Genomic DNA, 139,062 nt, shown 5'->3' on the forward strand with positions numbered 1-139,062 from the left:
TGGACATTGTGCCCTGAGTTCCCTTCTCTTCCTCCATCCTCTGGCTGGAGGGGGGATTAAAAAGAAAGAGGTGAAAACCTAAAGAAATGAGGAATGTAATTTCGCGTTTGAGGATTGTGGCACTGGACAGATCTCCGTTTTCTGACACAGTTCAAACAACACAACACAAGCCCTGCTGAAAACCTTTGTTTGGTAACATTTGAGAAGCTGCAGAAGCTTCAGAAACTTTCTTCTTCCCATTCAAAATTATCTGCCCTAATTATCTCCATGTACCTTGATCTATTCCTTCGTTTATTAATTTCCTAAGGACCTTTTACATTTTCAACCTACCAGCTGCCAAACTGGAACTTGAGGCAAACAGGGCATTGATTTCTTTGGACGTGGCAGACCCCATGGAATTAGTGTAACAGCAGATTTCAAAGACTTCAAATGCTGCTTTTACATCAGCGTCTGGACTACTGCTGCAAGGGAATAAAGCCGTGAATATCAAAAAAATTGCCATTTTTTTTTCAAGCACAAATAAGGAGTGCAGCTACAAAGAGAGGGCAGAGGACTGAGAGAGGAGGTTAATTTTACAAAGCTCAGCTGCAGGGCCAGCAGGAGAAGCAAAAGGCAGGCAGCAGGGTTGCCTGTGAAGAAGTAATGGGATGATAAAAAATGAAATTAATTGGGTGTAGAGGGGCAGATTTCACTTTTCACAGACAAAGCACGTCTGACCACTGACAATGCCAGGTTCTGTCACTTCTGGGGACACGAGACCTGCGAGACACTCGCAGCTGTAAAGCAAAGCTTCAGAACTCTGCTGGACTTTCTCCTCCGCTCCTGGAAGTGGCTCAGAGGTTCAACCAAGTCCCAGCACAAATTCTTGCAGGCTCTGAGACCCCTCCAGCCCCAGGCTGGGCACTGTAAACAGAACAACATCTCCAGAGGGCTCAGTGCTGCCCAGCAGCTGCTCCCCAGCGCTGGAGGATTTTTTAAGCTGGACTTAAGGGTTACATGCAAACAACTAAATTGGATTAACTATTTATAGAAGCCAAGACTTTTGGCATGATGGATCTCTCTGGCTGTGGCCATCAGCAAGCAGAGTGGCTGCTTACCAAGCCAGCACCACAGGGCTTTCCTGGGCAGGAATATTCATTCATGATTGAGAAGGGCTCAAGGTGTGGAAACGCAGGAGAACCTTCTCCCGTGGCATCCAGGGCATGGAAAACAAAGGGAACGTTTTGCTCCGTCCTACTGAGTCTTTGAGGTTGGAGAAGCCCCTCCAAAACCATCAAGGGCAACCTGTGACTTTAGAGCAGCACCCAAACAGAGAAAAGCAATCCCTCATATAATTAAATAATCTTTATTTTTATAAAACATCATACAAAGCGTCTACACCATTCACTGGTGGAACATTAGTTGCTATTACACAGTAATTCAGACACAAGTTATTATTTCACACTAGTTCTGCAGTTTCCTCTCGCAGTTGGCTCTAGCCACTACAGACTAGCCTGAGGACAGGTCCCACCCTGTGCTCCACAGCTTGGAATTTGTACTTTTGCGTCTGTGATTCTACGCTGGAGCCCACTGAATGGGCCATGAGGCCTTGCTCTGCCTCATAAAGCCATTCCTAATTGCCCTTTTGTGTTCTTGTTTACCTTCCAAAGCCTCACAGCTGAGCAGTGCTCTCCCTTCTTCCAACCAAGTTTCAGAAAAGGAGACCACTCAACCATTGTATTTAAAGATAACTTCACAGAGGTGATTCACAGAAACTGCAGTCACTGCCATCCTCATCCACCTGGGCAGGCCAGGGCTGTAACCCCATAAAGCTGCACCCCAACTGGAGCCCAAACCACCGGGGGCTGCTCTGCAAACTCTTCCTGGTGGGCAGGAATGACCAGCCTGTTCCCCCTTTCTCCAGGAGCTGCTGCTGACAGCCCTCATTCCCTGCTCGGGCCGGTGGCTGAGACTCTTGTGGCTCCAGATTCCTGCCATCCTGACCGGGGAGAACCCACCAGACACCTTTTCCTCACCTTGGGGGGCTCCCTGTGAAGCTGCCCTCACTCCCTGTGACCCCTGCCCTTGATCCCCTTTGCAGAACACCTCCCTCCTGCTCTTGGGATGCTGCCAAGTGCCCACATTGAGGTGACAAAGAGCTGCCGATGGCTCATAGCGGGAAGTGCTTCGCTCAAAGCGACTTGGATACAGCACGGCGTGACACAAACCACCGAGAGCTCACCAAAGGTGGCACGGTGCTAAATGGAAACAGCCTACGAGGTAGGTAAGACTGGACCCACTTCCCAGAGTGGGTGAAGTTGAGGCAAAAAGGCTCCTGGATGTGCTCAACAGAGCAGCAGGGCTGGGAAAAAAAGAACCAGCAAGCCCCAAGCAGCCCTTCTGGTCTCCTTTCAAGGCTTGATAATGCTGAATGAGTCAAGTTTCCTTTCCAGGACCAGCTCAGCAGTTGGCTCTGCTCATCTCAAGGGGTTTTTTTGGGGGGGGTTTCAGGTCTTTGGCTGCAGCAGGCAAGGCTCAAGCAAAAGGGAGCACCTGAGCTGCACTGGAGGCTCGAAGGAAGTGCTCTAAATCGCAGCAGCAACAAAGGAACAGCTTAAGAACATGCAGTGAAATAAACTCCAGGAGCTGCCAGCTGGGCATGGCTTTTCCCTGCAAATGGGACCAGATAAGTAATGCTTCTTTTTCTCCCAGTCAAGTTTTGTTTTGTTTTTGTTTTCTTAAAAAAAAAGACCAGATTCTGGGCCTCTCATTTCTTTAATAACTAAGCTGTAAAATAAATCTCCCTGACCCTCCAAATGTTCACTTTTATGAAACGACTCAGAACCAGCCAGAGGGAAATCAAAGCCCAGGGTTCAAGGCATCAGTTCAGATGAGGGAGAGCCAAGGTCAGTCTGTGGCTTCCACAGGGCAGATTCTGGGCAACCAGGAGACCCAATTTGGATTTGGGGCACAGCAGGGGGAATTTTGGTGTTCTGGAGACAAAATCAGGGCTTGGCTCATCAGCAAGAAAACCCCCGACTGGCAAATCCTGATGGGGTTCCTCAAAATGGAGTGTGCTGGCTACCCAAGGAGCCAAAAGCAGTGTTTGCAGGGGAGTTTTAACAGTCAGGGAAGAAGAGGGAAAAATCAGGAAATTTTTTCCCTTCTGGGTCTGTGTCTTTGGGTGTATTCACAGAGCACCTAGTCCTGTATGGCGCCAGTGCCGATCAGAGCTTCTGGACACTACAGAAAATAAGTTATCAATGTGTTAATAAATAAGTTGTTAAAAGGAGTTAGAAAGGGTAGGAAACAACAGCCTACCTAAAATACTGATTCTTCCAGAGTCTAGCTCTAGCTCGACCACCAAACTCGTTTCTCCCCAGGGAAACACAGGGACAATGACCCAAGTGCAGATAACAACCATCACTTTGCATTTATATAGCACCTCTCAAGTAAAAATCCGAAAGTGCATAACAGATGGAGCAGCTCCATCGCCCCCAAGTCGCAGAGGGGGGAATTAGGCACAGAGTTAGAGTTGTGTGACTTGCCCAAGGTCACACAACGAGGTGGTGGAAGAGCCAGGAATCCCAGCTTGGATTCAACACTAGGACATGCTTCTTCCTACCAGCACAGAGAGTCACTCCAGCTGCCTAGACTGCACAGGACACGGAGACCTAGCGTCACCTCCTCCCCTCTGCCAAGATCCTGGAGGAGTTGGCTACAGACATCACTATTTACACCTGCACTAGTTGTCTACAAAATTAGCCCTTCTTTCACTCACGGTTCAGGCTGTGCTTATGTACACACCGAGCCAGGCTCTGCCAGGCCGAGCACTGCAGATCCAGTGAATCCGTGGCATAGCTCCATGGATTTCGGTGGAGTTAGGCCAGGGATAAATTTGGAGCCAAACGTGCGTTGGCTCCTCTCCCTCCAGCGGCATTCCAGGCACCATCCCCCTCCTTTCCAGCCCACCAACTCCAGGAACTCTTCGCTGGGCAATCCCCCCTCAGTGGCTTTTGAGGTGCCCGTTGGTTTTCAAGCACAGCCGGCGGCTCCTCCACGCCTGGTACTTCTTCATGCTCTTCCTCCTGGCGAAGCGGCAGATGCTGACCATGAACACCCAGGACACCACGTACATGACCACCCCTCCCAGCTTGATGTACCAGCGGGGCCGCGGCGAGGCCAGCTCGCAGTACATCAGCCACGCGCCCACCCCTATGCGCACGCCCGTGAAGAGCACCACGAAGAGGAAATCCACCAGGTCCCCCGTGAAGGTGTGGTAGAGGCCCAGCTCCTTGAGGAACCAGCGGGCCTGCAGCAGCGGGTTGGTGATCTCGCTGCCGAAGATGACGGCGTTGACGTCGGCCGCCGACTCGCCCAGCGCCAGGGAGGCGGCGATGCCCACGATGCTCACCAGGTGGTGGGCCAGCATCAGGGCACCCTCCGTCTGGAAGTACACGCACCAGCACAGGTCGAAGATGAAGTAGCCCAAGCTAAGGCACAGCCCGTGCACCTGGAGGGTCGTGTTGGGTGTCCCTGGAACGTAAAAAGCAGTTTTAAGGCGCGCAGGCAACAGGCAGGGGGGTTGGAATAAGCCAGGCGAGACTCTCTTGTCTTCATGCAGGAAAAGCCAATTCTTTACTCACATTGATGCCTTAGGAAGGCTGAAACAGAGCTAGAGAATAAAACAGGTATTTATTGAAAGGCCTTTAGGATACACCTTGGGCAGGAGAAGAGCCTGGCCTTAAGCTAAAACATAAAGCATCAACATCACTTATTTTATACAGTTTTCACTGTATAAATTTTCACCGTATTTCACTGTATAAGTTTTCACTCACTGTATTTTATACAGTTTTCAGATTTCACGTGAAACACCTGTTGGCTGGTAGTTTTCTTACTACTTCATGTATTGGTCAGAAAGTGATTTGTTTGTAGGTGCCAAGATTCAGGTTGTTTACATTTTTCCTTTACAGCTTCTCACAGAACAGATTATTATTTATATAATATTTGTATGTTATTGTTTATACACATGCACTTATTTTTCAACCCCAGAATAGGTTGTTGTGTTAACAAACCTTTCATACCAAGATTGTTTTTTCATGGGAACTTGCAAATTGCTTAACTACACTTAGAAGAGATGGCGGGCTAGCTGTTAATTTAACAGAGCAGGGCTGATTTTATGAGGCCTTTCTTTTATAATCCTTCTACCTGTCCACGACATCAGGGTGTTCACCTCTGGCTCGCACTGGTGACAGCCCGGCCACAGAAGTCACAATGCCACAGTTGTCAGCCCGGCAGCTGCGCACACGTAATGGCCACACAAAAGGTCACAAGCTCTGCCAAACTGCAGCTGGGGAGGGGCAAAATTACAGCAGCAAAATCCAGTACCAGGCTCCCCATTCCTCTGGGGCTCTCCACCACAAAGCGGCTGAGGTATCACTGCAGTCATCGTCCCTCAAGCGGGCTGGGGACTGAGGAGGTGGGGGAGCCCCTGGGGGAGGTGGACTCGGTATTTTCTGAGCTTGAGAAGAGCTAGCTCTTCCCAAGGGAAATTTTTCAGCAGTTTTTCTTTTTCCCAAAACGACCTTGTGTAAACAATATTCCTTTTTTGTAACAGGTGTTGTTGGCTATTTCTGTTGCTGAGCCAAGGGGAGAGGCGTCAGCCCTACGGACCAATAACGGGACTTTTAGCCCAGCGTGTTATAAAAGGGCTGGATGAATTGTAAACAAACCTTCTGATTTCTGCTGCCTCCTGACTGGAGTCAAACATCTTTATTTCGTGTCCTATTGTGACAGAAGGAGGTGGGAGAAGCCCAGAGGGAGGTGGGAGAAGCCCTGGGGGAAGTGGGATCAGGGGTTTCCTCCCTCACCTGGGTGGCTCAGGGGCCAGGGGCCGTCGATGAAGCCGATGTAGGCGGACAGGCAGGTGGCGAGGATGCCGTGGGTCAGGGTGACCAGCCTGCAGCTCCACTCCAGGTTGCGGTGCCGGTAGCGGTGGCAGAACCACTTGTAGAGGCAGAACCAGGCCAGCAGGCTGCAGGCTGCACGCAGGGGCAGCGGGAACAGCATCCTGTCCTGGGGACAGCGGGAAGACAAAGTGAGCAGCAGGACGAGCCTGTGGCAGTGTCAGCACAGCTCAGCACAGCTTTGCTCCCTAACCATCCCAGCGCTGCTTGCTGCTGACAGACTTTATCTGTGTGAAAACCACTTCATTCTCCTCACTGCAAACTTTTACGGGCGCCAAAACCTCCAAATCTTCTGGATGCAAAATAATAAGAATCTACATCTGTAAAGATTTTTTTCCCCAGCAGTATTTCCTCGACACACTGTGCAACAATCTCTCAAACAAGCAAAAGGCAAATTGCCAGAACAAAATTCCAGCACATAAACACACTTGTGGATGTTGCTGAAACCCTCCAAATACACATTTCTCTATTCTACACCTCGTTCACATGATGCCTTCCCATGAAATGCGTGTCTCACCACTCCTGAGCATTCAGGGAAGCGCAGCGAAAGCAGCTGAGTCAGGCTTTGGGATACAGGAGTTCCCAGTTGTGCAACAGCCAAAGCACCACTGGTACTGCTGCCCAACTCTGGCCTGGCTCCCAGGGCTGGGAGCACCAGAGGGACTCCACGGGGTGAGGAGTCAGAGCTGCAAAGCCCAACCTTCCTGTTTGGCCTGCTGGAGCGTTCCCAGGGATGACTGGAGGCTGGGTAAACAAAACCATTATGTTTTAATGGGCCTTGGGAACACGGGGAGATGAAATAGGGATGGGACTAAGTGCTCTGAGCAAGCATTTCCATTCACATCCCTGGTGCTCCAGGTCCAGACTCAGAGCAGATAAAGGAGGGAGAATTCTGCTGTGACAAAAGATGTCCCTGTCTGTGACACTAGAAAGGCCAATATCATTTAAAAAGCAGCAATAATTACAGACCAATAAATAACAAATAACTCCATATAATATGCATAGAAACAATAAACAAACAAATAACACGTCACCGTATATAAAATGATGCATACAATTTTATATTATCGCATATATTGTTGTGTATCTATTATACATAACAGCTATATATTATAGGTATACATGTATATATACATGTGTGTGTATATATATACGTGTATATATATAATATATATGGATATGTATATTATTATGTATATTATACGTATACATATATTATAATTTGTATCACCGGTAGCAGTAAAAGCCGCCTCTACAATAAACACACGTCCCTAAAAACCCGGTGCAGAACAGCCCGAAAACGATTAAAACCCCTTATGAGCACCTCCAGCGAAGCACCGTTATCCCGTTATCCACATTTTTTTTCCCAGCCCGAACGGGAAGATGGAGGAGCTCACGGACCGTACCGAGAGCACGAAGCGCAGCCCCCCCCCGCCGCCCCATCCTCCCGCATCCCCATCCCGCTGCGGCTCCCGCATCCCCTGGGGACAGCGACAGGGACACGGACGGGGCCAGGACCCTTCCCCAGCACCCACCTGCCGGGCCGAGCTGCCGGAGCCGCCCCGGATCCCCGAGCCAGCGGCGGCCGAGGGGCACCTGGCGGCCGGGAGGAGGGACGGCAGCCATGGGGATGAGGAGGAGGAGGAGGAGGAGGGACGGGGGGAGGGAATGGATGGCAGGAAAGCCCGCCCGCAGCGCATCCCCGGCAAGCCGCCCCGCTCCGCGCACATCCCTGCTGGGTCATGGCATGCCCTGAGCTGGAAGGGATCCACCGGGATCGTCAGCTCAGCTCCTGGTCCTGCACAGACCCCCCCCAACAATCCCACCCTGTGCCTCGGAGCGTTGTCCCAAAGCTCCTGGAGCTCTGGCAGCCTTGGGGCCGTGCCCATTCCCTGGGGAGCCTGGGCAGTGCCTATTTTCCTATATCCAACCTAAATCTCCCCTGGCACGGCCCCAGCCCTTCCCTGAGTCCCGTCCGTGATCACAGAGGTCAGAGCTGCCCCCGTGAGGACGCCGCAGACTCCAAATTGTCCCCTCCAGGTGAAAGCAGCCAAGAGCCCTCAGTCCCTGCGGACCCTTCACCCCGCTGAGCCCAGCTGCCAGACCAGTCACGTCCCCACACGGAGCACCGCCGTAGCCCGGGGACACAGGAATCAGTCCCACACCCTCCCCGCCCGCTCCGATCACCCCGTGTGTGACAGAGATCCCGGGCACAAAGCACACCCAGCGCCCGCTCTCCTCACCCCTGGTGTGAGCAGAGCCTTCTGCAGAGCTCCAGAGCGGTGTCAGGGCACAAAGCACACCCAGCGCCCGCTCTCCTCACCCCTGGTGTGAGCAGAGCCTTCTGCAGAGCTCCAGAGCGGTGTCAGGGCACAAAGCACACCCAGCGCCCGCTCTCCTCACCCCTGGTGTGAGCAGAGCCTTCTGCAGAGCTCCAGGGCGGTGTCAGGGCACAAAGCACACCCAGCGCCCGCTCTCCTCACCCCTGGTGTGAGCAGAGCCTTCTGCAGAGCTCCAGGGCGGTGTCAGGGCACAAAGCACACCCAGCGCCCGCTCTCCTCACCCCTGGTGTGAGCAGAGCCTTCTGCAGAGCTCCAGAGCGGTGTCAGGGCACAAAGCACACCCAGCGCCCGCTCTCCTCACCCCTGGTGTGAGCAGAGCCTTCTGCAGAGCTCCAGGGCGGTGTCAGGGCAGCACAGGTCCAAGGTGACACCCCCCCTGAGGGGTTTTGTCACCCAGAGTGACACCCTGCCCTGGACATCCCCTACATCTGCAGCAGTTACAAAGCTCAGCGATTTCTTCTCGCTGCAGGCCTCCAGCGCTGCCCGTTCCCTCTCCTGCCTGCCACATCCCAAATCCAGGGTTTTAAGCAGGACACCTAAAGCAGCTACAAAAGCTCCTCCGCCTTTCATGAGTTACAGTCAAAACAACCTCTCACACCCAAAAACGTGGGTTCGGTTTTCTCCTTCATCCCGATGGTGGGAGTGGCTTGACCTGCCTTTTATAGTACCCATAATAAGTGCTTTCAGCTAGGTATTCAACAAGATACAGATCTTACTTTTCCAGTTCAGGCCAGGGACAGGTTCCTACTGCTACAAAATGCTCATCCTCCTGCTTTTTCAGCACATCCTCCTCAGCATTAACAGTGCATTTTCTTCTCTGACAAGTCTGAGGTCTCCTCTTGCTTCCCTCCGCCTCTGCTGGCCCTCCAGTAACACCTGAGATGGAGCTGGTTTAGTACTTAGTTTAGGACAAAGAAAAGTGTGGACAGGTGGGAAATTATAAGGCTGATGTTTTCACATTAGGAGCATGGTTAGATGGAATATTAGGGGGAAAAAAAAATTTGGCTGTGAGGGTGATGAGCAGCTGGGATGGAATTCCCAGAGAAGCTGGAATTGTCCAAGTGTCCAAGGCCAGGTTGGACCAGGGCTTGGAGCAACCTGGGATAGAAGCAGGGGATTTTTGGAATGAGATGAGATTATCGTTAAGGTCCCTTCCAACCCAAACCCTTCTAGGATTCTATGAGCAGCCAGGAAGAAAAATCGATGTTCCCAGAGGAGCACTCAGAGTCCCAACACGGCACAGACCATTTAATGCAGGAGCTGGGCCACAGAGAAGCTGTGGGTTGTTTTTTTTTGTTTCCAGCACAAACTTTGCACTTTGGTGAGATGCAAGGCAGCGAGCGAAATCACCTCGCTGTGGATTGTACCAGAAGTGAGGTGCAGCTTTATACACCAATTTTCCTGTTTGCTTTGTGCAGAGTCAGCCCTTTCAATGGGCTGCGTTGCCCTGCCTCGTTTGGCCGCTGTTCAGAGTTCAGCAAAACAGCTCAGGGCAGGAACCTCTGCAAACAGTTGTTTGCACACTGCTGCCTCGTTCAGTGCAGCCACAGCCTCCCCCAGCTGCACATCCTCCCCTCTGCTCTCCTGGACCTGTTCTAGCCAGAGCTCAGCACTGAAAAGCATCAAAGAATGTATTTATTATCTTAACCACACTGGGGAACTCCTTGTCCACAATTAAGCTGGGAATAAACAACTGGAAACCTGGGAGTTCAACAGGCCGTTAGTAAAACTCAGTTTTTGTGGCTGGAAAAGCCCTCAAGGACATTTGGCAGAAAAAAAGCACCTCCGTGAAAAATCACATTCTTTGAAATAAGAAATACAGCGGGATAGTGGAGCTGGCTGATTTTCTAGCATCACATTAGAGGGTTCAGCACTCAAATTGTCCTGGGGTGAGATCTGGCAGATGAGAACCTGAGGGCACTGATTTGGCATCAAACCTGCCCAGGTCACTCTGGCTGCACTGGGATGTGTCCCAGGGCTGCCCCTCAGCTGAAGGAAGAGGTTTTTCTCACCGGAGGCCAATCCAGGCTCTCCCCCACTCCCAGCAGGTTCCCAACCAGAAACAGCCACTCAGCGGTGACTTAGGTCACCTTATAACCCCTGAGATGTTCTCATGCTTTTATTTGCCTCTCCAAAAAAAAAACAAACCACAGACAAGTTCCCCTGCAACTCTTCTGAACTGGGCATTGCCCCAGTGACACCCAGCACCAGAGAGGCCGAGAGAAAACAAAAGCAGCCTGGGATGTAGGAGGCCATGGCCAGAATTTGGGTTATTCCTGTGTCCAGCAAGAGCAAACTCCTCAGTTTGGTGGCTCTGAAGCTCCCCGCAGCGCTGATTCATTGGCAAAGCAGGTTGCGGGTGCATTGCTCACAAAGCTGAGCTTCAGCTGAGCCTCACCTGCCCCTCACAGCTCCAGCCTGACCTCCAGAGCTCCTGGCTCAGCCTGGGCTCATTTCCTGAGCTGCACAAAGGGAACGAACCAGAGACTCTGGCACCCTCAGCCCTCGCTCCAGCTGCCTCCTCAAGACCCAGAACAAAAGAACATCACAGCAAATCGGTTCTTTTTCAAAAGAGAACATGACTTTATTGGAGGTCCCGTCACTCAGAGGAGGTTTTGGAGGAAACACAGGGAGCCTGGCAGGTGCCCACGCCTCAGGAGGCCACTCTGGCTCCTGCTTTTCTAAAAACATCAGCCCAGGATCTTGCCCGGGTTCACAGCAGCAATGCTTTCAGTGGATGTGTCCAAAGTGAGGTTATTTCAGGTTATTTTTTAATCTCTCCAGACACCCTGAGGAGCCCCAGCCAAAGGCTGATATCTGCCCTGAGCAGAGCCAAATTCAGTGAGATAAAGGCAGTGGAGGAGCTGCATTCTCACTGCTCCCCTCCCTCACCTCTGCATTCGCTCCTCAGCTCTCAGTGAGGCTTTTAGAGGAGACTAAATCTGAACTGCGGCCTTGAACAGGGGGAAATTCACATTAAAACCCCAGGGAGAATGTCAGAACACGATTCTGCGAGGTAAAGAAAACGAGAGAACTGTTCCATGCTCTGAGGCCTGCTGGTGTGGAGCAGATGTCACACCAAGATCTGCCTAAACATTACTGCCACCCCTGGAAACAGTCACATATTTGACTCATTAACCATGAATTCAGCTTAACTGGCTTGCAAATGAGGCAACCCCAGAAGAGAAAGAGCATCCAGGGGGGCTCTTCACTATCCTCCCTCTCCCACAGAAAGCCTGATTATTCTTTTTAAGCAATCCCAGCCTATGCCGACACCCGCTCGTGGAGTTTATTGGCACAAGTCTAACTCCTGACTCTTGTTTGCGAGGGCCTGAGTCAGTCCCAGAGAAATCACTCTGCTCTGAGACCAGCACCTGCCCCAGTGGAAGCATTAAAAGAAGAGTAAAGGAAATGTGTCACTAAAAACAACGAGGTAAAACAATTGCCTCACCTTGAGTACCATCACTTCCCACTCTCAAAGGACAACTCCACTACACCCCTGCAAGCACTCCAGTCTTGTTCAGAGTCTTTCACTCGAGTGTTTAGCCAAGCATGTTGTCCAAATCCAGGATTATTAAGGAGGGTGAGGCTCAGGAAATCTTTGTCAGGTCCCGCCCCTTTACCCAGTCCCACTGGCAGGAAAATGGGATTTTCCATGTTCGATTTTCTCTACGCTGTGAAATAAGTCAGCATTGGAAATGAGGACAGAACATAGAGACTGTGCAATTACTGGCTGCAGACTGATCATCTCTGGCATTGCCACCCTCCTTGGGGACTGTAACCATTGCTGGAGAAGTCAGGGAATCAGTGGCAGGCTCCTCAGGATTCACTCAAATCTCTCTTCTCTCAGATTATCCACGTTCCTAGCATCGATCCATCTCCTCCAGGGGCAGCAGAAAGTCAATTCAGTGTCATTTTAAAGAGTTCTTTTCACAGAAACAAGCTCCAGCAGCCAGCCCCCATACCCAGGGGATTTATCCTCTACAACCCTTTAACGAGCAGCCAAGAAGTTTCCACAGGTGCACTCCTACTCCTGGAAAGATCGTGTGTCCGGGGAAGGGGTTGTTTTTTTCCGTATTTTCCTCCTTACAAAGCGACAAATTTCCACCATGAAGCCCAAGGACACCAGGTACATGGCCAGGCCACCAGCCTTGAGGAGCCAGTTGGGTTCTGGGGACGTCACCATGCCGTACATGATCCACGCTCCCGCCCCGATCCGCAGCGCCAGGAAGAGGAGCACGAAGAGGAAATCCACCACTTTCCCCAGGGAAGTGTGGTAGGAGCCCATTTCCCGCAGGAACCAGCGGGCCTGGAGCAGGGGGTTGGTGATTTCGCTGACAAACACCACGGCGTTGACTTCCGTGGCGGATTTGCCCAGCCCCAGCACCAGGATCATGCCGCAGACGCTCAGGGTGTGGTGGAGCAGCATCAGGTCCCCCTCTGTCTGGAAGTACAGGCACCAGCCCAGGTCAAAGATGAAGTAGCCCAAGGTCAGGGACAGCACGTGGATCTGGAGAGGGGTGTTTGGTGAACCTGGAACGGAAGATATGCATGTGGGCTCTTATTTAAGATATTTTTCTACTTTACAGGCCAGTACAGGTCAAGAGTGCTTCCCTCCTCCTGAATTTCCAGCCTTATTTAAGTGCCAGGAATTTGGGACGTTTGGTTCTGCTTCCCCTTCACACCCCAGCCTGCCCAGCAGCCCCATCCCATCCTGCCCCACCGCTGCTTCCCTTCTCCTTTCAGCCTTTTGGACAACCCCCATCAGCAGCACTGTCTGAGATTTAACGGTAGAAACCCGCCAGCAAACCCCTGCAGGAGTTATTACACCCTTCAAGACATGGAAGCGCTTTGTTCTCCACTGATGCTGCAATAAACTCAAGCTGCCAACCTGAGAACTTCCCATTTGCACGTGGACAAGCCAAAACAGGAAAAAACCCCAAAATTAAAGGAACGAAAGGATGAACGGTAAGAAGTGGTGGAAAGAGAAGCAGTGGGATCAAACAAAATTTGGTAAGAGGAGAGGAAATCAGCCCCTACCTCCACCTGTGACAGAGCGTGACAGAGCCACAGGTGAGGATGAGATTCCAAACATACCTGCGTGGGTCAGAGGCCAGGGGCCATCCAGGAACACGACATAGCCAGAGAGGCAGGTGACAATGAGCCCGTGCACGAGGGTGACCAGGCGACAGCTCCACTTGTGGGAACGCTGCCTGTTCCAGCGGCAGAAGCAGCCGTAGAGGCACAGCCAGGTGACAAAGCTGCAGGTCACCTCCAGGACGATGGCAACCATCCTGCTGGGCACAGAGGGACAGCATGAGAGAGCCGTGTTCATCCCGACCATCCTCTGTACCCATCCCGGCACATCCATGGAAATCCGGGACGGGGAGGGGAAACCCCCCCACAAACAACCGAAACGAGCAAAACAAACAAACAAACAAACCCCGAAAACAAGCGAAACGAGCAAAACAAACCCTGTGCCCCTCCCGTGAGCACCGCGCCCTCCCGAGCCCGCTTAGCGCCGTTTCCAAACGCCCAAACCCGAACGGGAAAAGCACAACCCCAACCCTCCCGCTGCCGAAACGCCTCTGCCCTCGGCGACCGGGACACTGGGAGGGACCAGACCCCATCCGCAGCTGGGCACGGGGCTGGGGGTCCCCGATAGCCCCAGACACCCAAATCCTCCCCCCGCTCCGGCTCGGCGCGCCCGGCACCTGCGCCCGGCTGGGGCTGCCCGGGCGGGGAGGCGGTGCCGACGCTCCCGGAGCCTTTTATCGTCCTTTCCCGGCCCGGCCCGGCCCCCGCCGCATCCCCCGAGGATGCTCCGCTGCATCCCCGCTGGCTCAGCCCCGCTTTACCTGCCCCGGAGGCGGACAGGGATGCGCGGAGCGGAGCTGCGAGCCCCGGGGCAGGGCCCGAGCCGGGGCAGGGCGGGCAGGGAAGGGGGGGACGGGGCGGGGGAAGCGGGGACAGGCGCTCGGTACCTCCGCCCAGCCTCGGCTGGCCCGGCTGGAGCCGTCCTGGAGCGCGCCCTGACTTTATTTTGGCTGGGCGTTTTCCTCTCTGGTGATGGAGAATAAAATAAAGGTGGATCGGGCAAGATGGGAGGTGCTGTGTCCTTTTTTTTTTAATTTTTATTTTTTTCCCCTTTATTTATTTTTTTTTTCCTATTGTTTTTCCGAGTGTGCTGGAGTCTTTTTTTTTTTTCAATCTTTCTCCCAGGTGGGGACACAGGTTGATTACTGCAGGAGTCAGAGAGGTGGGGACAGGCTGGGGCCGGACACTCGATGCTCAGGGAGATGTGACACAGAACGTGCAGAACAGGATGGGTGAGCCGGGAGCTGAGCCGGGGCCAAGCTCAGCGCTGGGAGTGAGTAACCAGCACAAGGCTGTGCTTCCTCCAAGCCCTGCCAGCCAGCTCGGTGTCAGCACTGTGTCATCCCTGACTCAGTTCACTTGAAAATCTCAGATTGTGTCCCCCCAAATAACCCAAATTTTCCCCGCAGCCAGAGCTCTACACTGTGAGTGAAACCACTGGGAGCACAAGAGCCTTTCTCAATGAGATCTGCCTGTGCTGCACTCCACAGGATGCTCCTCTGAGTTATATATTCAAATATCCTTTTAATTGGATCATAGGTTATAGGTTGCTCTTATATTTGAGCTGAAACTTGCTGATTTTTGTCTCCTTTCCTGGCATTTTGAAGCAGGCAGGGACCCCCAGCACAGAGAAAGTGTGAAACCCACTGCAGTTTGAGTATTGATCCCTGCTGGCATCTGTAAAGCTGAGCCTGAATTTAAGCGAAAATGTTTTATTGGACTGTTAGGATCCATGCTCATTCTACCTAATTCTACCAATTCCAGCTCATTTGGAGCTGGAAATCCCAAGGCTGTGAGCATCAGGAAAGATGAGGGAACTTGCTGGCATCATTTGGGCACTGAGAAATGCCCAAAATCTCCCTTCAGGCCACAGGGAAACCTGGGAAGGACAAGGAATATTCTCCCAGCTTGCACTCCCTCTCCTCACAAGCGGAAGGAAAGAAATTAAATGCCAACAACAATGTTAATTTTCCAGCCCTCCCCAGCTTTGCTTGAACTTGGGCACTGCTGAATGTCAAATTTTGAGGCCCCCCAGCTGGAATTGCCACAGCAGCTCTCCTTGGAGCAGGACAGGCCCAGGGAGCACAGGAACATGGTTCAGGCCCAGGAGCTGCTCTGGGGACAGCGCAGGAGGTCACTGAGTTCTCACAGGGAGCAATTTGTCCCCGCATTGTTCCTCTGCGGCTGTGGGAGGTGACTCTTGCTCCTGGAAAGCTGGAATTTCCTGCCCCGTTTATTTGAAATCCTTTAGATGCTCTCCTGCGAGGCTGGAAGCGTTCCTGGGTGGCAGGGGAACCAAACTGTTCCCCCTTCCAGCTGGAGCTTTTTGTGGAGCAAACAAACTGCTGGCGTTTGTTTTCCCACTCAGGGCCGGTTTATCAATAAATCCCAGGGATTTGTCGTGGTGTTTATAAACTTTGTGGAGGAGATGAACCCTCGGGATGTATTTCCACAACACCTGGCACAGCTCGGCCTTGATCTCAGCAGAAGCATCCACGTGCAGGTGCCGTTATCCAGCTTTTAATACATTGGTGATTTCCCTCCCGGTTTGCAGAAATAATATTCCAATATTCACGCAGGTGGGAGCGAATTACTTAGAGGAATTCCTGAGAACCGAATGGAATCGTTTGGAATAGAAGCCAGTTTTGGGTCTTAATGTATCTTCTCGAGGCTCTAAGAGCATTTGGATGTACAGTAAATTGTAAATAGATTATTGGAAAGAGCTGATTCCATTTTATTTTTGATGCCTTTTGACCAAGAGGTTCACAAACCTCTGCAAGTCTGGAGCAAGTCACCTGACTCTGCAGGCAAAACACGAATTACAGCTCAGCTCCCAGGAGTTAATTCGGGAATTCCTGGATAAAACATGCCGGCCCAGGTTATGAAGACAGTCAGTGCTCACTGTTGAAATAATTGCTGATAATCAATGAAATAATTTGAGATTTTCACAGTAGACCAAGTCCTTTCTCCAAGGTCATGCAGGAGGTAAAATAAGGCCCAAAGGTTCAGGTCGGGGTTTGAATCTGCTAATCTTTAAATATCCATGTCAGCCAAAATGAATTAAAAACAAAGGAAAAATAAGGGTGGAATCGTAACCACAATTTTCCTGGTGGTGGGCTGTGAAAATTGACTTTTCCTTTGGCATCTCATGGAATTCCCAAACACTTGCACGCACCAACTTCAAGCAATACTACGTGAACAGAAAAACAGAGAACAGAAAATAAACTCCTTACAGCTCAAAGACCTCAATAATAGCTTGTTATTATTTGGTATCAGATAAAACCCAAAAAAGAGGAAAAGAAATAAAAAAGAGAAGCTCAAGACTCATCCTCATCCCACTAAATCAACACAAATCACAATTTCCCCCCAGGGTTTTCAGCAATAACACGACCTGGACACAAGTTTTGCAAAAGACAATTTTTTTTTTTTGGTTGTTTGTTTGTTGTTTTTTGTTTTTTTTTTTTTTTTAAAGGAAAAAATAAGAAGACTCTAAAATACTTAATTAAAAAAAAAATAAAAGGAAGAAAAAAACAACAAAAAGCACCTTTAGAAAGGGAGCAGGAGGCGCAAAGCAAGTGGGTGGGGAGCCTGGGGAACACCAAGGCTCCCACCCAGCCACGGGGCTGCGGTGAAATGAACTCAAACCTCGGCTCAGTTTGGGGGCTGTGCGTGACAGGAACAGCAGGAGGGACCCTCCTTCCTTTTGGGGAGCTCTGGGACGGGATGGGGACAGAGAGAAAAAGAGGAAAAAACGAGAAAAGAGAGAGAGGAGAGTCCTGACACAGGAACCCTGCCCGGGAGGATGCGGAGCTGCAAGCGGAGGAGCCATGCGAGGACAGCGAAGCCCTGGGGGGACAGTGGCACTTGGGGAAGGGGACAATGTCACTGTGGGGCTGGGGAAAGGGGCTGAATGTCACTGTGGGGCTGTGGGAAGGGCTGGGCTGCAGCTGGAGTCCCTGCACAGCCCCGCTGCCGGGGGCTCCGGGCGGCGCTGGAAGGCACTGGAAGGCCCCGGGTGCCGCGGTGGGCGCACGGCCTGGAGGCAGAGCTGCTCTCGCCTTGCTGCAGCACGTCTCAGTGGAGGTAGGTGGGCTGGTTCCATCGGTACCAGGAGCTGTTGGCGACATGGGACAACAGAAGTGGAATCTCCAAGAGCTTTCCTGCTCTTCCCGGAGATCCCAGTGTTCTCCCCCAGCCCTCAATGCCCTGGGCTGGTTTGGGTTGTATTTTTTTTTTTTTTTTATTTTTTTTTTTTATTTTTTTTTTTTGGTGAGCTGTGCCTTACCCTGAAGAGTTGAAGCCAGAAGAGTTCATGGCAGCTTTGGAGTTGCTCTGGGCTGTGCCAGGGCTGCTGGCATGGAGGGCACTGCCAGGGGACGAGGGCCTGCTGGAGTTCCCTGGGGAGCACGAGGATGTCACTGTGTGGGACAGAGCACAGTGAGCCTGGCATCTCCTCCTGCCCCAGCATCCCCACCCTATCCCTGTGCCCATCCCACACCTCCCCTGATTCCCTGCCCTGGGGAAGGTGGGGGACCCCAGGAACGTCCCCTGTTCCTGTATCTGGGAATCTCAGCTCCCCACAGAGATCTGACCCTATCCCACCCTTTTATTTGGCACCCAAACCTAAACAGCCCAGCCCAGGATTCTGCTGGAAATGTTATTTTGCCCAATGTTTTCTCTGTTTTTATCCCACCCAACAGCAAGGCTGGGCTGTTCTTATCCCAGCTGGGTGTGGGGGGCACTTTCCCTGGCCAAAGCCAAGGGGCTGATGAATTTTATGCTGCAAAATGTGACCCAGAAATGGAGGGGTCGGGGATAAAAGCGGGGAAGGGAGGATTGCCAAGGCTCACCAGTCCCGGGCATGGTGCTGTGCACTGGATTGACGGAGAGGGGCCCCAAGGAGCCTGAGGTAGAGACCTAGGCAGGAACAGAGGCAGGCAGTGAGCACTTGGCACTGAGAGGGGATAAATCACATCCTGCCACTCCTTTCCCAGCCCCCGTGGGCTCTGCTGGCTCCCAGGGAAACGTCACCCACGTCTGGGGCTCTCATGGGTATTTCCAGTCACATTCCAGGGTAGAAACACCGTTCCCATATGCAAGGCCACGGGGAGAAATCAGGATTAGTGCTGCATGTGCCTGGCACTCTCCACATCTATCTAAGTCTATGGAAAGGCCTGAAGTAATCACATTTGCTGGAAGTCTCAAGATAAAGATGGATGTCTCAGACTGGGCATTCTCAGCCTGAAAGTTCCCAGCTCCCTCTGGCTTTGGGCACAAAAGAAAAAAAATCCCAATCTCCCCTTCAGGGAGTTTAATTCTCAGGTGAGAATTGGCAATTTGGGAGCTGCCATCCAAATTAGCAGTTATTCCTGAGGGCAGCACTTTGTTCAGGGAGGCTGATGAGCAAGGACAGCTTGGGACCACAGTCAAGGGGAATTATTCACCCAAGCTCCTGCTGTGGGAATCCCGATGTTCATTTCGGGGTCCAGACATGTTGGGCAACCAAACTTCCCGTGATGTTTTCCTGCTTTCTGATGGAGAGTTCCAAAAGCTGGGAGATTTCGAGATAAAATCCAGACTCTGCCTCCCACTCCTGTGCTGCGGCACTGAGGAGGTTCCTGCCACTTTTAAATGGCAAAGTCACCAAGCAGCTCCTCAGTGAAGCGGCAGAAATGCCCCTGAATTGATATCAGTGTCTGTAAACCTCACACCCCATTAATTCTGGAAAGATTTTCTTCATCAGTCTCAAGGGGAAAAGCTTTGGGACAGCATGGTGATTTGAATAAATTATCCTACAATTAAACTGATTAAACTAATCAATTCCTCCTAGGGAAATTTGTCTTTTCTTTCCTCCACCGTTTTCAATACATAGAATTCTCGCTTAATTAATCGTCGTAATTTTAGCTGGTTGTTTTCAATGGATGGGATAATAACGAACGTTCTGGATGAGATTCCACCCAGGTGGGTGACCGCAGGGCCCTCACCAGTCTGGAGTTGTAGATGGGTGATTTGATGGGGGATGGCATCGGGCAGCTGATCCGCTTTTCCTTCTGGCGCCGGTTGCAGAACCAGACCCGAACCACTTCCTTTTCCATGGAGAGCTGCTCTGCTATCAAGGAGATCTCCTCTGAACTGGGCTTGGGGTTCTGCTGAGAGAGGCACGAGGTTAAAAAGCCCTAAAAAAGCACAAGGAAATCTCTGAACTGGGATCTCTGGGCTCGGGATTCTGCTGAGAGAGGCAGGAGGTTCAAAAAGCCCCAAAGAGCATCGGGGGCTGCTGGAAGGACAAGGGTGGGGCTGGCTGCGAGGTCTGAGACTGAGGGCAAATATTTGGGTGAGAGATTATGTTCTGTGAACCACAAAGTGCCTCTGGTTCCACATCAGCTCTCCCGGAGTCAGCGGGGGATGAGTCACAGCTCCTGGCCCACAAATCACTTCCCTCTGAGCTTAACAGCACCAAAAATCACTGCTGGGGTCACCTAAACCTGGTGGCCTTGTCACTGTCCAGGGGACGGGAGCTCTGCGTGCTGCTCTCAGAAAAGCCACGGCCTCTCTCTCTTCCCCCGGCCCTCATTTAGAAAGGGAAATAACAGAGCCCACCCTGCCCCCCTGAGGATTTTATTTTCACTCCTTTTAGCTCTGTGGGGTTTGCTCCGAGCTGAAGCTCAAAGATACCCGGCACAGAGATGCCAAGATAATATTCCCATTGAATAGAATAAATGCCTTCTACCAGCTAAAAATGAGCTGCTGAAATGATCTGACGGTGACTGAGCAAGTTTTGATATGAGGGAGAAACCAAGATAAAACAAGCTCAGGAACAGTTTTGATTTGAGAAATTTTGATTTGAGTTTAGTCCTATTGATTAAAGCTCCGTTTGATGTCTGCAGGGATTTTTCTTAAAATTCTTGGAGCTTAAAAAGTAGAAGGGCTTCACTTTTCTGAATGGGCTCAGGAAAAATATTTGGAGCAACAAATTCTGGGGTCTCACAAGAGGCATTGCGGCCACAGAGCTCTTGTGACACATCTGCAACTCAAAAGGAGTTCAGTGCAGAGATCAGCTTTGGCCCAGTGGGTGATAATGGGGAAATCGTAATTCCCTTAGAACAGCAGTCAACAAGGAAATAATTGGGAATTTCTTTGGCTTTAACACTCTTCCTGTTGCTTCTTCAAGCATTTTCTAACCTGCTGTCAAATAAATACCCCCCCAAAAACCCCTGTTATCTTGAGAGGACTCAGTCCTACAGGCTCGGGAAGAGTCCCCAACAGACAGAAAGATTGTCCCCTCACATCTTGGAATCTCTTCTCCAGTGTGGAGCGGATGTTGGTCTCGATGCTGGTCCTCTTCTTCCTTTTCCGTCCAAACATCTCGTTCACTGAGGGGTAGGAATTGGGGGTGCTCATGGAGGAATCCAAAGGAGCAGATTCTGGGGGGAGAGGGTGGGGAAGAACAGATATCCAAGGAGATAATGAGTTTTTTTCATTCCCAGACGCTTTCTGTGAAACAAAGGCGCCTTCTAAAATAGATGGATTGTTCCTAAATTGTGGATCCTCCCTCTGCTGATGATTAGAACTGCTCCAAATCCATCAATGAGCTTGCCCAAATCAAAGGAGAAAAGTGTTTTAACCCACACACAGTTTTTCCTCTGTGAGCCTGATTTCCAGCCTGCCCTGACAGGGAGCAGGAGTGTTCCAACAATTGAATTTCACACAGAGGAGGATGTTGACCAAACCCCTTGGCTCGGGGTGGCTGAGCTGTGACCGGTGCCTCAGACATCCTGGAGGGTTGGATGAAGCACGAGGCTGACTGTGAGGTCAGCACAGGACACCACCCCAAATCCTGCTGCCCCTGGGAATTCCCCTCTCTGTGAAACCCTTCCTCTTCCACCTGGGCTGATCCCTGAGCACCTCAGCAGCTCCTCCCCTGCTTCTCCAGCTCACACAGAGAGGGGCTGGATGGATTGGAGGTTCCTGGATGGATCCTCTCCTGTTGGAACCCTGGGCACTGAGAATTCCAGGTTTTCTGTGCTCACAGGCACTGACCCCCAGGCAAACACTGCATTGACCTGAGGCCGTGGAAAAGGCTCCCAAAATGGAGTGACAGCGCTGGGGTTGTGGGTGTGGAGTTTGGATAGAAGTGTGGGATGTCACAGGGTGCAAAATTTAGAGTTTAAGGGTTTAGAATATAGTAATATATATATACAGCAAGATGGAGGATTTAGAGCACTGGCTGAGTCCTTCTTTTTCACCTTCTTCTCCATGGCTCTGGGTGGTGTTTTGTAATTGGGTATAAAAATCCGCATTGCGGGCCATGGGTGGTTGGTTATTGGGCTAAAAGTAAAAATAATTCAGGTGTCCTTTCTTAATTGGATAGTTTGTACTTAAAAGGCCTTGCAAAGAGAGAGATGGGGCCATTTTTAATTTGTTAGCTAGCAGTGCTGTAGAACTCACAGCTTGTGAGACTGTAACATAGATAAGAATTAATAAACACCTGAGTCCGAACATGAAATACCATCTCGAGGATTTAATCCTGACACTGGCAAAAAAAAAAGAAGACAAAGCATAACACTCTCCTGCTGGTGGCATTTCTGCCTTGGTGTCACCTACCTGCGTCACTGAGCCACTTCTCCAGCAGGGGCTTGAGCTTGCACATGTTCTTGAAGCTGAGGTTGAGAGCCTCGAAGCGGGAGATGGTGGTCTGGCTGAAATCATTGCCATAGAGCTTCCCCATGGCCAGGCCAACGTCACCCTGCCAGGGGACAGCCAAATCCCAGAGTGAGCACAGGGAAACCCCTCCCAGCTGTCACAGAACCACAGGGTTAACCAGCCTGGAAAAGACCTTTGAGGTCATCAAGTCCAACCTCTGACCCAACACCTCCTCACTGCACTGAGGTTGCGGTGGTGAGGTGTTTGGAAGGAAATGCTGCAAAATAACCCAAATTTACCCAACCCAGCCTTTCCCTCCTCCACACCTCTGCCCCAAACTCCCCGCTCCCTCACCTGTGTGAACCCCAGCTTGATCCTCCTCTGTTTGAAAGTCTTGGCGAACTTCTCCAGCTCCTCCAGGTCGCTGGGCTCCTCGGAAGCCCCTGCTGGGGTCAGGTGCTTTGCCACTTGCAAGTGCTGGGGGACGTCCAGGTGGGGTTCAACCGAGGAGCCAGGGAGGCCAGAGCGACCCACAGCCTGCCCAAAACACCCCAAAAAAGATGCTCAGAGCCACAGAAATAGAAAAACACGCCTTTTTTTTACTGTGCCATCTGCCCTCCCTAAAGCAGCAGGGTGGAGTTTAGCACGCTCTCAGGTGTGTTCTTACCTGGGAGGCCAGGCTGGGTCCGGGCTGGGAGAGGAGGAGGCTGCCCTGTTGCTGAGGGAAGGAGAGGAGGTTTGGCTGCAAAGCTGAGAGGAAAAGAAAAAAAAAAGAGAGAATCCGGTCAGTGAACACCCCCAGGAAGGCTCAGAGTGGGAAGCCCCATTTGTTATTTCTTGCCCAAAACAGACGAATTTCGGCTGTTAGGGACGTGTCAGGCTCTGAGCTGGATTGTGAGAAAGAAAAGGTTCTTCCCCGTGGCTTTTTAACCCTGCAAGGGATTATTACAAAAATGATAGAAGTGAAATGTCTCATTTGCTGATCCCTGCGTGTCACTCATCACTCTCACCTCTAATCTTGATCTGAGGTGCCAAACAGCAGAGAATTTCCTACATCCTTCGTGGGGATCTCTCTCAGTGCTTAATCATTGCAGCTCTTAGGAAAATAGACATCTTATTTCCAGTATGAGCCCTTGTGACTTCAACTTCCAGCCACTTGATCTTGTTAAAAAAAGAACCCTGATCCTCCAGTTAATCTCGTGAGCCCTCCCACTCTGCTCTCAATTCTACATTTCATTTTCAAATGTCATTTGGAAGCCCTGCTGACCCTTTCTCTCCTACCCCCACTGTATTTCAAATAAATTGAATTTCTTTCGGAGTGTCGGAGCTGACACGAAATGATGAGGGGAAGAAAGAAGGGAAATCCATAAAGCCAACAGAAACTGGGATTTATGGAGCCTGTGTGATTGTTTAGTTGACAAACTGCCAAGCACAAGCCTATAGCTCTTAGAGGGAATGTCCTACAGGATTAGGTTGTGTAGTTGCCTAGAAATTTAGTTGGTATCAAGCCCATCGTGAGTGAAACCTATAGAATTTAGTGAGGATTTATAACCTTGCTCAGAGCAAGTCAATATATTTAATTGATCATAACTGACAATTACAGGGAAATCCGTAGAAATTTATGGACTTCTCCTAATAGAAGGGAAAACAGATAATCTCCAGAATCAATCACTCCCTCTCCCTCTCTCTCTCTCTCTTTCTTTGTGCCATTCCTTATTTAATTTCGATCTGATGTGCACAGTCCCATTTATTTACTTCGGCTGGGGTTGGAATAACCCTTCCCTAGCGCTGCAACAACTCAGAATTTCAAATCCAGGCTGGTAATGAGGTGCACATTTTTATCAGTGCAGGTAATTAATCACTGCAATGGCTTTGCCTTGGGACATGGCAGATGCTCTGTCATTTGGAGTCTTTAAAAATCACGACTGAACACCTCAGCTCTGAGGGAAATGAAGGGCTGGATTCAGGAATCACCGGTCTGACAGCTGAGATGAAGATTTCAGCAGCAATCTTTGGGCTGACAGGATTCCCAAAATCTCCGTGGCTGCTCGTTCCCACCTTCACAGAGCTCTCCCTGCCCCGACTCAGGTGTGTCAGGATTTGGGCTGCGCAGGGGGTGAGGAATAAAACCTGGCAATTGATCTGAGAGCTTCAAAACACAACCAAGCTGAAATTCATATCCCCTGTTGGAAAGGTTCAGCCCCCAGCCAAGGCCACGAAATCCATTCATGGACCCACAGCCCAAAATCAGGAGGCACTCAGGGCATTCCCTGCTGGCCCCAGGGACAATTCTGGAATATTCTCTGCCTTCCTCTTGAACCAACCTCCACAAAGCCAACCTGAGCCTTCATTTTTCACCCTCCACTGGCGGTGCATGCAAAAGGATCATTAAAACCTGGCAATCACCCATGCAAATGGAAATGTCCTGCACAAAAATCCAGCTCCTGGCCAGAATATCCAGTCCTGGTCAAGCCTGGGGCTGGAAGGGGTGATAACCAAACATAGCAGCCAAAAAAAGGTCACTGAACAGATAAATTCTGATCTGTCAAAGGCAGCAAGTTCTGCTTTGCAGTAAAAGATGTTTATTTTTCCTGAATAAAAGCAGGCAGCAAGGAATAGATTGTCCTGACCGTATTTCAAACAAACTGATTCAAAATTATTGGTAAATATGCATCAAGTATCTTCGTCCATCACTCAGCGTCATTTGGCAGAGAGGAAAATTTATATATTGTCGGGAAGAAATAAATTCCCCACTCGCTTTTGGAGTGTGTGAAGCAGTGGGTTCAAGCTGCAGAGATTTAAGGTTATAATCCCGAATTTTAGCTCATGAGGAGGGAGCTCTGTGCTGGGATAAATCAAGAGCACAGGCAAATGATCCAAGTCCCCTTGGATCTGTCAGGTTGTGAATTAAAGCCAAAACATCCTCTGTCCACATCCCCGGGGTGGGAGAAATGCTGCAAAAATATGGGGGGCAAAACCAGAATCACAGGGACTTTTTTAACCTTTTCCTGGAGCAGATTTCTCCGTGTTCCAGGAGCAGGGAGACCTTTCCTGCCCTTTGGAATATCCAAACCTCTCCCTCTCATCCCAGAGCTGCTCCTGGCTAAACTGGACCTGCTCTGCTCCTTCCCTGGATCTACCCTCCTGACGCTGTTTTACACCACAACGACACAGACTCTGAGTTTCAGAAGGCTGGAAATGACTCTCTTATTTTTGGGATGTGTCTCTTCTATATACTATTTTACACAGACCAGTTTGCTCGGTGTCACAAAGGCAAACTTTTTTACTCGCATTGGTCAGACTAGAGGGACGTCAAGAAGAAATCCCTCTTAGGAAAAGGAATGAATAATAGAGTGAAGTTACAAAACCGGAAAATTTCCTGGGAAAAAGAATTTCAGAAAACTAAAATATCTCGGGCACGGAAGCAGGGCTGCACCCTCCCTCGTCCGAACGATCAGCCCGAGCTCTGATGAGCTTTCTGGAATTAATGAGCAGTGGGAGGGAACCCCCCAAGGAGCAGCTCCTTGGCTGTCGGGCTGGATTTATCCCGAATTCCAGGCTGGGATCCCTGCCTGGCCCCAAGGTGGCACCCGAGGAGCGCACAAGGCTCCGGTGCCAGCAGCATCTCCAACCCGGGTGTTCCCACAGGGATCTGGGATCATCCCCGGGGTGGGAACAGGCTGGGAGGACCCGACATCCACCAGAAGGGAGGTTTTCCCTAAATATTTATCCATCTCTGATCCTTAGGATTTGAGCTTTTGTGGTTTTCACCCATTTGTAACCCTGCAGCTCTTTAGTGCAGAACTCCAAACCCCACACACAGTGGGAGCTGCTGCTGCTTCCCCAGTTCGGGCAGACACAACAATTCCTCTCCAGGCCTGGCAGTCAAGGACACCTCACTGCCTCAGGCCCCAGAGATGGAAACAAAAGTCAGTTGGGGGCAGCAAACTTGGGGTCAATGACTTCATTAGCTGGAGCTGGAATTGGAAGATGAACCCCCAATGTGCAAATGGACCAAACTGATCAAAGTGTGCAAAGCCGTGCCCATTGTCCATTCTGGGTGCAGCCCCCGGGGGGCTTTGTCTGCCCTGAATGTACCTGAAGGCCCTTCAATAAACAGAACTGCTTTTTATTCTCTTTTTTTAGTCTGGCCTCTGTTTTTAGGCAAGCCCCAAAAAAGGCATCACCTCAGCTTTTCTTTCTCTTACCTTGTTGTCCTGCCTGAGACTGGGACAGAAGGAACTGGGGGACTGACTGCATGTGCCCAGGGAGCAACACCAGCTGCTGCAGGGTGTGGAGAGAGCTCATGTCCTACAGAAAAAAAGCAAAGGGAACAATTAAACTCCAGGATTTTCGCTCCTCACACAGCACCTCCTCACAATTTCACGCTGAATTTGTGTGGTTTGGGGGCTGGAGGGCTGCAGGTCCAAAAGTTTCAGGGGAAGGAGAAGATTCTGTGCATACAGAGACATCCATGTGGAGAACTGTCTGCTTTTCCATGGGGAAGTTAACTTTTGGTGACATTTTTGAGGTGCAGATCCAGAGTTTTCGGGTATAGGAGAAGAATTCTCCCTGAATTTGGGGAATTTGGGGGCTGGAGAGCTGCAGGTCCAAAAGTTTCAAGTATAGGAAGAGAATTCGGTGAATATGGAGAGATCCACGTGGAGAACTGTCTGCTTTTCCCTGGAAAAGTGAACTCTTGATAAAGACATTTTTTGAGGCAATCAGACTCTGGTTGTTAGAACAGCGAAAGCTCTCCGATTTCAGTTTCTTCAGAGAAAGAATTTCCAGAGTGAAGTGCCTAAAACCACACAGCAAATTGCAGCAGCTCACCAACCCTGCTTCCCCCAGGGCTGCTCTGAAGATTGGGAGAAATTGAATGATCCCTAAATTGTATAATGGACCTGAATACCCCGTGAAAGAGCAAGGAAAAGGAGAACTGAGCATCTCTGTGGCCGCCTGGCATCCAACTCTCACTGGAATTTAACAAGAGTTAAGTGCTCAACTCCACGTTTTTTTACCTTAGGGAAAAAAAAAGAAATTCCCTCGAGGAATTAATTTCTTCCCTGGTGTTAATCAATCTGAGGCAACAACAGGCTCAGATTAGGAGTTAATCTGGTCTAGAATCCTATCTCCAACAATGGCATTAACCAGACACTCATGAATGAGGAAGAGCTGGGCAAACATTATCAAACACTTCCCCACGGTGCTGCCTCAGCCTCCAATTACTTCCAGTCCAAGGGATTTCCTGCCCATGGGGTGGTTTCCCTGCTTAGAAAACCCTGGGAGGAAATCTCACCCCAGCACGTGTCTAGTCTAACCTTGAAGCCACAATTTCAAGAACGAGGAGGAAGATAAAGATTCACTTTTCCAATTCCCTGCTTAGCAAACCCTTGGATGAAATCTCATCCCAGCACTTATCCAGTGTACCCTTGAACCCATGAGTTAAAAAACGAGGAGGAAGATGAGGATTCACTTTTCCAGCTCAGTGTTCCTCACCCTCTCAGGCTCCTTTTGGCCCTGGCCAAAGGAATTTGGGGAGGGGGGCAGGAGCAGCCTGTTTCCCTGGCGTCCTGGGGCAGCCAGGTCACTCACCCCTGCGATTTGGCTCCCTGGCATCATGGATGATCCCTGCACGAGGTGCCCCGACCGAGGCGGGATGGCAGATTGCAAAGAGTCGCTGAGGTCCTCGGTTTTAATCTGCAAAAGAGCAAAGGAACTGTAGAATTAGGGAGCAGGGAGGAGGGTAGAGCAGGGGTAGAAAGCAGCTGGGATCCCAGAAGCTCCTCTCAGGGAATTTTCTGCTGTTTCCATCGCTGAAAGTCAGGGTCATTCCACACTGCTGCTCTCCGCTCTGTCCCGTGGACAGTTCTCCTGCTCTGCCAAGCCCACGGCAGGCTGGCACTTTGCTCAGTTAAAACACTTCAGGAAACAATCAATTCCGAGCAGCTTTTCAAAGTTTAAAGCCTTTCGTGGAGTTTTAATGAAGGCAAGAAGCAATTCCCCTTTCCAGATCACAACTCAAGCCCCAATAGGAGGACTGGACATGGAAAACCTCTCATTTTTCCCTGCACTAAACAGAGAAGGGTACAAGGGGATGGGAAGGGATAGGTCTTGGAGTAAAAGACCTCAAAAAAGCAGAGCAATCTCCCAGGCTTGAAAATGCAGCACTCCAGGCACCAAATGCATTTGTTCCATTTCTATCAAAAAGCAACAAGAAATTGCAAGGAAAAATCTCCTCCCTCAGTTACAAGCTGTGGAAAAATAATGGGAGAACTTCACAGGTGTCCAGTGGTCTTCTTGAGCTGCTTTAATGTTCGAGCAAAGTTCTTGTCCACAAAGAAATAATGATTCTTAAATCCACATTCTTAGGAAAAAAAAAAAAATGGACCCAGGAACCAGAACTGAATCCTTGCTCCTGGTTTATTCCACAATCTCCATGTTGGTTTCTAACTTTGCTAATACATTTTAAAAAATTAATTTATTAGGAAATAATAATAAAAATCTGTTCTAATTATTGTAGTAGGTGAAATATTTCGGTCGTGCTGACTGGGACAGGAGGATTTTGGAAGTTTTTAGGTTAATTCCTGAAAGGCGAGTGAGGAGTGTCCGTGCACAGGGGACAGGTAAAAGATACAGAACTCTCCTCCAAGAAAACATTGACCCCAACCTTTTCTCAGCACGAGAACACCCTGAACAAAGATTATTCCTCATCATGCAAGAAGAGCTTCTAATGCCCAAAAACTGGAAAAACCAGGAGGACTCTACAGAGGACACGGCTTGAAACTCCTGAAGATTCCCCCTGACTCCTGGGACCGACCATCCCCAGGTCCCACCAGAGCCCTTCCAAACCCCACATCCCCCAAAGATGAGGAGGGTCTTTGCCCCACCGATGCGGCCTTGAGGCCCTGCAACCTCCTGCCAGCAGAGGGGGACAAGAAATCCAGCTCCACAAACACCATCCCAGGAGAACATTTTGGGGCTGAAGGAGCTTTTCCTGCCCGTTTGAGCAAAGCAAAGAAATACACGGAATAATTTCGCTTGGGAGTGACCTCTGCAGCCATCGCGTCCAAGCTTTGATGGATCTCCATGAGAGGAGAAAAGGGGAAAATGGGATTGCAGGAGGCTGAACAGCTCCAGAACACGGAGCTGCAACGTTCCCCTCTGCATTTTGGAAGGTGCTGCTCGGAGGGAAGGTGATTACAACACCCCCTTTCATTACAGCTCGAGCTCTGGACACCGCCGAAACTCGTTTTGCAATAATCCCTGCTCCTTGCAACAAGAGGTAGACATGCTATGAATTCCAGCTCTTTCCTACCTTTCAGGTTGGCATGATCATCCCTCTTAGCCTGGCAGGGCACAAAATAAAAAAAAAAAAAAAAAAGAAGTGGAAAGATCTTCTCGATCGCTATCGACAGCGATAAGTCACTGAATGTCGGGCAAAAAGGCTCAGGAGGACACCCCGTTACCCCTGAGCCATCCAGTCACTCCAGGCACGTGGATTTAGGGATGTTCTTTGCATTAAAAAGAATCCATTGGAGGCAAAAAAAAAAAAAAAAAGAAAAAAAATTAGAAAAATTAATGTTTGTCTGCTTCATCCAAGGCCGAGCAGTCCCAAGAAACAGAAGTTTTTGGCGTCTCAGAGAGCCGGGCTCCGGATCCCGCCCGAGCCGTGATCCCGATAGCAGTGGGGTGTTGAAGAGGCACGAGCCATTTCCAAAGTGAAATCAATTTTTCCAGCTGCCAAGCAGGACGAGCTGGCGGCGCTCCAGGGAGAAAGGGGTGTGTATCCCATCCCGGCATGGCCCCGTGTGAGAACGGGAGGTGGGTTTGGCAAAGCACCGGGCTCCCCATTTAAAAACAACAACATCTCCCACTGCTCCTTCCCCCGGCCCTGGAATTCTCCCTCCTGCGCAGTGGGCGGGAACTTGCGGGGTTTGTTCTTGACAAATCCTTCTCTCCCCCTTTTTTGCACCTATTTCCAGCGGGTTTAGGCTCAAATTTTACCTCGCCCTCCTCTTCCTCTCCCCGACAGGCCTGCAGCTGGCTAATTGTTCCTGAGCAGGAGTTCGGGATGTATCCAAAAAAACTTTTGGGGATGGTTTATGCAAATCCGGCTCCTCCGTTTTTTCCCTGGCTAAACCGGCAATATTGCCAAGTGTACATTAAGGAAAAAAAAAACCACCAAAGCCAAAAAAACCCCAAAAAACCACACACATTGTGGGCGAGGCCACTCAATATCATGAGACTCCCTTAAAATAATGTAAATTTCGAATTAATAAAACGAGGGGAGGAGTTGCCTCCTCCTTTCCCAGTGCATCTGCCTCAGATTTGCAGAAAATGCCTGGAAATACGAGAAGAGTTTTCCTTGAGGAACCAAAAAAAAAAAAAAAACCCAGAAGGTTGAAATGATGAGATCCTCAGAGAATCACCTCGTGGGGGCATTTGATGGGAGCTCTGCTGAAATGCTGCAAGTGAGAAACGGTGATTTGGGGGAAACCAGGAGCAGATCCCACTGGGATTGCTCAGGAGCTTGGTTTTATGGGATGATGGTGGATGGGGAATGGGGAACGAGAAGTCACGGAGAGACTTTGTTCCCACTGAGCTTTACTCGGAAAAATAACAGTATTTAAGGAAAGCAACCCGGTCTGGGGGAAGCTTCGTTGCCCATGGCAAGGGGTTGGAATGGGATGATCACCCAACCCAAAGCGTTCCACGGAAAAACCAGGAGGGCAAAGAGCAGGACCTGCAAAGCCCCACGGCCCAGGTGAGGCGTGGGGGCTCTTGGCTGTGAATCTCCAGCACCTTCCTCCCCTGGGGCCCTGAGGGGAGGCCCAGGGCAGGGCTGGGAGCAGGTAACGGCAGCTGGAGGCACGGGAGCTCCTCTGGGCCAGGGCAGGGATCACACTTGCAAATCTCAAGTGGATGTTTGGATGTTTTTTCCGCAGCCTGGAAAACAGGGGCAGCCCCCGAGCAAGCCGAGTGAAAAACACAGGAAGGGTGACTGGCTGGAAGAGAGAGAGTCCCTTCCGTTGTTGGCTCCAGCAGCTGCAAGGATGGATGGCTTCTTACCTATCTCTGGCCTAAACACGAAAACAAAAAGCAAAACAAACTAAGAAACACATTGAGGGTGATGGAAAATGATCAAAGCTCCGGAGCCCGCTTGCGTAACTGATTTGTGGAAGGTGTTTCATAAACATTTCATAAGAAGGAGAATTATGAAGAAAACATCTCCCAACCTGCCTGCAATTACTGCACAAACTCTTCCTTACCAGTAGGAAGAAGGGGAGAGGAAAAAAAAAAAAAAAAAAAAGGTACATCTGTTTTGTAACTGATCTGTGAACTTCTGGCAAAGGCTGGGCTGGTGAAAACATCCTGCAGACATCTTGCAGAGCGGGGGAAATTGGGGAGATTTCTCCCGAGCAGAGAAATTTCTCTCTGCTTGCTGCTATTCCCCTCAGATTGACCAGCCTTGGGTTCCGTGGTTGAAGCCCTCCGTGGGTTAAGCCCAGTTTAGGGATAATCTCAATGATTTCCCCCTTTGTCAGACCCTAAAGCAGCCCCAGAATCCTCCTGCTGTGCCACACTCACTGCTCCGTCCTCCTCCTCACCCAGCCACCAATTCAGAGCCTCCAATCCTCTGCCCAAATGCAGGTTTGGATCTCCCTACCCAAGCCCTGCCAGCCCTCTCCAGCAGCAGTTATCAGGCAGGAACCACATTAGTGGGAGATGGGAGACAGCCCCATTCATTGTGAAGCTCCTATTTAGCCGGTGACCTCTTTGAAACACATTTATCTGCCTCCACATCTGCCTTATCTCACAGTCAGAGCCGAGTTTAAGGGTTTGACTCACTCCCAGCCCTCCACGGCAGAGGGAAGAGGAGGATCAGGTGCACACAGAGGGTCTGGAGCGGCTGGCCCTCGCTGAAAAGCAACAACGCAGCTCTGAGTCACCCCAAAATACTCTGAGTCACCCCAAGGTGCTCTCCAGCACAGCAGGGCTGCCTCAAGCTGCCCCAAAAGCCTTTGCCTCGAGCCCAGGGAGGAGGTTTTGAGCTGGAAACAGGCAGTAAGCTGGATCCAAGGCTCCTGCAGCTCCCTGAGCCTTCCCACCTTCCGATGGCGTAAGTGAATTACCCGCACACGTGGGCCCCATAAAAATAAAAAGCACACTAATAATAAATTATGGCAATAGTAGTAATAATAATAATAATAATGGGCTTGCAATTACTATTTCCACATGTGCTATCCTGCATGTGCAGCAGGGCTGAGCAGACACCTGGGGAAGAAGGCAGGAAACCTTTACGTCGGTGCCACGATATTCACCCTGTAACATTTCTGTCCCACTGAAGGCTGGGAATTTTTGGAAGCTGTCAGCGTGACAGAGAGGAATTCAGCGTGGGATTAACTCCTGAACAGGCTCTGTCCTAAAGCTCAGCCGTGGCAGCACGCTGGAAAATTCAAATGCAACCCCAAACCTCAGCACACCTGCATCGCCCTACACGAGGCCTTTGAGTTTATGAATTGAGCTCTGATCTGATAGGGTTTATCCTCAGCTTCAGCTTGGGATGGAAATGGTTGTGCTGGAGTCAGAGCAGGGGTGGGAAGTCAAAACTTCAGGAGAAGCCAAGCTGCACGCTCGACAGGAGAAAACAAACAGCCTTTGTGGGCTCTCTGATACGGCTTTTCCCTGGAATTTTTGCTGCCAAACAAACAGGGAAGAGAGAGAAGTCCCCCCTCCCCTTGCTGTGCTGAACCTCAGGTGATCACCTGTGGCACAGGAGCTGGGCAAGGGAGAGGAGAGGCAAAGGCAGAGGTGGGAAGAGCACCTGCCCTGGCCGTCCAACACCTGCTCCGGTGGGAGTGTCCTGGCCAGGCCCAGAGCCTGCTGAGTGCTCTGTGCTCAGGGGCCACATGGCTGCTCAAAAGACACTGAAAAAAGCAGCTTATCCCTTTTACCAGGGACATTCAGGCCCGTGGGCATCCCCAACTGGGAGCAGTTTAACAACAGGCAGGGGGGAGATGCCGTTTTCTCGGTCAGAGCGGCCAGGAGCTCCACTCAGAGCACGGGAAATGATTTCCCCACCGTCAAGGCTGTGATTTCTCCCTCCCTGCCCCTTCCTCACCCCCTGCCCCAGCCTGGCCGTGCGTTGCAGCACTGCTCCCTGCACCTCTCTCTCTGTCTCCATTTCACTTGCCCAACTCCCAAACCTCTCCAGAACTCCACCTCTGCCCACACCCCCGTGCTTATCTGCTCTGCTCCCACCCTGGCCTGCATCCCTGCCCCTTTCCTTATCACCCTGATTTCACACACACCACTCCATGGCTTCTCCCCTGCCCTCCTGCAAGCTCGCACAGGTCCCCTGGAGCCCGAGCACGTTCCTGTTCCACTCCAGAGTTGCCTTATTGGGATTTTCTGGGCTGAGAATCTGCCCTGCATGAAAAATGTCCTTTTTTTTTAATTATTATTATTTTTTTTCCTCATGCATCCCTTGCCCGTGGGGAGGAATCTCAGTTCGTTCAGTTCTCCCTGTGCCTTCTGGCAGTGACAATGCAAACTCCTGGCACTGTGTGGGTATCCCTGGGCTGGTCACCCACGGGGACAGTGTCCACACAGTCCCCTTGGCAGGGACTCGCCGCCACATCCCACTTTTCGGAGGAATTAACTGGGAATCAGGCTGGGGCTGGCTCCATCCCAGCTCCACGGGCCTCTCCCGTCGGGCCCTGGCACTTTTTTGGCACCGGCTGCCACGCCCCAGGGAGCTGGGACAGGAGAGGAGGGATTGCACTGAACTGAGCAGAGTCATTAAAAGAGAAAAGGGAGAGTGAGGAAGATGGGACAGCATCCCATTTCATTTGGGGTTTCATTTGGGGTTTCATTTGGGGTGAGGGATGAAGTCCAAGGGTTGGGGGAGCTCAGAGCCAGCTCTCTGCTCTCCCAACCCAAATTCCTCAGGTTGGGAAGCAGGCAGGAGAGTTCCCTGCTGGATAAACCCACAGGGAGCAGCGCAGCACCTCTGGGGAGGGAGAAAGTGCCCTCTGATGTCCAAAATTAGAGGCCTTGCTTGGAACCCATCACCTTCCCCTCCGTGTGCTGGGACTTGTCCCCGTGCAGGACGGGTGCAGGGCCCCACCCTGGCTGGGTGGTGCAGGTTTGGGGTGAATTCTTGGAGCTCAGCAGATGAAAGGCCTTCAAGGACTCGGAGCTCTGCCCTCGTTAGTGGTGACTCGCTGGGAGTGACAATCCAGTCACAGCAGTTGGTGGCACTGAGCCCTCAGAAAGGCGCTGGGCCGCCTGGAGTGTGGCTGGCCAGGGACAGCCGTGCCTTGGGCTGAGTTTCTGTTGTGGAAAACGAGTCCTGTGACCCTTCAGACACATCTGTGAAACTGGGGCTCGTCCCCTGCGAGCACAGAAAGCGTTTCCCGAAGGACGAGCAGGGAATCTGCACAAAGATCTCTGTCTCTCCCTCTCAGACAGCTCTGAAACAGCTGCACCAGGGATTTTGCCAAGGAAACAGGTGTAGGAACCACGTTATGAACGGGGTTTGCCCTTTAAGAGCAGGAGAGCAGGAGTCTGGGAATGGACTGCAGCTGGATGTTGAGGAACGGATAAAATCCAGCCAACTCCGGGTTGCTGTCAACAAATTAATTCAGTGGTTTCAGTCCACCTCTTGAGAAAAGCAATTAAAAAGGCCAAATCCCTGCTCCTAATTGCATCCCCCTTCCCCTCCCAAGTTCCCCTGGCCTGTTTTGGAGTTCATTCCCAGCGAGCTCACCCGAGGTGCCAGAACAAACCCAGCCTGAAGAAGGGGTTCCTCCTCTGCATATCTGTCCTAAGCAAAGCAGGGCCAGATTTAGACACCGAGGACTTTCCCTGGAGCCAGGGCTTTCTCTGATGCTTTCCCAAAGGGCTGCATTTCCATGAGGAGCCTGCACACAAACAAATTTATGCAATCAGCCTGTCCCTAGGACAGAGCAGGGAGACTTCAAAAGGGAAAGGCCAGGGCAGAGCCGAGCTTAGATCCAGTGTCAGGCGAGGCAGGTTCAAGGCCAGCCCTGATTTCCAGCCAGGGGAGGCTCAAGAGATGAAAAGCAGATGCAAGACTCGGGCTGATCCCCCGGGGCAACGGGGAGAAGAGAGAGTGAAATCTGAATTGATCCCCAGAGGGGAGAAGGAAGCAGGATGTGAACCTCCCCTTGAGAGGAGGGCAGAACAGGACTGGGATGGAAATGTGGAGGGCAGACTGAAACCTGAGCTACCCACGGGGGGGTGGGAAAAGCCAAGCAGGAACAGCGATGACATCCAGGGAGCACATGAGATCAGGGGGAGGTGGGAACACGGGGAGGAATGAAAAGCTCTGAGAGAGATCCCCGGCGGGGAGGGAAGCCCTGGTGGAGCGAAATTAAATGCGCAGGGAGTTTTGCATCCCAGATATTAATAACAAACTACCCAGCGAGCTGGGCCCTTCTCTGCACCTTCAAAAGGACGGAGGGGAGGAAGAACTTGTCTGTGGTTGAGCACAAGACGATGAATCAGAGGATGGGAGTCCATCACCCAGCTCTGGCAGGGAGCAGGCCCCTGGATTTCAGCACAGCCCAATGTCCACGGGGCAGCTGTCCTGTGGAGCATCCCCTGATGCCAGCTGCAATCACAGAGCTCAGCAGCTTTGGGAAGAGCCAGGGAGTCAGGACACCTCCCCACCTTCCAGAGGCACCAAGGGATGCTAAACCCATTAGCAAGGAGCCCTCAGACGTGTGGGTGGAAGGTACCAAACAAGGTCAGGGTGTTCATTAATGGCACTGAAAAGGAGCCACCAGGGATTTCACATCTCGGGTGCAGTTTGCCCGCTTTGAATTTCTCACATGGCGTGCCTGCAGGACATCAGCTGAGATAACTCACCCTGGCGCCTCAAAGAAACTGCTGCAAATCCCACACAGAGCTCAGAAATCAAAGTTTCTTTGGGCAAGAGCAGGGAGAGGAGCTGGACAAGGAGGTCCGGAGGGAAGGGAACCCCTTCAGCACCTCCTGTGAGAAAGCAGGGCAGTAACTCTCAGGATGCTTGACCTGGTTTTAGAAAGGAGGAATTGTTCAACAGACCCAGCTGGGTGTGCTGAACAATTCCTCCCTTCTAAAACCTTCTAAAAGGCTTTCTAGGAACCCTGTTGGAAATCTCTGTCCTCACTACATGCCCTGATTGGTGTAAAGCAAAGACAGCAAGGAACAGGAATAAAGGACCAACAGTAGAACTGAAGCTGGGCCCTGCTCAGGCACCTCAGGGCCTCCCTGCCTGTCTCAAACCTCGCCAGGTCTCCCAGCCAGATCACCTTCAGATTGATGTGATTGATGGTAATGACAGGTTGGATAAACAAATGGCAGCCTGTCCTGCAAGGGTCAGGAATGAAAAGTGCCTGGCACATTTGGATAGGGAGCAGAGGCACGTCCTGCCCAGCTCTGCTCACACAAAAACCTGCCAGATTTATTTCAGGAGGGACAGTTTCCCTCCCAGCCCTGGAGAGCAGGGAGGGCCTGGAGAGGAGCTCTCATTCTCTCCTCCGGAAGGAGGAGAGCTGATCCTGCATTCCTCCCTGGACCAAGAAGGTCTTGCCATCACCTCCCTGCTGGAAAAGCCCTCCTGGCTTCAGCAGCTGTGCATCCTCCTCCTCCAGCTGCGGACGCACATCCCTGCGAGCTGGGCTCAACCCTCACACCACTCACACAAGCCCTGGCACCTCCCAAAGCCATCAGCCCTCCGTCCCTGTGTGTATTCCAGCAGGCAGCATTATCCCAGGGCTCAGCTCCAGACACCTGGCTCTCCAGAGCAGCTACAAAAACAAACAATCCAGTATTTCCTAAAGGCTGAGCGGGGAATTAAAACCCAACCAGGCCTGGGGAGACCGCAGCACCTGGGCAGGAAAATCTCCCATCCCAGCGCTCCCAGCCCGTGTCCTGCTCCCTTTTGAGGCAAACTGGGCTTGGATTTTGCCAGGAAAAGGCCGAGGCAATGCTCAGATCTGTCCCTGCCACGCTCTGGCCACCATCCCAACCCCATCAGCAGGGCAGATGTCCCTGTGCAGGCTGCCAGCAGCGAAGGTGAAAGTTTATTGCTGTGCCTTTGCATTTCCCTGGCCATAAACAGGAAACAACCAGCATTAGACTCGCTAAATAAAAAAGCCAAACCAGATAGGCAAGGCTGAAGATGCTGCTTTTTTTTTTTCCATCCACGCCCTTTCCCCTCTCATTCACATACAAATTACTGTTGCATCCAGGTGGGAGGAGAGTTTGAAGAGGGGAGGGAAAGGAGGGGGGGGGAGAGAGAGAGAAGAAATGTTTGCCAAATAGGCTGAGGGATCAGAGGCAGCTTTCTCATAAAGCGCAGGGCTGACCCACAAACTGCTAGAAAACCTCAAACTCCGCAGGAGTTTCCCTCCCTGCCCGTTTGCAGGGTGAGAGCAGCCCCGGCAGGGAGTGGGGAGGCAGGGAAGGAAGGGGTCTAACCAGGTCACTCCACCCTTCCCATCCCGCCTGGAGCACAACACGGGAGGCAGGCAGGCAGGGAGGGAAGCAGACCTGAAATGTAGGCCATCTACAAAGGCTGGGGGAGAGGCTTCAGCGATGTGAGATTTATGATCTTCAAAGTGATTAGAGCCCAGCGCTCCAAATAAAGGCAAAGAGAGCTCCTGCAGTCGGTTTGGAGTTGGGTTTCAAACCATCCTGCCCTGGCTTCGGGTGGAAAACTTGAATTGCAAGCTAACGAAAAAGGGGAAAAAAAAAAAAAAAATGGCACCCAGAACCAACCTCAAACCCCAAACCAAATTAAAAAACCCACCAACCTCCACCCCTAATGAAAGAGCACAGCACCTGATTTTACATGAAAACACTTTGATATTCCCAGCTCTCCTCTCTTCCTTTTTTTCCCCCGTCATTTGAAATCTAGTTGCTGAACTGAGGGTGAATTCACCGGCGGCTGAGGTCAGCCCTAAATGTGAGTGTGGAGCCCGTGTGCGCTCGGGCTCCTGCTCATTTAAGAGAATAATTTAAAATAATAGTTATTATTTTAAATAACAATAACTTTCAAATCGTAATTATTATTTAAAATAATAATGGTTTAAAAATCACTCTACCCGTGGCCTTGGGAGGGCCAAGAGAGGGAGACAAAGAGCCACTTGCACAGGCCTGTGTCCACTCAGGGCCTGTCCCATCCCCATCCCTGGCGTCACTGCAAACCCCTCTGCTGGACTCTGGGGAATCAGAGCAGATTAGAAATAAAATAAAACAATGAAACGAGCTGGTTCAGAGCCTTTTGCTGTTTAAACCTTGCTAAATCCCCCAGCTAAGTTGGGCTATTCAGGTACACAGGAATAAATGAATCGGATTCCGTGGCGCCGTTTTGGTGGGAGGAGAAAAAATAAGAAAAGAAAATCATAAACCCACAATTTCTTTCTAGGAGGAGGATATTTCTACTGCCTGCAAGGCTGGCATCACTCAGAGGAATCCAGGGGATGGTGGGTCAGATCAGCACGGGGTGTAAATCAGCATTGCTCCACCAGCTCTCCTCGATTAACCCCAGCCCAGCTCCAACACCTTGGTGTTGCCACGGGAGGAGTTTGCAACGATCTCCTGCTCATTTCTGTCTGCAAGGAATTTCCTTTTATCCCCCCTGGGGAGCAGATTGGATGCTGAGCCCGTGCTCTGGGGCTGCAGACACAGGGCTTTTTGTTTGCAGCTGGGGATTCCAGGATCCTGGAAGATGGCTGAGCGTGTTGGGACACCTTTGATAGGAGAGGGAAGACCCACCCAGAGCTGGAGCAGCCAAAGCAAACAAACCAACAGCAGCCTGGCTGACATTTGTCACGGGGAGAGCCACCAAGGGGAGCTTGGGGGACAAAAAGCCACGTGGAGAAGGTGCAGCTGCTCACAGGGAGCCTTTGGAAAGGCTTGGAGCCCTTGGATTTGAGGAGTGCACGTTGGAAGGGGATAGGCTGCTGTGCCAACATCAGCCTCGAGTCTGTCCATGGAGTTACAGCCCCCTCTGCGCTCCTGGCTGCAGCTGCCAGCCACCCTGGGATCCTGCAGCAGGGCAGCATTTGCCTCCCCAGACTCCTCTGCCCCTTCCCAGGGCTCCGTCCAGCTCTGCTGGCCCCAGCTCTGGGCTCAGAGGGCATTTCCCTAAAATCTCAGAATGGTTTGGGCTGGAAGGAACCTTAAAGCTCATCCCATTCCACTTTCCAGGGACGCCTTCCACTATCCCAGGGTGCTCCAGCCTGGCCTTGGACACTTCTCTGGGTACCCCGTGCCTCCCCACCCTGCCAGCAGTGCCCAGTGTCTGCACAGATCCGAGGACACCAGAGAGCTGTCACCTCCTGACGTGACACTCAGGGATTTTTAGAGCCACACAGGAAGATCTGCAGGCACTCCCTGAGCCAGGGAATGCTTTTAGCTGGACAAAGCAGGGGGAGAAGAGCACACACAGCAGGGACGTGGCCCCTCAGCTGCTCTTTTGGGGTCTGCTTGCCCCATATTTCTACCTGCTGTCCCTTTCCCTGCTGCCTTGCAGACAGGAATTTCCCCTGTGCACTCCAAGACCTCAAACCACCTCATTTTTGGTGCTGGCTGACACTCCTGAGGCAGCCCCGTGCCTTTGTCCCTGCACACCACGGCGCTGCCAGTGCCAGTGTCACAGCACTGGGGCTTTGGGGAGGGATTTGTACCCCTGACACCATGATTGACATGCTTTCTCTTTCTAAATGATGACATTAAAAAAATTTAAAAGCCAGAAAACCCCACAAGCAAATGGTCGTTTAAAGGAACTCTGCAATTAGCTGAGCTTCTGTGAATTAGGGAGAGGGAAACCAGAGGCGCAATCTGTCACTAGATCCCACGTGGGGAACTGGGAAGGAGTTCTGTGGTCGGTTTAATGGCAGCTTCTGACCTCACAGCTTTTATCTCTTTGCAGGAGCTGCGGCGTGATGAGCAAGTGCAAAACAGCCATTCCAGAAAGGAGGAGAACACCTGGCAAGCCAGGGAGCATCTTACCTGCCTGTTAAAATCCAGCCCATTCTGTTCACTCCCTGCAACGAAACAAAGAGAAAAAAAATCTCAGTATTAACGGCAGCACCGGCGGGAGATTTCCAGGACTTGGAACACACATGAGCAAAAAAAACCTGGCCCTGGGAGGGCAAGGAGAGGAGGAGGGAGGTGCAGAAATGGAAGGATGAAGGCTTCCTGCAGCGTTCAGGTGCTGCCAGCCTTTGCTGAGGGATAATAAACGTGCTCCTGCCTGGGAGATACCCGGCCAAGGGTGGGGGAGATCTCTCCGAGCACGAGGGAGATTCCAGCAGAGGTGAGCTGGAGGACAGCACAAATCCCCCGGGAAATCCAGGGCTGGCTGTGGGAAAGGGCAGCAAGCAGGTGGCCAGGGCTGCTCGCCCCGGGACCTTCAGGAGCCCGCGTGGCACCGGGGAATTACGGGATGTGCTACGGGATACCTGGAGGAACACAGGGTGCCGTGGGGTTGTGCTCAAGAGGCGTCTCCTTGATTCCAAAAGAGATTGGCAGGCACAGGGGGAAAAATCAGACAGGTTTCAGCCTGAAGGTACCGCACAGGCCCTCACTCATTCCCCTTTGATGATAAACATTCCCCCCCCTCCACCATCACACCTGCCAAATTCATCAGGAACATCACAGAGCCAAGGTTGTGCTCTCCACAGAGCCGAACGCTTTAAGGGATTCCACGAAGCTCTCGAGCTGCACAGGCAACCCCAAGACGCCCCTTTCCCTTTGCAACACACTCCCCAAGCCATTCCCTGCCAGTCCAGCCCGGCTTGTGATCAAGAGCCTGGAACTGTTCACATCCCACCAGGCACAACCCCCAGGCCTCCTGCTCCTGCTGTTTTCTCCAGGATAACGTTCCCCATGAAGCAGAGCCCCGTGCCCTGCGATCTGATCAAGCTCCAACACATCGTGTTTTCCAGCAGTTCAGGGCTCCTGCAAAGAGCTGGAAAGTGCTTGGGAGGAGGCTGTGCAGGCAGGAGGGCAAATCCAGCTCTCCCATGGACTTTCCTCCACTGAACAAGCCTCTCTCCTCTCCCAGCACATGGTTTTTTTCCATGCACAGACTATTCCCAGGTGAATCAGCGTGGATCCTGAGGGGGAGTGTGCTTGGTACAATTATCCACGGATGGCAAAACATTGGAGAGTCAGGGATAACAGAGCTTCGTGGCTGCTCTCTGCTGTCTAGAAACAGCCCTGGAGATTTAATCTGTGACATTTAAAAAGCACTGACTGTGGAAAGTGAGCTGTGGGACCGTGCTGTCGAGCAGGGCCACGGCAGAACGAGCTGCTGCCCCCTCAAACTGACTTTTCCTCACCCTCTGCACCCCAACCAGCTCTAAGTTTGTCCCTCAATTTGAGATCTCCTCTCTCCTTACCCTCTGCACCCCAACAGGTCTGAGTTTTTCCCCCTCAATCTGAGATCTCCTCACCATCCACACCTCAACCGTCTCTGAGCTTCCCCCTTAATTTGAGATCTTCATCTCCTAGCCCTCTGCACCCCAACCAGCTCTGAGGTGCCCTCCCAATTCTAAAATCTCCTCCATCTCCCCACCCTCTGCACTCCAACCATCTCTGAGCTTCCCCCTCCATTTGAGATCTCCATCTCCTCGCCATCCGCACCTCAACCGGCTCTGAGCCTTTCCCTCAATCTGAGATCTCCTCCATCTCCTTGCCCTGTGCATCCCAACCAGCTCTGAGCTTTCCCCCCAGCCTGGCTGCATTTTTTCCTTCCTCCCTCCCTCCCAGCCTGTTGTCTCCCAGCCTTTTCCCTCCCCCATCTCAGTCCTTTATCTCTTCCCCCGCCCCCCGTGTAATTCCCTCGCTGCTCCAACCCCCTCTGCTCCCTGTCCAGCTCTCTCCAGCTGCTCCCTCCCCAGGAATGGGGTTCATTCATTGCCTTCCAGCTCCCTTCCAGCCCCAAAAGCCAAGGAGGGCACATCCAGCGATGGGAATGCTGATAGTGCTAATGGATGATCGCAATCAGCATCCACACACCTGAGCAGGACCGCGGGAGCATCTTCAAGGCCTGCAGTTTCTACCTTTGAACCCCCCACGGGGTGTGTGAGGGGGGGTGTTTGATGAGGTCTGGAGGCAGCGGCTGAAGGGAAGCAAAGCCAGGAGGGAAGGAGGAAATAAAAGTTCCCAGCTGCTAAAATAGAACAGGAAGGAAAAGGTAATCTCCTGCTTTCTTGGAGACAGGAGCTGCGCTGGTGATGAGGCAAGATTCAAAGGGCTGCAGGGGAATCCCTGGGTCCCAGTGACGATGGCTGAGTCACCACCATTCACCCCAAAACTTGGAACCCGAGAGGCAGAGCTGGAACAGAGCCTCCCTGCACAGCCCCACATCCTCCAGCACGGCCTTTCCCCTCCTCTGGCTTCTCCCTCCCTCCACAAGCAGGTACAGCTGACACACTGGGACCTTTCCTTTGTCCCTTCCTCTCCTGTAAGTCACACACAGCATCCTCCACGTCCCTGCAGATCAACAGAGGGGGTTTGGGAGCACCCAAATCCAGGAACTCTGTGCCAGCTGAGCAAATATTCCCACAGCCTGGCACTGAGTGAGCGTGAGGGAGCTGCCCGGGGCTGCCTGGGCAGACAGAAGGAGCAGGAGGCACCTCCAGAGGCCATTCCTGCACCTATCTGAGCCGCCCATCTCCCTGCATCAATGGCCCTCTGGAGATGACTATTCCTCCTGGCTGACTCCAAAGGGACCCAGGGGCAACCAGCTCAGCCTCAGATGTCCGAGAGGGAGAGATTTAAAACTGGGAGGGGTGATTCCTGCTCCCAGTGGTTATGTAAATGGGAGCTGGATACACAAATCTCTGCAGGACCAACGAGTGTTTTGGGCAGATTCATTTGCAAACAAATCTGGCCCCTTTTTATTTTATTTTTTTTTTCCTGTTTCAGTAAATGTTAATTTCAAGTGATTGCAGCTGCGAGCCAAGGTTTGGGTGTGATAGGGATAACAGCTCTCCTCTTTCAGTTGAACTGTAACTTTCCTACAAAATGCTTTATAAAAATAGCCCCAGTTTCCTCCCAGTTTCTGTCAACATCAGGACTGGAACTGCAGCAGTCATTTCTCTCCTTAAAGGAACGAGCTGTTCAAACAATCTGCACTTAAGATTTAATCTTTCCTAGCTCCAGGAGATAAAAAGAAAGAAAAGTGTAAGTGGCAGCAGATTCTCTCCGCGGCTGCAAACTGCCAGAACTCCGCTCACTTTAATGGAGCTTCAGCCCAGCCAACAACTTGATTTTTGCTGCAACGAGCCAGACACAAGTGGGATCCAGAACCTCCAGAATCTGCTGGATCAGTCCTCCCCTTCCTGAAATTCCACGAGGCTGGGGAAGCCCTGGGATTTCAGTGGGGAAAAGGTGCTCAGGGCCAGCTGCTCACCCATCACCGAGGCTTCCCCCTGCCCTGCCTGGGCCTTTGGAAAAGCAGTGATAAGCTCAGCTGGCTGCCCCAGCCCGGCAGCCCAGGGTTGTGCCGCTCTCCTTGGTTCACCTGGCAGCTGTTTTGCATAGCCCTGGCATCAGATCTGGTGCGAGTTTGCCTGGGGAGGTTTCTCTGGGGATGGGAGCAGCTCACAAGTTCCGGGCAGCTTCCCCCACCCCACAACCCGTTCCCCCCTGGAAAAGCCGAGGGATCCACGGGGAGCAGAGCTGCAGAGCCAGTCCAGCCCCGGAGGATAAAAGCACCTTAATGGGGGGGAAAAGTCAAATCAGGGTGGCCTTCATCTTCACACGGGCAGGTGTCACCTGCGGGGAGTGACACTTCTCACCCGGCCACACCGACAGGGCTGGTGGCTGGGACTCTGAGCTCACCCCACGCTCAGGAGGGGCAGGGGGATGAGGAGGTGATCCCAGCCTCCAGCAGGTGCTGGGGAATTCCTGCAGGGAATCAGGAGGGGAATGGGCAGCAGTGCCAGGCAGACACACCAGGCAGGGGGCTCGGCTGCCGGGGCTGAGGTCTCTGAAACTTGGGGGTGCCAATTGCTCCAGGCTCCCTTTGCAGCCGTGCAGAGGAAGCAGCAGCTTCCAGAGGGCAATTCACGGGGATGAATCTCCCTCCGGAGATCCCTGTTCCCATCAGGGACTGCCTGCGGTGAGCAGGTCAGGCTGCAGCCTCCGAGGATCGAGTATGGAAAAATTAAGATTAATCTCCCCTATCCTGGAGATTTTTGCACTCCATCTGAGGAAGCGCATCGCCACGGGAGATTGGCTGGGTGCAGGGTGCCTTTCAAGGGGGCATTTCTGATAAATCCACCCCTTCAAATCTCTCGCCTCCAACAAGGTGTGAAGTGAAGAGATGCCCAAGGTAGAGAGAAGAGTGGCAATTACTGTAACTACAACCAGAACTTGCCCCACAAGCTGTGAATGAAGCCAAATGCTCACCTGCACTGCAGGAATGAGCAAAGCAAGATACTCGGCACGGAATACTCCTCAGCATTCCCACTGTCTTTGGAAATTCAGGCAAAAAAACCAAGGCACGGCCTTCACGCTGCCGCTCCCAGCAGCCGCCCCAGCGACCTCCCCAGGGCCAGCAGGAGGCCCTGAATGCTGGCTGCTGCCCTCAGTCACCTTTTCCCCACGGAGTGGCCACCCCTGATTCCCCCCAGCTGCTCCCACCAGCTCTGGGGGGAGCGGGAGCTGCAGCTGGGCAGGCCCCAGTCAATTCCCTGCCTTCCCACATGCCCTGCTGGGATGCTCGGTGCTCCCAAGGCACTTAAAAAGTGATTTTTGAAGTGTGAGCAGGATGGAGGGGGGGTTTTGAGGCAGCCAGGGCTGCAGTTTTAATCTGAACTCTTTGCTCCCGAGACATAAAAACCCCAAACCATGGGGAGCATCTCCATGGGAAAGCCAAGGCTGGTGAGCAAAAAGTGAATCTTGTGCTGACTCAGACAGCTCCAGACTCCAGGGGAAGCTTTCACTGAACACTCGAGTGCTTCATTTGCCTGGGCAGCCCTGGGTTACAGAAATGCCTTCCCTTCGTCAGCAGTGCCTCCGAGAAACCCCGGCCCCGGGTCCCTCTGCAGCCCCTTCGTGTGGGGCAGGAGAGCAGGACAGGAGTGTGGGAGACCTGGGCACCTTCCAGGAGGAAACCCGAGGGCAGCAGTTGTTCCCACGGAAAACATTTCACCTGCAGGTGCTGGGAGAGGGCAAGTCTCTTCTGCTAGACCAGAGGCAAGAGGCAGATCAGACCAGCTCTTCTTTGCCCCTCTAATTCAAGTCAAACCAGCCTTTTGTTCCCCTTTTCCCCTCCCCATCCTTTTTTATCCTCTTCCATAATGGGATGTTTAAGAAAGAAAAATAAAATAAAATAAAATAAAAAATAAAATAACCCAACCTCAAACCCTAATCACCTTCATTTGAATTTCAAATATCCCCCTCCTGGCCTCCCCCACGCCCCAACTGACTCGGAGCTGGGAATATGGAAATTTCTCCTGCTTGCCTTAAATGTGGCTGTGCTATGAAAATCACCAGCCTTATGCAAATCCCCGGCAGCCCGGATTGCCATAGCAACCAGCTGTTTCCAGCCCAACTGCTGCAGCTTTCATTTACCCGGGCCTTGTCCTGGGGCTGTGCGTGGCTGCAGGGGGAAGAGAGCAGAGAGAATCCTGGAGGCTTTGAGGAAAGTTTCACCAGGGAGAGCCAGCCTTGGGGAGCAAAGGCGTAGCCCAGGACTGAGCTCAGCGTGGGGCCGGGAGAGGCCAAGTTTCCTCAAAAGACTTTGGCCTGGCAGAGGTGCTCGCAGCCCGAGCTGAGGAGGGAACAACGAAAGGCAGAAGGGAAAAAAAAAAAGCTCCCAGAAAGAAGAAAAAAAAAATAAAATTTTTAAAAATATTAATAATAATTAAAAAACCCAGCTGGGAGCCAGCAGGGGCTGAGCACCCCGCAGGCCAACCTGCCAGCCCTTACCTCTGCTGGATCCTTTCCCCTCAGTCAGGGGCTGACACAGAGGCCAGAACCCCCAGACTTTATCCCAACATGATCCATCACCTTCCAAAGAGACTCTGCCCCGTGGGACGCCCCAAACAGCCTCACTGCCGGAGGCCAGCAGAGGTCAGGGCGCCGTGCTGCCCATCCCGGGGCTCCGCAGCACCTGCAGACACCTCACACCGCGCACAAAGGTGTGGCGACAGAGCTGCACTCTCACCTCAGCTCAGTGCGTGGCACAGGCAGAGCGAGGCAGAGTCTCGGATTTTCCCTCTGCCCTGACACGGGTTTAATGCAAAATGCAGCGGCACTGGGAGGGGATTGCGCCGGGCTGCAGGAGCTGGTGTCCGCTTTCAGAGCTGCCCTGGCTCCGTGCTGGGCTGTCCCGGGCTCGCACCTTGCCACAGGCTGGGGATGAAGGGGAAGAATGGCACCCACAGCGATGGGTGTCACAGCAGGGCCCCTCACAAGGGACACTCGGGAGACACTCACAGCCCCCTCAGTGCTTGGTTTTCCTGAGGTTTAAAGGGAAAGGGTCTTTAAAGAGAGAAGATTCCTGCATTAGTGCTCTCCACAGGGGAGACTGAGGGCAGAATTCACGGGTGTGTGAGGGGCAGCTCCAGTCTCTGCTCCCTGTGACCCAGGGAACGGCTGGAGCTGGGTCAGGGGAGGTTTGGGATGGAGCTCAGGGAAAGGTTCTGCCCCCGGAGGGTGCTGGCACTGCCCAGGCTCCCCAGGGAATGGGCACGGCCCCAGGGCTGCCAGAGCTCCAGGAGGGGTTGGACACTGCTCACAGGGATTTGGGGGTGTCTGAGCAGGGCCAGGAGCTGCATGGGATGATCCTGTGGGATCCTAAAGCACTCAGAGCAGTTACCCAGGCTGCGAGGGGGAGCTGACCCTGCTCGCATGGCCACCAAGAGCCCAGAGCGCCACCAGCCCAGCCACCCTTGTGTCCCCATCCCCTCCAGCTCCCGGGCTCAGCCACACAGTCACAGAATCCCAGAATGACCAGGTTGGAAGAGACCTCCAAGGTCATCGAGTCCAACCCAGCCCTGACACCTCAACTAAACCCTGGCCCCGAGTGCCACATCCAATCTATCCTTAAACACACCCAGGGACGGTGACTCCACCACTCCCCGGGCAGACCATTCCAATACTTTATCACCCTTTCCTTAAAAACCTTTTTCCTGACATCCAGTTTAAACTTCTCTTGACACAGACAATCCCCCATCGCAGAAGCCAACCAAACCCTCCCGAATTCCAATACTTTATCACCTTTTCAGTAAAAATCTTTTTCCTTACATCCAACCTAAACTTCCCTTGGTGCAGCCAATCTCCCCATCCTAGGGGCCACCCAAACCCACCCCAATTCCAATAATTAATCACCCTTTCTACAAAAAAACTTTTCCCTGACATCCAACTTCAACTTTTTTTTTTTTTTTTGGCACAGTCAATCCCCCATCCCAAAGCCCTTCCGAATTTCATTACTTTATCACCTCTTCAGCAAAAAAACATTTTCCTAAAATCCAATTTAAACTTCTCTCGGCAGAGCCAATCCCCCCACTGCCAGAGGCACCCCGACCCACCGCACGGGGCAGCAGGGCTGTCCTGTAGGGCACATATGGGGTCCCATAGGGCACCCCACATCCCCCCCAGACCGGGCTGCCCAGCACACCCCACCCCGGGCCGCTGGCAGGGCTGGGCTCCCCGGGTTACAGGGTGGGGAGGGAAGATGCTGGCGCTGCCTGCAGCTATTCCCTTCCCCGTGCTCGTGTTTGAAGCGCTTCCCTATCGCCCTTTTTGTAAAAGCTTTGGCTTCCCCCCCATAGCCTCAACAGATGAAATCAAAGGGAAGTAGCTCGGCTTGGTGTAACCTGTTTTGATGGAGGAGATAAGCGGGGAACAAGTGTCTGACACAAACAAACAGACAGACAGGGGCAAGTCCCACCTCAGCGTTCTGTTGCATCAGATACCGAGGGCTTAGATAAACCACAAGAAGGGGGAGATCTCTGCCCCCGGGGCTGCACGACCAGGGGCGACACTCGGCACTGCCAAGCCCCCACAGTTCCCATCAAAAAAATCAGCTGGCATGGCTTTCATCAGTTTAAAAAAGATGAAAAGAGCTCCGAGCCAAGCAGAGAACTCGCTGCTCCTCATTACCCCCCATGGAGGCTCGCTGGGAGCCCAGCCCCGGTGCCAAGGCTGGGATCACGCAGGGAAAAGGGGAAAAGGACCCTAAAAGCAGAGGGATAATCCCTGATCAGCCTGGCCCCCATCCGCGGGGTGATGGGGAAGGCAAACCAACCCTCGTGGTGCCTGTCGCCCCTCACACACATGATTAAAAACAATTCCGAGCCGAAGTATAGGAAGGGTTAATGTTCATAGGGCTGGGCAGTGAAAACCCTTAGAAATCATTATTTTTAAAATAATAGTCTGTAAAATGGCATAATTTCACCCTAACTGGTAGATCTGGCATCACAAAACCACAAGTTTCTGGAGAATATCTTTTTTTAAAAGCCCTGAAACATTTTCTATGAAATTGGATTTAAAAAAAAAAAAAAAAAAAAAAAAAAAAAAAAAAAAAAAAGAAAAGGGGCTCTGAGCCTTCCAAACCTCCTACGAAAGGCGAACGATTTTAACAATCTTCTCTCTCAAAAAAAAAAAAAAAGCAAACCCCCCACAATTATTTCAAACACTTTCAAAGTGAAACAATGCCCCGAATTACCCCTTTCCCCCCTCCCTTCTAAGCCTGGAATTGGCGGAGATATGAAAGGATGAAATTATTCTTCTGCTGCTGACACTTCCCATCAGATCTTTAGGCATCAGTTTTAGATCAAGGGCTTGGTTTACAAAAGCATTTTGGTGCTTAATTCCATCTCTTTTTTTTTTTTTTTTCCCAAGTTCTTGGAGCCAGCCCGCATCTTTTGGTGATGGAAAAACCTTTGGATACCCGCACCTCGGAGAATTTCTAGGTCTAATATTGTTGATTTGGGTAAGAGACCTCTCCTTTGGGGGGGAGAACGAGGTTCCCGGGGTTGGCCTAATTCGGTAGGAAATGGGAAATTCAATTAATGAGTCATCAGAAAACACCACGAAGCCTTTTCCCACATGAAGCAGGTAACCAAAACACGCCGCTATTAGGGAGCTGCAGTAAATATTCCTCGAACAATGCGCGCAAAGGAGCACAAAAACTTCCCGGGAAGCTCGGCACAAAGGGAGCTTTGTTGTTTATAAACAGAAAAGGGCTGAGAGAAGCGGGGAAACAACGCGGGGAAGGCGCCGGGAGGGTTTAGGTGGAATACCCGGAGCTGCACCTTGGACAGGTGAGTGAGGAGGTGATGCCACCACCCCCCGAGGGTCCTACAAGGTGTCCCCAAGGGTGACACCCTCAGGAGGGGCTGTGCTTGCTGCTGGGGACCCCCCAAAAAGCTCTGCAGCGTCTCCTTTCCTAGAAGAACCCGAACAGACCAAAAAAAATTCACCGGGACAGCCGCAGAAAACAACAACAAAAAAGCGCGATTTAAACAGGTTCTTTGTGCCACTCTTTGCAAATGAAGGCGATTTACTCGTCCTGATTTCCCTGCTTGATTTGAAGGCTCCGAGAGCGTGAACATTTTTTTTTTTGTTGTTGTTGTTATTTTCAAACAAATCGACTCCTCTGCTCTGCTTTCTTTTCCCAATTACCACTAAAAAGCGGCGCTGCAACTCACGCTAATGGCTGTCTGGGATGCTTAAGGTGAAAAAAATCAAATCAAATCAAATCCCCCGTATTTTATCCAACCAAATGTGCTGCCAGCTCCTGCTTTAACACTCCTGACTCCCGACAGCAGCAGCAGCCAGGGCCTCCCACTACATTTAATAACAGCCAATACCAGAATTAAATCCCCATTTTATTTAATCTTGATTCATCCTGCCACCAGTCAATGAGCGCCAAATATTTCAGGGGGTTCCAGTTCCTGATTTAAGGCCCTCTAACAGCTCCCAGGGTTTTTTGGGGTTTTTTTTGGAGGAGCTTGGGGAGTTGGGGATGTGTTTGTTGCTCGTTTATCCCAAAGCCCAACTTGGGGTGATTTGAGAGGCCCGAGCAGGAGCTGAGCTGGCCAAAGTCAATCTGAGTTCATGGATGTGAAGAGAACCAGATTTATTTCTAGCTGAGATTATGTCAAATAACCCTGCTCAACAGCCAAGAGCACAGAGGATTTCTAAATCAAGGGTTAACCGGGAGTTCTCTTGCTACCCAAAATATCTCTTTTTTCCCCCCAAGTTATCTCAAATTTTCTAAGAGGAAAACCATTCCATGCGACGTTTTCACCTGCTCTTACACACCCCCTTGGTCCAAGCTTGGGGCTCTTCATTGCTCAAAGAATTTTTGATTCTTCTACATTTTCTCCACCAGTTTGGTTTTTTTTTTTTTTTTTGAAAGGCGTTGATTTCTAAGCCTATAGCCCAGCTTTTAATAATGTTAATTTGTTGTACCTAGTGGGTGCTAAAATGATTTCTTATTGCTGCTCATTTGCCTAAAAAGGGATGTGACCCTTTGGGAAATTACAGGGCTCAGGCCTTTCTATTCAAATCTCACCTCAGGCAGCCCGAAAACACAAACCTGATTTTTCGGGTAGCCTGTTACACCTCGTGGTGGGCAAAGCTGGCAGGAATCAGTGCTCACGCCAGCCCTGTCACCTTCAGAGGATCACCTGGCAGGAATCAGTGCTCACACCAGCCCTGTCACCTTCAGAGGATCACCCTGTGCCCTTCCAAATCCAAGGAATGTCTCCGTGCAGGAGCTGGAGCCTGCACAGGGTCAGGTGTGAGCTGAGAAACCCTATCACACCTCTCCATCCCTTTCTGCTGGAACTCCCGAACTGGGTTTGGTTATTCCCAAAGTCCCTCCCATTTTTACACACACACAGAGAGAGAGAGAGAGAGAGCCCAAAAAAGGCTGTTTTTCCCTAAGGAAAAGCTCCTGGCACAAGCCGAGCTGAGAGCACCGGGACTGTTCCCAAAGCCATTATCGCTGTGGCAGAGGCGGGAGCCAATTTCCATGTCAAACCCACTGAGGACATCAGGGAGGCGCTCAGGGATTCGCTGCTGTCCCACAGGAGGGATCTTGCATCGCTGATCAAGATACCAACGCAATCCTAGCCCGGAGCACATTCCTGATCAACTCCCAGGCTGCAACAGCAGCAACAGGAGCCGACAAAAAAAAGCACGGGGAGAAACTTCCAGCACCCACATCCTCCTTTTTTTAAAAATTTATTTTCTTTTCTCTCCTCTCCATCTCCTGCCCCTGCCACCCCAGACCCTCCTTACCTGGCTCCACCTGGTCAGGTTCGTGCCGCGTGTCTGTGGAATCTGCAGCATCCCCGCTCATCTTGATCTCTGCAAAAAAAAAAAAAAGGGAGGCACAACTGATTTTAATAACAGGTCACAGTCCCAGGCAACAGGCACATGTGGCTTCCACTAAACAGCACAAATGAATGTGTGTAATTATAATAAACCATCAGACTTTCAAATTTCTGATTCCTCAACATCCAGGCACTAGAATATTCATCAGCTCTGAGGATGCACTTTCCCTCCTGTTGCTCTTTGCAGCCCCCCGCCCCTGCACTCCTGGCCCCCCTCCCCAGTTTGCTGTGTGGGTTTTCACGCTCCCCATCCCTCCTCACCCACGGGACAAAGGGGTGGATTCAGCACTGGGAGCTCCCCAGGCCCGGCCAGGCTTCCCAAACCTGCCGTGGTGGTCTGGCTGTGACACCGCCCTCTCACACCTAGAGAGGTGGGGATCCGTCCAGCGTCCTCCCAAATCCTTTCCCTGTCCTCCAAGATGGCCCAAACTCAACTTGGTTTCCCCGCCGCCTCTGCCTGCACTTTATTGATCCTCTTTTCTGTCGCCTGCAGGTGTTCACGCCCCTCAAAATCACACCCAAGATCTGCCTTGCCCCAAAGTGTTGTCCCCAACCCCTCCAGCCCCTGCGTGTCCCCTCCCCATCCTCAGCCACGCCAAGAAATGTGTCATTTACCCTTGAAGTGATGACTGCCACCGCACCCGGGGCCGCTTTCTCCTTCGGGGACAGCTGCAAGAGAAGGTGGGAATGGTCAACTTCACACCGGGATGCTCATCCCTTCCTTAAAAAAGGCCAAGGCCACCGAGGTGGGAGAAAGGGGAGAAATTATCTATTCAAATTCACACGGACACCCCCTCAGCTTTCCCAGCCTTTCCACGGGGAATTTTAACCGTTTCCAGGCTAGTTGGGGATATGGGGGGCAAAGAAAAAGGTGAAAAATGAGATAATTTTTTATTATTGGAATAATTTGCATGTGCTTCCTGCAGCCAATCCCGGCCACAGACTCTTCCCATTTGCATCGGGGAATAACAACAGCGGCCAAGCTGGGCCGGTGTTTGCTGTGGTTTTGCCGGGGCAGGGAAGGCAGGTGGAAGCCACCTAAAAGCATCATGCAAACCCCTTTTTTTCCTCTTCCCCTTCTCCACCTTTTGTTATTCCCAAACGGACAAGAGCAGCCCCGTTGGATTTTTTTTACCCTCGCCCCAAAACAGGCAGGGCCTTGTGAGTCTGCAGGTTTTCTTTTCCCCCGTATTCAAAGTTTCCCCTCCGTGCGCAAACAGCAGATAATCTGCTTTTTTGGCCAAGATTTCATAGCTTTGATCGAGTTGAAAGTCTGAAACTTTCTCCAGCAAATGAATAAAGGTAAAAGAAAGAAAGGGAAAAAAAAAAATCATCAGAATTTTATACCAGAGCACAGAAACTTTCACATACTTCAGAAACTTCCTTTCCTTAAATTATATTAAAGGGTGAGGGGGGGGAGAAAGGAGGGAGAAAAGAGTTGTGGGGTTTTTAATTTTTTTCCCCCTTCAAATAAACCCTCTGCAATTAAGACATGAACGTTTAGTGGGGCTTCTAAGCATTTCTACTGCAGGAAGAGTAATTACCATCAGCTATAAACATCTTCTTGTCTTGTACCACTGCCAAGGGACCCTAACTTAGGCAATCTACAAAGCGCAAAGTTTTGCTGGCTGCCAAAAAAATATTAAAAAAAAAAAAAAAAGAAGCGAGTTTTCATAAAATAGAGGAAGGGAAAAAAAAATCTAAAAGCCTGCAGAAGTTTGGTGCTTGGTTCGGTGAGAGAGCTTCAAAACTTGTAAAAAAAAATAAAATTAGGGAAAGAAAATATCTGATTCCTAGGAGAGTGAGAGCTGGAATGATTTAGACAGAGCTGAGGGAGGACAGACACAGAAGCAGAGTGTGAAAAGCTCTGTCCCTCCTGCAGGAGTGACCCCCACACCCCTCTGCCACTAAAAACTGGGGTGGGTGGGGAGGGAAAGGAGGAGTTGCTGCTGCACCTTGATTGCATATCACACGGTATCCACCAGGTAAATCCCCTCCGCCTGCAGTTGGGAGATAAGGAGATGCCTTGGGATTCCCATGCACAGGAATTTTATTTTCAGCGAGATTCAAATCTCCCCTATAAACGTGCACAAGTTGCTATAGTTTGAATATCTTGTAGGGAAAAAAAAAAAAAAAAAAAAAAAAAAAAAAAAAAAAAAAGAAAAAATAAGGAGGAAGAAAAGGGAAAACTCTGCCTGCTGATCTGAGGGGTTTAAGGTTTAGGACAGATTTTGGATCCCTATGGACAACAGAGCAGCACCAGCACCCTCCAAGGGATCCTTGGGAACACAGAGCAATTATTTTCTAATCTAATTGTACCCAACAACTTTTTATGGACACTCAAGACCCTTCCCCTCCAACCAGAGCGATGCAAACCCAGCTTTGACCCCTGCTCCATCCCAAAAACCACCACCAGACAGGGCAGGCTGTGAGTCCAGCTCCTTCCACACAGCTTTGCCAGCTTAGCAATACACACAGGATAATCAGGCTTGGAGAAAATAAAAACCAACAAAACAACAACCCCAAAACCTCTCTGGGAAAAATAACCCGGCTTAGGACAGCCTAACTCTTAACCACAGCCCTATTAGGAGCCGCCACTGTGGCCTGGGCCATATTAAAAATGTGCTGCTCTGCCCCAGCTCCCAAAGTGAGCTGGGGGTAGGGGCAGGCTGGGTGGTTGAGCCAGACCAAAGGAGCTCTGCCGGTGTAGACACTTCTCCGGGGATGTATCTGCATCTCTATTTTTGCCGAAACAAACGGTGTCAGCAAATCGAGCCTTTCCCAAGCCCTCATTCCCCCGTAGCTGTTCGGGCACGGGCGAAAGGCTGAGCCAGCCCTGATGGCTTTAAAAGTGGAATCCGATGGTGGAGGAGGCGGGAGCTCGGCTTGGCTGCGAGCATCATCCGGAGTTTTCTGGGCTTTAGGTGCCGGAGCCCCTCGGGAGGCTGCAGGGAGGTGAAATATCCAAAATGCCCGGGGAGGGGGTGGTGGCAGCCAGCAGGGCAGTGTCTCAGCAGAGAGGAGGGTGTGTGCAGCCTGGGCAGCCCCCCGGGGGCTGTGTCTTCTCCTAACACCATCAGAGTTGGGAAAGACCTCCGAGATAAAAGCCGAGCACAGCTCCGAAAGGAGCTTGTTACAGAGGGGCCTCAGAGCTGCTCAGGGACCCCAAAACTGAGCTGCTTTTGTCTAGGGGTGAAAAAACCCACCTGCACGGGGCTCCTTTCCCTGCAAAAAGACTCCTCCAAGCTCCGGCCTTTCTGACAGTACGGGGGGGTGATTTGGGGGAGTGGGAGCACCACACGCACCCCCAGTCCCAAATCCAGCCTGGGGGCGATGCCAGCGGCTCTGGCAGGGGGCACGGTATCGATCTGGGGAATCTCCCCGTGAAGAAAGAGTCGCCCACAAAGCCGGCGGAGGGGTGGATGGGTGGGTTGGAGCCTGCGGGGGACGTGTCCCCAAGAGGCACCAACACGAGCACACCCAGAGCAGGTGCTCCGACCTGTCGGGCTCACAGCCCGAGCCAAGACCACGAGCCTCCCTCCTTGGCAGCCTCTCCTCGTGGCCAGGGCTCCCCAGCCCGCTCTGGCCGGCCACAGAGGCATCCCAGAGCCCTGGAGATGTTGGGACACGGCCGTGGAGGAAAGGCTTTGGCCACCTCTGTCACACCACTGGCTCTAGGAGAGGTGCTGGCATTGCTGCACTCGCCCTGCAGGCCTGTCTGCGAGCCCACGGGCGGGCTGGGCTGGTGGAGGGGCTGCCAGCCCTGGGCACAGCCCCCAGGCGTGCCCTGAGCAGCTCATCCCAGGGAATGAGCCCGGCAGACTGATGGATGCGTCCTCCCCTGGCACCAGCGGAGCGTTTTGTGCAGCACAAAGCCCAGGACAAAAGTCACTAACGGGGCACGTGGCTGCTGTATCCCAAAATCCCGCTGCCTGTCCCAGCCAGGACGGGGCTGTCGGGGTCTGGCTGCCCCCACTGCTCCAATTCCAGCTCCGTGTTCCCGGGGATGTGGGGCTGCCCCTGGGCTGGAGCCGAGGCAGCTCTGGCAGGGCAGGGCGAGCCGGGGCTCAGCGCAGCTCCGGGGGATGGGGCAGGGATCGCTCCGGTTCCCAGGGATCGCTCCGGTTCCCAGCCCGCTGCAGGGATCGCTCCGGTTCCCAGGGATCGCTCCGGTTCCCAGCCCGCTGCAGGGCTGCTCGGAGGGGATGTGAGGGCGCCTGAGCTGCACCCCCGATTCAGACCCCTGGAAGGAGTCCCGGAGTATCGCTGTTCATTCATTCCTGGCTCAGCCCAGCCTCCCTCAGAGCTCCCTCCTCATTCATTTCTCCCTCCTTTTCCCTCTTTGCCGTGAACTTTTCTCCTTTCAGCCCGTGTCCCGTCTCTCTCTCACACACCTCCCTCCACCCCTGCCGCATCCCTCCGCGGGTTTATCCCTTCTCCCTGCTCCCAGCTTTATCCCAGTGACAGGAGACACTAAATACTCATTTTCCAGGCACCCAGGGGCCCTCTGCGCTGCTCCCTGACCCCGGCCGGGGCTGGCAGCGGCAGCGCTGCTCCCACATTGCGGGCACGGCTTGGCAGCCCCCTAAACAGCTCAGGGCAGCATCCATCCCCCGGCAGGAATGTGGGCGCTTGACCAGAAAAAAAAAGAGGAGGGAAAGGAGCGAGGAAAGGTCAGGGCGATGAGAGCGAGCCCGTTTTCCTGCCCGAGCCCACGGCCCCGGCGCCGCGGTGCGCTCCGTGCCCTTTCTTACCTGCGTGCACGGACTCCAGGTTCACCATCCTGCCGGCGGGGGGAAATCCGCGGTGTGCCCAGCCTCCTGCCGTCAGCCCCAGGTTGCCAGGGGCTGCCAGTTTGCCCTCCCTCCTCTGCCACCCGCTGCCTCTCGAACCGGCCGTGGGTCCGCCGCCGAAGGGACCTAGAGCTCCATTGCCTGTTGCCATGCAGGGCCAGGTGAGCATGCGGCGCGGTGCCACGCCTCGCCCCACCTCCGGCTCCCTCGGGTGCCCTGACACCCAGCAGCCTGGCGTCAGGCCCATGCAAACGCTGCCATTTGCATATTAGTAACTCGGGAATGGATGGATGAGTCCCTGCAGCGCTGCCAGGCTGCGGGGTGGGGTGGGAAGGAGGGCAGGAAAGGGAAGGCGCTGCGCTCCGCCCGCCCTCGGCCGGCAACACCTGCCCCAAAGCCCTCCTGTCCCCCCTTTGGGCACCTCCGGCCGGGCAGCACCTCCAGGAAAGGTGTTGGAGTGGAGGGACAGAGGTTTTTTGGTCACTCTGATGCTCCCGGCTGCTCCCGTGGCATTGGGGATGTGCCCTCTCAGCCCGGGCTGAACCCCGATGCTGAGTGAAACAAGCACGAAAAGGGAAGTAAAAAGCATCAAAGAAAGCTGGCGATGAAGAGCAGGGTTCGTTCAGGCTGGCACATGGAGACCCTGCTCTCCTGACACGTGCTCCGTCCCCTGAGGAGAGAAGTGGCAGCCAGCCTCTTCCTCCTCATCCCTCCCTGCTGCTCCGAGCTGCAGTGTTTGCCAACTCCCAGGGAACATTTTATTTACCGACTTCCAGGGAATATTTTATCTACCAACTTCCAGGGAAGCCAGGCAAGGAAAAAAAAAAATCCCCTAACTTTGTCTTCTGCAGAAAGCAGCCAGAGGCCAGAGTTGTGACAGGGACAGAGCCACCCCCACGGAGCCAGGCAGCTGCTCCCTGTCCGTGCCATGTGCCACCCCTGTGACCCCTGGGGACAGCCGTGTGACAGGGCCGAGCTCCAGCGCCGCTCCGAGCCCCGCTGAAAGCGTTAACGCTCAATTAGTAGCTGCCAGGTACGAGCTATCACACATTCATCTCTCGCTGGGTAATTCACGTTCCAGGGCTCTCGGCTTTCCCACATGCCGCTCTCTCCCTCCCTCCCTGGAAAGACAGGTTTCTCCGACGGGATGGGTGGGCGGGCAGGATCTCCAGCCTCGGCTCCAGCCCAGCCCGGAGCTGCCCGCGGCATGGTCAGGGAGGACATCCCCGGGACACGGCAGGAGAGGGTGGAGGAGCTCCACGGAACCCTAACAAGGAAAAAAAAATATAGTGGAGGGAAGCGGGGGGTTCCCGGGTCGGCCGGAGGTTTATCTCCAGGGCAGGGGAGATTTCAGCCTCCAGGAAGCAGCGAGGTGGCAGCGACACGGAGAGCTTGGCACGGGCAGCTCCTGCAGGGGCTGGACTCCTGCCACCCAGCCCAGCCACCCAGGCCCTGAGCCCTGCGGCGCTCCTGGGCAGCTGCCGCCCTCTTTTCCAGTGTTTTTCTCTGGGTTTTCCCCATCCCGAAGGCTGACGTGATCGGGTGTCTTCACTGCGTCAAACAGGAATTTATTTGCTGGTGGCTCCCGGCCAGCTCGCAAGGCTGGCGACCACGGCAGCTCTCCTTCCCCCACATCAGAGCACCTTTTGTTCACCGAGCAGGAGTTTCTCTTCTCTCTCTCTGCTCTTCCTGGAGCTTTTCCCCCCTTATTCCAGAGGCGGTTCTGCCGGGTGGCATCTCCAGCCGGACAGGAATCCCGGGCGTCCTCCGGGCAGGGATTCCTGGCCCGGCCGCGGGCACGGCACCAGTGCCCTCTCCTGGCCCCAAACACAGCCGGGAATGACTTTTCCTGGCTATGCTCAATGAAACGGCGGGAAAATTGAGTATTTAGGTGATTTTCTCCCCAAACAGCAGCGGCAGCCAAGCCCGCCCCCTTGGGTGCCCTGAGCTTTGGCGATGTGCGGGAGAGAGCACACCCACCTTATGGAAAATGGGGAGTGGATCACAGCATCAGCACTGCTTTCTGCAGTGGAAATGAGATTATCAGCAAGGCAGGATTGGTTTTACTCTGATGGCTGCTAAATTCACTCCCAGACACCACCAAACGAGCTGCCTTTTTTTTTTTTTTCTTTCTTTCTTTTTCCCCTGGTCATCCATAACCCGTCCACTCTCCTCCTCACTGCAGGCACCGTGCTCTTCTCCTGCTGCCGAGCTTCATTCCCCTCTTGGAGGGCGATAAACCCTGCAGGTAGCACCTGATTTATGGGAGACGGCCTTGGGACTGCAGGGAGACGCCACAAAAATCCCCAGCTTTCTCTTCCTGCAGGGCTGGGGACATCCTGCGATGCTGCAGGGACCGGCTGGACCACGAGCATCCCTGTCCCGACATCATCCCGACATCCCGAGCCCGGCCGGGCGCAGCCGCGCTCCGCCAGCACCCACTGCTGGAAGCCGGGGAACTGCACCGGCCACTCCAGAGCCTTGGAATGACAAAATCCAGCCCCTGGAGGCTCGCTGGGATGTGTCCCCACGCCCCCAGAGCCAGCCTGTGCCCGTCCCGACACCCCTGTGCAGGCGGCAGAGGTGGGAACGGGCTGCAGCCCCCGGAATCCAACCCCACCCTGCTCACCTGCCCAAAGCCGGGTCTAACCCCAAAAACCGGGACAAAACCCCACCGTGTCCCGCTGCAGCAGCAGCAGCCGAGACAGCAGAGAACAAACCCCTGCTCCCCCTGCCCGGGAAAAGGGTGGATGGCTGGTGGGCGAAGCGGAGAAAGGCTGGGAGTGCTCGCCCCCATGGCTGCATTCCCCACACTAGAGGGAATCAGAGCTCCACGTTTCTCCCTCCGGCAGCTCCGGGCCGGCCCCAAAGCGCCGCCCTCACCAGCTGGAGCCGCGGAGGAATTCAGCAGGAATTATTTCCCGCACCCCGAGAAGCCTCATGGGGCCACTGGGCGAGAGGAGCAGCCCCCAGGAGCTGCTTGTTCTGATGGGTTTATCCAGCACAGCTCGAGCCCAAAGCTCCCACAAGGGCTCGGGATGAGCCAAACCCGTCTCCCTGTAGAGGGTTTGAGGTGCAGCATCACGTTGCTGAGCCAAAAATTCCTGAATGTTCTCCCCCAACCCATGGCTCTTCACCAGGTGCAGGCCTGAGATTTACCCATAAAGGAACAAATCTGAGTTCACACACAGGGTGTCACGCACAGAGAAACTTTTAGGCCAAGGATGCTTTAAAAAAATCGGTTTATTTTACCTTACAAATGATAAATAATTTGTTTCTTTTAAAAAAGAAATCATTTCAAGTGTGTTTTACTTCATGTTCCAATATTAAAATACCTTTCCCTTCTCCCCCCACCCCCTTAAGTGATCGATACAAAAATAATTGTGACCAAATTCTTGCTTTTTTCTATTCTTTCGCAAAAATTCCTGTATTTGAGGCAAAAAGGCACATTGTGAAGGCTTTTCACCAGGAGCCACAGGGGTTCCTAAAGACCCCAAGAGCTTCTCTCCCCTCTGTGCTTGTCCTAATTTGAGTGGAGGAGGACACAGAACCGAGCAGCACTTCCAGTGCTTTTTGTCTGCTCCCTCCGGGAATATTCCAGGGCCAAGGACAACTTCAGTGCCATCCTTGTTTAACATATGGGGGAAACCAAGGCACAGCAAAGCAGCACAGTTATTTAAGAGCTTCTTGTGAATAGCTGGCAGAGCAGGACACGAAACTGGACGTGGATGTAGAATCCTGTCTTCTTCAAAACCCACCTGGGATCCTCCTCTCCCCTGGCAGCCACAGGGTTACGGTGGCGGTCACGAGTCTCCAGATGTTTCTTTCTTAGTGGAACAGCCACCAAGACCAACACAAAAAGTTGGGCCTTCACTGGTCTAGGCAGGGATTAATTAAAGCCCTAATTACCAGCCCTTTAGGGGCACAAGATGCTGGGCTATACCCCGACCCCCCGGTGCGTCTTCCATCCACAGGGGACTATAACAGCCGGTCAGGCACTAGGAAAAGCTACAGGCAGGCTCTTGCTTTGGGTGGGCTTCAAACCTTCCTTTGTTCAGGGGGTGTGGTCCCAAAACCCAGCTGTTTCCCCGTGGTTGTGTCACCAGGCGATGGCCAAGGGAGCCAAGGGGGTTCTTCAGTGGCGGAGAAGTTTGGCAACCCAGGTCAAGCAAGATCCTCGCCCTGCCCGCTCAGCTGGAGGCTGGCAAGTGCCCCTTGGAGCTCCAGAGCAGGGCAGCACACCCCTTTCCCCCTGTGCTTCACCCCAAAAATCTGCATCCCCTGCTCCAGGGAGCCAGAGCATCATCACCCAGCCAGCTGAGCCTGCTTGTCACAGCACGAGGCAGCGTCAGGTGGGGGACAGGGAGGCACAGGAGGCCACGAGGAAAGGCACACACACAGAGCACAAGGCACCACTGTGAACAGCATTCCTTCTTCGGAGGAGCCACCCCTGGGAAAGCCTGGCCTTGGCTCTAAGGCTCCTCATCCCAGAGGCAGAGCTGCTTTTGAGGCACGTAGTAGTCGAAGGTGTAGCCCTTCTGGCAGCTGCGGATGCCGCACTTGTAGGAGGACACCTTGCCGCCGGCGTCGCGGCTCCGGCAGTACTTGAGCATGCAGGGGTACCACTCGATGCTCAGGGAATAGCTGCAGATGCACGGCTTCCAGCGGTCCCGGCACAGCCTGCAGCGCTGCAGCTCCGGCACGTCCGAGCCCTGCGGCAGCACCTCGAACATGGAGCCGTCCACCCCTGCGGGAGCAAGCACAGACAGAGCTCAGGATGGAGGGAAACCAAAGGGGAGAACCACCGAAGCCATCCCCACGCAGCCCCCAGGCACAGGAGGAGGTTGGACAGAGCGTTTCCAGGGGCTGTTGGGACTTAAATCTGAATGGGAACCACAGGAGAACAAAAGACCCCAAGGAAAGCAAAGTCCAGCAGGTCTGAGCCCTGCAGCAGCACCTGGAACAGTCACCCCTCAGGGTGCTGCCACGAGATAAAGCCAAAGGAGACAGCCACCAAAACCAGCTGTGGTCTCTCTGCACAGTCCCCAGGCTGAGGAGGAGTTTGCACAGATCTTTTGCAAGGATTTAAATCTGAATAGGAACGACGGGAGAACAAAAGACCCCGGGCTGAGCGAGCCAAAAGACACAAAACCAACACCTTTGCTCCGGGGGGTGGAGCAGGTGAAAGGTGACTTCTAAAATCCCAAATCAGGTTCACTCGGGGAGCGCCAGCAGGAGGAGTGAGATCTGCTAACCCACGGGCTGCTGCAGGGTGACACACGTGCCTCAGAGCCAAAACAACGGGTGCTGATCCCCAGAAACCCGGCAGGAGCCACCACGGCACCGTGCCAGCCCGCTCCAGCACAACTCACCTTTCTCCAGCCAGAACTTGACGTCTTCCTCCCGGGTGTAAATGGCCTCCTTGGCCTCCGCGCACACGTTGTGGATGTGGGAGCTCAGCTGCGCTGCCTTGCTGAAGTTCACGGCCACGTCCATGCTGAGATGCTCCAGCCCTCGCACCTCCTCTGCCTGCCTCACTGTCCGCGGGTTTTTCTGCAGAGGGAAATCATCACAACTTCAGTTCTGGGCGCATCTCATTCCTTACAGCACGCTGTGATGTGCTGCCAGCCTCAGGGGTGAGAACTCCTGCATCCCACCTGGGTGAGAGGCGCTTGAAAATACCCTGCTGGTACTGAAACCACCATGTTTTACCATTGCCTGTGGTGGTTTCCCCACGTTGTGTCCTGATAAATGGTCCCAGATCAGCACTGGCTTTGATGCCTTAAGCTTCAGCTTTCATACGTGCAGATTCTGTGCTGCCCAGGGATGTAGTTCTGAGCCTCATATTAAGTGCCAATAGGATCTCTTCACAGAGCAGGGACACAAAACAAATCCTCTTTCTGCTGCACACCAAGGACAACTTTCAGGCCCAAAAGCACAAACAAGGGTGGGCTGGAGGGAGGAACAAGGATGGGACCTCACAACCTGCAGCTGGAATTGGACAATTAAGCCCCAATATGCAAACGGACCAAAACTTATAAAAAATGTTTTGCCATTTTTGTGTGACTTTTCGTAGTGGACCCCGGGTGCAGCCTTGATCAGGCTCTTGCCCTGCCCAAGGTGTATCCTAAAGGCCTTTCAATAAATACCTAATTTATTCTCCAGCTCTGTGCAGTCTCTGTTTCAGCTCAGCCTTCCAAGGCATCAACTTCACTGGGGCAAGGATTTTCACAGCCACACACCCACCCCTGACAACAAATTAGGCTCAACTAAATCTCAAGTGCTGTACTAGCTCAGGATCAACACCACTGATGAGCTCAGCTGAAAACCAAACCCCACAAGCAGGAGGGGTGGTCAGAGGTGGGTGGAGGAGCTGAGCAGCCTGGGAAGGGCAGGCAGGAGGGAGAGCAGTGAGAATTCCTGGCTGGAGGGGAGGATGGGGCCGTACCTGCCGCAGCTTGGCCATGGACTCGCTGGGGATGATCTCGTTGCGATGCAGCCGGGTCACAAAGCACAGGGCCTGGAACTGGCTCTGGCCCCTCTCCAGCTCCCCCAGGATTAAGGCACGGAAAATCTTCACCTCCTGGCAGAGAGAGAGAAATAACCAGAGTGAGAGCTGCAAATCTTTGGCATCAGCGAGATGAACTGAGAGGTCTGGGTCAAAGAGAACGGCTCCAGTCCAAAAACAAAGGCAAAGGTCTCATTCTTGTGCTACCTGAGCACAGGGGTGTGCTCCCAGCTCCAATGCCACCCCAAAGCCTGCAGCAGAATCCCTGCTGTCTGCAGGGAACGGAGGGTTTTCACAATCCCACTGTGGCAAGGCCAAATTGCTGCCAGGTCACATCCCACATCCATCAGCTGAGGGTTTCTGTGCTTTCCCCAAGAAGGGAAGCAAAGCTCCGAGGAGCCTCAGTTTGGTTTTGTTGTGCAAATATCACAGAGCCATTATCTTCATGCCTTACTGAGTAAGCAGCCCCAAATTTCCTCTGCTGCCTCCCCTCGCTTGCTTCTTGACAAGTGGCATCCTGGAGAAAAAAAATTACTCATCCCTGAACGTGTGGAACAGAAGTGAAAATGAAATTGTTGAAGGCAGAAGGAGCCGTTATGAGCAGCTGCAGCTCACTTCCTTTTCTGTCCAGGTCACTAATTTTGTATTTTATATCACATGGATTGCAGTTCTTTCCAAAACCAGCTTGGAAATCAGTCCCAGTTCCTTCAGGTAGAGTCACAGAATTCCTGGGTCAGCAGCAAAGCCTCCCTGTGTCCTGCTCTGGCACCAAACCCAGATTTCTTTGCAGGGACCAACCCCTGGATGTCTGTGGGAATGTGGCACCCCTTGGTGCCAGCCCATCCCACCCCAAGGGCTAAGCAGGGCTGGACCAGGGAGAGCAATCCCTGCCTTTGGCACCTCCTGCAGCCAAACCCTGCACAGAGAGCTGGGCAGGGACTGGTGGCTGGAGAGCTGAGCCCAAACCCTGCTCCTCCTGAGCTGCTCCTGCTGCAGGGCTCACTGCCTCGGCTCTCCAGCCTCTCCCTGCCCCAGAAGGGAGCAGTTCTCTTTTCCAGCTGAGCTTTCCTGCTCACAGAGGGTTTATTTCCTGCCTTCTCTTCCATGCCCAGCAGAGGAACGGGAATGCCATTCAGTGCACATCTGGACAGCTGCAAGAGCAGCATTTCCACCCCCAGGACAGGAGAAATCATCTTGCTGGTGCAGTTGTTGAAGAGCAGGGCACAGAGGAGGCTGGAGAAGAAAGAGATACCAAAAATTCCTGTGAAATTGCTACGGAATCATTCCTTTTTTTCCCCAGAGATTTAGTGGGGAGATGTCCCGCTGAGGCACTGGAATAACCCACATTCCCCATCCACATTTGGTCCAGCTGGCAGCTCCCACAGCACGCAGGGCCCACAGATGAGCAGACTAAAACCAGGAGCTGACTCTGGCATATCCCTCAGCTGCGGATTTAATTCTAATTCCCTTTGAACAGTCTGGGAAAAGCGACCAGGGATAGCCACGTTTTGCATTCAGGCCGAAAACCTCCACAGGCAGGGGGAGATTAAAAACAGCGCAGCACTTCCCAGGTTGGAGGCAATTTTTGTCAAATGAGAACGTGCTGAGCAGCTGATTAATCCTCCTGATCCGTCTATTTAAGAATTAGCCTTCAGTCAGCCAGCTCTTTCCTCCTCAGGGCTGATGCAGACAAGGAATTCACAACTCCCTCTGCCCAAACTCCAGGTGCCAGGGATTTCCAGAGCATTTGTTGACACCAAGGGAGATGCATTGGGACAGGCAGGAATGGGCTGGCTTGCCAGCATTGAAACAGCTTTAAAGAAAAGCTGTTTTTTTTCAAGGATCTGGCTCCTGGAGCACAAGGGAGAGAAATCCCACCTTTACCTGGCTCCGAGCAGAGCCAAAGTGGACACTCTGTCCTGAGCAAAACCAGCCTCTTCTTTTCCCTGCTCTGTCCCAAATCATTCCTTGGCTTTGACACAGCTCTCCCTGCAACCCCAGGTGGGGCATAAACCAAACCAAGCTGCTTAAAAAAGATCCCACAGGGAAAGAGCCACCAAAGCTTCTCCCCCTTGGAGAGCACCTTCCCCTCCCCAGCCTCCTCCCCTCCTTCCCGGCAGGAAAAGCAGCGAACCAGCGCCAAGGTGGGTACCCAGCCAAGGCAGCAAACACCACCTTGAACTCTGGGCTCCTGCAGAATTTCCCAGCAGGGAACAAGCCCCAGCAGGGCAGAGCACAGCGGGGACTCTCCGGGTGAACTCAGCGGATCCTCGGCGCTGAGTGGGCGCAGTGACAGCTGGGCTTTGGCTTTGGGTGACAAAACACTGCAGGGAACAACCAGCCCTGCAGCAAGGCCACACAGCAGCTCCTCAAGGCAGCACAGAAATCAGCCCCCGGCTCTCAGAGGCCACAGCAGCTCCCCAAGGCAGCACAGAAATCAGCTCTCAAAATCCCAGGGTTGCCTGTCCCTACACAAGGCACTTCCAAGGAGGAGCAGGGAAATCATCCAACTTCTCCCCTCCTCACCCTGTCCTCGGCCAGAGGCTGTCACTGGGGGGGGGTGAGAGCAGCTCAAACCCCCCTGCCTGGGGTTTATTCCAGCTGAGATTTCCAAGCCTGTGTGGTCCAGCTCCCAGCCCAGCAACGATTCCACGTGGAGTGGAGCGAACCAGTTCCCAGGGAAATAAATCATTTCGGTGCCTTCCTCCCCACAGCCCATTCAGCTTTCCTGCCAGATTTCTCTCCCCTGAGGCCGTCAGTGCTGCAGTTTTGTCTTTGCAGTGGCACAGGCAGAGGGGAACGTGCTGCTGGGGACATGGGGTGGCACCAGCAACTGCCGGGCCCAGTTCTGCACACTGTCAGCAGCCTTTGCTCCAGGGAATGAGCACAGCTGGCCACAATTCCCTGAGTTTGCACAGCACAGGGAACTGGGTGTTGCATACACACCGAGGGTCCAGCCAACTGAGCTGCCTGGAGCGCGTGGGGATCATGGTTTTTAACCCCTGTGTCTCTGGAAATGGCTGGAATGGAGAATTTGGGTGTGCTGCCTCTTATATTCAGGCATCTGTAAAGGGAAATCAAGGATGTGCTTGGAGAGGGGGAATAAAAAGCACATTTTCTGAGCAATAAATAAGATTCTGCGGAGTAACAAGCACCAGGGTGTTTCAATGAGCCCTCCCAAAGACTCCTGAATGCCCCTCATTTCCTACTTTCGGTATCTGTTCCGAGAAAAAAATCTGCTTTCCAAATCACACAGATAAAATCTGCGGTCAGATGCCTTCCCTTGTCACCTGGTGATTCGTCACCTCACACGTGGTCCCCTGGCACGAGGAAATTCTGACACCACCACCCCGAGACATCACACAGCCGCTTCATCAACACTGAAAGGACTGGCAGTGCAAGGGTTAAAACACTCCCCAGCCTTCCTCCCTCGTGTTTCCAGCCCCGACTTTTCCAGCAAATCCAAAGGGAAGAGAAACTTCTCTGTATCTTTGTGCTGACCTTGAAATAAACCCACCCACTTTGTTCTCAGGCCGTGTTTAACAACTGGCAGCATCACTCCGTTCCAATCAGGAACAACATTCAGGGCTGCTGAGCCCCCTCATTATTTTCTTTGCAGTACATTTTATGCCTGAGCACAGAAAAAGAAGCGTTTTCGTTCCCTTCTTTCAAACTGCAAAGAAAGAAAAAGTCACCCCTGCCCAGAAAACACCGAGCCCCGGTTTGAACCCGCACTGACCAGTTTGTGCTGCACCAGGGAGAAAATAACCTGGCGTGCCCTGAGGACACAGCAGGGCAGGCAGGGATGGGAGAAAACCCCAGGGAAGAAGGAAAATCCCAGCCCTGTGCAAGCCCCAGGCACTGCTCAAGTCCCCACCGGAGTCAGAGCAAAGCAACTGAACAATGATCTCATTTAGCTCCTTTCTTCTCCAGCCCCTGGTCTGGCAACCACAAATTGCCAGCAGAGGGGAAGAAAAAAAAAAATTAAAAAATAGTAAATAAACCCCTGACTTTGGACGAACCCCCTGCAGCTGAAGCCAGAGGAGTGGAAAAAATCATTTGTGGAAAAACCCCAGCATCCTGGCCACATCATCAGGCTCACGGGCAGCAGATGAACGGCCCCAGCTGCTTTTGGAACCCCACGACCTTCAGCGCAGGGAGAAGTTGTGTAATTGCAGGGCAGCAGGGCAGAACAGGGAACTGTCTGGGTGCAGCTGGAGCAGGTCAGAGGGGGAAGCCTGGCCAGGCTGCTGCCTGCTCACACATTACTCACCTCACCACAAAGCCAGCTCCCTGCTCCTTGATCTTCCCCCCTGGCTTTTCCCAGCTCTTTTCCAGCAAATCCACGGAGCAGAGAGAGAGAGAGTCAGGCCCCAGCTGCCCTAAAACTGAGGATCGGGAATGCATTTCTGCAAGTGGGATGCTTGCAAAGCCCTCGGGGGACCATCACTTCCAGCAGGGGCTGAGGAGGTCAGGATTTAACCTGTGGGCTCCAAACACCTCCAGAGAACCCTAACCCAGAAGAAAACTCAGCTCTAATAAGGCTGGGAGGGAGAGAAGGTGTAACACACACTCAGTCGGGGTTGTGGGTGAGCTCTGAGCTCTCAGGAAGAGCCAAAGCCAGTGAAAAATGCTGAAAAATTCAGCAGCTCAGCACAGGTCACCTCCCGGGCTCCCTAAGGGCCTGCCCGGAGGATCTGCAGTGAGTTTGGATTTCCCTCGTCTGGGAATGTGCAAGTTTGCAATCCGCAGGCTTCAGAGCCCTTCCTAACTTCCCTGCTGTGCCACGGCTTGCAATTATTCAGGATTTTCTTTAATAGGAGTCACAGGGCTGCTTCCCTGCGCACGTGCTGCAGTATTTGAAACATGCCACCACTTCCAAAATCCCCGCGGCTTCTGCTGGCCCCTCGGAGAGGAAAAGGGACACCTGAGGGGCTTGCAGAGAGACTGAGACTGAAAGGGGAAGAGGCACCAGGGCAATCCCTGGCAAAAAGGCTCCAAGGTTCACAGCAGGCTGGGACACAACACCTTCCTGTATCTCATGGCTCTGGGTTCCTCCTGCTGCAAAGCAAAGTCCACCTGAGCAAACAGCCCAGACAGGGGGTTGGAACGAGATAACACAGCCGTGCCACCCCGGGAAAACTGCTCTTCCCTCTGGGCAGTGGGAAGCTCCCTGCAGCCAACCAGGCTTGGCATCTCCGTGCCCATGAGGGATGTGGGGCTTCAGCTGAGCAGCATCACCTCCCTGCATCACCTCGGGGCTGGAGCAGAGGGTGCTGTGCTCAGCCCCACTGCCACTCAGACACATCCCACACCGCACACGAGCCCCCAAAACAGCAGAAGCCCACCTAAGGAATGAACTGTCCCCCACTGACCACAGAGAGAGACATCCCAGAGCTACAGGAGGGCACGGACACCCCACAACCAGGGCAGGAACCCGAGATCTTCCCCAGCCCAGCCTCTCCTGCGCTGACCCCGCTCCGTGCCTGGCTGCGCTGAGCCTGGCACGCCAAACTGGGAATTGTGCTGCTCACAGCTCAGCCAGGAGCATCCGAGTGCCGGACTCAGCTGGGAAGCTGCTGCCCGTCCGCACTGGGGTCTTCCACCAGCTGTTTCCAGCGTGGAAGCAGCCCTGGCACAGGGGTGACACCGCTGGGGACAGCGAGCCGGGCTAACTGTCCTGGAGCTGGGCGGGAGAGCTCGAACAAAGCCCCCGACGCCGCGAGAGCATGGATGGACTTTTCCCTGCGCACTCGGACGGCTTTTCCACGCCTCTGAAACACTTCTGGCTCCGGACCCCCAGCCAGGATTCTCCAGCTCCCGAGCCGGGATGGACTGGGGTCTGGAAGGACGGGAAGGATCGCCATCCCCAGCGCTCATCCCACAGAAAAGCACCCGCCGAGGGCACAAAAAGCCCTGAGCAGACGCTCCCGCGAGCTGCCAGGGGCCGGAGCTCCCATCCCGCAGCCTCTAGCCTCCTCCAGCCCCGCCGGGAACCACCGCGGGACCCGGGGATGCGCTCCCGCTTCCGTCCTAGTCCAAACCCCCGGGGATGCTGTTCCCGCCCCGGACCGATCTGAACTCCCCGGGGATGCTCTCCTTCGCCCCGAACCTGCCCCAACTCCCCCGGGGACGCTCTCCTGGCTCCATATCGGAATGAACCCGCCGGGGATGCTCTCCGCAGCTCGCTCCCTGCCCGAACCCGCCGGGGATGCTCTCCCTCGCCCCGTACCTGTCTGAAATCCGCCGTGAGCGTGACGAGGGCGCCGTCGGCCGCCCTTAGCTCCAGGCTGACGCAGTCGGCGCCGCTGTCGGCCTGCAGGCTCTCCTCGGTCACCTGCCCGCCGGGCAGCCGCACCCGCACCCGCAGCTCAGCCCGCGCCGCGGGGCCGGGCAGCGGGGCCAGCGCCAGCCACAGCAGCGCGGGCAGCGCCGGCAGCCGCGGCCGCGGGCCGCGCATCCCCCCGCGCCCCGGGCTCAGGGCAGGGCGCGCATGGGGCGGGGGGCGCGGGCGGAGCGCGGAAGGCGGCGGGGGAAGGCGGCCCCGCCGCGCCCCCGGCCCCGCGGGGGTGCCTCGCTCGCCCGGCTCATTCAGCGCCCCGCTCGCCTCCGTCCCTCCCTCTCTCCCTCCCTCCCCGCGCGGCTCTGCCCTCGCCCCCCGCCCGTCACTTCCCCCCTTGGACCCGGGACGGCCCCGCCGAGCAGCGCCCGCCCCGTCGTTAAAGGAACAGCGCCGGGCCGGGCGGGGGAGCGGCGAGCGGCGGCCGAGCCCTGGGTGTGAGCCTGGATCCGTCATCCAGAGCCCAGGGTGTGCACATGGATCCATCACCCAGAGCCCTGGGTGTGAGCCTGGATCCGTCATCCAGAGCCCAGGGTGTGCACATGGATCCATCACCCAGAGCCCTGGGTGTGCACATGGATCCATCACCCAGAGCCCTGGGTATGCACATGGATCCATCGCCCAGAGCCCTGGGTGTGCACATGGATCCATCACCCAGAGCCCTGAGTGTGAGCCTGGATCTGTCACCCAGAGCCCAGGGTGTGCACATGGATCCATCACCCAGAGCCCTGGGTGTGCACATGGATCCATCACCCAGAGCCCTGGGTATGCACATGGATCCATCACCCAGAGCCCTGGGTATGCACATGGATCCATCATCCAGAGCCCTGGGTATGCACATGGATCCATCACCCAGAGCCCTGGGTGTGCACATGGATCCATCACCCAGAGCCCTGGGTATGCACATGGATCCATCATGCACACCCCCAACCCTGTGGATCCATCACCCAGAGCCCTGAGTGTGAGTGTGGATCCATCACCCAGAGCCCAGGCTCCTCACATGGATCCATCATCCACAGCCCCAACCCTGCGGCTCCACCATCCAGAACCCCAGTCCCACACACGTGGATCCATCATCCGTAGTCCCAGCCCTGCGGATCCAGCTCAAATCATGGAATCACAGAATGGTTTGGGTTGGAAGGACCCTTAAAGACCACCTAAAGCTCCAGCCCTGTCCTAGGGACACCTTCCATTATCCCAGGATGCTCAGAGCTCCATCCAAGCCAGCCTGGAACACCTCCAGGGATGGGGCAGCCACAATGAAATACACTCAGAGTTTTGTGAACGTGTTCTTGCTGCGAATCAAACGACACTGATGTGATTCCTCGGGCTCCCAGTGCCACAGGTCTGGTGTGAGCCACGCTGGAGGCGTCCCTGCCCCTGAGGATGTAACTGGGACACCTTCAAAGTCTCTCTCCCAGAAATGAGGGAGCTGGGTTAGCTCAGAGCCTGCAGCTCACTCTCTGAACGCCCCCGATGTGCCCTTCACCTTCCCGCTCCTGTGATCATTTCCAGATGGGCAGAAGCTGCCGAAGGGCCCCTTTGATTTCCAAAGGTCTCTCTGCAAACACAAAGGTCACTGTGGCAGCAGGATCAGGGCCCCAAAGAAAGAGCGCAGAAATAAATGGAAACAACCATTGAAAGCCACGCTCCCAGGCAGGGAGATCCCTCTTGTCCAAACAGTGCTTTTTGTGTGACCTCACACAAGCTCTAACCCGAATTTTTCACAGCTCCCCTCAAGCAAAATTGGCTCCTCGAAACGTTTTTCAGGACAATAGCGGCGCTAAAAATAAGAGAAGGGAAAGTTGAGAGGGAGGAAAGCAACGGCTCAGCTCGGGTACAAAAAGAGAGGGAGGGCCCACAAGGTGGGAAGGCACAGAAAGATCCTCGTGACAAAAGCTGGGAAAGGAGAAGGCCCCACTCACACAGCGAGTTTATTCAGAGGAGATTATGCAAAAAGCCAGGAGGATCCCAGCAGGGGCTGGAGGGAAGAGCACCACGAGGTCAGTGGGCACAAACAACCCTTAGAGGGTTTCCAGTCCGCAGCGTTCTTCTCATCCCAAATCTGGAATCCACATCCCTGTGGCGCTGGGGCTAATTCAGGTTTGATCTGAGCCCTGGATCCTGGGCTGTGAGGGGTGATTGGTGCCATAAATACGTATTATATTGTTATAAATACATATTATATTAGTGGCTTTTTGCAAATGTTAAAATAAATGCAATATATATGATGTTGGAGTCACTTTGCTATATGAAGATAGCTTTTATTTCTGCTATTAACAAAGCTTAAAATAGTAATAGGATGGCTAATATTGAACTACTTAATTAACATCCAGTAAACATATAATGAAGACCCTACTACTATGATGTTAACTCTCAGCACCTGCTGTCCATAAATGCATAGACCAAAGCCCAGACTAAAAGTGATAATGAAAGAAGACCAAAACAACAACCAAAAAACCACATGTACTCTAAAAAAGCACACCCAAAGAGGGGCCGTACAAAATTGTTCCCGGAATATGTCAACTAATTCGTAGAAAAGTATAAATATGCAGAATAATCTATAAATATGCAACAAGCTAATGTGATAAAAAAAGGATTTTAAAGGTACCTCCAAAAATAATAAGTATACTCTTAACTAAATACCAAGCACCCAACCGTTTAACCCTTTACTTTGTCTCCTATTATCTTTTAATTAAACCTTTTAAATTTTACAAAAAAAAAAAAAAAAAAAACCAAAACCCTAGTTTTTCACAATGGGGGCTGTCCCTCGCTGTGCTGCTACAGCCAAGCTGCCTGGGAGTACGTGGTGTTATTTTCCTCCTGGTTAGCTCCCAGAGGAGAGGAAATCAGGATTTTGGCTGCGGGAGCTCTTCCCGAGGCTCGCCAGGAATGCTGGAGTTCTCCTGCAGACTGCAATGCTGAAATTCTGACCCGGGAACAGTGGGTCTGATCCCAGCCCCAGAAATGAATGGACACACAGAGGAGAAATACAGAGAGGGGATTAAAAAACACTGCCAGGCAACAGGATTAAAGAGCAAGGGGCTGTCTGGGAGATGGCAGGGGGCAGGAGGGACAGCTTTGCTGAGATTTCAAAGGGAAAGCTGCCGAGGGACAGAGCAGGGACAGGTGACAGTGAAGAGAATTCCTGAGGAGCACGTGCAGCTCCAAGGTTTTGGGCCGGGTTTTCGGACCGAGTTTTCCTGGTGTCTATCAGCCTCTCCGCCTTTGCTGTTTGCTGCACGGATGGAATCTTTTCTGGAGCCCAGGGGAGGCGAAACATTCCCCGCAGCTCCGTGCGCCCCTGCCAGGATCAGTGCGACTGAGTGTTAATTTCCTGGTATGCGAGCACACTGCAGCATTTTACCGGGAGAAAACTTCCATTAAAATACCTCAGCCACGAGGTTAAGGAAAAAAACCAAAAATGCTGCTAAAATCCCGGCTGAGCTTTGCTGTGAAGTTGCGGGGCTTGGGAGCAGGGAACCCCCGGGGAAAAAAAAAAAACGACCAAGGTACAAAACTCCTCTGCCTCTTCCTCACCTCAGAGCTCTGGGCACAGAAGCTCCGTGTGACGCTGGAAAACCACGCAGGGATCAATGGGCTCAAAGCCTCGCTCAGAGCCCTGGCAGGCGAGGGAAGGACAGGGCAGAGGTGTGAGAGGAGCTGCGGCGTCCGCACAAAGCTCCGCTTGCAGGAGCCTTTCCCCGCATGTAAATTTTCCAGGCAAACCAAAGCGTTTGTGGCCACCTCAGTCTTCACCACTCGCCACCCACTTGGTGTGTGAATGCAGCCAGGGGTGATGCAGAAATTCCTGCAGCGTTTTCTTCTCCCTTCACCCATTCCGGGAATGCCTCTGATTCTGTGTGTGGGGTTGTGCCCCTCCACAAAACAAAACAAAACAAAACAAAACAAAACAAAACAAAACAAAACAAAACAAAACAAAAGGAATATAATAGAATAAAATAGAATTAAAATGAAATAAATTTAAAATTAAATCAATAAAAAAAATTAAATTATAATAGAATAAAATAAGTAGACTAGAATAGAACAGAATAAAAATTAATTGATATAAATTTAAAATTAAATTAATAAAATAAAAAAATAAAATAAAATAAAATAAAAATAAAAATAAAAATAATGTAAAAAATAAAACGAAAATAAAAATAAAAAAATTAAAATAAAATAAAATAAAATAAAATAAAATAAAATAAAATAAAATAAAATAAAATAAAATAAAATAAAATAAAATAAAATCATCCTTTCCCCTCTTAATCCAGATCTCTTTTATGCAGTCAGGATGCTCAACATCCTGAGCACAGGAGCTTTTAAGGGCAAAGAAAGTGAGGGCCCTTTCCCTTTGCTGCTGCACCCCGAAGTGAGTAATCAGCCTGTCCTCCAGAGGCCATTAACATCCCAAGTTTCCCCTCCCGTGGAGGAGAGAGCAATAATTACTGCCACTTTCTCATCAGCTTACAGTAAAGCTCTGTGGCCGGTTTGCTTTATTAGGAGCATGAAACCAAAGTGTCCCGAGCACCACAACAACACATCAAAGAGGGAGGATGTTTGTTGTGAACCAGCTGCTTATTCTGAGAAATAATCTGGGTGACTTTGGCATGGGGAGGCTGAAAAGTGGGGAAGAAAAAGGCAAAAATCCCTCTCCCATCCCCTGCCCTGTCTGTTTGGGGTGGGGAGGCTGAAAAGTGGGGAAGAAAAAGGCAAAAATCCCTCTCTCCCTGCTCTTTTGGGGTGGCTGCAGGGGGATCTGGCGCAGGGGCAGCCCCACAGCTCTGCCGGGTCTCAGCTGCTGTCAGTCCCACACGGCTCTGCTGCTGCAGGAACAGCTGCACCCTCTGGTTCCCCTCTGAGTGCTGAATCCACGCCCTCAGTGCTGCCCCAGGAAGCTCCAGGTCCTCCAGACTGCCTCTGCTTCTTCAGAAAGGGCTCTTTGCCTTTCCAAGCTGCCTTTGCCTCAGGCATCGTGGGCAGAAATTCGGTGCAGGAGCTCCCCCGGCTCTCAGGGAAGGGCAGGAGCTCCTTGCTGGACCCTGAGAGCAACAAGGAACCTTAACGCTGTTTTACACCACAACGACACAGACTCTGAGCTTCAGAAGGCTGAAAACGACTCCTTGATTTTTGGGATGTGTCTCCCTTTTGTACTATTTCACACAGACCAATCGGATTGGTGACACAAAGAGGCAAAACCTCTTCACTCGCATTGGTCAGAGCAGAGGGACGGCAAGAAGTCCCTCCTAGGAAAAAGAATGAAAACATAGGTACAGTTTACAGAAACATTTCTCTTGTTTACAGAAAACTCCCTGGGAAAAGAATTTCAGAAAACCAAAACACCTCAGGCACGGCACCAGGGCTACACTCCCCGTGCGAGGTGATTAATTAGGCTGTGTTTAATGAGCCGTGCACAGCACTCCGGCTCGGTCAGGGCACGGAGGAGAGGGATGGAGCAGCACCAAAGCTGCTTTGGCAGATGTTTGACACCAGGTTCTGCTTGCTCAGAACACACCAGGAGCGCCCAGAAACTTGGGAAGCAGCAAAATCCTGGCCCTGCTGGAGCTGGGAAGCAGGATGGAGCTGAATTTGGGTTTTTTGGGATCATCAGGGTTTGGTGTCCCCTGCCCTGGCCCCAGCAGGTTTATTTCCCTGCCTGCTCTGAGGAGAGCTCAGAGCTCCTTCCAGCACTCTGCTAACTGCGTTCACAGACGGAGTTCAGGGCAGGAATGTGAGGCCAAGGGGGAGGAAACCCAGACTTCTGGTTGTGCTCTGCAAACCCCACTCAGCCACTCAGAGGAGCCTGAAAGATCTGAAGTCTCCCAAGTTAAAACCCACCAAGAACAAGCTTTTACTGCCTGCTCAGTGCCCGAGTTCCTCCTTTTGTTTACCCTGGTGTTAATCCCAACTCGAGTTGGTGTAACTGAGGTCAGGGGTCAGACCAAAACGTTCTGCCTTGAGCTCTTTAATCTCCCAGCCTTCATTTTCCGTGCCAAACCACTTTTAAAGCTGCACGAAAGAACCATCAGTGCTTTTTGAAGGATTCAATCAGGGCAAGTATTTTGGGGAGCTGAGCACACAAAACCCAGCCATTTGCCATTGTTCCCAGCACTACAGAACTAAAAGAGCTCAGGGAGAGTTAATTGGATTTTTTTTCCCACTCTCCTGGTCCCCACACTCGTAGACTAAATCCCAGCTATTATCAGGAATATTACTACCAAGGACCTATGGCTTGATCTGAAGCCCTGGGAAAAGATTTGTGTTGTGGCGTTCAGTGGAGATCTTACCGTAGCAGAAAGGAATCAGGCTTGGAGTCATTCCTCATTAATTAAAAGCAATTCCTTGTCCCTTCAGAGCGTTCCCTGCTGCCCCTCCTGAATGCCCTCCTTTCCTTGGCAATTACATAAACCAAGCTCCTGAATGGGGACGAAAAAAACCCCAGCTTTAGTGGCTTAGAACAATGCCCAGCATCTTCTGGCTCTGACCTGCTTACCAGCCTATTCTCTGTGCTGGGCAATTAAGGGGCTGAGCAGTGCAGCAGCCTGGCGGTAATTAAATGAGCAGGGCCCGGTGGCAGAGCGCTGGGAAGTTGGTTGAGTGCTTTGAAGCTGCTGCAGATGCTTGTCCAGGGATGTTGTCCTGATTAATTGGGATTCCAGGCTCGTTGGGGCAGCTGCAGGGAGGGTGGGAAGGGCAGCAGGGGAGTGGGGGACGTTCTTGGGGTGTTCAGGGGAGGGGTTCTGCCCCTTTTCTCCTGGATCAGTTAATGGGAAGAGACTGGAGAGCACCAGCCTGGTGTCACCTGGTTCAGGTGGGAGAGGGAAGTGCCACAAAATCCTAATTCTGAAGGCACACCCCACAATCCAGGTGAGGATCCCTCACAGGGCTCCCGAAGCCTGAGGAGAGCAATCCTGACTGGTGGGAGCTGCTGGAGACCACCCAGCCAAAACTGGGCTGCCCTTTCTTGGGAAGGCCACGAGAGCTGGAAGGATCATGTGGAAGGGTCTGGTCAGCCAGGAGACACTTCACAGTTCCCACTGATGATGTGGGTTTGGGAAGTACAAGGAAATGATTGGAAAAATCTCCCTCATGGTCAGCACTGCTCCTTACACAAGTGAGAACTCCTCTGTGGGTGCCTCCTGTGGCACTGGAGATTTGGGCAGTGCCCCTTTTGCTCCCCTGTCCTCTGCTGGGGGCAGAAGTTGGACCTGAAGAGTCGAATTCCCGTTCCCTTTGTGTCTGAGTCAGGCTTGGCGTTCCTCATTTCCCTGCTCCAGCCCTTTTCTTTCCTGCTCACACAGCTCTGCTCCTTCCCTGAACATCTGGATCCAACTACCCACAGCAGGATCGCTGCAGCACATTCCTCCCCTCCCTCCTGCCTCTGTCCCCTTCACTGAGGGAAGGAACACAAAGAGGAGGAGGTCAGAGAGAGAAAAAGGAGGACAGGGCATGATGAAGATGTTGGGAGGTGGAATAATTTATTCTTTTCCTTTCCTGGACTCAGCTCTTGGGCTGTGTGGCTCTCAAATGCTGCAGAAATACAGGAATCCCATTAAAAAATCCCATTAAAACCCACTGAAACAAGCCTTCTGAAGCTGTCCCCATGCCTGGAAGTGCTCAAAGCCAGGGCTTGGAGCAGCCTGATTTAGTGGAAATGTCCCTGCTCGTGGGACAAGATGAGTTTTGATGAGTTTTAAATCCCAAACCGTTCTGGGATGCTCTGAAAGCTGCCCTCAGTGGGCACAGGGGGGAAAACCTTCCAGCTGTTTCCAGGGATGGAAAGGTGTGGGATGCTCTGCAGGTATCTCCCACAGTCCAGCCCCAGTGCCACGTACTTTGGGAATGAAGCAATCAGGAGGTCAGCGTTAATTAAAGTCCATCAGCTCGTGGCCCTCAGCGTGTTTGGAGATTGTTGGAGTCCAGGACAGGGGGAAAACCCTCAAACTGCCCTGGAGGGTCTGAGATCCCTGCCAGGACCCCAGGAAAGCCTTGCCTTTGACCTCAGCCCATGGGAAAAACCGCCAACACTTATGGAGGAAAAGAGAACAACAGAAATTTAAATTAGACAGTAGTTTAGTTTGTCGCAGGGTGAAAATTTGTAGTTTTGGGGATTTTAGAATGGAAGTAGATAGAGGCAAGATGGAGAATTTTGAGGTGGTGTTACAAGTTCTTCTTCTTCTACTCCATCTTCTGCTGTGATGGTGGCACAAAGAATGTGGGTGATGTAGAGAATTCCGTGTCTAGAATTAGTAATAATTATTGGTACAAAGTTGTAAGTACAGCACGTTTCAAGAGTTAATTGGGTTAGAAACCTTTAAGAGACCTTGGACACCAGATCCTGTGCTCTTGGCAGCAGTGTCTTCCAGCATGCTGAGCCTGGTGTTGAGCAGTGTGCTGACTTTCGGGTAAAAAATTTAATAAACACCTTTCAAGACCGAGCTGTGAGATCTGCTCTTCTTTCTAACTCCGGCACGGGACTTTGAAAAAGAAAAAACCCCAAATTAGGGGAATCTTGGACTCTAAACACAAGAGGAGATAAAAACAGGGCAAGGCCTGGGAGCAGCAACTGCTCTGAGCCCTGGATCACATGCTCCCATGAAAACAACCCAATATCCTGCTGGGAACATCTGAAATCACAGCCCCCAGGGACATTTATAATAAAACAGTCCCCCAGGGACAGCCTGACGGGGGGGAAGGAGCTTTCATGTCTCTTCCAACCCAAACCATTCCTTGAATAAAAGCGCTGCCTCTCCAAGTGAATCCAGGCAGGGAGATGCTCTCCACCACAGCCCTGCTGCTGCTGGCTCGGGAGGGGTTAATTTAAACCAGCTGAAATGATTCCTGTGGGAATTAAAGGGGAAAAAACCAAAACCCAAACCCTCCAAGTGGTGAATTTTTAATTGGGAAGCTGACCAAAGAGCAGATAAAGCAATGCCAGTGTGGAGTTAATATCCTTTAAAACAAAACAAAAAAAAAGGATGTGAATTTTCCATGCGAGGCAAGCCTGGTACGAGAGACATTATAAATCTCGGCGAAGCCCTCAAATTCTAAAAGGATATAAATCTAATTAAAGTGATATAAATCTAACAGGAGAAATGCACTGTAAATCCAGCCAAAATGATATCCATCTAAGGAAAGCAATGCAAATGCACCAGAAACACCATAAATAAAATCAAAGCAACACAGAGGATGTAACGGAAGCAATCCGAACCCTAAATCAAGTGCTGTAAATACAGCGGGATGATCTAAAACTAATTAAAGTGATTTATAAAATGGACATTTTTGAGAAGAATCACAGCCCACAGAAGAGGAGAGAGGGACCAGGAGAGGTTTTTTGAGCACTAAAACCCACAAAGAATCAGTTAATGAGGTGCTGCGCTCCAGCTGCAAAAAGGGTCAGGGCAGCTCCTGCTCCCCACAGCTCTGAATCCCATTTCATTCTGACCCACGTTTCCCAGGGCAAGGCAGCGAAATGGGGATGGTTTTGTGGGGTAAAGGGTGGAAATAATGCCAGAATCCTCCAGCCCAACGTCCTGGGAGGTTTTGGGGGCTCCTCAGCCAAGCAGGAATTTGTGGGAGCTCAGGAGAACTCAGCCAGCACAGCCCTGACATTTCCCCCCCTGCTCATTCCCCACTCGAATTTTCCTGTCTACAGTGAAACAGCAAAAAGAAAATGAAGGATTTGGGGATTTTCTCCACCTCCCTTCCCCTCCTGTGTGTAAAGGCAGAACTGTCCCAAATCTGCTGTCGGAGACAGACAAACACAGTGGGGACAATTTTTGCCTTAAACTAGAAAAAGTCTCATTTGTAGCTTCTGTTTTCCTCCACTTCCACATAAAATAAGTTCCTAAATGTCTTTTTTTTTTTTTTTTACTTAAGTGACGCAATAATTGACCTAATCCAGTCACAATCCAAATAATCATAATCAATAATGCTGTTTGTCTTTGGGGGGAAAAAAAAGAAAAAAAAAATCAATTCCAGAAAATAACCAGGTCTGCTTAAAATTCTGGCTGCCTTTAGCAAAAAAAGAAAGTATTTTCATTCTGAATAATAAAACACCCTCAGTTCAGCTTTACAATTGTGCTTTTCCCTTCCAATCTTCCTCCGAAGTGCCATATGTTTTATTCCTGCAATTCCAACATTTTCTCGTGCTTGAAAGTCATTTGGCATTTGAGCATCTGCAGTGGCCTGAATTTATTTCTTTTTTTTTTTTTTTTTCCAGAGCAAAGGAAAAAATTTATTTTGTGGAAACTCACTGGGAAGCAGCAACCCCCTCCCCAAAACCCCCAGCCTCAACAATTTATGTTCAAAAATCAGCCTGGAGGAAAATGCAAATATTTTTTTCTGGCAGATTTAGCTGGAAATATTTCCCGTGCCTTTCTGAAGCATTAAGGCAGGATTCAGCAGCCACTGAGTCAAACAGCTTTAAAAAAAAAAACAAAACAAAAAACCCAAAAAACCAAACCCAAGTCAACTAAAAGGTCTGTTTCATTTATTTGTGGACAGATGGACACCTGGGGACAGCATTTGTGTCAATGGGGGTCTTAAAACTCAGAAAAATTAAAATAATTTATAATGTATTGTATTATTTATATTCTATTATTTATATATTATATATTGTATTGTATTGTGTTATACTGTATGATATGATATGATATGATTTTATATTATTTTATGTTCTATTTTTACATTATATTTTTAATATTAATTGTATTAGTTTCTTCTCATCAAATCATTGGGATCAGCTTGGAGATGACCAGGAGAGAGTCACCACTTTGGCCGTTCTGTCTCTGATTTAAGGTTCCTCCAGCCAAACCTCCCCGAGCCCAATCCCTGGAATCGAGGACGTGGGCAGAGCATCATCATCATCATCCCCCAACTCCTGATTCAGGCTGGAAGGAATGAGATGGGACTCGTGGAATGCATGAGTGAGCTGGGAATTGGGAAATAGCTGGGAATGGGGAAGGAAGTGACTGGGAGCTGTCACACAGTGGCCCAGCTGAGCCTCCTGCTTTCCCCGGGCTCTCAGGCACATCTTAGTTGTGTGAGAACAGCAAAAATCCCCTGATTTCATGGGATAAATCCTCCTGGTTGTCCTTCTGGGACAGATTTCACACCAAAGGAGGGTTTTACCTCTGCAGCCCTGGAATCAGTGTGGGGGAAGTGTCGCTGTGGGCACAGGGGGCAGGAGGTGGCTCTGGGTTAATTTTTTTTCTTCTTATTTCCTGGGCTCATCCCTTGGCCTGTGTGTCTCAAAAGCTGCAGAAATACAGGAACCCCATTAAAACCCACAGAAACAAATCTTCTGAAGCTGTCCCCATCCCTGGGAAGGCTCTGGGCATCCACACAGGGCAAACACCCCGGGACTGAGCAGGGATTCCCAGCCAGGCTGTTCCCAGACAGACAGACAGACAGACACTGACATAACTGAGCCCTGGGGGCACGGGACGCTGCTCTGTGCTGTCACTGCAGCCTGGCGGTGGCTGCAGGGGACAGGGGCTGGCCAGAGCAGCCCGGGGCACAGGGACAGAGCTCAGGACACAGGGACAGAGCTCGGGGCACAGGGACAGAGCTGAGGACACAGGGACAGAGCTCGGGGCACAGGGACAGAGCTCAGGACACAGGGACAGAGCTCGGGGCACAGGGACAGAGCTGAGGACACAGGGACAGAGCTCGGGGCACAGGGACAGAGCTCAGGGCACAGGGACAGAGCTCAGGACACAGGGACAGAGCTCGGGGCACAGGGACAGAGCTTGGGGCACAGGGACAGAGCTGAGGACACAGGGACAGAGCTCGGGACACAGGGACAGAGCTCGGGGCACAGGGACAGAGCTCAGGGCACAGGGACAGAGCTGAGGACACAGGGACAGAGCTCAGGGCACAGGGACAGAGCTCGGGGCACAGGGACAGAGCTCGGGGCACAGGGACAGAGCTGAGGACACAGGGACAGAGCTCGGGACACAGGGACAGAGCTTGGGACACAGGGACAGAGCTCGGGGCACAGGGACAGAGCTTGGGACACAGGGACAGAGCTCAGGGCACAGGGACAGAGCTCGGGGCACAGGGACAGAGCTCGGGGCACAGGGACAGAGCTCAGGACACAGGGACAGAGCTCGGGGCACAAGGACAGAGCTCAGGGCACAGGGACAGAGCTCAGGGCACAGGGACAGAGCTCGGGGCACAGGGACAGAGCTCAGGGCACAGGGACAGAGCTCAGGGCACAGGGACAGAGCTCAGGGCACAGGGACAGAGCTCAGGGCACAGGGACAGAGCTCAGGACACAGGGACAGAGCTCAGGGCACAGGGACAGAGCTCGGGGCACAGGGACAGAGCTCAGGGCACAGGGACAGAGCTCAGGGCACAGGGACAGAGCTCAGGACACAGGGACAGAGCTTGGGGCACAGGGACAGAGCTGAGGACACAGGGACAGAGCTCGGGACACAGGGACAGAGCTCGGGGCACAGGGACAGAGCTCAGGGCACAGGGACAGAGCTCAGGGCACAGGGACAAAGCTCAGGACACAGGGACAGAGCTCAGGACACAGGGACAGAGCTTGGGGCACAGGGACAGAGCTGAGGACACAGGGACAGAGCTCGAGACACAGGGACAGAGCTCGGGACGCAGGGACAGAGCTGAGGGCACAGGGACAGAGCTCGGGGCACTTCAGCTGCCCCGTCCAGAACAGCTCCGGACTAACACTGGGTGGAAATCTTGGTTGGGTGAGGCCAGTGAGACACCGGATCTGAGGTGGTGGGATAAAATCCCTCCTGTGCCCTTCCCAAACCCTGCTGTGATTCCCAAACCCTTCTGTAATCCCCAAATCCTGCTAGAGTTCCCAAACCCTTCTGCACCTTCCAAACCCCCCTGCACCTCACAAACCCAGTTCCTTCTCCCAAACTCTGCTTCTATTCCCAAATCCTGCTTCTGTTCCCAGATCCTGCTGAAGCTCCCAAATCCTGCTCCCATTCCCAAAACTTCCCCCACCTCCCAAACCCTTCTGCTGTTCCCAAACCTGCCTTAACTCCCAAACCCCTCTGCAATTCCCAAACCCCCCTGGGACTGCCAAACCCCGCTCCAGCTCCCCGGTGACATTATCCCACCGTGTGGCTCCTGGACTCAGCCCAGCCTCCCCCATGCGTGTGTCCCCAGCTCAAGGTTGATGTCCCCAGAGGCAGCGAGATGGAGGCAGGCCAAGGGACAATCTGTTCCTCATTGAGGTCATCCTGCAGTTTGCTGCTGATGTGGCGTTTGGGGGATGGAGCAGAGCAGACTCAAATAAATAATCCCTGCCTCGCCTGGCCTCGGCTCCTCTGATAAAAGCAGGAGGAGCACGAGGCCAGCAAAGGAAACCAAACTCTTCCAGGTGACCTTTTACCCTGCTCCCACAGCAGTGGGGGGAAAACCACAGCAGCTCCAGCTGGGAACGGCATCAGAATTTACAGGAATATTTGTCGTATCTCCCGTCAGTCTTTCCAAAGTTTGGGGGCTTTTTCGTTGGTTTTTTTTCTGGGTTTTTTGGTGGGTTTTGTTTGTTCGTTTGTATTTTTTGCTGTTGTTTTTTGTTTTGGTTTGGTTTATTGTCTCACTCCCGTTCCTTTCAGAGCAGGGCTTCCCCCAGCCCTGCTCTCCAAACTCTCCCTGCTCCCCCCGCAGCCCAGCACAAGCTGCTGTGTCATTTTAATGACCCACCTCAAAGTGCAGCTGCCGAGCTCAGGCATTTTGTCGGGTCCTGGTGAAAAATCGCAGCTGTCTGAGAGTTTCCTGTTCCCCTCACTCGCCCTCCCCCCGTGAAGGAGGTGGGGAAAGCAGGAATGCAAAAGCTGAGAAGCCTCCAGAGCTGGGAATATTTCTCTTCCCTCCAGCCCAGCTTGTGCCTTCCCTTTCTGCGGCAGAAATCCGCAGCACCTTTGGAGAAGCCACCCCAAAAACGGGAGACTCAGACCCCCAGAGCTCCCGACCCTCCCTCATGAAAGGCCTAAACTCTGAACTTCCAACACTCCAGAGGCCGGAGGGGTTTGGCTCAAGCTGTGACTCTGGAATTTGGGATGTGTCTTTCTCCCCAGTGGGCTGCACTATCAGCTGGTGACTCAGGGAAGCAGAAGGAGCATGAAATGAGACAGCAAAGGGGGCTCAGGAGCTGGAATCAGACCAAGCTGCCAGTGGGAATCCTCCTTGGTTTGCCCAAAGCGGCGTGGCGGGAGCTCAGGGATTGATTCAGGACAAACCAGGATGCTCCTGCTGGTGCCTGCCCTGCCAACCACTTCCAGGCCGGGCAGACTTGGAGCTGAAAGTGCCAGGCTGGAGAGGATCCCTCCTGCTGCTGCTGGGTGAGGAATTTCCTCCTGCCTCCGAGGAAAGCTGAGGCCCAGGATTAACTGAGCGGCGCCTGGCGCTGCAGGAGGAATCACATCGAATTCCCCTCACTCTCAGGAGTGCCAGGGAACACGAATTCCTGGCTGGGATGGAGCCACGGAGGGTCAGGGCACTCCTGTCAAGGAAAGAGAGAGTTTTTGCTGGAGATAAGAGGAATTAGGCACAGCAGGAGGGAGGCAGAGCCTGGGGCACCGGGCTCTGCTCGCTCAGGGCAGAGGCAGGAGGGAAAAAGCTCCTGAGGCTCAGGGAACAGAAATCTCCCCTTCCCTCCTTCCCAGTGTTATGAATAGGAAAGATTTATTTGCAAGGAAGAATGGCGGGGGAGGAAAGACACAATTAAACAGAAACACTTAAATGTTTAAATCATGTCGGAAATTAATGAATATGCAATAACCTGTGACATTTAAAGGAAAGATCCTTTGTTAGCCACTGTGCCTTAGTGTGGAATTCCAGGCACCCAGACATCTGTAAACTTTTTGCTCTATATTTCTCTTATTTTCTTATTTTTTATTACTAAACTTTTACAATTTTAACAAAAGTGAGCCGTGTTTTTCACCCCAGGGGCGCTCCCCAGTCTGCTTTTGGAGCCATCTGGGATTCCCAAAAGCTGCTCCCCGCCAGGAGGTGAGGGAGGAATGACGCCACTGTCCAGCTGCAGGACACCACCCCAGCAGCCCCTGAGTCAGGGTTTGGGCAGTGTGGGGGCTGCTCCGCGCCCATCACAGCCAGGATGGGGCTGGGGGAGGTGGGAAGGGGATGGATTCCCATTCCCTGGCTCTGATCCCCCCAGCTCAGCCCTGGGACCACGTGTAGGACGGGAGCCACTCCATCCCTTCTCCTGTAACCTCAGCCAGAGCCCTTCCCACGTGGAGAACGTGGCTCTGTTTCAAGGGACAAAGTGCAGGAGTTTCTCATTAACAGGGAATGAAAAGTGCCTGCTGGGATCCAGCTCCCTTGGAGGAGGGAGGAAAAACACCCAGGGGGAAGAAAGAGGTGGAAAAAAGGAAATCAGAGCAGCACAACTGCCTCACGCTCACAGCTCCGAGCCTCGTCCCTGCGCTCCTCTCCCTGTGGACCCTGCTGGACCCACACTGGCCCCAGCACATCCTGCTCCCCCAAATCTTTTGGGGAGTAGGAAGGGCACTGCCTGCCCAGGGTGGTTAGGAGCAGAGAAAAGGGCGAAGAGGAGCAGCCCTGCACTGTTTACATCACCTCCAAAATGAAGAAGCCGAGCTGTGAACCCCCCCGAGGCAGCTCCCAAAGAATTTACCCGACATTCCAAGAAAAAGGCCTCTTTTTTTTATTAATTTTTTTTTTCCCCCACCTACGGAGTTGGCTGCAAAAGCAGCCTCTCACTGCACAAGAGGAGAAAGAAAAAAACCATATTGTTGGGGAGAGCCCACTCCTGCCAAACAGCCCGACCCACGTGGGCCAGGGCTGGGAGCAGCAGTGGGACAGGGAGGGAATACAGTGGCTCTTTATGTGCTGGCCGGGGCTGGGGGTGATGCACAGGCAGCAGAAATGGAAAGGTCAAGTCTCAGAACAGCCCAAAGAGAGGGATTTTCCTTCTGGGGCAGCTGGAGGGGGAATAAGGAGGAGAATCTGATGGTCCCCGGGAGCACGGGAGAACCTCCCAGGGGAGCAGCACATTGCAGGGCACCGAGTGAGGGAGCAGAGATGGGGATGGCTGTGAGGGGAAAGAAGGGAGAAATCCGAGTTTGGACACAGCAGGAGCACTGCTTTCCTTCCGCAGCTCCAGGGAAACCCAGACCCAGGAAAACTGTTTGAGATGGTTCATGGTAGAGGGAAATGTGCTCTGCTCTCACCACGGTGCTGGTGCTGGGCTGAGCAATGGACTCGATGGTCTCCAAGGTCTTTTCCAACCTCAATGACTTGGATCCCTCTTGGATTCCACATCCACCCCTTCAGCTCCTCCAACCTGAGCAGGGACCTGCCAGCAGCATCTGCTCCTCCTGGGGAAGGCACAGGCAGCAGCAGACAGTTTTACACCACAACACAGACTCTGAGATTCAGAAGGCTTAAAAAGACTCCTTGATTTTTGGGATGTGTCTCCCTTTTATACTATTTCACACAGACCAACTGGATTGGTGACACAAAGGCAAAACCTCTTCACTCACATTGGTCAGAGCAGAGGGACAGCAAGGAGAAGTGACTCCTAGGAAAAGAAATGAAAACACGGGTACAGTTACAAAAACACTTCTGCTGTTTACAGAAAACTCCCTGGGAAAAGAATTTCAGAAAACCAGAACACCTCAGGCACGGAACCAGGGCTACCAGCAGCCCCAGCCCTGCCCTGCCCTGTGCTGTCCCCAGCAGGAGCCGGAGCTGTGGGCCAGGGGTGCCCTGCCCAACATCGCGCCCAGGGTGAAGGGCAGGTCGCAAAGACACAAAGCCCCGCTCCCATTGCCATGGAGATGTTAATTCAAGCCGAGTTCAAAGGAAATTGTTCCAACTCAAGCTAACAAGCCTGGCAGGAAAGCCCTGAAAGAGGCCAGCTCCTCGTAAAAGGGGGAAAGGAGGTGGGGTCAGAAAAAGGGGCCCCTGGTCCAAAAATGAGCTCCAAAGAGCCCCGGAGCTGCTCGCTGGAGCAGAGCCTCCCACAGCAGCAGAGGACGGCAGGCTGCATTCCCTGCACAGCCCCTGCAACGCTGCCATGGGGGCATTCAAGGCACCGGGGCAGGACACAGAAGGGCAGGACAGAACCACAATCAGAATCAGAGTCAGAATCAGAATCAGAATCAGAATCAGAATCAGAATCAGAATCAGAACCACCAGGTTGGAAGAGACCTCTGGGATCATTGAGTCCAACCCAACCCTGACCTCAACTAAACCCTGGCCCCGAGTGCCACATCCAGTCTGTCCTTAAACACATCCAGGGATGGTGACTCCACCACCTCCCCGGGCAGACCATTCCAGTACTTTATCACCCTTTCTGTAAAAACCCTTTTCCTGATATCCAATTTGTATTTCCCTTGGTGCAGCTTGAGGCTGTGTCCTCTCGTTCTGTCAGTTGCTGCCCGGAGAAAGAGACGAACCCCACCGGACCACAGCCAGCTTTCAGAGAGTTGTAGAGAGTGATAAGGTCTCAAGGGCAGGACCCCGAAGGGCAGGACCCAGAAGGGCAGGACAGCCGTCCCCTGGCACTGCAGCCGCCCGGGGTTTCATGGAAATGCTGCATTTGGGGTAATGATTAATCCTTGGCTGCTGTGAAAGGTTGGGTCCTGCCGTGCTGTTTGGGGACGTTCCCAGCCCCTCGGAGGATGGGTGGCCCTGCCCTGGGCTCAGCCGGCGTTGCTGGAGGGTGAAAAGGCCCTTGTGGAGCACCTGGAGGGAAGGCAGGGGTGCTGTGCCCACAAAACCCCCCCGAGGAGGGATGCAGGGGAGGCAGAGCCCATGGGCTGGGGTGGACAGCAGAGAGCAGAGCTGTGAGGTCACGGAACAGCTCTGAGAGGGATGATGAAGCAAGCAGCTGCCAACCCCCTCCCCTGCCCCGCAGGAGCACTTTGAACCCCTCCCCTGAGCCCAGAGCAGGAGCAGACCTGCTCAGTGCAGCATCCGGGGGGTTACAAGCAGCACAGCTCAGAGCTGGAGAGATGAACTGTGGTTTGAAATAATAGAACAAAAAAAACCCCAGAGTCAGGACAGGCTCTTCCAAGGAAGCCAGGAGATCTTCCCATCTACTCCTGCAGTGCCAGGAGGGGAATTGGTGCTGGAGTGGAACTGCTGCCTGCCAGCCAGGGCACTGAGAGGAGCTTTTATCTGGAGCAGGCAGCGCTGGAGAAAGTCCTGGCTGGCAAAGGAGAAAGTCCTGCCTGGCAAAGGCTGACCCTGAGGCAGTCCTGGGCAGTCTCTGGCCCCTGAGGCGCCTCTGGGCAGCACAGCTCCCCTGCCATTCCCCCTTGGCCTCCTTCCCATCCCCATCCCTGCCTCCCTGCAGCCCCTTCCCGCCGTGCAGGCTCAGATGTGCTGCCAGGGCCGTGGTGGGGAGCAGCAGAAGGCGCTGACAGCCAAGGCCCCGCTGCAGCTCCCACATCCCACATCCCGCTGCCTGAGCGAGCCTTGGGCCCTCTCCCACCTCTTCCTTTGCTTTCATCCTCCCCAGCTTCCAGGCTGTAGCTCCAGGCTGCAGCTGCTGCAGAAAAAAAAAAAGGAGATTTTTTTTTTTTTTTTGCTAATGCACAACGGGGAGATTTCTCACATATCGGAGCAAAAATCTTTTCTCCATCCTTTTTTCTACCCTTCTTTGCCCTTTTCCTGCCACCTCTCCCGGAGTCATTCCCTTGCCAGCTGGCTCCTCTCCCCTGTGTCACTTCAGGGGCTCCCTCCTGGAGCAGCCCTGACTTTTGGCCTCCTCAGCGACATGCCCGAGCAGGAGCAGAGGCAAGTAAGGAAAAGGGGAAGGACAGGCTCGGGTTTCTCCTCGCTGCTTTCTGCAGGGAAGCAGAGCAGACCTCTGGGTTTGGGAATAACAGCAGGACACTGGGATCTGGTTCTGTAATCTCAGAGCTCACTCGTGGCCACGTGGAAGGAGGAGGACACAAACCAGGGCTGGGATCTGCTGGAGTAATCTCAGGATAAATCATATCACAGCTGCCTTCCTCAAAACAAAGAGGTTTTTCCTTCCCCCCACAAAGCTCTATCACAAGCTGAATTCTTTCAGAAAACAAAACCCAACCAGTCAGAAAAACAACGTAGGTTAAACAGTTAAATTTGCCTTCCATTTATTTGTAATCTTAGCTCTTCTCCCCTGAAAAATTTGCTCTGAATGTGAGGGTGGGGAGGCCCTGGCACAAAGCAGCTGTGGCTGCCCCATCCCTGTGAGTGTCCAAGGCCAGGCTGGAGCAGCCTGGGACACTGGGAGGTGTTCCTGCCCGTGGCAGGGGCTGGAATGAGATGGAATTTAAGGTCCCTTCCAACCCAAATCACTCCAGGATTCTCTGACCTCCTGCTGAGGAGTGAAGCAGCATTTCCCTATAAACCTACAATAATTTCTCCCAGCTCCATCCCCTTTTTAGCTGCAGTTCCTGAATCAGGTGCTCTGAGCCTGTGTTATGCTGGGATGTTGAAAACCCTGCTGGAGGACCCGTGCTTTCCCCCACTCCTCCGAACCAGAGGGAAGAAGATTTTTCCCTGAATCCTCCTCCCCACAGAGCGAGCTCCGAGCTTTGCCTCGACCAGGAACTTGGCAATTTCCCTTTGGGACCTCTGCCTGCACTTGCCCCGCACTCAGCCCTTTCCCCAGTGATGATTAAACCCTTTTGAGGCAATCCTGGGACTCATCCCTACCCCCTTTCCGATTGCAAAACGTCACCCATTCTCCCCTCCTCGTCGCCCTTTCTGTTCTGCACCCAAAGAACGATTTCAGCGCCTGTTCCGAGGTTACTCAGCCTGGCTTTTGACAGCTGGCTCCTGCACGCAGCGACCTCTGCTCTCCCCGCTGATCCGGCCTGTTTCTCCATCCCTCGCAGGCATTCTGATGACTCTTAGCACCTCTTTGAGGTGGTTATTAATCCAGCTGGAACTGGAAAACCCCTTTGGAAGGTGTCCTCTCAAACGTTTTGAACTCTGCTTGGTTGTTTTTTACTTTTTTTTAGGAAAAATTGCAGTCGCTCCTCTGAGCTCCCGAGTCCAATTTTCATTCCTGTGGATTCCTCTCCACCAGCGAGGATTTGCCTATCTGAAACGGAGGATCTCGTGTGCAGGCTTTGCTTGCCTTCCCGTTTCCATTTTCACGGGATCAGCAGTTCACCCCTGAAGCCGAGGTTGCTTTCTCAACGTGGTGGCCCCGTTGCTGCTCAAAGCCCAGGACAGGGCAATGCCTTTCCTCCCTGCTCCAGTGAACGCTGCTGAGGAAATCCATCCCCATCCCATGCCAGGATGGATTCCCTGCCGTTATTAGTGTCACTCAGGATAAATAAGAGCCTCTCTGCCCAAGAACGCATTTTCTCAGGTTGTGTCAGGTGAATGGTTTTGCAGAATTCTCTTTCCACGTCCCAGTTTGACCCTGGGAATGCACAGAACCCCCCCTGACAGTGCCAGGACCAGCCCAGCTTTCTTTCCCCACTGATCTTAAGCCTTATAGATTCTTTTTACAGCATGTCAGGACTTGGAGGATTCTCACTCTAAAGCTCTGTATTGCCCCTTGTACTGTACATCCCTTCAGGGAATGGGAATTATTTCAGGTTTGGTCTCGGAGTGCTGCCGCACTTCATCAGAGAGGTGGAACCCATCCTCGGAGAGCAGGGCAGGCTGAGCTGCTGAAACCAGGATTCGGCCCAGAATGGACAAGGCTTTACCTTTCCTCTCACTTCTAATCTCTCCAGCTTCAAAAAACACACTCCAGAGTTAAACCCCAAGATTGCACTTAATTTTTCCTCTCAGTCACCATTCAGCAACTGCTGGATAAATTGTTTATTTATTCTTTATTTATCCTGCAGCTGGCAAAGAGCTGGCGTGGACACAGGGCAAGAGTGGAAGGCGTCCTGTGCACCAGCACCAGGTTTTAATGTGTGCCAGGGCTTGTGGAGTGACACGGGAATTATCTCCAGCACCATCACATCCCTGCGAGAAACCAAAGCAATCAAGGCACGACACCCAGGGGGATTTTCTGCCACGTTGTATTTGAGTTCCTGTCTAAAACTCTTCCCTTTCTCCTCCTGATGAGGTTTTTTTTCCTTTCCCCCAGCCTGCCCAGGCTGCTGGGGGATGCTCTTTGCTTGGCTCAGCTCCGGCTGCTGTCAGGACGCTTTGGGGGCCATATGTGGTGTTATTTCCACGGGGAAAGGAAGGGAAAATGTGAGTCGGGAGCTGAGAGGGAAGGGGGGAGAGGGGTGGGATGTGAGCAGACACCCCCAGCCCACGGGAGGAGTTAGCACAGAGCCGATGGAGGGAGCTCGGGCAGGAGGTGAGGGGCCGCACTACAGCCTGCTGGTGGAGCAGGGCTTGGACAGGCTCCTGGGATCGCTGCCACCAGCTGGGAGACTAATTTAGTTCCTGTTCTTTGCCCCTTTCTCCCCAGCCTCCCCCTTTCTCTCTCTCAGTAGGGGAGGAAGGCGGCCAAGGGCTCTGCTCCAGCCGGCCTGGGTCACTCCGAGGAGGAGGAAACACCAGGGAAAAGCTGGAAGGGCTTCCTCAGGCTGGGCTGAAGCGCTGCAGAAGAGCCCTGGAAATCCCTGGCAGGTGCTGGCCCGTCTCCAGCTGTACCTGCGGTGGGATGGAGCAGCCCGGGGACTGCTCTGAATCCCCCAGCAGCGGCAGGGAAGGAACGAAAGAGGAAAGAATCAGGGGCTGGGGAGGTGCTGAGTGTTCTGTCGCCTCCTGCTCTGCTCTCTGACTGGAGCCCAGTCCACGATTTTGTGATGCCAGCAGGAGCAGCCCCTTCCCCACTCAGCTCCCGAGGAGCTGCTGTGCCACCGGAGGTGCCATCCTCCGGAATAAGACATCAAACCCGGCTGCCTGACAGCCCGGAGTGTGAAAAACCCTCCCTTGGCAGCTCCTGCCGGCGTTATCTCCCTCCCTCAGCCAAATTCCAGGTTGGGAGGTGCACAAAGCAGCTCCTGACGAGCTGCCAGGACTTTAATGAGCAGTTCCCACAGACACCTTCCCGTGACGAAACTCGGCCGAGCAGGTGCACGGTGAGCTCGCAGAAAAGGGAGATCTGTTTGCTCCCGGCTTGTTCAAACAGCAGCAGGTACAGAAATCCTCCCCTCTCGAGCATCACTCGAGCCGGGAAAGTGGCTTTGTCGGGGCGAGGGAATTGTCGCGGAGAGCGCTTGGCTGCGGGATGTTTACACGGTGCTTCTGAGAGGATAATGAGCGCGCTGATAAGATAACGCGGCAGCCGGGGATTTCAACAGGGAGTGGGAATGGGAACGCGGGGATGGGAAGGAGGGGATGGGAAGGAGGGGATGGCAACGCCGGGATGGGAATACGGGAATGGGAACATGGGGTGGGAACACCGGCATGGGAATTAGGGGATGGGAACGGGAAAATGGGACGGGAACACCGGCATGGGAATGAGGGGATGGGAACACCGGGATGGGAATACGGGAATGGGAACATGGGATGGGAACACCGGCATGGGAATGAGGGGATGGGAACGGGAAAATGGGATGGGAACACCGGCATGGGAATGAGGGGATGGGAACACCGGAATGGGAGCACTGGGATGGGAACACGGGGATGGGAACACCGGGATGAGAACACGGGGACGGGAAGCTGCCCGGTGTGCTCTGCAGGGTTGTTCGGGAAACACCCTCCTGCACTCTGCAGAGTGGGATGTCAGATGTCACCCATTCTCCTGCACCGCTCCCTCCCGGACCCTTCTCTCAGGCCTTTTAAGGACAAGGTCTCTGCAGGACGCAAAACCAGAACAAGGAGAGCCGGGATTTCCAGGATTTCACCCCCGGCATGGAATCTGGGCTGTTCACCCTGCTGTAAACCCAACGGATCCCTTCCCAGCACGCGGGGCATTCCAGCGGGGAGGAGGAGGGCAGGAAAGGGGATTGTCAGAGCCCCGGGGAGCCCCGGCACTGCTGGGGGAATCCCGAGGGCGCTGAGCCTGCCCGGGACCTGCAGGATGGAGCAGGAAGCAGCACATGGAGAACCTGGGCCAGCGCAGGGCTGGCCGCACGGCAATCCCGGTGGGTTCTCCCCTTTCCCAAAGCATGGCAAAGCCAGGAGGATCATACCCGGCATAATCCACCAGGGATGGAGCCATCCCTTCCCACCAACCCCATGGGATTGTGACAACACCCCCCCCCCCCCCCCCCGCCCCTGCTCAGCCCCAGGCGCCCGCCCCCATCCCAAGGTGGGGCGGGACTGACCTGCCGTGTCCTGGAGGGATTTTCCAACACGCGCAGATGTGTGGGGCCCCTGACACCCGTGTGTGGGCCACGGGGGACACCTAGTGGCTGGCGGCCCGTGCGGGGTGTCCTGCCCCACAGCACCTCCTCTGCCGGGTGCAGCTCCCCGGCCTCTGCAGCCTCTTCATCATCCTCGGCTCCTCTCTCCAGGTCCTTTTCTGCCCTCCGGCTCCCATCTCCATCTCCCCTTTCCACCCTCATCCTTCCCCTTCCATGTCCTTTCTCCATCTCCCCTCTCCATGCCCTTCCTTCCTCTCCATCCTCATTTCCCCTTTCCATCTTATTTCTCCATCTCCCTCTCCCCCTTCATCCTCATCTCCCCTCTCTCCATCTCATCATCTCCATTCCTATCCATCTCCTACTCCATCTCCCCTCTCCATCTCCATCCTCACCTCCCCTCTCTCCATTCCATCATCTCCATCTCCCCTCTCCATCTCCCCTCTCCTTTCTCCATCTCATTTCTCCGTTTCCCCTCTCCTTTCTCCATTTCCGTCTCCCCCTCCACCTCCCCTCCCCATCTCCATGTCCCCTCTCCATCCCCCATGCTCCCACAGAAGCCCCAGATCCCGGGAAATCCTCCAGGCAGGGATAATGCCTGTCCTTGTTCCATAGCTGGAAGGGCTCAGCCCCTGTGGCACCCTCCCAGCCCAGCCCTGGCTGTGTGTGGGATCCCTGGGACGCTCCACGAGGTGGGAATACGGATGCAGACAGGAGGAATGAGCAGCTCCTGTGTCCTCCCAAGCTGTGCAGGGCAGGATGAGGGGAGCTGGGATGGGCCAGAGGATGCTGGAGGAGCCTGGCAGGGGTGGTGCAGGGAAGGAGGGATTTGGGTGGTCATCTCTGGCTGGATGCTCAGGGGGTCCTGCTCTAGAAAAAAAAAAGCCCCTAAAAGTGTCCTGGGAGGGACATCTCCACTTGTGGTTAACTTTCCCTCGCTGCACGGGCAGGATGTGAGCACCCAGGGCAGGAAAATCCCAGCACCAAAGCCTCAGCTGAGAGATGTGAGAATGCGAGACCCTCCCAGCAGTGCCCAGCACCCCTGGGTGCCAGCGTGTCCCCCTGCCAGGGCACTGCCCCAGGGAGCCCTGGAACGCGGGGCCAGCCCATTCCCTGCTCCAGGAGGGAGCTGCAGCTTCCTCTCCCAAACTTCCCGAGCTTCCTCCAGCCCTTGGCTCCCCTCCCTGGGTGCCAGCCAGCCCCGGGACGCCACTCAGGGCTGAGCTGGGACTTGACGGAGCCTCCAACATGAATGTAATTAGTGTAATAAAGGCCGGGCAGGAGAGCAGGCCGGGCTCCCAGGAGAACCGGGCTCCGGGTGCGCCCTGCCCGTGCACAACAAGCAGCATCCATCCCTTCCCCGCTCCCTGCCGTTCCTGCCTGCGAATCTCCCCCGTGACTTTCCCCTCTTTCCCAACCGCGCCACCCACGGGGAGGTGGGATGCTGCCGGAGGAGCAGGCTCTGCGCGGCGGGCAGGCAGGAATGCAGCAGTTCCCGGGCCCTCCGGGCACCTCCCAAAGCTCCCGTGCAGTTGTGCAGCCTCGGCGGCCACCCTGGCGTGCAGGTGACAGTGTGGGCGACGCCAGGCCCCGGGCTGTGCCCTCGCTGCTGCTGCCGGCAGTGCCCAGCCCGCTCCCTGCGCTTGGTTTTGGGAACTTCGCTCCCCACACGGAGCTGCTGCAGTGACAGAGAGAGATGGCACACAGCGAATTCTGCCCTGGGGGATTTGGGGAGAGGATGGACAGGCTGGGATGGGATGGGATGGACAGGCTGGGATGGGATGGGATGGGATGGCATGGGATGGGATGGGATGGGATGGGATGGGATGGGATGGACAGGCAGGGGTGCAGCGGGTGGTCACTGCTGAGCCACCCAGAACCTCACTGTCTGCCCTGACTTCAAGCCAGGCCCTGCTGAGGATGTTCCTCGAGCTGGAGAACGTTCAGAGGTTTGTTCTGCTGGGTGGGAAGAGCTTCGTCTGCCACCAGAGCAGGCGGGAGTGAGGCCACGGGGCCTCAGAGTGCTGACAGGCTGGTGGAGGCTGCTGAGGCACTTTGGGGTGCAGGGAACTGTCCAGGCTGGAGCCTGGGGAGGGGCAGGAGCAGGCTGAGAGGTGAACCCCTCCATCCCACGGTGGGGCTGGGAGCAGACACAAACAGCCGCGGAAGGAGGCCCATGAGCTCAGTGCCACTGACGTCAGGGCCCTGCTCAGCCCGTCCCCAGCTCCTTTCCAAGGCAAACATCAGACATTTTCCATCCAACGCTGCTTCCCTCCGATGCCAAATCTCACTCCCATTCCTGCAAGCCAGGGCTGGTGTCCACATGCTCCTGCTGGATTACTGATCCCTTCCCAAGCCTCCACCACGGAGCAGCCCCGGCAGGAGGGAGCGGATAAAGGAGCTGGGGAAGAGGAGCTGTGTCAAACCTGATCCCGTTTCCATCTAAATTCCAGCCACCAAACCCCCTCTGTGTGCTGCTGCCTGGAGAAAAGCAGCCTGGCTGGCCTGGCCTGCAGCCTGCTGATGCTGCTGGTTTTTCCTGGAAAAGGGGAAGGCATGACACACACACAGACACACAGAGTGGTTTCCCAGGGAGCTGTCACCACCCTAAAGCCAGAGGGTGGGATTGGGCTGCAGAGGGATAATGCTGACCCAGGAGTGCAAGCCCAGGCAAGGCAGCTCCGTGCTGAGTAAGAGTGGTGGATGCAAAACCCTCCCCGAGGTCTGGTCCTGACCCTCCACCTGCCTCGGCTCCTGTCACGTTACCCTGAATTTATTGCCATGAGTAAGGCAGCTTCGGGCCCCAGGTTCCTGCTCTTATCTACATTTTGCGTCTCTGATTTTGTATTTGTGTTTGTGTTTATCTCCCAGAATGTCTGATTTTTTTTTTCAATCCTTTTCCCAGTGTTTTCCCTCTTCCTGCTCTCTCCCCCCTCGCCCCTGTCTCGTATTTCTCTCGCTGCCCCATTTTTTCTGTATCCTGTATTTACAGTGGGAAGGGAGAGGGGAGTAAATCAAGAGCCACACGTGCAGGCACACACACACACGGGCTGGATATTTGTCTTGCTCAGTCACAGGGTGAATAAGTGTCCTTGTTCCAACACGTTTTCCCATTTCACTTCCCAGGGGCTTTTCAGAGCCAGGATTCCTCTGCACGGCCAGGGCTGAGCTCACTCTCCTTTGCTGGGCCTCGCTCCTCAGGATTTTCCCCTCCTTCTCCTGATTTCCAGGAGCCCAAAGCCCACCCAAAGGCTCCCTGCAGGGGCTGGGCTGCCTCCGAAGCCGCTGGTGGAGGTTTCTGTGCAGGGCAGGAGCCACGGGAGCAGGATTTTCTCCCACATCCAGGGCTGCTCAGCCCTGCTGCCCCGGGTGGGCGATGCCTCCCACCCCTCTGAGCCTTCTCAGGAGCCACATCCAGCTTTTCCAAGAGGCGAAGGAACATTTTGGGGGACATCACACGTGCTCTGAGCAGTGCAGACACTGCCCAAAACCCCCCAAATCCACAACTCCTGACCGGCACAGGGAGGGGAGGAGGCACTGCCCCTTCCTCATCCTCATCTGTCCTCTGTCCCTGCCACCGTGCCAGGCTGCCCAGTGACCCTGGGTGGCTCGGGAGGGACGGAGCCACACTGTCTGTCCCCAGGGCAGTGCTGGACCACGGCCTGCAGGGCTGCTTGGCTTGGGATTGCCAAACCCAGAGGATTTCAGAGCATTTCACTCTGTTAGCATCTGGCTGCCCTTTCCCTCTTGCCCTGCCAGGCCTCGTCCTGCTGCTCCTTCTCCTGCTGTTTCCCCACTTTGTCTCCAGGCTGGGCTCTGTGGGTCACAAATCCCACAAATCCCGTGGGCTGCGCTCCCTGCCCTCACCTGGAGCCTGGGGAGGCAGAGGCTGCTCTCAGAGGGAATTGGGCAGCAGCAGAGATGTTTGGAGGGGCAGACAGGGAGCCACGAAGGGAAGGGAGAACCTTTAGGAAGAGACTAAGAGAGTGGTGATGTTCCTTCTTATCAGCCAGAGCTTTTCCCAGCTCCATCATGGCACAGATTCTGGATGTCTGGGCTGGGCAAGTCCCTCCCATCACAGAGAGGTGCCCTCAGCCCTTCCCCAGCCTGGGCTCCATCCCACAGCTCCTCTGGCCCAATTCCACATAAATAATCTCTCTATTTTTCTTGCTTTGTTCCCAGAGATCCCAGAGCACTTCAAACAGGCTGGGGCAGAGCAGAATCTCCATCTCCCAGGTTTGAATTTCATGGGGAACCATCCATGAAAAGCCAGCCCCAGAGTCCCTGAGCCTGAAAACTGCCAGTGACCACGGCCCCAAGGAGCCAAAGCGGATGGGAAATCTCCAGTGATCCTTTTCCATCCCAGCTGAGGGTTGTCCCTTCCTGGTGCCAGATTTGGAGCTGGTGTCTCAGTGCTGAGCACACACCTGAGAGCTGCAGGCACCTCCAACTGCCCCCTCTCCAGCGGGCCAATCTCCACTGAAAACAAGGTGGGAAAGAAAACAAAAACTCAAACCCAATGACACAGAAACCAAATTAATCATCGAAGTGTGTGTGTGGGGGGATCCTTCCCGGCCTCAGCAGGCAACAGCAGAAGGCTTGAGACGCAGCTTTAATTAATTAATTATAAACAGGATGAACATGGTGCAACAAGCCCTATGAGCACGTTGAAGGCAGGCAGGATCCTCTGCACGGTTATGCAACGTGTTGATGGCTGCAGGATCCTGCATGCTGGGCTCCAAGGCTGCTCCAAAGCCTGGCCTCTGCTCCTGTGCTGCTCCCCTAAGTCCCAGAGAGGTAAACACATTAACCTGATTCCCATAATGTGTCTATGATAGAGACATTTTATAAAAGAAAGGCCTTTTATATAAAATATAAAAGGTTTGGGCCCTGCTACTCTGGCTGAGCTAGAAGCAGCTTGCAAGTTCCCATAAAGAAAAATTAGAAGAATGAACACAACAACCAATTCTCAGAGAGGAAAAAATAAGTTTTGCACCAGCATAAACAACGAATCTGTCCCCTGAGAATCAGTGAAGGAAACACATAAACAGATCTAGAGAGGGAAAATTTGATAGAGGTGTACAACAGCCCTTACCAATGACCTGAGTGTCACTGTATTGCTGCCCAGTTGGGTTTGCCACGGTGCCTGCTGATAGTCCCTATACATCTGAGCTTTGTGAGTAAAGGACTGGCTTTTCTGCATGAGGAAACTGAGTCCCCTCTGCTGCTTTATTACAACACCCAGCCTGTGTTTGGAATGAGCGAATTCACCCTTTTTGAGCGGACACTGGCCTTTCCCTCAGACTCCCCTCTGCCTGTCCTCTGATTTAATGCTGAGCTGTCGTTCTGCCCTTCCCAGAGTCAGCACAAGCCCAGGGAAGGGGCCGTGTCCCCCCCAGGCTGCACAAACCCTCCGTGCTGTCACAGCCCCGCCGCCGCCTCGCCCAGTATCGCTCTTACACAACGGGGCACTCGTGTCCTGCCTGCAACTCCTGCCAACAATTAAGATTCCCCATGGTCCTGCTCATAGCCTGCAGGCCTGGTTTAAGCCCTGGAAGGGTGCTTGACCTCTGTGGTACCATGGAGGAGCTCCTTGGATGCTCCCAGCACCCTAAAAATCCAAGTCTTGGTGTAGGAAGCCAAATCCTGAGCGGGACTTGAGCAGAACTGACCCAAATTCATCCCCCAAATGACTGGATCCTGTTGGTTCAGCTTTCCTTCCCTTCATCCCCCAAACGACTGGATCCTGTTGGTTCAGCTTTCCTTCCCTTCATCCCTCAAACGACTGGATCCTGTTGGTTCAGCTTTCCTTCCCTTCATCCCCCAAACGACTGGATCCTGTTGGTTCAGCTTTCCTTCCCTTCATCCCCCAAACGACTGGATCCTGTTGGTTCAGCTTTCCTTCCCTTCATCCCCCAAACGACTGGATCCTGTTGGTTCAGCTTTCCTTCCCTTCATCCCCCAAATGACTGGATCCTGTTGGTTCAGCTTTCCTTCCCTTCATCCCCCAATCACACAGCTGGCGGCCAGATCATCACAAACATCTGAGCTGCACTTTGTACCCTACAAATTGAGTCCATCTCATCTAAACTGAGTTCATCTCACATAAACCCTGCATTTTTGGGATGAGAAGGCTCCGGGGAGATCTCACTGTGGCTTTCCAGTCTTCAGGAGGTTTATAAAAAGTGGGGAGAGGGATTTTTTTCAATGGGTAGGTAACAACAGGACAGTGGTTTTACAGTAGAAGAGGGCAGAGTTGGAACAGATGTTTGGAAGAAATTCTTTATTCAGAGGGAGGTGAGGTCCTGGTGCTCAGAGTAGCTGTAATCCTGCATCTCTGGAAGTGTCCACGGCCAGGTTGGAGTGACCTGGGATAGGGAAAGGTGTCCCTAAACATGGCAGGGGTGGAATGAGATGGGATTTCAGGTTTTATCCACCCCAAACCACGAAATCGCAGATTCTCTGCAAAGCCGCCCTCTCTCCCTGGGGAGCCCCACTGACCCACCTGGACGTGCTGCTGCCTGAGCGTGATCCCCGTGGGAGCCCTGAACTGGTTCTGCCAGCTCTGCTGTCACCCTGGCAGCAGCTCTCCTGCCCTGCCATTGCCCAACGGGCCCCACATGGAAGCTGGATTGCTCTCCAAACTCTCCCACAGCGGCAGCAGCAGCCCGGCTGCCCAGCCTCGGCGTCACGTTTGCTGGGGGTTTATTTCATGTAAAGGTGGAAGAAATGAGAAAGGGCTGGAAATATGTGGGATGCGCAAGTGGATTAGTGGGCAGAGCAGGGAGCAGGCAATTAGCAGGCAGGTTCCCTGCTCCTGCTGGGCTGGGAGCTGCTGTGAGAAGCAGGGCCGGTGAATCATGGGCTGGTTGAGCTAATTCTCCCTGAGTCCCCATGACTTCATCCCTGGCTGCTGTTTGAAAACCTGCTCTGGAGCCTGTCTAAAGGAGTGCCCCGGGGTTGGCTTAACTGTTTCTCTTCTATTCAGTTTGAAGTGGGACAAGTTTCTTTCGCTTTTTCGTCCTGGGGAGATTTGGTTTTCCAACACCGACCATGTGCAGCGATGCTGCAGAGTGGAAATGTTTCGGTGCCACCACTAAAACACCCAAAATTTTTGGTGCAGTGACCAAAAAAATGAAATTCCAAACAACAGCAGCAGCAGCATGAGGTATTCATTAAAAAGAGTGAGGGTTTAGAGGGGCCACAACCATGAAAAATAAGGAGATGCAAAAGATGAAAAATAAGAGCGTGAAAAAGTTAAAAATTGAAAGAGCAAAAGGGCTGCAGAGCAATTTCAGGGAGGGGAGAAAAACTTCCATTTTGCTGCAAAATTTGCCAGCTCCCCAGTGCATGCCTCAGTTTCCCTAATTGCTACGTGGGGTTACCAGCCCAGACCTATTTTGCAAAGGTGTTGTCAGGTTTAATTTGCGAACCTTTGAGAAGCTCTGCCGAGTCCTGGAGATGAAAGGGCCCTGCAGATGCCACCCGTGGGTGTGTGCTCTGAGTCACCGGCACAGCCAGCGGCCTGTGTGCTGGGACAGCACCTGCCAGGGGACACTTGTGCACCCCTGGTTCCGTGCCTGAAATGTTTCAGTTTTCTGAAACTCTTTTCCCAAAGAATTTTCTGTAAACAAGAGAAGTGTTTTTGTAACTCTACCTATGTTTTCACTCCTTTTCCTGGGAGGGAAATTCTTCTTGATGTCCCTCTGCTCTGACCAATGTAATTCAAGAAGTTTGTCTTTTGTCACTAATCAAATTGGTCTGTGTAAAATAGTATATAAAAAACCCCACATCCCAAAAATAAAGGAGTTGTTTTCAGCCTTCTGAAGTTCGGAGTCTGTGTCGTCGTGGTGTAAAACAGCGTCACACTTGTCCTGTGCAGGGACCAGAGCAAAAAAAAAAATCCCAGGGGATGCTCCTAGAAAAATGAACTCATGCTGGAGGCAGCAGGAGCCACCTCTGGGAGGGGCAGAGATAAGGAGATGTCCAGGCTGGGCTGTGTTTTGGATCCTAAACTGCCTGGAAAATGTGTGTGTGCACGAACTGGCACCTGGAATATGAGATCCTCAACACAAGGAGGACATGGAAGTGTTAGGGCAGGTCCAGAGGAGGCCACGAGGGGCTGGGGACAAGCTGAGAGCTGGGAATGTTCAGGCAGGAGAAGAGGAGGTTGTGTGGAGAGCTCACAGCTCCTCCCGGGCTCTGAAGGGGCTGCAGGGGAGCTGGGGGGGGACTCTGGATCAGGAACTGGGAAAGGGGAGATGGGTTCAGACTGCAAGAGGGGAAATTCGGGTTGGATGTTAGGAAGGAATTGTTCCCTGGGAGGGTGCCCAGAGCAGCTGTGGCTGCCCCTGGATCCCTGGAAGTGTCCAAGGCCAGGCTGGAGCAGCCTGGGACAGTGGGAAGTGTCCCTGCCCATGGCACTGGCTGGCCTTTAAGGTCCCTTCCAACCCATCCCACTATTCTGGGATTCACTCAGTAAACCCAAGATCTGAAAACCCCAATCCTTAACCTTTTATCTGCCTTATCAAAATCTTATCAAAGCATCAGGAAAACAAACCAAGGCCACCTTTTGTCCGAGCCAGAGCTCTTCCTCGGGATGTTTTGTGTTCCTCAAGGATTCACCTTGGCTGGAAGAGCTCTGCTGAGTCTCCTCAGTACACGTGAGAACAGGAGCCTCCACCCTGCAGTATTTTTAATTACTTGGAGACTTACAGGACTGTTGATGTTCTAAAGAACAGCTCAGCCCAGCGAAGCCAGGAGGGAAAGAAATGCATTGATGTCAGTCAGTTTTTTTTTTTTTTTTTTCCCTTTATGAAACCGGGTCTCAAAAAACGGCATTGCCCTTTCCTGCGCCGGGGAATGAATTCTGACTCATGAAAGGCTGTGGGCCTGTTAATAAAAAACTATTAATGCAAGAAATGCCCTTTCCCAACAACTGTTAGCCGAAAGAATGCAGCATGCCGAGGCATTTTTCATGAAGGGAGAGTCATAAGGACGTGCAGGCAGCGAGAGGGGCTGGATCTATGAGCCAGGGGCCCAGAAAAAAAGAATTTCACTTTCATTTTCTCTCATTTTGCACAGACAAGACCTTTAAAAACTGCATTTGTAAGACAGCTTCTTTCCTTCTCCTATCAGACCCAGAACTGCTGTTCCTGCTTTGCCTCTGTTGCCTCCACACCTCAAAAAAAAAAAAGGCTGGAAAAGGCAGAGCTGGATTTTTACTCAAATCCCTTCCAACAGGGAGTTCCTGGTGGATGTTTAAGGAGGTTTTTTCACAGGTAAAAACCACCTTCAGCAGCGCCACCGGGGCGTTCCGAGAAAACTCAATTAAGCACAAATCTCTGGCGTGGCTAATTTGCATCCTGGGCATTCATCTCAGAGAAATCTCACTGAAATTCCGAGTATTATCCGAAGGGATGTGAAAGGGAGATCAACCTCATCCTTTAGAAGTCGCTGGAATCCACCAGTGCAGCTTTTTTTCCTCCTGAAATCCTCTGTGATTCCAACAAGTGAACATTCCCCAGGAATTCAGCTGCTGGAGACAGACGGGGTTTAAAACTTTTACACTTTGTTCCTCTGGCAAGAGATTTTGACCATCTAAGGTTCCTCTTCCAGGTGTGTTCCAGGTCTGAGGATATTTACGGGAAGAGCTCCACGGGATACACCTGAACCTTTATCTCAGGGCACACAGTGGGGGTTTTATTTCACTGCTCATCTTTTGGAGATTGCATGGCCTGTGGGAAAAGCAGGGCCAGCCAATTTTCACCCGCTCTGATCCATGGCTGGGTTATTTCCAGGTCTAGATGGACAGACCTCGCACAAACCCAAAATAAAATCAAAATAAAGATAATAGGGCCGTTTTAAACCCAGTATTAACCATGGATTTCTCCTCCCTCCTGGATGCAGCAAGCCCCGGGGGGGAACCTGCTTGAGGAATGCTTTATTCTGGGTGTTCATTTTAATTACAACCCTAATTATTTTGGTGCACGGCTATGACCCAGTTAACAAACCCACCTTGGGCATCTCGTGGTCTCCCCGACCCTGCCCATCTCCGCCAGGAGGGAACCTCAGCTGCTGGCCAAATTATTTTTGAAACAAGCCGTGGAACTGGTTGCTACATCTTAATGAAAATGGTTTCTCTTTTTTTTTTTTAATTTTTTTTTTTTTCAAGGAGACATTTCTATGTATATAAACAGCCCTTCCTCCCCAACCTGGTTAGACAAGAATGTTCCTGGGTGTGGACTGCCTTGTATAATTAACTGCACAGCTGGAGCTTCTGATCCCTCCACGTCTGCTCCTTTCCTTTTCCCCCTTGCATCGACCTGGGCGCGATCCGGGCGCGCTGCTCCTCCTCAGGAGCTCCGGGGGTGCGTCACCGGGGCTGAAAGGTTCCCTTCATCCCGCATTCCAGAGCCATTCCTCGCCGGGACACGAGGGCCAGGCACAGCCTGCCTGCTTTGGAGGGGCTGAGAGACACAGGAGCTGGAGCAGAGGCACCACTGACCCCATGGAGACGGGCAGCGCAGCCAGGACCAACGGCACCGCCAGCAAACCCGAGGACGTGAAGAGCCCCAGCGCCCCCAAAAAAGAAGAGGAAGCCAAGAAGGCCACGAGCCCTGGCGGGGCTGAGAAAGAAGCTATAAAAGGCACGGGCGGTGCTGCCTTGGAGACAGGGCAAATCAAGAGCTCCCTCTTCTCTGGGAGTGACTGGAAGAGGCCCATCATTCAGTTTGTGGAGTCATCCGACGAGAAGAGGTCAACCTACTTCAGCATGGACTCGGCGGACTCCAAGAAGATGCAGTTCGCCAGCGGCCAGCTCGGGGACATGAGGAGACCGGCCCTGAACTTCCCGGAGAAAGGCGACCTCAGGAAATCCCTCTTCTCCTTGGATTCCAAAAAGAGCTTCCTGCCCGCTGACGGCGAAGGGAGGAAGTCCCTGTTCTCCGCGGGGCAGATGGGGGAGCTGAAGAAGTCCTCCCTGCCTCTGGTGGAGACGGGCGACCTGAGGAGACCCTTCAACAAGGCCGACAGGGCCGCGGGCTCCCGGCCCCGCGTCAAGCTCGAGGACGTTCTCTGCGACTCCTGCATCGACAACAAGCAGAAGGCCGTGAAGTCCTGCCTGGTGTGCCAGGCTTCCTTCTGCGAGCTGCACCTCAAGCCCCACCTGGAGGGAGCGGCCTTCCGGGACCACCAGCTCCTGGACCCCATCAGGGACTTCGAGGCCAGAAAATGCCCCGTGCACGGCAAGACCATGGAGCTGTTCTGCCAGACGGACCAGATGTGCATCTGCTACCTCTGCATGTTCCAGGAGCACAAGAACCACAGCACGGTGACTGTGGAGATCGAGAAGGCGGGGAAAGAGGTAACTGTGTTCTCCTTTTATTCCTCCTTTTATCCGTCCTTTCACCCCTCCTTTTATCCCTCCTTTTATTCCTCCTTTTATCCCTCCTTTCATTCCTCTTTTCATTCCTCCTTTCACTCCTTTTATCCCTCCTTTTATTGCTCCTTTCATTCCTCCTTTTATTCCCCCTTTTATTCCTCCTTTTATCCCTCTTTTCATTCCCCCTTTTATCCCTCCTTTTATCCCTCCTTTCATTCCTCCTGTTCCCAGCAGCCTGCAGATCCCACAGCCTGTGCTCCGCAACCTGCAATCCCTCCCCAGGTCATGGGATGGAATTCCAGGGTGCCGTGGTGGTGGATGGGAAGTGTTTAGTGGAGAACTGATATTGCCTGGGCGCTGTTTTTCCATGGGATTGTGGCTCTCCTGATCCTGCCCGGATCCTGCAGTTGTGCTGCAGGCTGGATTTAGGGATGGAGAACCTGGTTGCCAGCACACCTGACCTCCAGCAGAGGCTGAATCAAAATAAGTTTTTAAGGGTTTTTTTAAGCCCTAAATTCGTTTTAAGGCTTTTTTTTTAAGCCCTAAATTTAAGTTTTTAAAAGTATTCTCGAGTTCTTGTCAATGTTTGTGTGGTGCTACCCACAGAAAGGTGGGCACTGCTCAGGGTCAGCACCTCCAGAATACAATTTGTCAAATCAGTGGCTGCTGAAGTTACTCATGGGTACTGAGAACTATTGCAAATTGCTATCTCAGCTCCTTAGAGGGAGATTAGGCTTTGGATTTTTTTTTTTTCTTTTCTGTTGAGCCACACCTATGGAAAAAGTCTTTTGAAGTTCAGATGGAAAAAAAAAACAAATCCTGGTGCAAGCACAAAACCTGATCATTTCCCCTGAGGTGTTACTACAGCAGGTTCAGGGGATGGACATCCAGGGAGATTTCACTAATGAGATGCCTTTCACCTTTGTTTGCTCAAAGCCTCCTCTTGTTTGCTTTCTGGGTGGATGAGGAGGGTTTCACTTGTTCCAGCAAAACAAAAATCAGGGTCTCACCACGTTTGTCGCTGAACATCCCCGTGGTAAAAGCGGGAGCTGGCCTAGAAACGTCCTAAGCAGACGGGACAGGAGAGATGCCAGAAAGGAGCCCTGTAAAATGACAATTATATAAAACAACGTGCCTGGAGTCACACAGTCAGGGCACTGAGATCTCCTAAAGCCCAAACCAGCGCTGTGATGTGGTGACCAGGTACCTGCTGTGAGAAATTCCTGAACTCCCTCAATGGCAAGAACAATTTTACTCTTTCTAAGGAGCTGGGAAGATTTATCTCGTCGGGCTGAAAGAGCGTTTTGTGTAGAGCTTATCTCTGGCTTCTCTGCTCTTTCCTTGCCGTGTCATCTCCAGCTTGCAGCCTCGCTGAAACCAGACAAAGCCTTTTCCAAATGTCTCAGCCAGCCTTTCCCAAATTCCTGCAGGGCTTGCCAGCCTGCTGTTTGTTCCATAATTGCCTGTGCTCGTGGTTTTGATGTCAGCCCCGAACGCTGCCGAGCTCTAACACAAAGCTGCGGCTGGTGCTTGTCCAATTCCTGCCCGCAACGAGGTGAGCAGCTGCTTCCTGAGGAAGCAAAGCCGCTCAGATCCTTCCTCCCGGGGCTGGAGACACCTCCAGCACCTTGATTTTAAAGACACAGCCGTGGACGGGCAGAGAAGAGGGGTTTAAACGCTGTTTGATCCCTCTCTCAGAGTCCTTGTGCCACCTTTAGCTCTGGCTCTTGCCGCCGCTCAGCCCGAAGGATTTAGGATTTATCGACATGAATCACCCGCATGTGCCAGTTCCTCCTGACAGCGAGTTTGATCATGTTGTAACTCGAGCCGAGCATTCACTCAGACAAAAACAATTAGCGCGAAAGATGTTGCCTACAAATGTTTGTCCCCACCCCTGATTTATTCACCAGAGGTGGAGCCTCAGCAGGAGCCACGAAGAGCAATGAATGTTTTTCCAAGCCCTCGGTGTGGAACACCTCTTCTTATCAGATGAGCCCAGCCGGAATGTGACCACAGATCGGGAGAGGGGCCGCTGCTGCTGCTGCTGCTGCCCTTTCGGAAGGGATAAGCGACAACCTCACACCACCAGCTCATCCCTGCCCCGTTTCCCCAGCGGGAAATCCCACAGCCCCGGAGTGGCCTTAGAACCTCCAAACCCATTCTGCCACTGCAGTGGGGACCAGAATAAAGCTGTGTCCTGACAGAGCTGGATGTCCAGGATTTATCTGGCAAGGATTTCCTCGGCCCTGGCTGCTGTTGTGACTCCAGATCTGGTGCTTGTTTTGCTGCGCTGCCAACCCGCGAGCTCAGCGATTTGGTGGCACCAAAGTGTCACAGAATCAGCCGGGTTTAGCTACATCTGCCCTTCAGCTGTGCAGAATTAATGCAGGTTTCAGGCTGTCTTGGCTGTAGGGAGGAGAGGAGCCGTGCTTTAGAGCTGGGAAAGCTCCTGCTGTGGAATTAGGAAACGCTGCTCGTCTCTCGGAGCAGACAGAGGAGAGGAATGCAAACAAGCCAGAACACAGACACCTGTAGTTAGGGCAGTGCAAAGGCTGCTATCTCTGTCTCACACAGAGAACACAGCAGCATCTTCCACTTTTCAGGAGCCTGGGGTGAGAGTCGCTCACCCCCTGTTCCTGCTGAGCAGCCACAGGTGAAAGGCACAGGGACTCAGACAGAGACTTTTGTCCTGACTTCCCACCCAGTGCTATTTGCCTATTTTACCCAGCAAACCTTTCATGCTCTCCCCAGATCCACTTTGCATTCGTTTCCTGCTGCAGATTTAAAGGGGGGGGAAAAAAAGAGCAGTTTGCACCAGAACCAGTACAAAAAACCAGCCAGGAAGAGGTCTGTGAGGCCGGGTAATAACCACTCACACTTGGAAAGTACAGTCCAATAAAAGCCTTGATTTATCAGCAGAGCCAGAGCCCCCCATCCCTCATGCTGAAAGGGGATCCTTCATCCCAAACCTGTTTTTCAGGGCTGCTCTCCACAGGAGACAACGTCACCTCTGCCTGGCTGTCCCAGAGCCGTGAATAAACCTGGCATTTCCCCCCTTGGTGCTCAGCAAGCCAGGCCAGCTCTGCTGAAAGACATTTTTGGCTTTTTTTTTTCCTGAAAAACACTTTGGTTTGATTTTTTTTTTTCTGTAATTCTTTATCTTTTAAAGCAAAGCTCACTGTGGGTACAGGGAGCTGCTGTGCAGGAAGGGGAGCTGGGTGTTCCTCCTTCCCACAGAGCAGCTTTGAAAAGGGAGGGATTTCACAGAGGCTGAGCCAGCCTTTGAAGAGAACCATCCACGGAGATGGATCCTGAGGGATTCCCGTCCCTGCATCACTTTCACTGAGCAGAGAGCAAACAAAATTAAACCCTGGAAGGGCTTGGGGGCCTTTCTCACTGACTGTGAGATTTTTATCTACACCAGCTGTGGTTGCTCCGTGGACACAGCTCAAAATAAATGCTCTTTCCTCAGAGTTTCCTGCAGGAAGGGCACCCTTCCCAGCTGGAAATTGGAGTAAATTTGTCTGTTTGCCAGAATTCTGCATCAACCCTCTACGCTGAGGACAGAACCCAGGGAAAATCCACTTGTTCGCAGGCGAGGAATTCCCTCCCAAGCTGTGCAGAGACTCAGCTTCTCCAGTGGCGTTTTACAGGATGCTGGCAGAGTCTCCAGAGGTTTCAGCCCTCTGACGCCCAGCTCTGCTTAGCAGAAACTGGGCTGGGAAAATGCAATTTGTGACCCCAGCAGAAATTACGTCTCAAACAACTATTTGACTTTTCAGCCGCGGCATCCTGGCCCTGCGCTGGGACAAGGAGCTGGAGCAGCACTTGTCCAGCTCTGTGATTTCCCCTGGATGCTGCAGGCAGGGGAGTTAGCAGAGCTCTCCCAGGCTGGGGACACGGGGCGAGGGGTGTTCCCAGAGCACTCAGGGCATGATGCTGCTTGTGCTGCTGCTGCTGCCTTGCACAAAGCACTTGCATCATCGTGCAGGGCTCGTAATCTCCCATCTGCAGCTCCTGCAGGGCGCCAGGGCTGGGCTCAGCTGTGCCCGTTTGGATGTACACTCTGAACTTTCACTGGAGCCTCCTCACTGCCCTAATTAACTGAGCCTCTAATAGGGGATCCTTGAAGGATCCTCGGGGCCTTCATTTCTCAGCTGCCTGTGCTCAAAAATTGTCGAAATCTGGATTTCCCCCCCCCCCCCCCCCTCTGTTCCTGTTATTTCTGCTCTGGAGGGGGTGTTGCTGTATTATCTCTCATTAGGATCCTCTGAAGCCCAAATCTTCCAATGGATTTGTTCTGGATGGTCCATCAAGGGTTTCTCGACCCCTGGAAAATCTGGGAAATATGAAGAGAGAGAGGAGTTTTCTCTTAGGGGTGAAGCTGAGGCACGGCCTGTCCCTGACACCTGTGGCCCCCATACTGTGACTGTACATCTGTGATACACATGGGCAGCCAAAGCCACCTTCCAGACCAAAAAAAAGGTCTTAAAACCATCAGGAAATCACCTCCTGAACCCCTGAGGTTGTACTCCACCTCCAGAGCACCCTTCCTGACCCCTTCTGCCCATGCCACCAGTTTTTCCACTATTCCAGAGTCTCCCTGCTCCTCGCTTTACTATTTTTCCTATGTTTAGAGTGGTTTTTTGTAGTATTTATTTAACAGCTTGCAGTACCCCACAATCACCTCTCCCTTCACCTCCCCTGCCCTTGCTGGAGCCTGTGCTGGTGTTTCCCCTTTGCCAAATCTGGCTGAGTGTGGGATTTGCATCCCGGCTCTTGGGACCATCTCTGTAATTTCCATTTGCAAGTCATGAACCTCGCTCCAAATTGTTGTGTGCCTCTGGTTGTTTCAGCCCACACCACCTTTCTTGGAGGGGGTTTGAGCTGCTGAGAGTCTGGAGCACTTTTAGAAATAATAGTTCCCCAGAATTCCTTGGAGACCCATCTTAATTAAAAAGGACTATCAAAGCAGAATATTGTTATCACCACCTTCCAGCCATCACCTGATTTTTGTTGGTTTTTTTTTTCCCCTGTCATTTTCTCGGCGAATCCCTTGAGTTTGGGAGTGTCTGCGTGGCTGTGAAAGTTCTGCTCTTCCCCAGAAATTCCTCCCAGTCTTTCTCTGTAGGATTTCACTCACATTCTTACAAGGACGTGCTGATTTTTGGGGACGAGGAGGGAAATGATTGCCCTGGAGATGAGCTTTCCACTTGACAAACCATTAATGGACGCAGCTCTGTGGCTCAAGGGAACAACTGGAATTTGGGTGTAATTCCTCCCACTGGTTAATGCAGTGGATAAAAAGGATCTCAGATATCTCCATCTCGTTGCATTTCCCTGCTGTGCAGAGCCTTGATGCACAGGACATCCTCCCACTGCACGTGGGAATGGAAGCCAGCAGGAATCCCTCCAAGTCACTGTCTTGAAAATGTGAAAATTACGGGATCAAACTCCTCTCTTTTGCTCTTTCCATCAGCAGCAGAGCAGATTTTCTCATCTGGAAGCCAGCGTGGGTTCCCTGGTGGAGCTGTGGCACAAAATCCTTTCCTGTGTGCCCTGAACCCCTGGGGAGGGTGAGAATCAGCTCATGGCAGCGTTCAGGCCACCACTGAGGGTGTGTGGATGATGTTTAGAAAGCCAGTGCTCTCTTAACTGCTAAAAATAATGTGAGGATGCAGCTTTTTGTGGCACTGAGACACCTCTGAGTGCATTTCCCTTTTTTCTGCCCACTTTTCCTGTGTTTTATAAGGCAGCAAAGCCACCAATCATTCTCCCTCCATAAACAGAGGTTTTCTGAATTAGAGCAGCTGGGCTTGGTGGCTCTCAGAGCAGCTGTGCTGGATTCCAGCTCCAGAGGGTGTTCAGACACTTGGCTGGCACCAGGACAAGAGCTCCTGTCTGGGCTGGTTCACAGCTTCTTCCCTGCTCTTCATTTCCAGTGGAGAACTGAAAACTTTTAAACTCTGATCCATCAGGACCCAGATTTTCATGTTCCATTTCATGATTTTCATGTCCCATTACGTTCTTGGATGGACAGCTGGAGTGTGAGAGTGGATTTATCCATCCATGCATCTAATTGTTGGCCTGAATTTGAGTGGTTTGGGTTAATCCAACGATTTCCCAGAGGATCCCACGTGAACAGCACGTTCTCAGCACTCTCCTAACATGACAGAGCACAGGGAATTTCTGCCAGCTCTGGAATTCCTCAGCAGCTCTGGGCTGGGTGTCCCACAGCCAGATTGCCCCCAGCCATGGCTGAGACCAACCTGAAATGCAGAAATGCAGCAGCAAAGGCTGGGGCAGGATCTGTGGGGCAGGGATGGAGAATGGGAACGACCCAGGGACGGGTCGCTGGAGTTAATGGGGCAAGGCTTTGCCAGCATCCAGGTCCTGGGCCGATCCAGGGAAAAAAATGATCCAGGGAAACAGTGTATGGTCTCCACAGCTCCACTGCCACGAATTCCTGTGCAAGCCTGAGCTCTGAGCCTCTCTGGGAAGCCACTGCACAACGAAATGCAAATGAACCCCAGCGAAGTTGCTGATCTCAGCCAACCAGGTTGACTACACCTCTTCCCTCCCCCTTTTGTGGCTTTTCTTTTTCTCTTTAAATTTTTTTTTTCCAAGCATTCCCCAGCTCCATCGCTACATGAAAGCTCTCAATTCAGAGCAAATTAATCCACGATCCTGTCTAAACAGAATTCCTGCCGGAGGCATCATCCTCTTGTTGCAACACTCGTCAAACGTCATTCCGTAATTACACGAAAACTGTTATTGCTGCACAGGCACACCCTGGGCTGGGCCCTGCTCTGCACACACAGCTGAATTTTGAAACAGCTCCCTTCCCCTGGAGCTCATGACTCCCATGTGATTAAGAGCAGCACCCCGACAGCCTGGGAGGTGGGTGCTGCAGCTTTGCTGAGGGAGCTGAATCTGCTGGGACGGTGCCCGCTGGCAGCACGTGATGCCCAGGGCAGCCTGGATCTCCCCGCTGCTGTTCCCAGCACAGCAGGGTCTGTCTGAACTGGGCCACCCTCAGCCCCAGCTCACCAGGCTCCCTCTCTTTCCTCCCCGCAGGCCGAGCTGTCGCTGCAGAAGGAGCAGCTGCAGCTGAAGATCATCGAGGTGGAAGATGAGGTGGACAAGTGGCAGAAGGAGAGGGACCGCATCAAGGTGTGTTTGAGTTCCCCTCCTCCTCCTCCTCCTGCAATCACCAATTTCTCCTCCCCTCTCCCACATCCCTCCCTGAACCCCTTCCCCGGCCTCCATCCCATCCGCATCCCAAACTCCAAGCCATACCTTGGAAACAACAACTCCCACTGAAGTCATCTTGCGACATTCCCCGCGGGGAGATCAAGCCCCGATACAAACCCAAGGCACCTCCCTGCTCTGGCTCCTTTTTCTCGGTCCTTTGTGGCCCTTCCATCACCAGCGGCCAGGCAGATTTAGAAACAAAACCCAGAAATAACCTGCCAAAGGTCGCCCAAACTGAGATAAGACAGCAGGAGCACGTGAATTTACCCCAACAAACATCTTATTTATGGTGGAACAGCTCATTTCCATGCTGAGGGAGGGCTCCTTTATAATTCTTGCACCGTGGTAAAGGTTGGAAGACAGTCATGGTGTATTTTTTTTTTTTCTTTTATAGCCTAACTGAATAAAGCAGTGAAAGCACAAGTTGGAGACACCCCAGGAAATTTGCATGACATTAACAGGCAAAGCCATTCTTCTCCCTTTCATGTGGTGCAAGCACATTGGCTCACCAGCTCTGCTTTTCATCTGCTTTATTATTATTACTATTATTATTGTTATTATTGTTATTATTATTATTGGAAACCTGACCTAGAAATTTTGACTCTCTATAGAGTTCCATCCCCACTCCTTCTGAGGAATATTTCAGAGGCACCTCGAGGTCAGGCTTGTAAAAAGCGTTTCAGCACCTTTCATCCTTTGAAATGGTGGGAATTTGGCCCTGAAATAGTCCAGGAGCCTGGAGGAGCCTGACTGAGAAGGTTACCGAGTGTTTTTAAGCATCACCTGGGAGTGCAGGAGTTGAAACAGGAGATAGGCTCTTACCCCTGGGAAGGCAGTGTCCCTCTTGGATTGCATCTCTGTGATTATTGCAGGAACAGGTATTGCTTCTCCTGGCACAGTTGACACCTGCACAGCTGGAGTTTCCATTCTCTAAATGCTGAATCCTTGGATTTATCCCCCTCTGTGTGTCTCCCTGTGATATTTTAACATTTTCTTGCTCCTCTTTCCTGCTGCCTCCTCCCTCTGCCCCTTCCCCGTGCAGAATTACACCACCAACGAGAAGGCCACGGTGGACCAGCACTTCAAGGAGCTGATCCGTGACCTGGAGAGGCAGAGGGATGAAGTGAAGGCTGCCCTGGACCAGAGGGAAAAAATCGCCTCGGAGAACGTGAAGGAGATCGTGGACGAGCTGGAGGAGAGGGCGAAGCTGCTGCGGGAGGACAAGGAGAACAGGGAGCAGATCCACCAGATCAGCGACTCCGTGCTCTTCCTGCAGGTGACACGGAGCTCATTTCCCTGTCCTTTGTCCCCCTGAGGGCGGGGTTGGTCCCAAAGACAATCCCAGAGATGCGGGAACGTCCCCAGTTCACTGCACATCCGCGACAGGGATTCCCCTGTGCCCTGGGAGGTGAGGAATGGGCTTGGACATGCCGTTGGTTTTTATGGACGGCTGCAAACCACGGACAGGACATTTCCCTGCCCACCTCCACTGCTTTTCTCTGCACTTTTGGGGTGGGACACAAACCAGTTCCCTCAGATTCAGCCTCCACATCTTCATGCTCCTCATTAACCTTGATCCCTCTATTTTGTTTTTTTTTGGCAGGAATTCGGGGCTCTGATGAGGAATTACGTGCCCCCTCCATCCCTCCCGACCTACAGCGTGCTGCTGGAAGGGGAGAGCATGAGCCCATCCATGGGGCTGCTCAGGGACGACCTCCTCAACGTCTGCATGAGGCACGTGGAGAAGATCTGCAAGGCAGACCTGGGCCGCAACTTCATCGAGAGGAACCACATGGAGAACGGTAAAATACCCCCCAAAAAACTCCCCTCCCTCCCCTCCCTCCCTGCGTCCCTGGAGGGCAGGGTCAGGGCTGGTGAGGATGAGGAGCACTCCTGGTGAGGAAGAAAGTAAGCAGAGGCCTGGGGGGAAAGTGGGAGCTGCAGCTCCTGTAGCTGGAATTAATTCTGGAGTAGGAGAGGTATTAGAGCGTGAATTCTGGAATATCAGAGATATTCTCCCACTCCTGTGTGGGGATGGAACCAGCTGAACTGCCAGGGATTTGGGGCATCTCATGTAGGACACCAAACTGGCCCCACTTCCCTGACTCTTGGTTCGTTTTAGGGTTTCGTGTTTAGGATTTTATGGGTTCAGCCACCTCCTGTGTGGAGGCAAGAGCAGCCACTTCCCTCCTGCCCTGTGCCGGGCTCCAGGAAACCCCTGGAAGTTCAGCAGGACATTTTCCCAGGAGGGGAAACTCCCGAGATCTGCTGAGGCAGCTCAGTAAAGGGTGAAGGCAGTGGCACAAAGGTGAATGTGGGATGGCAAGTCTGAAATCCTATTTGTACACTGGTTAGCACGTGCAGGGTGCTGGTGTGACATCAAATATTCCAAGTGCAAGCAGCTGCCACTGAGAAGGAAATAATTGGAAATCGGATTTTCCAAGTAAAAAGGGCTCCATTTAGGGTGTTCAGCTACACCCTGAGCTGGAATGGCTCTGATCACGTTCCCTGTTCCACCTGGGGCAGCTTTCCTGCCTGCCCTGATCCAGGCTGCTCCCCACGCCCCAGTGATGTCTGAGGCGAGCTTTAAGGTGAACACAGAGGTCAAAGCCAACGCCACAGCACCGAAACGAATCTTTAAAGTTTATCACCCACTTCCTCACCATTAGCTGTGAATAAAGGGCTCGTCTTGCATCAGGCTCACCCCAAAGATTAGGACAGGGCACCACAACGGGGCAGGCAGCCTCTGCAACCCTGGGCCTGTTGCCTCATCCCAGGGAATGACCTGTGGCCCCAGGAAGGGCAGGGATGGGCATCAGTGGTTATCTCACCTGGCTGTGACCTCTCAGGCGTTGAGGAAGCCCAGATACCAGGCCAGCAGTGGGTGATGGGAGGATAAACAGCACCCTGCTCTTCCAGGAGGATGTGGGAGCCCAAAAGGTGCAGGGATAACCTCAAGGACAGCTCATTGAACACAGGCAGCTGAGGAGCTCTGATAGTCTCTGATAATTCACTCAAATTCACGGCATTTGCTGTATTAATAATGACTCTGTCCAGAGCCATCGTTCTCCATCAGACTTGAATTAAATGGATCAGATCCTCCTGGACCAACCTTGCAGGAAGGTCAGGGATCCCAGAGTGCTCAGGATGCACAGCCAGGTGCAGGCTTTAAAACTCTCCCTGCCTTTAAAGCAGCACCAGAAATTGAACTTATCCTTCAACGCTGCAACATTCCCATTTAAATTCTCAACACTCCACGAGCTCGAGAATTACCGAGAAATTTGACAATAACTCAGTATCAGTAGGTGACAGACAGACCCAACAATCGCTCCTGTGCATTTTTCTTCCTTTGCTCACCTGCAGCTGTGCAGAGTTTCCGTCTGCTGGGCTGGGTTTTGCCAGTCCTAGAGCGTTTTCCTTGGACGTTTTCAAAACCCAACAAGGTTCTGCAGCTACTCAGTTCTGGTAGCTCAGGATAAAGGCTGATTACTTCTTGATTATTTTAATTGGGGTCTCCTCCGTGCTATTGATGCCAGAAGCCCTCGTTGCTATTTGAAATCTATGGAACTCAAGTGCCAAAACCATTTTTTAAACTCCTGCCAGGAATCTGGCTGCTTTACCAGGGACACAGCTTGGATTCTGCCCTAATGAAAAGCTGGGAACAGGTGGGAAATGTCATTTATGGCCAGTCCCAGGAGCTTCAGAGCTCTCCCTTCCCCAAGCCACGGTTACAGATGAAAGAGGGCAGCACTCTGCATCCAGTGGCTGCGAGGGAATTAAATCCATTAAGGAACTGTGGAGTTATTAACTCGGGCTCCCCCTGAGTCACTGCAACAAATTCATTTGCAGCTGGCTTGATCTTCTACTGTAAAAAAAAAAAAAAAAAAAAAAAAAAAAGCTTCCCAGGAAGAAGTATTATATTAATGGAATGAAAGCTGCTTAATAGCAGACTCCAAAGGGAATCCACTGGCTTTTAGTTGTCATAACAGGTACCAATGTGGCGAGGAGACAAATAATCAGGGAGCTTAAATAGCACCAAAATAAATGGGAGAAATGAAAAGTTTGTTCAGTGACTTGAGAATCAAAGAATGCAGTTATTTAAACATAAAACCCGAATTTACTTCCTTGCAGAGAACAATAGGTTTATAGAGGCCTTCAAAGAGTGTTTTTTTATGAGCAAGTGTAGTGTTAAAGCCTCATTTCCTGTGAATCAGGGTCAGAAATCCAAACCCAGGCTGTGCAGGAGTAAGTTTGATCGGTGAAACCTGAACCAACCCTTGTCCAGGAGCTCAGAGCTGTTTGCAGCTCAGCTTCAGCATCTCTCTCTAAAAAGTGGAGAAGCCAACCCACTTAACCCTCCCAGAGATGATTTGTGGAGCTTTAAAGAGTGGCAGCTCTCCATCAGCCAGCCCTGTGCTCAGGCTGAACGCACAAAAGGAGCCAAACTCAAACTCTTGGAGTCATTTTCAGCCACAGAAGAGTATTTTGGTAAGAAAAATGCCTCAACCCTCAGGCCTCCCTATGGATTTTAGAAGATCCCTTCTTCTAAAAAGAAAAGATCCTGTCTTCTCCTGTGTCTGCTGTGAGGTTGAATGCTCCAGCTGGGCTCTGCCTCTGAGGGAACATTGTATTTTAGGCTCTGGGCAGCTCCAGAGCTGCTTCAGCTCCCAGGCAAAGATCCCACGGGGGGATTAAAGCCCCCCAAAATGCAGCCCCGAGCTCATGGCCTGCTCTGCCTCCCCAGGGGACCACCGGTTCATGATGAACAACTACGAGTGGAACCAGCCCGACAACCTGAAGAGGTTTTCCATGTTCCTGTCTCCCAAAGGTACGGCACCCCAGAGGTGGGCAGGCTCCCTTCCAGCTCAGGAAAAGGAACTCCGCCGATGATGTGGCCCAAAATTTGCTCTCCCTCACATTTCAGATCCATCCCTCTTGCAGCTTTTTTTCTCTCCAGCTTACAGAGCTTTGGCAAGGTTTTGCCTCAAACCAGGCACAGAAGGTTCTCAGTTTTATGGGGAAGAGCTGAGCTCTACCCAAGAGTGAATATAGGGGAGTTTTCACCTGGGTTACCAGGATAAAATCTTTGTTTTTCTTATCTCTCTGTGTTATCAAGCTGCACTAAGCATTAAGGTTTCACTTTCACCACCAAACATAATTTTTCCTTAAGGGGAAAGGACAGAAGAAGTGAGGAATGTGTCCTAAAAAAAAAAAAAGCAGGAGTCTGGAGTTCCTCTCTGAGCTCTGACAGGAGCCCTGGTGATTTGTTTGTGTCCCACTTGCTGCGTGGCCGCTGCAGGATGAATTTTTGGAGCGAACCGGAATGTTTCCAGCACATCCAGCTCTAAAATCACAGCTGGCATTCCTAAATTGGCACCCAGAGCAAGGAGCTGAGAGTGCTGAAAGCCCAGGCAAGGCGGGGAACAAAAGAACAGGAAAGGTGGCACGAAAAAGTCACCAAAATTCAGCCCTGCCCGGGTTTGCCGGGTGTTTCCAGCTGCTGTTCTGCAGACAGAGGGTGGGCAGGGACAGGGACAGGGACAGGGACAGGGACAGGGACAGGGACAGGGACAGGGACAGGGGCAGGGACAGGGACAGGGACAGGGGCAGGGACAGGGACAGGGACAGGGACAGGGGCAGGGACAGGGGCAGGGCTGCAGTGAGCAGGGACACTCCCTGAGGGCACATTCCTGTGCTGGGGGTTCCTGGGGATAACCCAGAGCCCAACACTGAGCCCTTTGTCTGGGTTGTCACTTTGCCCTTCTCCTCTGTCCCCAGCCCTGAGGATGTTGTTTGGAGCATTCCCATTTCAGTGCCAGCAGGATTTGAGCAGGGCCCTTCCCAAATCCCGGGGCAGGGGGGCGGTTTTTTTAGAGCTGGGTTTGTTTTTGCTGCTCTCCCGCTCAGCTGCCTCCAGGCCCTGTGCTGCTGCCAGGGGAATTCTGCTGAGACCACAGCCCAAAACTTTCCAGCCCTGAGGGGAAGTTTGAAAAATCGATTCTAACACTGCACAAGCTGAGCTCATCTCTACCCAAAGTGTGGGGCTTTCAGGTGGAAACAGCCCCAAAGGCATTTAAGGAGTGTGGCAGGGAGAAACACGGGGCAATGTGTGTCTGGGATGGGGACACCGCCCAGCCTGGCAAAAAGGAAGGGAAAAAAGGAAGGGAAAAGCCATTTTGGCAGTGGCACAGCACGGTCAGTGCTGTCAGGAGTGCCCGAGCTTCCCTCTGCTGCTCTCTGGAGCTGCTGACACCTGGGAGAAGAGGGGGAATCCACCATTCCAGCTCCCGGAAGATCCAGGAGGGATCTCCAGGCGCTGCCAGATCCCTGTGGATTGTGTCCAGAGCAGAATGAGGGCAGCACAGCCATTCCCCCCTTCCTGCTGACCGTCCAAACTCCGGGGGATGCTTCACTCCACCTCCACACCCGTGTTTTCCTGGAAACACAGACAGCGCTGCCTTCCCAATTACTCACTCCGTGTTTTCTCTCAGCGAAGTGACTGCGGCCAAAACAAGCGAAGCCAGGACTGCACACAGAGCCTGTGCTGGGGATGGAACAGACAGGGTCCAGGGGTGACAGCAGGGCTCCAGCTGCTGGGCAGGGGTTTGGGGACAGGGTCCAGGGGTGACAGCAGGGCTCCAGCTGCTGGAACCACGCTGGGGAGGGATTTGAGGAGCAGGATGAATCAGTAGGCAAAGCAGGAGTGACCCACTTGGCTTGCAGGCCGGCTAGCCAAGGATTACCCGATGAATAATGCAACATCCCCCATCGTCATTTAACTCCCTGGAGCTCTCGGTGCCCTGCCCCTGTGGCATCAAAGTCCAGCTGATTGCATCTTTGTGAAAGAATCCCAAAAAACGGGAGGAAAAAAACCTCCCAAAAACTGGAGGAAAAAAACCTCCCAAAAACCGAGGAGCACCCTTTGCATTGTGTAATCCTTCAATAGCTCCTGAGAGCTTTGCTACACACACCCTGCTCCCGGCCAGGCTGGGTCACTGCAGATCCTGCCCCAGGCACCAGTGGAAAGGCTGTTGGCTGGATTGAGGAATGCTCGGTGCTAATTCCAGCAGCCCCAAAGTGAGGAGCTGCGTGGATTCCAGCTGGACCTATGGGTCTTAAGCCCTGCTTAAATTCAAGGAGAATCCCACTGCTCTTGAGTTTCACAATAAATGGCTTCAAACTAAAAGAGAGGAGGTTTAGAGGGGGTATTAGGATGAAATTCTTCCTGTGAGGGTGGGGAGGCCCTGGCACAGAGAAGCTGTGGCTGCCCCTGGATCCCTGGAAGTGTCCAAGGCCAGGCTGGGATAGTGGAAGGTGTCCCTGGAATAAGATAATTTTTAAGGTCCCTTCCAACCCAAACCGTTCCATCATCCAAGATTTGCTTGCAGGGATGACAGGATGAGGCAGAGGGGCCTAAAACATTCCCACCACTGCCTCAGAGACAGAGGAACAATCTGTTCAACTGCTCCACGCTCCTTTCTGTCCTCTCCCCCTTTCTTCTCCTGACGTGTCAGTTTGGCCCAAGCCAGGAGGAGGTTGGAAAAATCGTCTTGAAAGCCTTTGAAAGAAGAGTAGAAGGGACTCAGGCACACGGAGAGAGAGCTGTGTGAACAGAAACCCATCTCAAACAGAGAAGCAGCCCACAGGATGGCAGCAGAGCAGCTCCAAGGATCCATCTTTTTTGCTTTGCTGGGAGCCCGGTGCCTCCCAGGAGGACTGCTCCAGCACCAGGCTGTGTCCTGGTGGGAGCCTGGGGCACACACCTGGCCCAGGGCTGGCAAATGTCCCGGTGCCTTTGGAGCTCTGAACCCAAAGCTCTGCCCGCAGAGCTCTCCTCTTGGGTACCCAAAGCTGAGCTGGCAGCTCTGTGGCACTGAGAGCTCTGCTGAGTGCAGGAGAAGCCTGTTCCCCGTTCCCCACCACCCAGGGGTAAACCCCACGTTCTCTTTTGCTGCCTGGGCCCAGGTTTCTGTTTTGGGGCTGCTCCCAGCTCGGTGGGGACCTTTTCCTAGAGCAATGCCAGGTACAGGCCTCTGAGGCAGCTGGTCAGGAGCCCACTGAACTGGATGCTCTTGTTTTACAGCCAATTTCAGCCCACGGTCATGGGAATTTTCCTCCTTCCAAGCGACTGAGGAAACACTTGGTACGGGTAATTCCGCCTTCAGTTTGAGAGGATCTAACCCCCCGTGCCACGGCTTCCTGCCTGACTAACACACCTTCTCCTGCTGCCCCTCCTGGCTGCCCTGGCACCCGAAAATCCCAGAGCACTGACTGCACACAGCCCTGCTCAGAGGAGGGAGAGGCACCCCTGCTTCTCCTCGTTCGCAGAGAAAGGAGGTGGAAAACACAGGAGGCAGTTTGCAAAGACCCCCCCCCCAGGGACTTTCAGAAATCTCTGTGGAGGTTGTGGCAGGACCAGGAGGAGACTCCAAACACTCTCAGCCAGCCCCAGCAGCGCAAGGGGCTTCTTTCTGTCTGTCACACCTTTGGTTAAGAAGTTCTCAGAGACACAGCCTGGCCCACGTTCATGCCTTTTCCTCCCAGCTCCCCGTCTTCCTTTCCCAACATTTTCCTCCTTTGCTCTCCTCCTGCGAGGTCCATCCTTTCCCTGGGCAGCCTGCCTGGGGAGCTCTGGTGACTCACAGCCACACCTCAGCCCCTCCTGCTCGCCAGGCCACGGGCAGGGCTGTGTCCCTCTCATCTCCCTGCTCTCAGATTCCTTCTGGCAGCCAGCTCCTGACCCCGAGGAGCCCAGGAGGGGAACCTTTAATGGGGTTTGGATGAAGCCTGTGAGGCGAGGGCAGTGCTGGAGTCATCCCTCCTGCCTCTGGAGGTGCAGCTCTGCGGCCACACCTGCACTCCGGGGCTCTCAGGAGAAAGGCTCTTCCCTGCCTGGAGCGTCACCTCACACCCACACAAGGCTGCCTGCTCTCACCTGCCTCTTCTCCCCCAGAGAAAAGGGCCAGGGCTGGCCCTGCCCGTGCCCCCCGAGCCTGAAGGGAGCCCCTTGGCCCCCGAGGGGAAGGCAGTGTCACAGCTGTGCCACCCCCCTGCAGCCCCCTGGAATAACAAAACCTCTTCTGTCTTCCAGTAGGCAATGGCACTAAGCTGCCTTTTCAGTTCTCCTCGGTGGGACAGAATCCGCCCGGTGACTTCAGCAAACAGTCTGATGGGAGCCTCTTCACTAAAACCGGTACTAGGAGCTGAGAGTTCCCCCTCCTCCTGCCCCCTCTGAGGTGACAAACCCCTTAATCCTGCTCTGGCTCCCTGGGGCAGCCCCACACCTGCACAGGGCAGCCCTACACCTGTACCTGGGGCCTGACTGCGCCTGCACAGGAGCGACTCTGCTGGAGCAGGGCAACCAGGAGTGTTCAAAAATATTAAAGTTTTATCTAAGGAAAGATTTTCTTTATCTAAAAAACTTTTATCGAAGGTGGAGGGATCTAAAATTTTGCTTGTAACGGGCAGGGTAAATAAATTTTAGATGGTTTTCGAGGAAGACGCCGTGGCCGTTTGCCCCTCTAGCTTCATCACTGAAAAAAATAACCCAAACAGCACAACCTTAAAAAAAAAAATTTTAAAAATGCAGGAGCTGCCTGTCCTGAAAAATAACCCAAACATCACATTTTATTAAAAAATAAAAATATGCAGGAGCTGCCCGTCCTCCTTCAGCAGAACCAACCCCCCATTCACCCCCTCATCAGCCTCTTGTCACTGTCCAGCAGAGGTGGAATCCAAGAGCACCAGGACCGGCCCAGCAGAGCCGGGCGTGATGGATTTTGGGGATGTGGGGCAGGGCCACGGTGTGACGACTTTGGCTGTGTCACTGCTGCGCCCCTGGGTGCTGCAGGGGGCTCAGGGCTTGCCGAGCTGCCAGAGGAGCTGCAGGAAGCTCCTGAATTAATTAAACAGCCCGCGGTGCTCTCTCTGCAAGAGGCACAACGCTGACTTTGGGACTCGGCCTGAATTTAATTGGTGTGATTGCATTCCACCTCTCTGCATTCCTTCAGACGTTTTAATTAGCCGGGGCCTTCTTTCCTGCCTGGTTGGGTGGTGGGAGAGGCATCTGTCTGCCGGCTGTCTGTCCTGTCCCGGCCCGGGGATGGCTGCGTTTCCATCTTGAGCAATGCAACGCTAATGAGGTGGCACTTCCAGTCCTGCCGCTCCTCAGGGAGGGGACACCGCGAGGGTGGTGGGGTGACAGTGGCAGGGGCTGATGTGTGACGGGCTGTGTTTTGTGTTGTCACAGCCTACCCTTCCATAGTGAGGCACCAGTCTGCAAAGGTGACGCCGCAGACGTGGAAATCCTCCTCCAAGCAGTCTGTATTGGTAAGAAAAGTCACAATTTTTTTCCTTGGGACAATCTGTAGTAGTAAGAAAAATGACTTTCTTTTTTTTTTCCTTGAGAGAATCTGTACTGGTAAGAGAAATGACTTTTTTTTTTTTTTTCTTGGGAGAGTCTGTATCGGTAAGAAAAATGACAAGCAGTCGTTACTGGTAAGATCATACAAGCAGTCTGTATTAGTAAGAAAAATGACTTTTTTTTTTTTTTCCTTGGGAGAGCTTTGGCCTGTTCCAGGAGGGGGCTTCAGATTTAAGGATGGGTCCTTTGGAAGTGCAGAAAGAAAAGCTTCAACCCCGCTGCTCCTATTCAGGATGCAGATTAAACCTCCTCAACTTTCACAGCTCTAATCAATGCTGCAAAAATGATGCTTCAAAAAAGTTTTGGTCTAAAATTTGATGCTAAGAAGATCGGAACTGTGCAAATGCCGTAAAATGATACTGATGGGACTTTTCCTGCCTGCAGCGGTGTCACCCACTCCGTGTCACCCTGTGACATCTGTGACACCAGGGACAAGCACATTAAAGTGTTTTGCTGCTCATGTCCTGCCGTGCAAGTGCAGGGTCAAAGACGTGACCAGGAATCACCACAACATCTCCCAGCCACTCTTTTCACCCTGATGACGATAACAGTGATGTTTTAGGGCTTGTAGTCCCAAATACACAACCAGGTCATGCACTGCCTCAGGAGCACCAGGTTCCTCTGGTTTTATCCACACTGTGCTGCACTGAGGCCTTGCATGGGCTGAATTAAGACTGTCGGGCTTTTTGCCACGGCAAATGAAACATTTTTTTAGTTAATTTTTGTAATTTCTGATATTGCGCATTTGTGAGAGGTGATTTAGTGCCCGGTGGAAGCGAGACCTGTGAGGAGCAGAGGGTCAGGAGCTGAGGGCATTCCCACACTGAGGGAAACACTCCACAGGCACAAAGTGGCTGCCTGAGGACTGCAGCTGGATCTGCTCCGCTTTCAAGGCTCCCCAGGAGGTGAATTCCTGTGGAGGGGATGTTCCCTGGCAGATTCTTCCAGGAAATCCAGCCTCGAGCCTTTGAAGGTGCTGCAGCAAAATCCCGCCATCCCTTCTGCCTTGAGTTTGACCCTCTCAAACATCATCACCCACATCCATTTTGTGTTCCCAGAGATGTTTTCCTAAATCCCCACAGAGAAAATCTGGGTAACTTCTCCCACCATCCCTTCCCTGTCTCCCTTCCCCTCCCGTTCACACATTTGTAATGACCATTCCCTTTTTACAGCCAATATTCACCACACAGCCCTGAGCCCAATGACTGAGCTGATAAATGTAAGCATTTAAAAGCCCCAAAATAGAAATACATACTCCGGTATCTCTGCAGGAGCTTTTATGGTCTATTGGGCCAATAATCTGGCTTTTAAAATAGCCTTAAATGTGTATTTAAGTAATATACACTCTAAAAGGTCTGTAAATATGAATTTTCACAAAGGGCTGTGCTGTTTGAGGAGGAAAGGGCTTTTTTTCACGCCCAGGGAGCTGTTTTAAATGAAGCTCCCCCCTCTTCCATATCTTAATTCTGTTGGAAATTAAAGCCATAAAATGAAAAGAACCTCGACAAAAGGGAACATTGAGCAGGAGGTGCTGAGCTCTGAGCAGGGACATGGGCTGGGGTTGCTCTCCAACCTGCTATTAATTAATTATATGTTCCTGATATTAAATAGGGCTGCACTAAAAGGGGCCTGTGGGGTCTCTCTCAAGTGAGAACAAACCTAAGATGGACTGGGCATTAAAAGCCCCATTTTTTTCCCTGAATTTCAGGGTTATTCCTTCAGTGATGGGGAGAATATTCCCACCCAGGCTGGAGACGGTGCAGCCAGTGCTCCCAGCAGATAAATTGTCTGCAGCTTCTGCAGCTTTGCCACATGCTGGAATGGGGCAGCTCAGAGGGAAATTCCAGGAGCAGGCCCTGAGGGGATGAGATTCACTCGGGGCCTGGCAGCAAACCCAGCTGGAGAGGCAGAAAACGCCGATTCCTGTTGGTGCTGCCCCATCTCTCCACTCGTGTGTCTGTTTCCACAAACACCGGGCGCTGCAGCCCAAACCCACCCCGCTGTGGGAGAATTCCCAGGCACAAGAGTTTGGGAGCCCAAATAAACCCCAAACTTGCATAACCGTGAGTGTGACAGCTCCCCTGAGCTGTCAGCTCAGCGAGCAATTAAAACACACTGACAGAGGCATAAAAATAAAGGTGACATTCCCTTTCTCCCCCCAAAAAACCCCAAAAAACCACCCCTCTCATCAAGCCGTGAGTCACAGTCTGAGGTTTTACATGAGGCATCATTTGGCTCGGCAGTGAGGGGCCATGCAAAGCACGTGTGTAAATCAGACAAAAAAAAAAAAAAAGCCAAGTTATTTGCATTTGATGTCTTCAGCACGTCCAGAAGGGGAAGGAGGCAGTGCTGCTGGCCAGGAGGGAAAACTGGAGGTGTTGGGGCAGGAACCCCCTGAGCTCCTGGGCTCAGTGACACCGGGATATGACCATGGAGCTCGTGGCCTGAGCACGGAGCAGGGCTGGGATGGAGAAATTAACATTTTTAATGCTGGGGGGTTGGATTAAATGAGCTTTTTTGGGTCCCTTCCCACCCCAATTGCTCCATGATTCCCCAAGGAATGAGGGGATGGGTTTCCCTGGCCCAGGCAGCAGCTGGGGGGGTGCAGGGGACACTTGGACACCCAGAGGGGCTGTGAGGACAAGGCTCAGTGACACCCACAGGGGGACTCAGAGCGAAGCTGGGACAGCTCCTTGGCGGGCCTGGAGCACGGAGTGACAGCAGGGTTTGGACCTGGAAGGTCACCCCATCCCAAACCCTGCGGGGACGGGGATGCCACCTGCCAGGTCAGGGGACTCGGGGCAGGAGGTGGCACCATGGACAGTTCCAGGGTGAATCCAGGGACAGGAGGTGGCTCCAGGATTGTCCTTGGGGCAGGAGGTGGCACCATGGACAGTTCCAGGGTGAATCCAGGGACAGGAGGTGGCTCCAGGATTGTCCTTGGGGCAGGAGGTGGCTCCTTGGACAGTTCCAGGGTGGATCCCAGGGACAGGAGGTGGCTCCGGGATTGTCCTTGGGGCAGGAGGTGGCACCATGGACAGTTCCAGGGTGGATCCCGGGGGCAGGAGGTGGCTCCGGGATTGTCCTTGGGGCAGGAGGTGGCACCATGGACAGTTCCAGGGTGGATCCCGGGGGCAGGAGGTGGCTCCAGGATTATTCCCTGGTTGCCCAAGGAACGGGCTGATGGGTTTCCCTGCAGGACGTGGATCGGGGTGAGGTGTAGGAGGTCAGGACAAGCAGGGGGGTCACACTGACGTGTCCCCAATTCTCCCCTGCAGTCACATTACCGCCCCTTCTACGTCAACAAAGGCAACGGAGCCACCTCCAACGAGGCGCCCTGAGCTGCTGAGGATTTGGGGGAGAGCTGGCAGCGCTCGGAGCGAGGACAGCTGCGGATTGCCATGGATGTGCCCGCTTCCCCTTCACCCCTCCTGCTCCCGCCTCTGCCAGCGCCAGGGGAGGGGCAGCAGGGAGCCGCCTTTCCCGGAGCAAACCGGGGCTTCCCCCCGCTGCTGGCCCCTCCTTGTCCCCTGCCTGTCCCCCAGCTGCTGTGCCCCTCCTGGGAATTGTGGATGCTTGGGTGGCACCCCCTGCTAGGCAGCTGTCCCCTTGTCCCCAGAGTTGGGTGTTCCCAAAGCTCTTCCCAGCACGGGGAGGTCCCGGGCTGGAGCTTTTCCTGTGCCTCTCCACCCTGGGGACACCCAGCTCCAGTTGGTGGCATCACACACGTCCCCGGGGTCCTCCATCAGCTCAGCTCTGCTCCTCACCTGCCAAAGAAACAAACAAACAAACAAAAAACCAAAAACCCCCACAGGATTTTTTCCAGAGCTGCTGGAGAAGGGCAGAGAGGCTTTCCAGCCCATTAAAGTGCCCCTCCAGCCACCTTCTCGAATTAAGAAATAAAAAGCAAATCCATCCTAGTAATGCAAGATTGATTAGGTGCCATAGGTGCTGGGTGCTTTTCTGGTTTGTGGTGGGGTTTTTGTTGGTTTGTTTTTTTTTTGTTTTTTTTTTCTTCTTAATTCCCCTAAACCAAAATTGATTTATATACTGTAGTTCAGGTATTTTATATTTTTTTTCCCCCTTGCAGTGGGCAATGAGAATTACTGCCACAGCTTTTTGCTCAGGATAATGTTTTTATATGTGTCCCCTGGACAGATGAATCACATCCAGGGCTGGAGAACCATTCCATGATATCCCTGAGGTGATTTTCCCTCTCCATGCACAAGCTGAGGGGTGCAGTCCATTCTGTGCAGGGGGAAAAAGAGCCCTAAATGGTGAAAACCAAAACCTAACAGCTCCTTTTCATGTTTTTTTTTCTATTCAAGCAGTATTGGAATGGCTTCCCCCCCTTTTTCCTGCTTGCAGCACCTTGCTGAGGGAGGTCCCGCCTGAAAATTCCTTCCTGGTCCATCCCTTCCCAAAACTACTCACGGCTTTTTACCCCAACACCTCACCCAGAACTCCAGGGGCTGAGTGTTGGTCGCTCCAGAGCACTTGAAATGTCACTTTATGATGATTTTTTTTTCCCCCCCATAAGGACCAGAGGGGGAAGGGGCTGGTGTGGTGGGGCACGGTTGTGACAAAAGGGACGTGAAAAAAAAAAAAAGGGATGGAGTGGCTGGGAAAAGCACTGAGGGGGTTGAGGATGTGTGTGAAAGGATAAAACCAGCCCCTTCCAGCTCTCGCTGCTTTGCCCTTGAGCAGCTCCAGTCAAACCTTCCACCCCCTCCCTTCTATGCTCCAAAAACATGGGCATGACCCTTCCTGCTCCTCCTCCTCCTCTTCCTCCTCCTCCTCCTCCTCCTCCTCCTCCTCCTCCTCCTCCCCCTCCTCCTCCTCCTCCTCCTCCTCCTCCTCCTCCTCCTCCTCCTCCTCCTCCTCCTCCGCCTCCTCCTCCTCAGCTTGGATATTAAAGTCCCCCCGTGCCCCCCTGCCCTGAGCAAGGCTGTGTGGTGCCAGCTGGAGCCTGCCTGAGGACACCACTGTCCCTTCCCTCCCTGCCCTCTCTGGGCTCCCCTCGCCCTCCCCAGGGGCCTCCCCCAGCCCTGCACACCCCAATTCCCCCAGGGAACGTTGGCCTCAGCCCTGGAGGACACCAGGACCCCACTGGGCTCCCCCAGAGAGGCTTTGAGGTGTGCAGGAGCTGTTTGGATCATGTTGTGGTCAGCAAAGCCAGGGGGATTCCTCTTCTTCCTCCTCCTCCTCCTCAGGCAGGACATGGCTGTGCTGGTGATGTAAACGAGGCCCCTCAGGTGTGCACCACTCTGCAGAAATAAAGGAGAAAGCTCCATGTCTGAACAAAGAAACCAACGGGGTGAGCTCTGTCTTTGGTGTTTCTGTGCTCTCAGCTCGGCCGAGTGTCTCCAAGTTATCCTTGATGTGAGCAGCGTGCCTGGGGAGCCGGTTTTGCCAGCTCACAGATGCTCTTTCACTGCTTTTCTGGATGTTGAAGGTCGGAGGGAATTCCCACATCCCCGAGGGTCAAAAATTCCCGCATCCCTGAGGGTCAAGAGCTGATGGATGCATAGTAGGACACCCTGAAAGCACCCAGTTAGGCCAGCTCCCAAGCTGCTGCCACAAAAGTCCCTCCCTGCGAGGACATTTGTGTAAAACCCCTGAGCCCGGGCCAGAGTTGAACCCCACCAGGTTCCTCTGGAGGGAAATGCTCGTTCCTGTTCCCACTGGCCAAAATTAGGGTGTTTTGCCCCAGCCTGGAGCTGGATGTCCCCAGAATGTTGCTTCTGGGACCCTCCACCCACTGGAGCCCTTCTGGTGACCTCTGCTTCTGCTCAGCTCGAAGGTCTTGTGTCCCTCACAGCTTCTCCTTCCCCTGAGGGAGAGATAAAACCCCCGTGGGGTGCTAAAGATGCAGACTCAAGGCCAAAACCAAGGAGATGCAGCACTGAGAGCTGCTTCAAGGAGCAATTGTGCATCCTTCTGTGTGGACTGGGGCGATTCACAGGAAGATTTCCAGAGGATTCCTGGCATATTTCTACTCCCGGGCACTAAATCCCAGCTATTTTTCCCCAGACATCCCCACCACTCATCCTGAAGAGCCAGGATCCCACCAATTGGCTGGAGGAGCCAGTAAATCCTTCTTGTTTACCCCACAAGGGAGTTAGCAGAGGAGAGAGCTCAGCTCTTTCCCATCAATTCCTCCATTACTGTTATTACTGTGATTAAAAAGCAATCAAAGAGAAATCTTCTTCCTGTCCTGGCACTGCTGCACGACGTCTCAGTTCCACCACTGGAGGAGGAGAAGAATTTTGAGCACTCCCTGAGCTCCTGGGCTCAGGGACACCGGGATATGACCATGGAGCTCGTGGCCTGAGCACGGAGCAGGGCTGGGATGGAGAAATGAACATTTTTAATGCTGGGGGGTTGGATTAAACGAGCTTTTTTGGGTCCCTTCCCACGCCAATTGCTCCATGATTCCCCAAGGAATGGGGGGATGGGTTTCCCTGGCCCAGGCAGCAGCTGGGGGGGTGCAGGGGACACTTGGACACCCAGAGGGGCTGTGAGGACAAGGCTCAGTGACACCCACAGGGGGACTCAGAGCGAAGCTGGGACAGCTCCGTGGCGGGCCTGGAGCACGGAGTGACAGCAGGGTTTGGACCTGGAAGGTCACCCCATCCCAAACCCTGCGGGGACGGGGATGCCACCTGCCAGGTCAGGGGACTCGGGGCAGGAGGTGGCACCATGGACAATTCCAAGGTGGATCCCAGGGGCAGGTGGCAGCTCTGGGGTCACTCCTGGGTCCAGTCCCGAAGAGGAGGTGGCTCCATGGACAGTCCCAGGATGGAGCCCGGGCACAGGAGGTGGCTCAGGGCTGGTCCATGGGTCAGTCCCGGGGGCAGGAGAGTCTCGGGACTGATCCCAGGGTGGATCCTGGGGCCGAGGGCGGCTCGGGACTGGTCCCAGGGACAATCCCAGAGGGAAATGGTGGGTCCCCGGACAATCCCGGGGGGATGTGGTGGGTCCCTGGCCAATCCCGGGCACAGTCCCGGGGCAGTGGCAGCTCCCGGGGCCGGTCCCAGGTCGCCGTTGCCGGCAGGTGTCAGCGCTCCGCCGCGCTCCATCCCCGCCGCCACCTGCAGGAATTCCGGCCTCATCCATCGCTTTTCCCCCCTCCAAACCCGCAAACCCCGACTGTGACACCCATTGCACCGAGCCCGGGCTCGATCCTCCTCCCGAATTCATCACCCCAGGCTTCCTACTGGGGACGGTGCCAAGGAAAATGTCACTCACCTGGGCACGGACACTCTGCTCGGGTGTGAATTCCCTGAAATATCCAGCTGAGGATCAAGGCAGCCACTTCCCAAAACATTTTTCTCTCATAATCCATTCAGCTCACTCAGCCACTTGACTTCAGTCACCAGAGCAACGCAGGCCACTGTTTTATCTTTGTACATATTAACTCTAAAGTTTTTCAAATGAGCGATCCTTCAGAGGCATAAACAAGAATTACAAAATCTAATTGCTTGCGAACCTTTAAAATCCTCGCAGTGTTTCATAATGACACAAATTTGCCACTCTCTTGCACAAAGATAACGCGGAGATAAAGTGTTTGAAATTCGCTAATTAGCAAACATAAAAGGCGGGGACGGGGCCTTAATGAAACTATTGGGATGTTCAATCAAAGGCTATGATAGCTCCTGAATTTTCATTGCCAGGACTCGGATCTTTGGGGCTTTTAGCTCTTCGGGCTGCAGCCCTGGATGGAGCTCCTTACAGGTTAATATTTCCCTTAACCTGGGGAAAAAAACCAAACAAAACAGCCCAGCACTTAAGCCGGTAATGCATGGGTAGTTGTGGTAATTATTTTGCACATTTTAGTGCTTTTAAACTAATAATCTTACCCTCTGCCATCAGCCACGTATCTCGACCTGGAGTTGTAAAGCTCCTTATATATGAGAGCAACGAAGGGTGAATATTTTGTCCTTTCTTGTTTGTTATTACCAGGCCTTCAGTGTTTTGTAAATAAGAGGTTTGATGTTGTGGAGGTGAGGCTTCAGCACTTTCCCCCTGAGAAGTGGGGCGGTTTCCCGTTGAATTCTGGTTTGCCTAATTTAGTGTAGTGGTTTGAGTGTCTACCTTCTCTTTTACCTCTGAGAGAAAGGATTTTGGAGCAAAAGGCAAAACAGGCCCCAAGTTCAGGTGAACAGATAGTTTATTGACACACGCTAAGGAAAAAGAAGAAAAGGAGAGGGAAAGGAAAAAACGAAACCTTCAGAACCCTTCTCCTCCCCCCACAAGTGATCACTTTTCTACAAACAACACAGAGACAAAACCTGTGATTTTCAGTCAGTTTCGCCATTTAAAGCCACACAGAAATCAGGCAGCACCAGGACACAGACGGACCCACAGCAGCAGCTTCCCTGGCACTGCTGATCCTGAACCTCATCCTCTGGGATGTGTTTTGGGAGGATTCCCAGCAAATTCTGCCAAGCTCTGCCTCCGAGTGTCTGTTTCCCCTGATCCCAGTCAATCTTCCCGTGGCTGGCACCCCAAACCTGCCTCAGTCTGGCTTTGATGAGCTCTAGGAAGAACCTGACAAGTCCTAGATGCCCCCCAGTCCTGCTGAAGGTGGGCTGTAAATGGGCCAGCACATCCCAAGGCTTGTTGGGTTTGCTCTGCTGCCGTCAGGAGGTGCTCATCACCCCCTGCACCAGCTCAGCACCAGCTCAGGGGGATTTTATTCAATATCTCAGGGCCAGAGCTGGTTGTCGGGTCTGTGCAGGCCCCACAGCACAGCTGTCTGGGTTTGCAGGGATACCCTCAGATGGGTTTTTGTGGGATTCTTGGCCCCAAACCCCCAGCACTCCGCACCCAGCCCTGCCTGTCCCTGCCCCAGCGGTCTGACAAACCCCATCACATTTCCCTGCCATTTGGCCCCGGTCAGGAGCAGAAAATCTCCTTAACAGGGAAACCTTTAAAGGCCACAGCCTGCCCTGTGTGCTCTTTACGTGGAGCTCCCTCCCAAGGGAAGATTTACTTCCCATTTTCTCCTCCTGCTCGGCTCCTCCAGGGGCCGACAGTTCCACGGCCCTGCTTATGGATTCTGTGAGGACTTTGCCTCTGCAAATCCTGGAGGATTTAATATCCACTCTGTAATCTACTGGCACCAACAGGCATTATCTAACTAAACCTTAAATTGAAAACGCTCGTCTTTTCATTCTCCCCGAGCCACGCTGAAAAGGACGAGCCCCTTATAATTTAGTCTGGGCCTAATTAAAATCCAGCAGGCAGCTCTGGCTGCTGTGACACTCAGGAGTGTCACAGGCGTGTCAGGACCCGTGTGGGGCTGACTCTGCTTTGTCAGAGCCGCCTCTCTCCCATCTCCCAGGCAGCTTTTGCTGAGTTCTGGTCTTTATTTTGTCACTTTTGGCTCTGTTTGGGCCGTAGTTTGTCACTGAGGGTGTCCAGCTCCTCGTCCCAAGCCATTAGCAGACTTTATCAGCAAGGAAGTTTTTCCCAGTTCTGTTTGGTTCCATGAGGAACGAGAATGGAACAACATCCTCAGAACCTTCCTCAGGTGGGAACAAGCTGACTGGGCTAGAAAAAAATCCCAGTTGGGCTTGCAGAGGTGAGCAGCCAGCAATGTTGATGATTTCTGGTTTTATTAGGGGGGGAAAAGGGGTCTCGGTCCCAGCCCAGGCTGTTGTGTGTCTCAGGTTCCCACGTGGATCCTGCTCTGCAGAGATCAGTCTCCACTGACACCCTGCACATGGAAAAGGGGGAAATTCCAGGGGTGAAAATCTCAGGTTCCCACGTGGATCCTGCTCTGCAGAGATCAGTCTCCACTGACACCCTGCACATGGAAAAGGAGGAAATTCCAGGGGTGAAAATCTCAGGTTCCCACGTGGATCCTGCTCTGCAGAGATCAGTCTCCACTGACACCCTGCACATGGAAAAGGGGGAAATTCTGAGGGATGAAAATCATGGGAAAGGGGAGAATCCTAAGGCCTGAACATCCTCCAGGAGGTGCCAGACCAGAGCCAGAGGGGAGGCAGGGCAGGGCCAGCTGTGTGAGGAGCACATCTGGCCGGAGCAGCCGCTCCTGGAACACCCCAGATGTGGGGGAACTGCCCCTAGGGGCTCCCACCAGTGAGCACTTGGCTCGTGGCCCCAATTAACGCCACTTTTAGCACCTGGAAATCATCTTAACCACATCCCTGAGGTGGCCGTCCCTCGGGAGAACAGCCCAGCGTCGGCATCTCTGTGGGACTGAGTTTCCCAGCAAATGGGAATCCCCATTTTACAATAAAAGGGATCAGAAACACAAAGAAAATGAGGCTTTTTCTTAAGGAAAATGAGGTTTTCTTAGGGAAAATCAGGTTTTCTTAAGGAAAAGGAGTTTGGAGCAAGGCAGGACCACGAGCACAGGAATATTTTCCAGGGATGGGGCAGCCACAGCTTCTCTGGGCAAACTGTGCCAGGACCTCACCAGTAAAGATTTCTTTTTTCCTAATGTCGATTCTGAAATCTCTCTCTGTTCTGGCAACCTTGGCCTATGCAAAATGTAGTTAATAATTCTAATATTTTATGTGTGGCTGCTTCAGAGAGGTGATGGAATGACACGCACGCTGAAAGAAGCAGAGGAAGCCAAACAGAATAATGCATTTTCTGGGGGAAAAAAAAAAAAAAGAAAAGAAAAAAGTATGAGAAAATGAAAATTTTTCCTGCTGAAACACTTATTATTTGATATACTTAGAAGAAAAATAATTTCAGGCAGAAGCAATGATTGAATATTCCCAAATCCATTTGCTCCTGCTAAAAGAACAGCTGCACTTGAAGGAGAGGGAAATAATCACGAACAAAAATCTCATCCCGGCATCCTCTCATGTTCAGTGGGCATGAGGGACTCCTGCCCTTCACAACTAACACAATAACTTCGCATTTTCATCACCCTGAGAAATTATTACTCCTGGTTTGAACCTCTCCACATGCCCCAATTCCATCACTTCTGAGGCAGCGAGTTTGACTGGAATACAGAGAATTAAATAAAGGACACAGGGCTGCCTTGGACCGGTGAGATATAAATACAAATCTGCAGATCTGGGGGTGTCCAAGGCCAGCCTGGACCTGGTTTAGTGGGAGATTTCTCATTTATCTGAGCCAGGACAGCAATTCTGGCTTTTACCCCAAGACAAAACTCCCTCCCTCGCGTCAGAATCAAACTCCTCAACCCGCGGGAAAAACCAACATTTCCCATCCTGAACCAGCCAGGTTCAAAGCTGTGTTGTGCTGCTTTATTACTATTATTATTATTATCATTATTATTATTATAGCTGTCAGCAGCAAAGGGCATCACTTTTTGTCAGCTGCTGAGAGATAAAAGTGGCCAGGCAGCTCGGCTGCGCCCGTTATTTGGATTATTTTAAGGTAAAACCTTTTCATTCCGTAGATCAGAGTGTGCACAGCCACGGTGGCCTGGCTAATGAGGGGCAATTTGTTAAAGGAGCAATTATTTCATTAAGTAGCCCCTACTTTCCCTGGTAAAAGGAGGGGGGAAAACCCACAGCTCCTGCCACTTGTGGCAAAGAAGAATTTCTCCTTTTCTGCTCTTTGCAAGCACCTAAAAAAAAATATATCACAGTTTGGGGAAGTCAGGGAGCAACACAGAGTGATGCACAGAAACCAGGCAGTTTTACCCCGAAAGGAACGTGGTGGCCACACTTTTGGGTGGCATCAGCAGCAAATTTCCCAAAATAAACAGAGTTAGGCTCAGGAGCCAGAATTTCTGAGCCTTTATCGGGTACTCTGCCACCTTTGGAAATTCTCTTTTTTTCCCCACAGCAGGGTCAAGAGCCCCCCGTGGGGCTGAGGTTTGCGCTGCTGGCACCGAGGTGCCGTCCTGGCATTTTGCTGTTCCGGAAATAAACTTCAGCTCAGGATTTATCTGCTCTTGGTTAACGCCTGAGAAAAGCAGCCAAGAAAGAGCCCTGATGTGCTGCGGACTGGCCCAAGGGGAGCTGAGAGCTGCAGGCAGCTGAAAGCCAGGGAAATTCTGGCTCCTGAGCCTAACTCTGTTTATTTTGGGAAATTTGGAACCCAAATCACTTTGATTTTTTGAGGTAGGAGATGCTCCAAGGATGTGCATTGGCTCAAGAGACCCCAAAGCGTTTCCACACTGGAATCATCACTCGGCACACAAAATTTGGGCTGCGCTGACCCAAACCTGGACTTTGGTGATCTCTGCCAAAAGAATTGCTCAGAAAACCCTCAGCCCTGGGGAGGCTGTGGTGGGCAGAGAGATCCTCTCTGGTTCTGCTTTTCCTACCAATTTAAAGTTCACTTTCTGCCCCACAAATGTCTCTGAATTATTCTGACCAGGCAGGGATGGGATGATCCTTGCTCAGTCTCTGCTACCTTTCCTCTGTGCTGGGAATTCTATTCCCAATTATCCACCTTTCCCCCCATAAATTGGGATCTTGCTGACCCCTAAACAAGGCAAAAAAAAAAAAAAAAAGTTTCCTACTAGAGGAATCCTTGTGTATTTTGGGGATTGTGAGGGCTTCAAGGAACACAGTGAAATCCTGACCTCCTCTCCCACCGAGGGGGATTGTAAAGGAGACAGCAGCATTAATTATTGATCCCAAATGGAATTAATAAAGCAAGAACATTTACTACAGCTGATAAAATGTTCTGTTGCCAGATCCTTATCCCCGGGTCGGCGGCAGGAGCAAGGCAGCAGTGACAAACAAGATGTGAATCCTTATTTTTCCCAAGGGAGGAAAAAAAAAGAAATAAAAATCTAGGAGCTGCTGAGGACACGGAGTGAATTTCCATGGGGAAATCAAATTTGGGATCAGGAGAGGCTGTGCAGGCCCTGGTGCTGCTGGGGCAATCATCCCCATCTCCCCTGGGAATTTGGGAATTTGGGATTTTGGGGTTTTGTGCTGTGCCGAGCTTCCACAAGAAGCTGCCTCTCCCCTCAAATGAAGAGCAAAAACCTCTTGGAATTTTATCACAATTCAAGGCTTCCCTGGCTTTCTCCCTGTTGAGGTTAAGGTGGCTCCTCCTGTCCGGAATGATGGAATTTAGCTTGGATACCGAGCTGCTTCCCAAGGATCCCAGAGGATCTCCTCCACTCTGGATATCTCTGACACAATTTTCCCCCCTTGTTCCAGATGTGCACTCACATAAACACCACCAGGCTGCATAAATCTACATGAATTAACACCCCCAATATTAGGAAAGCTCTAATTAGCAGGGAAAACAAAACAAAACAAAACAAAACAAAACAAAACAAAACCAACCAACCAAACAAACCCCCAAAAAACCCCAAACCAAACCAAACCAACAAAAAACCCCACAAAAACCTACCAGAGAAACAAAAAAAACCCCCCGAAAAACAAACAAACAAACAGACAAACAAAAGACCCACCAAAAAACCCAAACAAACAAATCAAAAAAGTCCCACAACAGATTAAAGGACTTGCAGCAACTCTGTGCAATTCCTGGGATTTTGTTACACCTGATGGAGGAACACAAAGATTCTCCCCCTTGCCTCGAGTCAGGATGTTTTATGACCTACTTGCATTTATTTGCAGCCCCAAACTCGCCTGCACCACCAGCTCCCAACTTCCTGAATCCCATCCCAGCTAATTCCTGGCCAATAATAATAATAATAATAATAATAATAATAATAATAATAATTCCTTGTCCCTGTCCATCAAACCTCCCAAAAAACCTGCCCACCCCACCTGTCCTTATTTAACTTTCCTCCTGGAATTGCTCTTCCCTCCCTTCCCCAGCACAGAAACCTTGGAGAGCACCACTGGAGGGCCCACGAGTTGTTTGAAGGAGTCCATCCTCTATTTGCCACCCCCCGGAGTTAAAATATAATGAGCTCTATAAATAATAAATAAATCAGCAATTCTTTTTCATGTCTTTTTGGAAAGGCTATTCTCTGAGGCTACGCAGCTTTTTAGAATTTTTAATGGCACTGAGAGTGGGGGGAGCCAGAGAGGTTTAGTTTTTTTTCTTCTTTTTGATTTTAAAGATAAACACACGATTCATGGAGGTGAAGCTTTAAAAAAAAAAGCCAAAAAGAAAAAAAAAAATCAGGGAAATCTGATGAAATCATCTTTTTTCAGTTCAGTGGAAAGACAGTGGGGGGAAAAGTGGACTAAGTTTTGCTTGGAACCTCCTAAGAGAAAAACATTTCCTCCCACCAGATAAACAGAGCGAGCTTTTTTCATGCATCTACACATGGCGGTTTAAACAACTCCTCTACATTAACACAGTGCCTGAAAGGATGAGCTCAGTGTCTGACACATCCCCAAAAAGGGAGACACCAAATGGGGAAGAGGAGATTGAGCTGGGCTTATTTATTTGGGATTTTTTGGGAGGTTTTTTTTTGTGTTGGGACAACAGTTCAGATTGTCTTTAGGGTATCCATAATATTAATATACTAATAATATAATATATAATTAATATATAATATATAATATATAATTAATATATAATATATAATATAAATATATAATTATTATATTATTGTGTTATATTGTGTTATATTGTGTTATATTGTATCACATTGTATTATATTATATTATATTATATTATATTATATTATATTATATTATATTATATTATATTATACTATATTATGTAACTCGCACAGACTTTGATATTTCCCACTGGCTCCGCTTCCATCTCTCCCCCAGAGAAAATCCCAAATCCAAAACCTGGGAGGGGTTTGTGTAGGAAAACATCCCCAAACTCTCCAGCCACCCCTGGTCCAGCGGAGTTTTATTTCACTTCTGTTTCCCCCAAGAATCAGAGCAAACCCCACAGGACGATAGCGACGTGATCAAAGTGACTCAATGGCCACGAGGGGATGGCCAAAGGGAGCCAGTGACGGAACAAAAGCGAGGGCAGGGGATTATTTTTGGCTTTGTTTTGGTTTTCTGTCATGCTTTATCCATTTCCCCCCCATGTAAAATTGAAGTGGAACAGAATTCTCGGGCATTGCCAAGAAAAAAAACAGGTTTTATTGAGCCTAAATAGTAGAGGGAGACCCTGGAAAAAAAAAATCTCTTTTCTTGAGGCAGTGGGAAATACACCCTGAAGTTACGACCCCTGGAGGGGGTGCCCAAGTTTCCTGTCAGTCAGAGTTTGGCTGCTTAATTACCTGTCTAATTACCTGGACATTGCTTGTCTAATTACCTGTCTAATTACCTGTACCACTCTGGCAGGAGTGGCTGCTGGGCTGGATGATGTGGGCAGCAGTTCTGCAGTCGCGGGAAAAGCCTTTGCACATGGAAATCCCAGAGCTGAGGCTCCACTCGCATCTCTGTGCACTGGAGAAAGCTCAAAACCAACAAAGACACCTCCCAAAAAACTCCTCCACAAAACCCGAATTAAGGGAATTTTTTAGTGCTTCCTCATACCTGGATGAGAACTGGAGCCTATTTTTGTGGGATGAGTCATTTGCTGCCAGTTTGGGAAAACCTGGGCTTTGCTTTGGAGGCGGGGAGGTTTTCCTCTCTGCAGAGCACCGAGCTGGCGGGGGGGGGGGGGGGTGGATTTGTCTCAAATCGAGCTGTGTCTGCATTTTGGGTTGCCAGGCAGGTTCTTCCACAGCGATCCCAGCTCAGAGCAGCTGCAGAACTGAGCAAACTTTGGGAAAAATCCCATTTTCTGGGGGGTCAGCATCTCCTACTCTGCACCAGCAGCCCCCTTGGTTTTCACTTTAAATCTCCCGTTGCTGCTCTGAGATGGTCCCCAGAGGCCAGACAAGAAAACAGGAATGGAAGGAAGATTAAAATGCTGATCCAGAGCTGCTAATGCCCCTCAGGAGTTACACAAACATCCACTTGGAACGGGGCCCATCTGGATAACAGCGAGAATTGCTCGGGAACAAACCCTGAAGGTTATTAGAGCTGCTTATTTCCTTTACTTTCACCCATTCCCTGGCCTGGAGACCACTTCAGATCTCTGGCTGTGGTCACACGGCTTGGGGCAGGTGAAAGGAACACTGGATTTGGGGTTCAGGTGAAAGGAACGCTGGATTTGGGGTTCAGGTGAAAGAAACCCTGGATCTGGGGATTTTCTGAGCCACTGATGGGTTGGGGGAGCTCTGGGTGTTCTTGGTGCAGCCCCCTCACCTCCCTGGAAGTGTCAAAGTGAGGAATTCAGGGCCGTTTTTAGGAAGGGTAGGACCAAAACCGTGCAGGACCAGGGAGAACCCATCAGGGAGGATTTGGCTTTCGCCTTAAAAAAGCATCAAAAATAAAGGACAAGGCCGAGCTGGGGTTTATTTCTCCTGGCTGTGCCATGCTCCCCAGCCCCTGCATTCATTGTTTCTGTTTCTTCAGCCTCCCTTCCAAGGAAAAGGGGGGCTGGGAGCTGAAGAAAGCCTCGGATGCCTTGGCAACCTGTTTTATCTCCCCTTTGATCCCTCCCCGGCCTGCTGCAGCATCAATACCCACTTTGATCCTCGCCTTTCTCGCCTCTCCCCATTATCTGTCTTTCCCTCGGCAGGAACTCGCTGATTTCCCACTAATTCCACCTCCCCGCATCCTCCTGGATTTCTCCTCGTGTCCCTGGCCTGCCAGGCTCGCCCTCCTCAGTGCCCACAGCACTTCTGGCCTCTCATCCTCCTGTGGTCCTGGAGCAATCCCGGGTTCCAGCCCCTCAGCAGTGGGAACACAGCCCTCAGCCTCCAAAACTGAGGCTCACACACAGCCTTGAGTTTAATCCAAGGAAATTCTGGATCCTTTACAAATCTGCTCGGCTGCCCATTACTGCCCAGAGCATCACCTCCGCTCCCAGCAGCGGCAGCAGGTGTAGGGAAAACACTCCAAACTCTTCAGCTGCCCCAGTCCAGCAGAGTTTTGAAGGCAGAAATGGTTTGGTTTTTTTGATCTGGGAAGACAGGCCAGGAAGGTTGATTTCCTGGGAGGACTATTTATTTTCCCTCTGATTAAAATATGACTGATGCCCTAAACTCCCTGGAAAAGCCAGGCTGCTTTCCAAAAAGGGACTTTTAGGTACTTAAAGGTGTGAGGGGAAGAAGAAGAACTGGCATCTCTCTCTCCTCAGTCTCCAGCTCTCTCGGAGTTGTCCTCCTCATCAGTTAAGGATGTTCTCAACATTTAAATGAAATCCTGGCTCAACCCCACCCGGACACAAGGATTTGAGGGCCAGCGACGGGAGGGAAACCCCTCCATCCACACCCCGGGGGCAATCCCTGCTCCCCATCCCTCCTACAGAGAGGCGTGGGATGGGCTTTGGTGCCGTGTCAGGACTGCCACTCACCCCCTGCACCGCGCTGGGGAGGGCTGCAGGCGCTGCTGTCACCGCCGGTGTCCCCGGCTGTCACCACGGGTGTCCCCGGCTGTCACACACCCTGGCAGCCCGCACTTCCCCTCTGCTGACAGCGCTGGGCAGCTCGGAGGCACCGCAGGGCCCTGGGCACCCTGTGTTATCAGGGAGGAGAGGGAGAGAAAACTGCTCCGGGAAGGAGAGGAGATCCAGCAGAGCAGAGCCGGTGCCCAGCACCAGGAGAACAAGAACAAGCCCTGAGATGCAAATTCTCCCTCTGAGCAACAGCGAAAAGTCACGTTTGTACTGGTAGGAATATTAATCCACAAACGGCAGAGGGTTGTGTCCAAAAAGGAGACAGAGGAGTCCTTTGACTTTATTCCAATAAAGGGAGAGGCCGTGG

The 139,062-nt window shown here is 52.5% G+C and overlaps 5 protein-coding genes across 8 annotated transcripts; 1 reads left to right on the forward strand and 4 right to left on the reverse strand.

The window, feature by feature from the left end:
* Nucleotides 1–1,329: 1,329 nt before the first annotated feature.
* On the reverse strand, nucleotides 1,330–11,819 carry TLCD5 (TLC domain containing 5). 2 transcript variants are annotated; one of them, XM_066203488.1, is made up of 3 exons: nucleotides 11,739–11,819; nucleotides 5,850–6,054; nucleotides 1,330–4,515 (listed from the first exon to the last, which is right to left on the reverse strand). In XM_066203488.1, exons 1-3 carry the CDS (start codon nucleotides 11,748–11,750, stop codon nucleotides 3,986–3,988), a joined length of 747 nt encoding a protein of 248 aa, XP_066059585.1. In that variant the 5' UTR covers nucleotides 11,751–11,819; the 3' UTR covers nucleotides 1,330–3,985. The 2 variants fall into 2 exon arrangements, with proteins under 2 accessions (XP_066059585.1, XP_066059586.1); XM_066203489.1 differs by lacking the exon at nucleotides 11,739–11,819 and adding an exon at nucleotides 7,481–7,549.
* Nucleotides 11,820–12,308: 489 nt separating this feature from the next.
* Nucleotides 12,309–14,324, reverse strand: LOC136300834 (TLC domain-containing protein 5-like). Of its 2 annotated transcripts, XM_066203487.1 has the most exons (3): nucleotides 14,272–14,324; nucleotides 13,385–13,581; nucleotides 12,309–12,820 (listed from the first exon to the last, which is right to left on the reverse strand). In XM_066203487.1, exons 2-3 carry the CDS (start codon nucleotides 13,578–13,580, stop codon nucleotides 12,315–12,317), a joined length of 702 nt encoding a protein of 233 aa, XP_066059584.1. In that variant the 5' UTR covers nucleotide 13,581; nucleotides 14,272–14,324; the 3' UTR covers nucleotides 12,309–12,314. The 2 variants fall into 2 exon arrangements, with proteins under 2 accessions (XP_066059584.1, XP_066059583.1); XM_066203486.1 differs by lacking the exon at nucleotides 14,272–14,324 and having other exon boundaries at nucleotides 13,385–13,878.
* Nucleotides 14,325–17,458: 3,134 nt separating this feature from the next.
* Nucleotides 17,459–56,460, reverse strand: POU2F3 (POU class 2 homeobox 3). The gene is made up of 14 exons (XM_066203478.1): nucleotides 56,175–56,460; nucleotides 52,036–52,089; nucleotides 51,326–51,394; nucleotides 40,061–40,095; nucleotides 27,623–27,727; nucleotides 26,236–26,338; nucleotides 22,695–22,777; nucleotides 22,382–22,564; nucleotides 21,989–22,130; nucleotides 20,672–20,808; nucleotides 19,369–19,530; nucleotides 18,235–18,301; nucleotides 17,670–17,802; nucleotides 17,459–17,498 (listed from the first exon to the last, which is right to left on the reverse strand). Exons 1-14 carry the CDS (start codon nucleotides 56,458–56,460, stop codon nucleotides 17,459–17,461), a joined length of 1,599 nt encoding a protein of 532 aa, XP_066059575.1.
* A 2,978-nt stretch (nucleotides 56,461–59,438) lies between these two features.
* OAF (out at first homolog) lies at nucleotides 59,439–69,337 on the reverse strand. Its single transcript, XM_066203482.1, has 4 exons — nucleotides 68,954–69,337; nucleotides 62,662–62,796; nucleotides 61,586–61,766; nucleotides 59,439–60,960 (listed from the first exon to the last, which is right to left on the reverse strand). Exons 1-4 carry the CDS (start codon nucleotides 69,179–69,181, stop codon nucleotides 60,686–60,688), a joined length of 819 nt encoding a protein of 272 aa, XP_066059579.1. The 5' UTR covers nucleotides 69,182–69,337; the 3' UTR covers nucleotides 59,439–60,685.
* Nucleotides 69,338–102,709: 33,372 nt separating this feature from the next.
* TRIM29 (tripartite motif containing 29) lies at nucleotides 102,710–125,967 on the forward strand. 2 transcript variants are annotated; one of them, XM_066203383.1, is made up of 9 exons: nucleotides 102,710–103,684; nucleotides 110,780–110,875; nucleotides 111,999–112,232; nucleotides 112,560–112,758; nucleotides 115,701–115,784; nucleotides 119,040–119,099; nucleotides 120,048–120,149; nucleotides 121,206–121,285; nucleotides 124,658–125,967. In XM_066203383.1, the coding sequence occupies exons 1-9, from the start codon at nucleotides 102,830–102,832 to the stop codon at nucleotides 124,718–124,720; spliced, it is 1,773 nt and encodes a 590-aa protein (XP_066059480.1). In that variant the 5' UTR covers nucleotides 102,710–102,829; the 3' UTR covers nucleotides 124,721–125,967. The 2 variants fall into 2 exon arrangements, with proteins under 2 accessions (XP_066059480.1, XP_066059481.1); XM_066203384.1 differs by lacking the exon at nucleotides 119,040–119,099.
* Nucleotides 125,968–139,062: the final 13,095 nt, after the last annotated feature.

Source organism: Chamaea fasciata, unplaced genomic scaffold (assembly GCF_029207755.1).
Source record: "Chamaea fasciata isolate MVZ Bird 193981 ecotype frontalis unplaced genomic scaffold, bChaFas1.0.hap1 SCAF_24, whole genome shotgun sequence".
NCBI lineage: Eukaryota > Metazoa > Chordata > Aves > Passeriformes > Sylviidae > Chamaea > Chamaea fasciata.

Bases quoted from the DNA above. Each gene is read 5' to 3' on its own strand.
- TLCD5 (XM_066203488.1), bottom strand. The intron at 4,516-5,849 runs GTGAGGGAGGAA...TTTACGTTCCAG, and splicing joins CTGGCCCCTGAGCCACCCAG to GGACACCCAACACGACCCTC.
- POU2F3 (XM_066203478.1), bottom strand. From the start codon at position 56,460: ATGGGCCTGACGCCAGGCTGCTGGGTGTCAGGGCACCCGAGGGAGCCG. The intron at 22,131-22,381 runs GTGAGGGAGCGG...GTCCCCTGGCAG, and splicing joins TCAAGCTGGGGTTCACACAG to GGTGACGTTGGCCTGGCCAT. The intron at 17,803-18,234 runs GTGAGCCTTGGC...TGTCCCACACAG, and splicing joins CAGCACCATGCCCGGGACTG to TGACATCCTCGTGCTCCCCA.
- OAF (XM_066203482.1), bottom strand. From the start codon at position 69,181: ATGCGCGGCCCGCGGCCGCGGCTGCCGGCGCTGCCCGCGCTGCTGTGG. The intron at 61,767-62,661 runs GTACGGCCCCAT...TTCCCTCTGCAG, and splicing joins CCATGGCCAAGCTGCGGCAG to AAAAACCCGCGGACAGTGAG. The intron at 60,961-61,585 runs GTGAGTTGTGCT...TTGCTCCCGCAG, and splicing joins CAAGTTCTGGCTGGAGAAAG to GGGTGGACGGCTCCATGTTC.
- LOC136300834 (XM_066203486.1), bottom strand. From the start codon at position 13,658: ATGGATGTGCCGGGATGGGTACAGAGGATGGTCGGGATGAACACGGCT. The intron at 12,821-13,384 runs GTATGTTTGGAA...CTTCCGTTCCAG, and splicing joins CTGGCCTCTGACCCACGCAG to GTTCACCAAACACCCCTCTC.
- TRIM29 (XM_066203383.1), top strand. From the start codon at position 102,830: ATGGAGACGGGCAGCGCAGCCAGGACCAACGGCACCGCCAGCAAACCC. The intron at 112,759-115,700 runs GTAAAATACCCC...CTGCCTCCCCAG, and splicing joins GAGGAACCACATGGAGAACG to GGGACCACCGGTTCATGATG. The intron at 120,150-121,205 runs GTACTAGGAGCT...GTGTTGTCACAG, and splicing joins GAGCCTCTTCACTAAAACCG to CCTACCCTTCCATAGTGAGG.